Raw genomic sequence first — 121,896 nt, 5'->3', positions numbered from 1 at the left:
GTGGTAGGGCCTCTAAATGACCTCCCAGTCCGTATAATAGTTGTAATTACATCTATTGGCAGCGATTCCTGTTTAGGTTCCCGTTTCTGTGGTTCTGGGAATGTTGGTTCCTGCCCCCACTTTCCTTGCAAACCTTGGCATGTGTTTTCCCACAGAGAATTTTCTACCTTATCTGCCCACCTAGAGCAGGAATCGGAGTCTACATGAAAATACTCCCACTGACCAGGCCCCTCCACGCTATAGGTTCCACCTATGGGCTTTGGCCTAAAGAGGGGTACTTGACATATGATTTCTGACTGCTGTGTGTCCCTGTGTGCCATTGTGTGAGTGCATGTGTGCTGTGTGTGTCTGCGCTTGTGTCTCATGTCAGCATGTTTAACAGCCAGTCAGAGTGGATGTTGACCAAAAGAAAGCAGGGTCTGGAGTCAACCTCTGTGAGTGACCAGGGTGCAGGAGGGGGACATCAAGGGCTTGGGGCAGCTCCTGTTTCAACTGTTACAGACCTAGTTCAATATTTTAACAAGCAGTTCAGTTGTACCACATACATCACCTGGATATCAGCCATGGTTGTGTGTGTGAGAGAGAGACTTGGGGTACTGGGTTAGCCAGAGAGAAAGCCATGAGGGGTTGTAGGACCCTCCCAAAGGCTTCTGAAGGTGGGCCATGCACCCTGGCATTGGCAGAAGGTATAGATCTCATCTAGGTTCTTGACCTTAGTCATACAAGAGCACTGTGCAGAGAGTCCTAAGGTCAGGGGTTGTCCTCTTAGAACCCTGACCTCAGGAAGGAAAAAAATACCTGGGATCTCTAGGGGGACATGTGACAGGGTTGAGCACTGGAGCAACAGAGTCAGGAAGGTGGGTCTAGTTCCACCATATCGCTTCCACAACCACCTCCTCAGAGTCCCCACAGATACTGTCCCACTTGGCTGGGTTGGCCTGGATCTTTTATTTCATGTCACATCTTTTCCATTCCCACCACTGTTCTCCAGCCTGTAGCTTCATGGCTTATAAGGCTCCTGTGGGATCAGCATTTACCATCCTTCATGGTCTGGATGTCCTGTTTGGTTTTTCTAGGATCGCAGGAGACAGGAATGAGGCCACCCCCTCAGGATCTGTAACGTACCCATCAGGGACCTTGGTGCAGTCCATCCAAACACTCTGCTGAGCCCGACCCACCTACTCAATGTACAGTGCAAGGCAGATCCCAGGGGTGCCTGGGCACATCTTTTTACAGCTTCTCCTTCTTGCTCACCCTCCCCTGGGAGATTTCAGCTTCCTGGGGTTTCAACCACCACTGCATGCTGATGACTGCAAATCTCTGGCCTGGACGTCTGTCATAAACTCTGGCCATATCTCCACTGGGATGTTCCAGAGGCTCAGGTGTCCACAGATATCACCACCCCACAAACTTGCTACATCCCCCAGTTCCTCACCTTGGCACATGGCACCACCAACCGCCCAAGCCCACAAGTTAGAAACCAGCATTTTCTAAGTTAGGACTGTCCTGCTGCTCTCCTGCATATCTGTGAAGAGCATTGTCGCTTCCAAAGACTTTCTTCTCTTCCGTGATCTCACTTAGCTCTGGCCAGTTCATGGGTCTTATTTACTGAAGACATGCAACCAAATGGGTGATCAGACGTACCAAGGTCATGTTTTGGCCCTGCCCCACCTCTAGACTCATTTCTTGCCTCTCCCCTATTCTCCTTTAAACTTTATACCCCAGTATATCCAACTTGTATTTCCCTGAATATAAACTTTCTCTTCTAGACCTTTTCAAACTCATTTGTCCATTTTGCCTGTTTCTTCATTTTCCTAGGTGATTTCTACATATCCATCAGAGCTGGGAAGTCTTCCCTGCACTTGCCCTGTACCCACAGAACCCTGTGCACTCCCACCTGAGCCTTTCGCATTCTGTGCTGCAATTGGCTAACCATCAGCTTGGCTTCCCCCTTAGACTGTATGCCCCAGGAGGCTGGTCATGCCGTCTAGCTCATTATGTATCCCCAGTGCCTAACACATAGTAGGTGCTCAATAAGCAATTGTTTGCTGGACAAATAAATGAACAAAGGAGGTCAGGTAGTCAGTTGGGTCAGAACAAGGAAAAGAACCTAGGGTTTCTGCCCTTACTTGCAACCCCCCACAAGCTATGGCTTTCTGCTTGAAAGCATGTACATGAATTATACTTGTGCTCATTATCTTAGCGACAAATGTTGGAGGATTCTAGCTAGGTCAAGCATGTGTGAAGGAAGAGGCAGGTAAAGTCTTGTTCCTTCTAGACTTGTATGTACCAGAGATGGGGCCTATGCAAGCAAACACAGGGAAAGTGAGGAATGGACTTACGACCGGGATAAGCAAAGCTGGCATTCATTGTCATATGTGACCCCGTCAGTGCCACAGACCAGTTTGGATGTCTGGGAAGATTTTGGAGGCTCCCTCACATAGTCACAGACAGGGTGTGAAAAGAGAAGGCAGGAGGGAGGGCACTGGGATTCAGAGGCAGTGAGCAGGAACCCAGGGCTCTGTTTGGAGCCAGAGGGGCCCCTAAGATGAGCTAGATTCAAGAAGACCCCAGTGTGGGTCAGTGAGCATGAAACCAACCACTCAGGGCACCTTAGCATGTTTGCTTATATGTGCATGCTTGATCATGTGTGTGGCTGTGGCTATGTGTACATTAATGTGTACCTGTGTCTTCTGAGCCCAAGTATGCAGACATCCAACTGTGTACTACCTGTGTTTATGTGTGTGGAGTATGTGCCCTCAAGCTGCTAGGGATGTGGTCATTTACTCCTTAGAGGATCTAATTAGAACCTCTGCTGCTGGCCCCATTGAGGACCCCAGGAGATAGAAGCACCCATCATTCCCAGGAGGTCCCCCTCCCCTGTGGCTCCTGAACTCATCTTGGCCTGCATGACCTGTCTGGTCCCTGGTGTGGGAAGACTGGAGAAAAAGACAGGGCTTGGGACTTAACCGATGCTCAATCTGAAAAGGTTTCAGGCCAGACCTGAGGTCAGGCTCAGAGCTGGTTCAGGATGGGATCGAGGCCTGGGACAGGGATAGGGATAGGGTTGGGAGGCAGTACGGTGCAGCAGTGAAGGCCCCATGCCCTGGACAGCTGAATTATGCATTGTTTAGCTGTGTAAACTTGGATGAGCTATGTCTACTCTCTGAGTATCAGTTTCCTCATTTGCAAATACTCTAAATAATAATAATAGTTTTCTCGCATAGGGTTGATTGAAATAATGTACGTAAAGCATTTGGCTCTTTGGCTCAGAGCAAGTGGGGCTGGATTCTGAAGGGCTGACAGTGATGCTGCTGAGGCTGCTGGATGGGAAGATGACTTGAGCCTCTCATTATCTATGTGAAGGGAGGGCTGAGGGTCACAAGGAGGCCAACGCCACTGCATTGGGATCACTGGGGACATCAGGCCCACGAACAAGGTAGAATCAGGGTTTCAAGGACAGCTTGGTGTCTATGCATCAGAGTGAAGGGATGGATGACAGGGTATGGTTGGGGGAGGCTGGCATCTCCACAGGGCCATTCAGTGTGCCTGGGTCACCTCTTTGGCCTGAACCCTGCGGCCTGTCTGTCTGCGCTATACAAAGCAGAGAGTGCACTTGATCCTGCTGAGCCTGGGCTGGGGAATCTCACTGCTGTCAGGGGCCTTGGAGATCAGGTAGGGGCAGATCTCTCAAGGGCCCTCATGTAGGTTTGGAACTTTGGCAGTGGGGCTGGGCCTTCTCAGCCTGGAAGGGCTGACCTGAGAAATGTGCAGGCTCAGGAGACCACCCTGACCACTGTGGAGCCATGGGTGTTATCTGAGCAAGGGTGTGAAGAAAAAAACCACCAGTTTCCCAGCATGGATGGGAGGCTCCCCTCTGCAGAGGGAAGGCCAGAACAACAGCCCTGGGGTCACAACTGCAAGCAGCTGCCTTACCATTCTTGAGAAAATAAACTTTCCTGCTGACACTGCACTTCTGAAAGGCAAACCAGCAAGAATTAGAGGATATTGACTCTAGGCCCCAGGTCTAAGCATCTGAGGACTGCTTCTTCAGAGGACCTGATCCAGCCACTATCCAATTTCAAATTCTTCAAGGAAAGGTAGTGAGTCACCAGACAGTGGGACTCCCAGAAAGTTGATGTGACCTTGGGTTATATGAACAGAGGCAGAAAGTCCAGAATTAAGAATAGTCCAGCCTGTTCCTTATTATTCAGATTCCACTGCAATTATGTCCCATTTAATAATAAAAATAACCATTAGTGCGTGTCAAGCATAGAGAATACATGATCTGACTCTTCACACCTCTCTCACTACTATGTCACAGGGAGGAAAGGAGTCAGCAGCGGATGCTGTGGTCTGCTACCTAGATCCCACCTGCAGGACTGAGGCAATCATTTCCTTAGCTGCCAAGAGTACTGGCCACTCACAGCAAGTCCCTTCCTAGGAATTGCCCTCAAAGAATGGAGCTACCTCCCTGAAGTTCACATCCCCTACCCCAGTACAACAGCCCAACCCCCTCATCTCTGTTCAGAACCATGCTGAAGGGCCTCCCCAGTGCCAATGTCCCCGCAGGATCTTTGTAGGCCTCTGCTGCACTGCATTGCAGTCAACTTCTCTGTTCCTTCATGGGTGTTACCCCCATGAACACTCCCCCATAAACTGCATGCAGATCTGAGTCTGTTTCCTGGGGAACTCAACTAACTGATGAAGGAAGCTCAGAGGTAAAACAATGCAATTTTGTGAAGGGCAGAGCTGAGATTTGCACATGGGTCTGTTACTCAACCTGGCTCTTCCCACAGACACAGGTGTAACTCCTGGCCCCTTGAGGTCTGGATGAATTGCTTACAGGACCTGAGCAAATTGCGATGTGACTGGCCAGTATGATGAGTGGATGAGGGAGCAGGAGCCATATCTAACATCACAGGTGGAAGGAAAGGTGTTTATGTAAATTGGAGAAGGGCAGGATGCTTCTAAAAGATCTCTAAGGACTGTCTTGAGGCCAAGGGAGAGATGAGCTCTTCTCAACCTCCTAGGGCAGAGCCCATCCGTACAAGGAGGCTTCAGGGAGGCAGGTTTGAGTTCCAGAATGTTCTCTCGATGGCAGCTATGCCTCAATGAAGGCAGCTGTCTCTAGAAGTGGAGGGTTCTTTGTCACTGTACAAGGCACTGTGATTTTAGCTTCTCTTGGGAATTATTACAAGAGATTTCCAAGGCAGAGAGGGGAAAGGGAATTGAGACTAAGCAGCCTCTGGTGTGCTCTTTAAGCCTGGTGTTGGGGCATCAAAATACAAATCTAGCCTTGTCTCCACACTGTCCCAAAACCCTTCTAGGTCATAATTGCCAAAACCAGAAATTACTAAATGTCCTTCAACAGGAGAATGGATAAACTATGATACACACATGCAGTGGGATATGAGTTAGCAATAAAAATGAGCAAACATCTGATAATGCAACAACATGGCTGCATCTCCAAAACATGCTGAGCCAAAGAAGCCAGATACAAAAGCCTACATGCTGTGTGGATGGGGCACCTTGGGCCAAGGTCAAGGGCAGCCTGGAGGGCAAAGGAAACTTTCTATGTGACATTCTAGAATAGGCCAAACAAATCTATGGTAGAATAAAGAGCAGTGGTTGCCACTGGGAGTCGGGATGGGAGATGGGAATTGACTTACATGGAGATTTCTCTCTTTTTTTTTTTGACACGGAAAAATGGAGATGTCCTATGTATTGATGGGGGTCTGGGTTACACAGTTATATGCATTGTCAAAATGATTGAATAAAATTCATTGAGTGATAAGATGTGTGCATTTCATGGTAACTCTTAAGGGACAAAAAAAAAAAAGCATTAAAAAATATAAAGCCCGTCCATGGCTGCCTGTCATGATTGCTAAGCTCCTCCGTTTTATGTTTAGGACATGCACGAGCTGCTGCGGAACTTTGTCCTGGACTCACTTCGTAGTGCACATCCCCATGTCCCCACACCCCAGCTATTCTCCGCAGCCTGCGCTTCCTAGGACAGGCTCTACTTGGGCTCATACTGTTCCCTCTGCCTGAAATGTCCTTATTTTCCTTCTCCTCCTATTGACTCATATACCCTTTTTTCAACTCTCAGATGCACTTTCCAGAGAAGTCTTCCCTGATGTTCCCCAGGGTTTCCTGAGCAGGCCTGGATTTAGGCTTCTGTTTTAGTTTGTTCAGACTGCTATAATAAAAATACCATAAGCTTGCCCTGGCTGGTGTGGCTCAATGGATTGAGTGCTGGCCTGCTAACCAAAGGGTCACCGGTTTGCTTTCCAGTCAGGGCATATGCCTGGGTCACGGGCCAGGTACCCAGTTGGGGTCATGTGAGAGGCAGCCACACATTGATATTTCCCTGCCGCTCTTTCTCCCTTCTTCTCTCTCTAAAAGTAAATAAATAAAATCTTTAAAAAAATACCATAAACTAGATGGCTTATAAAAAACAAACATTTGGGGACCATTTGAGATCTTGCTCCCCAGCATATGTTGTCAATTTGGCTCAAATAAACTCCTATTAACAATTTTTTTTTAATTAAAAAAAAAACTGTGTTGGAGGCTGGAAGTTCAAGATCATGGCACCAGCAGATTTGGTATCTGGCAAGGGTCCCCTGCCTGGTTCATAGCCTGTACCTTTTTACTGTGTCCTCAGTGGTGAAATGTTCTAGGGAGCTTTCTGGGGTCTCTTTTATAAGGGTACTAATCCCATTCATGAGGGCTCTGACTTCAGGACGTACCTTCTAATACCATTATCTTGGGGGTTAGGATTTCAGCATATGAATTTTGGCGGGGGGTGGGGGTGGGGGACACAAGCATTCAGACAGTATCGGTTCCTTCCATGCCACCATATGCTGTCCCACTGGGTCACTTCTTCCATCCTATGGGCCTGAGCCCCTTGGGGCTCCCTTGTCTCTGCCTCTGTGTGGCAATGCCCCAACACAGTGAGTGTTTGGAAATTGACCACTAGAGTACATTGTAGGGAAGAGTTCAGAACCCTGCGCTGTCAAGGGTTTTTTCCTGAAGGATTTGGGAAGAAGTTATATTTACCCCCAGGCTGCCCTTGACCTTGGCCCAAGGTATCCCCTCCTTACTCAGCGAAGGCAGGAATCTGAAATGGGCACAAGGACTGTCTTCAGGGCAGGCCTCCTCAGCATTTCCAACAGGAGGAGTACTCAGGGAAAGGAAGCCAGGTGGGAGTAAGCAGGCTGTGCCAGGCCAGATGCCCCAGACCTGTTCTCTGAGACCCCAGCCTCTAAGTCTGTGTCCCCAACTGGGTAAATGGGTGTGGGACTGACCATGAGGTCAATGGCTTTGATGTCCTGCCAGGCCTTGCCCTGTAACATCATAGTTTTGTCCAGGTGGGTCTGAAGTAGTCTCCCTGCTTTCCCCTTTAATCTGTTCTCAACAGTAACCAGAGTGATCCTTTTACCATATAACTTTGCTCAAAACCCTTCAGTGCCTCCCATTTCACTCAGAGGAAAGGCCAAGTTCATATTGGCCTTCAAGGTCTGACCCCCTATAGTTCCTTGTTGCCTCTGTTATCTCCCTTCCCATCATGCTGAACCCTGGCCTCTCACTCCCCTCCAACTGGCCTCCTTACTGTACCTCAAACACTCCACGCATGCTTCTACCTCTGGGCCTTGCACTGCCTGTTCCCTCTGCCTGGAACCTTCTTCTTCCAGATATTCACATGGCTCACTCCCTCACCTCCTTCAAGCTTTGTTCAGACATTATCCTCTGAGTGAAAACTCTGCTGATTTATCATTACAACCCCCTCCCAGTCTCCCTCACCCTACCCCATATTATTCCCTTAGCCTATGTTCTTCTAACATATGGTTTAACATGTATTACACCTATCTTGTTTATTGTCTATTCTCCCCACCACCACCCCACTGGATTTAAGCTCCATCATGGACGTTCTTTCTTCGTTTTGCTCACTGAGAGGTCTTAAGGGCCCAGAACAATGCCTTATACACAGCATATGTGGGACTGCTGAGGTGCTCCAGACGCAGAGGAGGCCCCACTCCAGCTGCACATGTTCAATCCAGGACAAATGCTCCCAGGAAGAGGGCTCCCATGTGCTCACATGGCTGCTCTCAGTCGCACATCACTAGGCTGTCAGACTAGTTGAAAGCTCAGAGGACCCAGGCCAGGCTTCCCTTAGGACCCACCATCCTGTAGCCAGCAGACTTTCATATCTCCCTGGAGAGAGGCCTGCTCCTTTCTGCCTCCCTGACCTTAGCCCAGTAGTTGCTCAGTGCAGTTTTGAACTAGAACCATCTCCTACTTCACAGCTGGAGAAATGTAGGCCCAAGAGGGGAAAGGATTTTTGCAATTCTAGGCCCGAGTCAGAAATTGAACCCAGATGTCCTTTCTTCTAGCCCAGGGCTTTCCCCACCCATGGAGAAGGGTGCAAAGAAAGTTATATGCAGAAAACCGAGGCCTCAGGGTGCCCTAAGCCCAGCCTCTGCCCCCACCCCCAGCTCATCTACCAATGCCAAGCCACAGAGAATCCAAGCTCTGCCAACTCACCCCTGTCCACAGCGAGGAGGGCAACCAAGGCCAGGGCAACCACCCACAGATGGACGATCGTGCTGCCCCTGGGCTCGTGTGGGCTCAGCTGGCTGCAGCCTGGACCAGGGCAAGGATGGGGGCCTATTTTATAGTGCTGATCTCTACCCTTATCTCATCTGGGGCCAGATGGAAAGGCAGGAGCGTCACTGTCACCAAGAGTTAATCTTGTACCCTGGCATCTGGAGAGAGCTTTCTCTGGACAGAGATACTGAGCTGTGGTGGAATGGGACTAGGCTGGGGCGCTGGCAGATTTTCAAAGTGAGGAAGTGTTTGAACAACTTTGCAAAGCTGATGCCAGTCTGAGGGCTGGAGCAGGAAGGAGAGGAAAATTGAAGTAGAAAAGGAAAAAGAGAAACCAAGTCAGGAAAGAGGGTGGGTGGGGAGAGAGGGAGAGAGACAGAGAGAGAGAGAGAGACAGAGAGAGACAGAGAGAGAGACAGAGAGAGAAAGAGAGAAGGCAGATCAGAAAGAAAGGGAAAAAAAAGCAGCAACTGGAAAGTGGCAGGAGGCAGAGAAAAGGGGCTGGAGTCATGGATTCCTTTCCTTGTGCCTCTACTAACCAATTTTGTGACCTCTGAAAAGCTACTTTTTAAACTGGGCCTCAGTTTATCCAGGCACAAAATGGGAATGATAATTCTGGCACTGCCTGCCTCAGGGCTGCTGTGAAGGTGAGCGTGGTCATAGTAAATGGGAAAGTATTTTGCAGAGTATGAAATGAGGTACATAAAGGTAAACAGAAATGTTCCCTTTTCTTTCTTTTTCCATCATGAGGAAGGCACAACTGACAGGGGAAAGGGCAAAATAAAATATAAGGACTATGCCCTCATGATTTGCCCATGTTATTTGTCCATTTGCATTTTAATAGGTTAAATGCAGACAAGATTCTTTTCAAGAAAAATCAATATCTAAAACTATACCATATTTATGCAATATATATGAATGAGATATTTGGTTGTCTGCTTTCAAAGAATTTCTGATTTATTAAAAGAATAACAAAATTTTATTACATATGTATCTCTCTAATTCATTTAGATCAGTGATTATCAGCTCCCTCTGCAGATTAGATTTCCCAGAGAAGCATTAAAAACTACAGAAGCAGAAGCAGAGCTTCCCTCAAGAATATGTGAATAAAAATTTTAGTGTTTTTTTTTTTTTTTAACTTTTTTATTAGTCCTGGCTGGTAGCTCAGCTGGTTAGAGCATCATCCTGATATGCCAAAGATGTGAGTTAAATCTCCCATCAGGACACACACAAGAATAAACCAATGAATGCATGAATAAGTGGAACAACAAATTAATGGCTCTCCCTCTCTCTCTCTCTCTCTCTCTCTCTCTCTCTGTGTTTTTTCTCCCCTGTTTTCTCTCTCTCTCAAATCAGTAAGTAAAAATATGAAATAAAATAAAACCTTAGCTGTAAGATTTCAAACTTATAGATAAGTTGTGAGAAGGAGTCAATGGGAAGGATTCATATTTAAGAATCACCCCTTTGCAGGAGGGGGGTGTCCCAGTACGCCAGTCACCCTTACAGACCAAGAGAAGCAGCCCCAGGTGTGCAGCCCAGCCCAATCTGCCTGAGATCTATGACTCAGCTTCGAGATCCTCCTGCCCCACAGGAACCTATGTGGCCATCAGATGCCTCTCACGCAGGTGGCGGCTATCCTTCCACTGCTTAGCCAGGCAGAGCAAATATTTAACTATAATCTCCTGTCCTAGAACAAGAACATTAACTGATAAAGGGAGGGGAACTTTAAAGGTCATCAAAGCCCTGTCTCCCACCTTTTTCCCAGGCCATCCCATAGCAACTTCCCCAGGAAGTCATTCACCCTCCTGCAATGAGGAGCTCACTACCTACCAGTTTCATTGTTGAATGGCTTTGAACAGCATCCCTCCGCACAAGAGGTTGGCTTCCCTGAGACTCCATGCTTCTGGGTTGCTGTGAGAGCCCAGGAGAAGCCCCTGACACACACCAGACCCCAGGTGGCAGGCCTGGGACAGAGTGCCTGGTGTGTCTCTGGAAAAGGGGCAAGGCTGCCTCCTTCTAGCCTGAGCCAAGCCCCCCTTACTAACCCCTGCTCTGACTTCCCTGGGGTGTAGAGAAGTACAGGGAGAGAGTTCTTGACCAGAAGTGAGGTGATCTGGGGTTGTTACTGCTTCAACAAATGTTATTGTGTCTGTTTTATTACATGTATTGTTCTAGTCCCAAGGGATTCAGCTCTGAATAAGTCCCTGCCTTTAAGACACTTACATTCTAGTGGCAGACAGTAAATAAATATAAAATATACACGTGGTATATTATGTAGAGGAGAACTTAAGTGGTATAAGAAAGTGACAAAAGGGAAGGAGGCAGCTCTGTTAGATAGTGACATGGGAGTAAGAAGGAGCAAGTCCTGCAGAGGCCCGGGGGAAGAGCCTGCCTAGCGGAAGAACTGCACGTGCAAAGGCCCTGGGATAGGAACAAGCCTAGCAAGCTCAGGAAGTAAATATCAGGGCGTCCATTATGGCTCCAGTAGAGTGAACAGGGAATTGAGTAGCAGGAGGTAATTCAACCTTTGTGTCTCCTGCTAGCTGTGGAGTTGGTATCTCAGCCACTGTGTTCCAGGGAGGGAATGTCCATGATGCAGATAAAGAATTGTTGATCAACAGATAAAGAAGTACTAGGAAAATTGCTCCTGGACTGCAACTCTTATCCAATTAGCCTTTCCTCCAAACCCCTTACCCACCCTTTCTTCCCTTTATAAAAGGGTTGGCTTGAGATGAGATGTTAAGACGATTTTTGAGGAAACATAACCATCTGTCTTCTCAGATCTCTGGCCATCTGAAAAAAGTGCCCATAAAGATTCGAACCTTGTCTCTACTTATTGGTTCTGGTAGTGACCGGTGGCACAAATGCCGACTTTTCCGGTTTCAGCTGTGCTGGCTATCGTGCCCTGTGGACCTGGTTTGGTGGAGGAGGGAACCTTTAGGGTACCTGATCATCCTCTCCCCTCTGTGGCAGTGCCACCTTCTGCAGAGCCTGAGAAACATCCCCAGGAGGCAGGAAGCTTCTCACTTTTGCTTTCACCGTGCCAGAGGTTTCCACCGTCCTCAGGGGCCAAACCCTTGGACCATCAGATACATTCAAAGCTCCACTGGGACTTTGTTTCCTGTCTTTACTCTCTTGCTGCCTGTTGAGTCTCCCAGATCTAGGAGCTGAGATATCTTTTCAATCCTGCCCTACTCTTGGCCTCCTCAGACCAGGCCCGTTATGGAGCAGACACCACTAGCCTCCCGCAGGGCCTTTCCGTCCCCTGAAGAGCTGGAACAGGTGACTAAAAGCTTGTCAGTCCATGTCACTGGGGGCTGGTGTGAGGAAATCATGCAGTTTGCCTACTTAGGCAGACCTTATATGCTGGGAGTTTACTACTATCTACTCCAGTACACATGTTAAAAACTTTATATATATTAAATAATGCTCACAAAACCCTGAAGGCCCTACCATTATATCCATTTCACAGATGAGAAACTAAGGTACAGGAAGATTTAATGACCTGTCCAAAGTCTCAAGGCTTGTAAGTGGCAGAGCTGGCATTCAATCTGTCTGACGTTAAAGCTCATAATTTTAGCAGATGTTTCTGCCCACCTGGATTCTGGTTTCAAACGTATACACTGAGCAGCTCATCCCTGGCCCAGTAAACTGAAACAGCACGGGCAGAAGAAAACACACAATTTCCTTCTGGAGGGAAGTCCTCAAAATTGCCAGGTGGGGACCAGAGGTAGAGGGAACCTTCTTGCAGTTGAGCCTTGCTAAGGTCCAGAAGTCCTGCAAATAGGGCTGTTCCAGAAGGTGATCAATCCAGGGGTTGAGACAGAGGATGGGAGGCACTGCCCCACATGCTCTGTAGCGTGGCTAGATTCAGAAATCATGACCCATGTGACCCCAGTTGACATTTTCTCAGATATGACCACCTGCAGCACCAGGCTAAGTTTGGACACTGAGGACCCAAAAGACTGACCCTCCTCCCTGCAACCTGCACCATCTCCCCAACATTTACATAGTACCTGTGCTGTGTGAGGTCCTGTTCTAAGCCCCTTCCATTTAATTTTTAAATGAGTTCACTTAATTTTTATGAAAACCCTATGAAATAAGTTTTACAGAGGAGACAATTGAGATACTGAGTGGTGAGTATCTTGGTCATGGTTACACAGCTGGGGTTGGAGGCAGGTAGCCTGTCTCCAGAGGGCAAGGAGCTACAGCAGCCTTTGGGTATTTGTCCAAGCAGAGGCAGAGAGAAATGAGTTGCTTCTAGTGCTCTGCACTTTGGTGTATTGACAGCTGAGGCCTCAGGGGTTGTACTGCCCCATCTCCAGTGAAGTTTTCTTGCTTGGACATGCAGACCACCCTTCCCCCCCACTGCCCTTCCTCTGAATGTGTGACCTGGCCATGGAGCCTCCTGTCCCACTCTTCCTTCCCAACTTCGGAGAGGGGTCCTTGGATACTCACTGGGAGCTCCTCCTTCTCATGTGTCCAGCCCTAGGGTCTTCTACCATCTGTTTTCTCTGGGATGCTGTCAAGGATCCAGGGCTGCTCCAAGGAGAGGAGGAACTGAAGGAAGGGCCGGTGTGTTTAGAGAAAGAGCACTGATTTAGGAATAAGGCAGAACTGGGTTTGAACCCTAGCTTGGCCACTCACTAGCTATGGTAAGCAGAATAATGCCCCTCTTCAAAGATATTCACCTCTGAATCCCCAAAACCTGTGAATATGTTACCTTGCATGACAAAAGGGACTTTGCAGATATGACTAAGTTAGGATCTTGAGATGAGGATATTACATTATTGTGGATTATCAGAGTGGGCTAAATGCAAACATCAGTGTCATTATAAGGGGAGGCAGGAGAGCCAGAATCAGAGAAAGAGATTTGCCAATGGAAGCAGAGGTCAGAGTGAAGCAGGGAATGCAGGAAGCCCCTAGATGCTGGAAAAGTACAAGGAACAGATTCTCCCCTAGAGCTTCCAGAAGGAACACAGCCCTGCTGACCCATTTTAGACTTCTGAGCTCCAGAACTGTAAGATAATATAGTTGCATTGTTGTAAGCCTCTAAGTTTGTGGTCATTTGTTACAGAAGCCATAGGAAACTAATCTACTAGCTATACGACCTTGAGCAAGTTCCTCAACCCTGGAAACCTCAATTTTCTCATCTGTGAAATGGACTAATAAAACCTACCTTGCAGCATTGTTGTATTAGAAAATGTATGTAATAAAAGCCTGGTTCATTATAAAACTTAATAAATGCTGCTATGAAAAGGAGGAAGAGAAGCAGAAAGAGGAAGAGGAGAGGAGCTGGGTGGCAAAGCTACAGCAGACCCACATTCTGGGGAGTCCCAGGAAACACACGGGTTCCACAACAACCTGCCCAGATCAAGCCTGGACCCACCATCCAGCTTTAATTTGTTTTGACTTCAGGATACTCTTATCCACCTTAGAACGGTCAAGGGGCAATCCCTGCTAATATGCCCTTCTGAAAGCTTTGCCTCCTGAATGAGGAACTGAGGTGTCTTAGTCCATTCAGGTTTCTATAACAGAACTATCATAGACTGGAGGTCTTATCAACAACAAACATTTATTTTTCATAGTTCTAGGGCCTGGGAAGTCCAGGATTCAGTATCTGGTGAGGGCCTACTTCTTGGTTCATAGATGGTCCATCTTTTTGCTGTGTCCTCACAGGCCCGAAGGGAGCTCTCTGGGGTCTCTCTTACAAGGGTACTAATTCCATTCATGAGGGCTCCCCTCTCATGACATAGTCAAAGGCCCCACCACCAAATACCATCACAATGGGGATTAGGAGAACATTCGTTTGCCTTCTGACTTCTCAGTTTTCCAGGTTTGAACAACAACAGTCTGTGGGACTGTGCAAGTCATACACTAAATCCTTGTTTTGTAAAGGAACTGAGCTTGTGGCCCGAAAGAGCCATTGTCATTCATCATTGTGTGTGCGTGTCTGTGTGACAGCCAACAGCCTCCAGCTTCTCCACATCCTCAATATTTTGTTTCACAGTCTAGTGAGTGCAAAATGGTATTTCATTTTGGTTTAAATTTGCATTTTCCTAAAAACTAATGATGTTGGACACTTTCTCATGTGCATTTTGGCTATTTGTGTACCTTTAAGATTCTGTTCAAGTCTTTTTGTCCACTTAAATAATAAATAAATTTGGTTGTTCATCTTTCATTGTTGACATAAATTCATTGCTGGCTAATGTGCAAAATGGTACAGTTGCTTTGAAGAATTGTTTTGGCAGTTGTTTAAAAATTACATATCTATCTACCCAGCAATTCTACCCAAGTAAATAAAAATGTGTCTACACAAAGGCTTAAATATAAATATTCACAGAAGCTTTATTTTTAATAGCCAAAAAGTGGAAGTAACCCAAATGTCCATCAACTGGTGAATAAACAGATGAACTGTGAAACATCCATAGAATGGAATATGATTCAGCAATAAAAGTGACTTTATCGATATGTTCTACATGGATGAATCTCATAAATGTTGTTATTTTCAAAGGAAGACAAACACAAAAGAATACACACTGTTTAATTCTGTGTATGTGAAGTTCTACAACAGGCAAAGCTTATTTTTAGTGACAAAGAAAATCAGTGGTTGCTTTTAAGGTAGTATGTGGGGAGGTTTTCCTGGGAACGACAGGAGAGAACTTTCAGGAGTGATGGAAATGTTCTATATTGTTTAGAGTGATGATTACACTGATGCATACAACTGTCAAAATTCATGAAGTTAAACTTTTAACATTTATACATTTCATAATATGTTCAATAGATTACATCTCGTTTAAAAAACTAATAACATCTCAATTTTAAATTGCTACCACTAGGTGGCAGTGGTGCCTAATGCCACAGAGACGGTCGAGTTGGTAAAGGCTAAGATTCCGAAGTGTTCTTGAAAGCTTGACTCATTGTTTTGTGTGCATTTACTTTTAATTTCAATCAATTGCATTATGCTGGACGTCTCTTTCCGTTTCCTATTCTTCCTCTTCCCCTATTTGGCATTGTGTTTTAAAGATCTATTTACAATGTTATGTGGATATCTAGTTCATTGCTCATTATTGTCATGGACCATTCCAGTGATTAATAAGTGCCTCATTGGGTCTAGCTCTCCAACCATCACAAATAATTATAGATAAAATACCTTCTTTTAAAAAAAGTTATTTATGTATGTATTAATTTATTTTATGGATTGTATTGTTACAATAATTCCTATCTTTTCCCCCTGGATCCCCTCCTTCCAGCACCACCCCTCTCCCAGCGATCCCCCCCTCGTCCCCGGTCAATACCCATGGGTCGTACATACAAGCTCTCTGGCTTCACCCTTTCCTATATTCTTCTTCTTCTTTTTTAATAATTAATTAATTAATTAATTTTTTAAACAATAAAAAATAACAATTTCTCCCTCTCAGACTTAAGACCCTTTATAATCTTATAAAGGACAATGGGCAAAGGTCCTCTAGCTGCTTCAAGCTGGACATGGTTGTCATCCTACCTACCCTTGGGTCCAGAAATCCCTAATAAGAGTCGGGGTGTGGAGGGGAGGGTGGCCTTCCCACATGGGGAAGGATCATGCAGACTCCAGGTTGGTTGGCTGTCCCCAGACAATGGTGTGCTTGGTTTAACAGGCTGGCATCCTTGTTGTATTCTGGGGCAACAGATTTGGCAACAGGGTTAAAAGACATCATTCAATCCATAACCACTAGATGACAAAAGGCAGGCATTAATTTTTCAATTTCCCACATTAGGGAAAAAAGGGGCTTCTTTGGAGGAAGGTGTGCCAGGAACATCTCACTTGTCCAAAACCCTTTTATCCGTTTATACTTAGTTTGGGCTGAGGGAAATATTTTAGGTTTCCCCCCTCTCAGACCTCTGGGCTCTTTCTGTCCGAGCCATTAGGATAGAAAAGAGAAACCAGTTTTAAGTACAGCCCACAGACCACCCCATATTTCACCAACCCAACCACTTAGTTCAGCCAAACCGTTGAGTCTCAGGAGGCAACAATGCCGACAGGATTAAGTGAGGCCTATACGTACAGACAATCACTCAGGTAATGAGATCATAGGTGTATGTCCTTTGGAAACAGAAAACACATGCTAATTTATGCAACATAACCCACGATAAAATACCTTCTTATGTGTCTCTTTGTGGATCTGTGCAAACATTTATCTAATTATATAGCCAGGATTGGGATCCTTCCCATCTCTATTCATATTTATATATTTGTACTTTAAAAAATTCTTTTACCTAATAAAGTTCTCCTGAATTCCTTGTGCTAAAACAACTAAATCAAAGCAATATCTGAAACTTTTAAGTTAGAAGAAATATTTGCTGTGAGTCCTTTCATTTTCTATGTCTTTTTGCAAAACATAGTGTTATTTATGATGTGGTTTAAATTTACAGAATAGTATTGTTGACTAAGATTTGGACCTCCAAACTGATAATCATGGATTTTATTCTACTGAATAAATTTCTCCCAATTCTTTGTGGTAAGGAAGCTAAATTTACAGAAAATCCTAAACTTTAAATTAAAGGATATTTTAGAACAACTTCTAAGGCAAACTTTCTCAACATTTTGGGGTCTGATAATTCTTTGTTGTGGGGGGCTGTCCTGTGCATTATTGGATGTTAAAAAGCGTCCCTGGTCCTGACTGGTGTGGCTCAATTGGTTGGGCATCGTCCCACAAAGCAAAAGGTCACAGGTTCGATTACCAGTCAGGGCACATACCTGGGTTGCAGGTTCAGTCCCTGGGTGGGGCACATACCAGTGGCATTGATTTTTCTCCCCCTCTCTTCTTCCCTTCCCCTCTCTATAAAAATAAATAAATAAAATCTTTTTTAAAGAAAACATCCCTGGCTATTACAGTAGATGTCAGTAGCATTCCTCATCCCCATTTATGGCAACCAAAAATGTCTCCAGATATGGTCAAATGTCCAATAAGGGGTGTAAAAGTACGCCCGGTTGAGAACCACTGTTTTAACATAAATGAACTCTGAGATTCATTTGGGGCCTTTCTTTAGACTCTTCCTTTCTTTTTGTCAGTTTATTTCAACCCTAATCTCAGCTAGACTTGCTTTTGCATTTTGTGGTCCTTTTCACAGCACCCCCACCCCCACTCCCTTGCTTTCTAGCTGGGATAAAGCTCTTCCTCCCTGGAGATCTTAGCCTTGTAGTAGACTGAGCGCCAAGCAATCCTCTAGGCTCCCTTCTCTCTAGGTTTCCTGGCTCCCTCTCTCAGCCACTACAGTGTGGCAGAGGAAGAAGAGGGAGTCAAAATTCACCTGTGTCCCCCTCCCTGAGAAATACAGAAGAGCTTGGAGCACCCCACAGTGGCTAATACAATCTGAAAAGTCTGATGATTTGGTCTGAAAGGGGAACAGAAAAGGGGATCTCTCTTTTCAATTCTCACATTCTCTTTCCTCACCAGGGAGCTATTTTCCCTCTATATCTCCTTTGTGATTTCATTTTTTATTTACTATCCTTGGCTAAACACCCGGAGTGATGACTGTCCTTATATTCCTCAGCATACTAGCATTGTAAGTGTTTCTCAGGAAGGTTTTCTGTAGTCAAATCAGTGAGGGCCATGCTGCCTTCTGGATTCTGCTTGTGAACTCTGGCAATGACCATCAGTATATTAAAGCCTTTGAGAAGCTCTTCAGATGTCTGTTTTTAACCCAGCATTTGTCAGGTTAAGTGACTACAGAATCTTCCCACCCTTCCCTGCACCATTTAACAGATATCTATTAACACTCAGAACGAATATCCCAAGGAAAGCAGCTTGGGAAATGTTGACTTAGCTATTAACAACCTGCATCTTTTGTAAAATGCCTTCAAAAGCCATTAAAGTGTCCATTCATTTATTTTTAAAAAAATTGTTGAGCATCCATCATGCTAGGTATTAGGGCTAAAAAATTATTTGTCCCAGCAGCCCCCAAGCTAGCAGGGGGTTGAATGATCAGCAGATATGTCAAGGTCTCCATCAGATGTTAAGGAAACATGGAATCCAGTGATTAATTCAGTCAATGGAGTTCTGATCACCTTCACAGATTAGGCAGTACCTCCTCACTAAGCCTAGAATATGTGACTGGGGCCCTTACATCATTGCAATAACAGGAGCTTGTTAGAAAGGAAGCATCTCAGGCTCCACCTCAGAACTACCAAGTCAGTATCTGTGCTTTAACAAGATCCCAATGTGACCTCTACATGTATTACTATTTGAGAAGCACAGCCTTAAAATGAATGTACTTTCTGACAAGAATGTAACCAGAAGCAAAATGCATTTCTGTGTGATGTCTTGGCCAAAGGCTGACCTAGTGCCCTCCAGGCTACACCAGGCAGAAAAAGTAGAAAGGTGAGAATGGTAGAGGCAACAAATGTCTTCCCTCCTCTCAGAGTCCTCACCTAGCAGTGACTGATTCACCAGGTAAGCCTGCAGGTATGTCATCAGGAGGCAAGGACAGGTAATGAAGCTGGACGTGTGATCCTTCCTGCCTAGATGTCTGCCACGACTGGGTAGGCTTAATGGATATGACTGGGAAAACAGAATGTGCAGGATTCAGGGGGGAAAGGGATATTCTGCTCTGAACCAGGCAAGAAGGATACTCCATTTCTGCTCTGGACCAGGCAAGTGGCCAGCCACAGGGCACAGAACCAGGGCTCTGTATGGAGAGCTTTTATTTTCTTCCTCTTGATCCTCAACAATGGTCATGCGAGAGGGTACAGGTAGGGTCCAAACCCACCAGGAAGCAAAGTCATGTGGGGTGAGTGCACCTAAAGGCTGAACAGGTGGTCTAGTTTTGCAATCTCTTCCCCTTCCAACAGGCTGTGTCCTGGGCGCTGGTGGGGTGAGTTTTGCAGGCTACGTGAGACTGCAGGCAGGCTGGGCATGGGATGAGGGTCTTGGTGAGGACCCAAGGCAAGGCTCTTCGCATAGACATGGCCTGTGATGTGTGGAGGGCGGCCAGCCCAAGTGGGGGGAACTGGGAGAAGGAAGCCAGGACATCAATAACCACAACGAAAGGTAGCAGCACATGCCACCCCAAAGTATGCTGCTTTTCTGTGGTTTTGCCTTCCATGGTTTCAGTTACAGTCAACTGCCATCTGAAAATATTAAATAAAAAATTCCAGAAATAAACAATACATAAATTTTAAATTTTGCACGATTCTGAAAAGCATGATGAAATCTCACACTGTCCCATTCTGCCCTGCCAAGGTGTGATACCCCTTTGTCCAGCATATCCACAGTGTATATGCTCCCGATCCATTAGTCACTTTGTAGCCTTCTTGGTTATCAGATCAACTGTCAAGGTATCACAATATTTATGTTCAACAACCCTTATTTTACTTAATCATAGCCTCAAAGCACAAGAGTAGCGATGCTCGTAGTTCCTGTAGGTCAAAGGTCAAAGAGAAGCTGTGAAGTGCTTCCTTTAATAAGTGAAAAGGTGAGTACAGTACAATAAGATATTTTGAGAGAGACCACATTCACATAACTTATTACAGTATACTGTTAGAATTGTTTTGCTTAATTATTAGTTATTGTTACTTTCTTTTTCTTTTCTTTTTTTTTTCTTTTGGCTTACAACAATGCACATTTATTATTTTATAGTTCTGGAGGTCAGTAGTCCTAAAATCAGGGTGTCAGCAGGGGCTGAACTCCTCAAGGTGGTAGGGAAGGATGCATTTCCTTGACCTTCCTATTGTTACTTCTTACTGTGCCTAACCTATAAATTGAACTTTATCATAGTATTTATGTATAGGGAAAAAGCATAATGTATATATATAGGGTTTGGTACTAGTCACAGTTTCAGGCATCCTTGGAACGTACCCCTGCAGATAAGGGGGTCTGCTGTATTGATTATTTGAGCTGAAAGCACTTGAAAAACAGCAAATGCAGGAAGAAGCTTTCTCTGAATTGTCTTTATTTGTCTAAAGATAGATCATCCAAAAGGAGCCCCTTTGTCATAGATACCCTCCCCAGAGGTATCAGCCAGGGAAGACTAACTCTTACCACAGGAGAGAAGGCCAGAAGTCAGCATCACACACACATGATTAACCTTTTCACAAATCATCTTACGCCCCATCTATTCTTTTAAGTGCCTATTGATCCTTTCCTAAAAATCATTTCCTTTCCCTTAAGAGGCCTATATCACCCTCTCCTTTTCTTATTAAAATGGTATATAATCCTGAATTCTAAGGCACATCAGGGAGTTACTTTGTTTCCCTTGGCAATTTCCGATTTATACAAGCAGTATACATGTAAAAAAACAAAACAAAAATCTTCTGCTTGTTTTTCTCTAATCTATCTTTTATTACAGGCATCTCAGCTAAGAACAGCAAAACAAAACAAAATTTGGAAACAACACTGCCTTTCAGCTTATTTTTTTGCCCCTGACCCAAGTTGGTATGTGTGATGCATCCCCCAATAGAGGGCGCCTGCGTACCCTCCAGAGGGCCAGAACAGGCGAGGCTGGACCAGTGACCACCCAATGCCTGAATCCACCAAGATGAAGACATGTTGCTATTCTACCTAAATACTCCAAAATTAGGTCAGACAGGAATCAGGTAGACAGAGATGGGAAAGAGAGATGGCATTTTAAGTGGAGGTAAAGGCCCAGACAAAGGCCAAGAGGCAGGACCACTCTCACCTGGGTGGGAAGAGGAACATAAACTTACATGTCTCCATCCAGTCTTGTTATGCTGACCCTATTGTGTTTTCCACTCTCTAAGGACACCATTCGGTGCATGTCATGGGTGCTGAAGTCCCATATTTGTTTCCCAAGGACAGTGATAGTTCTGACCCAACTTGTTTCCCAGCATCCTACTACAAGTGGCCTAACTGAACTCTGACTGAAAGACTAAGGATTCCCTGTAGCTCCACATTAGGTGCTCAGGACCATTGGAATCATTGAGCAACCCCACTCCTACAGGAAGCCCTCATCTAAAGTGTCCTTGCCTCACCTCCTCCTATTCTTTTCTGAAGAAGGAGTTAACTTGAAGAGTTGTTCTCTGAGGTTCCGGACACGAGCCAAGACAAGGCATATTGATTCCTTGGTTGGGTCTTGCTAGAGTCAGTCTGGTGTGACCCTGATAATGTGGTCAGAGCATGATGTATGTGTTCTCTTAAAGTAAGTAAGTAAGTAAGTAAGTAAGTAAATAAATAAAACTTTGCCTACAAAAATAATTCATGCTCATGATAGAAAGTTGGAAAAAATGTATATGAAAAAATAAATAGCACCACTAATCTCACCACCTAAAGACAAACTCTTTGTACATTTTGGTAAATTCCTCACAAGTATTTTTTTCTGTTCATATATATGTGCATATTTAACATAATTGAGATCAAAATAATGATAGATTTATGCCTTAATTTTTTTACTTGGCAGTTGAGGAATAGAGTGAAGAAATAAAAGGGAAATCAAGCTGTTAAATTACTCAAATCAGGTTGAGGCATGAGGAAATGATTCTTTTCTTGTTGTAACTAGCCTAGGAACTAAAACGTCTGAACCTTTCAATCCTGTGCTAATGTCTGGATACAAAAAAAATCCAGATAACCCTCTGATAACCACTGAAGAACTAAGAAAAGAATGTTCCTGTATACAGACAGTCTGACATTCATTATCCAGGCCATCTGTTATCTAGATGATTACCATCTCTGACCAATCCAGGGGCTAAGAATGCAGGACTGATTCTTCTCAAGAAAACTACAGGAACTCTTAGCTTTTTGTTCTTCTTTGTAACACTCTGGGTATTGCCTAGTTGTGTTTCTGGTTTGCAAACATAAGATCCTTGAGTAAATCGTTATCATTTATTTCTAGCTAAAGACTATAGAGTTTATTTGACAGCGGTACTTGGCCAACCAATAAGAAGTAAAAAGAACTCTTTTAAAGAGTGCTGCTCCCACTAGGGCTGAGATAAAATTTTCACCACAGAGTCCTCCCCACCCCCCACCCCCACGACTAAGAACCAGACCTTGTTGGGGAGGGTATAGCTGTGGTTCAGGGGAAGATAGAGAGGTCCCTATGGTGCAGCACTGGCAGAATTTGCTAGAAATCCACCCTCTAGGGTGCTTGGGATCTGTTCACTGGAGTCATTCCTCTACAAAACCACCTGTAGCGAGAATGCCAGGGGAAGCTGCTGGCCTTTGCGTGATGCTGGCCACCATGCATTGTAGGATCTGGATGCTAAAGCTGCTTGCATTGCAGGACCTGAATACTGGAAAAGTTCAAGATGTGTTCCACACACTACAGGAGCCTGCTGAGCAGAGCACACCAGAATTAGGAAGGAAAATCCCTCCTACATTGTCTCCAGTGTCCTCTACAGACAAAGTTTAACAGCTGGCAAGGAAATTTTTTAGATGGTCCACTACATTTTTGCAGAGCAGACAATGAAGGTTCAATTTGGAGCTGAGAGGCAACAGATTGATAATTAGCACAATGTCAATTCCATATGCCCAGAGAAGGGATGATAGTTGGTCTAGCTGGAGCCACCCCTGGATTGGTCAGTCACCTGTGCTAAGACTGGAACTGCATTAATAAAAAGGGAATCAGTAAGCATGGAAAAGCAGGTACAAGAAAGCAAACTGGTCACCAAGCAACCTCCTTTCTCCACGGGAGAGAAACAAACATTTTAGCCATCAGAGAAAATTGTCTCTCCTGTAGATCAGACACATTTAATCAAGCCTCACCATGGTTTGAAGAAGTATTCCTCAAGACTACCATTTGCTTTTATTTAAACGATCAGCTGACCAAGCAACATTTTGATTTGTCTTTCCATTTACCCCAATACCAGCTGGAGGAAAGATCTTGGGCAGTGGATCCACATATTCTGCTGTTTGGAAAGGAATGCCATCCACCATGTTCTAATTGTCTTTGATGGCTACATTAGACTTGGGTGGTATTAGTGAGACTTATCTGGTGCCCTAAGAAAAGCCAGATTTCCTGAGAAGCTGAGAACCAGGTTTTGGACTCAAGGGATACAATCAAGGTGCTCTTCTGAAGAAGCTGCAGCCTGCACTCTTGAGGAACATCACTGCCAGAACATTCCCCAAGGCAGAACTCTGTAGAACACATAGTTGGGCATGGATAAACAGGATTCTGTAGGTGTCTGTGAGAAATGCTCACAATGAAACATCAGGACCCAGGGCTTCAGCAGCAAAGCGAGGTGTTTATTCATGAGTCTGCAGAGTCAAGTGCATAGCCAACCAGTGGCATGCACACTGAAGCGGCAAGAGCCAACTGGTTTTATCCTTAATGCAAAGTAGTCCCTCCCCACTTCTTCTTTAATTAAATACTGTAGAGTTACAATCTAGCGCGATTGTCTAGGGGTAATAGGTAATAGGTAATAGTCTGTCTCTAGCTCCCTTTGTTTTACTGTTGACTGAGAGACTGACCCCCTGATTCATGATTCAGTTACAGAATTGGTCTTAGCTGTTAATTATTTCCTACTGGTTAGAGAGTCACCAGCTTCCTTGTTCCTTACATGTCCAACTAATAACCATTTTCTTGTTGGACTTTAGGCTATTTCCAGTCTTTCACTATTACATGTAACACAGGGATGAACATCTTTGTGATTAGTGTTCTCTTACTGTTGCTGTTTTGTTTTTTTTTATTTCAAGTGATTCCCTCAGGATAGATGATCAGAACTGGGAATGAGTTGATTTCAAATCACATCCTCCTATTTTGGAGGGAGGAAGAGCATAAATGTCCAAAAGATAGCTGAGACTAGTGCCCAATGATTTCAGAAAGGTAATAATTATAGTCCCACTCAAGACCATTTCAGGACCTCTTGACTCAGACGGAGTATTATATTTTAAAATATATATTAGTTTAAAATATGTGTGTGTGCATACATATGATCTCTTGCTTTCTTTAGCTACTGTTGAGGATAGATAGTCATGCCCACATTTGTTAATCTCTTGCCCTCTTTTGAGAGTCATCTATTGAAGTCCTTCACTATTGAGAAGTATTTTCTTTCAATCTCTGGGGAATTTTGTGTCCTAGATTCTTCATTTGGCTCCCTTTTTTGGTAGAAAGGGACTCTTTTTCTGCCACCAAATCCTTTGGAAATTCCTTTTTTAATTCAAGTTCCTTTGACGTAAGAGGACTAGGCTTGGGTGGGTAAGAGCTTCAGGGAGGCAGAAACAAGTGTGTTGAAGTCCAGAGCATGCAAAGTTGGTTGAGCTTTCATCCTGGGGTAGAGAGTCTTCAAAAGGAAGGAGTTGGTCTGTAGGTAGTTTTCTTTTCATCTTCCATTTTAAACACCCTACAGAGACACTGGGTGTTTTTCTTATTATTTGGTTCTGACTGAGTCTCTAAATAAATTATGTGCCTCTTAAGAGCCTAAGACACACATTTGGAGGAAATGTGTCATTTAAAGTGCTTTTTTAAAGTCACATGGTATCTCCTCACCACCCTCTGATCTCTGTGCCCTTCTTGGTTCAGGGGTAGGAGAAAAACTTTCTTTTCTTCCTTTCCCCACTACTCTTCCCTTCTAAGACTGACACGGCGTGCATGGCTTACCCTGTAAAACTTGCACACAAGTGGTTAGTACCTGGCAAGCATAAGACACCTGTATGTGTTGAAGTAAGTGTGGCATGCGTAGGAGTGCAGATGACAGCAATTCATTCATGTGGGAAGTAGAGCTTAGCAATGGTAATCAAAAGAGCTTTGGGGAGAAGGGGCCATTGATGACGACCTTAAATGATGGAAAGGGCTTGGACATAAAATAAAGGAGTTAGCTAAGTTTCTATCAGTTCCCACTCTTGTTTCATCATAAATCCTGGTTCTCTGTGTTGCTGCCAGAGACAGCCACACATCCATCTATCATCATCCTTCCATCTACCTGTGTGTGCATGCATACATTTATCTGACATTTCATTCATTCATTTGTTAATTCTTGCAATGATTCTACCATCTTTCCATCCATGCTTATACTGTTTACCAAGGCCCTACTCGGTGAAGCATGCTGAAAGCACAAATATTAAGACAAGATTCTAGCTTTTAAGGAGCACACAGACTAGTGGTTAGCTGGACAGTTAAAATAAATAAATAATAACACAGTATAAGTCATCCAATAGAAGTTTGTTTAATATATACCTGTATAAATGGTCCCTTTCCCCCAAAGGCATTACCTGACTGCCCAATCTGAAATAGGTTGTTATTATCCTTTTTCATAATCTTTTGATTTTCCTTTAGAGCATTTATCACAATTTGTTGTTTTATACTTAATAGTATGTTTCTTTGCTTAGTATTTGTCTACCCAAGTTGCTTGGAAATTCCATGGAGGTAGGTCCTATTATCACTGAAAAGGGACTGGGCCCGAGTGAGTCTGCCTCGAGCCAGCCTGTAGTGTTTGGGTTCTTGACTTTGTGCAGGAAAGATTTCACATTACGAGTCCAGATGATTTCAAGAGTATATTTATTAAAGCTGGGGACAGTGAAACAAAGGAAGGGCTTAGGGTAGAAGAAGCAACAGGAGAGCCTAGGCAGTGCTCCGCTTTTGGCTCTCTAGAAATGGTATACAAAAGAAGTGAGAAGTAAGTCATAGTGACAGAAGTGAGTCAAGGCAGGGCCGCCATCAGCTTGCTGAAAAGTCAGAGAAAAGGGAGCCTTGGAGACAGGCTCAGGGGGTTATCCCAAGAGCTGCCCACTGCTCCCCTGGTTGCAAGTCTTGCCAGACCCTTAGAACTTAGGAGAAAGATAGCAGAGACAAATGCCTGAGAAAGGGGGGGAGAAATGTGTCAGCGTGCTCCAGAAGGTCTCAGGGGAGGATCTCAATAGAATATTCATCAGCTTTCCAGGTGTGGTTTCCACTGATTGGTTGGTGCTAGGGGAGGGGGTCATTAGTCATTGCATCTGTTCCTGATGTTAGCCATGGTGTCACTCACTCTGATTTTGCTGCTGTTCTGGGCCTGGAACTGAAATACAACCGAGGCCTAAATGTCATCTCTAGTTTGACAAAAACTCTGTCTCTGTGGTCAATAGTCCAGAGGCTTTGTTCTTCAGATCATTTGATGCTGGTCAGAACTTCATTGTTCTGAGGGCTGAATGCTTAAGAGAGTGGTCATGAGCGTGGGAGTCATATGAGGCTATTCTCTGGCCCCTTGTTCCTCCTCTAAGGGGGTCTAAAACCACATGAATAGCGATACAACAAGGGAGAAAAGGTCAGGGGAGGGTTTGAGCCACATGACCAGCAATATGAAAGGTCAAGGGGTTTAAACCACATTACGAGCATATGCTAGGGGAAGAAAGGTCACCCTGTGGCCCTGGTCCTTGTTTTCCCAGTTTTGCCTGTTGCTAGGCACCCTGGGCTCTCTCCATCATCCTTGCTTTGCTCATATCTGTCTTACTGTCTACCATACTGTGACTGCTTTGCTTATAGTGAAAACTCAACATTTTAGCATGTCTGGTATGCAGTAGACACTCATTAAATGAATTAATAAATAAGCACCGATCATACCTAAGAATAATAATTTCTTACCCTAAATCAGTGGCACTCAAAGTATGATACTTGGACCAGCAGCATAAAGAACACCTGGCAACTTGTTGGAAGTGAAAATTCTCGACCCCACTCCAGACCAGAATTAGAATCAGAATTAGAATGGAGCACAGCGATTCAAGGGTTTAAAATTTTTTTTTTACCCTCACCCAAGGACATTTTTTCATTGTTTTTAGGGAGGATGAAAGAGAAAGAGGGAAAGAAACATCAATGTGACAGCGAAACATTGATTGATTGCTTCCTGTATGTGCCCCAAGAAGGGATTGAACTCAACCTGGTATGTGCCTTGACCAGGAATCAAACCTGTGACTTGTTGGTGTACAGGTTGATGCTCCAACTTAACTGCACTGGCCAGAGCAGCAATTCAAGTTTTAACAAACTTTCTGGGGGATTCTGATGCACACTAAAGTACTAAATTGTTAAATGACCATTTTAATCTACCTGAAACACCTATAGATTTTAGCACATAGACCAGAGAAATTATGTCTTAATTGGAGAATGTCTCAAAAGAAACTGGTATTTCCATGGAAGCCTGGAGCTAGATGAGCTAGGGAAAGTAGTTCAGGCAGAGAATTGTCTACTCTAAAACATGTAGGCCTGGATTAGCCTGGCCTTTGGAGGGATATGTAAGTAGTTCAGTGGGAGGATCCATGCATAGCAGGAAATGGCCTGAAGTAAGAATGAAGAATGAAGATGTAGGTAGGCAAGGGTCTTGAATACCACGTTTCCTTTCTTTCTTTTTCTTTTCTTTCTTTCTTTCTTTCTTTCTTTCTTTCTTTCTTTCTTTCTTTCTTTCTTTCTTTCTTTCTTTCTTTCTTTCTTTCTTCCTTCCTTCCTTCCTTCCTTCCTTCCTTCCTTCCTTCCTTCCTTCCTTTCTTACTTTCCTTTATTTCTTCTATTGTAACCAAGCAAATCAGAGCTTGGCCATGTGTCACCTTGACACATGACCCAACAATTAGTGTTGAAGAAAACAGGTTTTTATTTATAAGATTCCAACCTTGGTGGGGCTGAGAGCACTCCTGCTCAGAGCCTTCCTCTTCCATGAGACCGAGCACTTTCTTTGCTCCCCAAAAGGCTATAAGCCAAAACTATGCCCAGAAGTTCTTCATATTCTTATCTATTATTAAGATCTCCATCCTCCCCAGAATGTGCACTTGTGGGTTTCAGAGTCCCCATCCTCTCACAGCAGCTCTCTCCTTCAGGACCCAGGGTGCACTGTTCTCAGCCTCCATGGAGTGGTTCAGGAAAACATGGGCCGTGTTACACTGGATCATGGTGCAGTCCAGGAAGGCACATGTCCCAAAAGAGTGGCTTCTCCATATGTCCTTCAGAGAAGCAGAAGTCTTCAGTTCAGCATTCCTGGTCACAGTTCAGCTCCAAGAATCTCCCACGAATCTATGCTTCGTTAGGCAGGTCCCTGCACAGCTCTATCAGCTTTGCCATGATTTTCTCCTTCTTACCCAGACCACATAGCCAACTCTCATTTACACCCTTTCAGACCACATGGCTCCTTCTTACACCCCTTCAGAGAGCGTGGCTTCTACTTACACAGTGGACCTGATGGTGGACTGGGCCTCTTCTCCTTCAGCCCACCCTTATTTTAAATGCTGGGCTCAGGACTTCCTATGTGACCTTATATCTGGCCCCTCCCATGATGTGTCACTTTTGCCAGGTCCCCCATATCTTTTACCTTCTTTTGGCTGCCATTTTTGGTCAAGGCAGGAGTTCACTGTGACACAGTGGCATCTGCCTCCCCTGGCTGTGTCAAGAACCACTATACACTCTTTCCCCTGGGTGGCAGTCTGCTTCCCTTCAGGAAAGACGCAGCAATTAATTGTCATTGTTATGCAAAGCGTCTTTAAGTGCCATATCATTTGCTTTCCCCTTTTCCCAACCAAGGAATGTGGGGAATACTTCAGGGAACCCCTGGGCTCTGCACCCTGTTACACTATTACAGTTGTCCCAGTTTTCCCCCTTTGCCCCTCTCCCCCAAGTATCTCCTTCCCACAGTCAATCCCTACACTGTTGTTCATGTCAATGGATGATACATATGTTTTTTGTCTAATCCCTTCACCTTCTTTCAGCCATCCCCCCCCCCCCCCCGCCCCGCCTTCTTTACAGCTCTCAGTCTGTTCCTTGTTTCAACGCCAAATTTCAAGCTGGGAAGTAACTCAGTATTCCATTTCCCCTCCCTGCAGTTGCCCTGACTGTCCCGAGTCAGACTTCTGAGAGTTCAATTTCCGCCTGACCTTCCTCCTTCCTCTTTCCCCTCCCTCCCTCCTCTCATCTCCTCCCTTCCCTTGAGAGAGAAACACCCAAGCTTTTAGACCAACCCCGCCCCTCCCTTCCTGGCCTACACACTGACAGTGGCACTGCCAGGCATGTCTGGTTTGCAGCCTTCAGTCAGGTCTAGCCCAGCCTCTTGGCTTTGGGGAAAATCCCCAGGTGTTGGTGTGCTGTCTGTGAGCTGCACACGTGTACCTAGCAGGGGGGTTCATCGGGGGCTTCCAGGGTTCAAGAGAAAGTCTTTCTCCCCAGACATCTTGTTCTGGGGCGGGAATGGCAGCATCAGAGCTATGGTTTCTCAGAACTCTGGGCTTGCGTTGCTCAACACCACCTGCCCCAGGAGAACTGGCCTCAGGCTGCATCTCCTCCCATCCCACTGCTGACTCACTGTCTCCAGAGTCTTCAACTAAATTGTCCCTGAAGGTGACAAAGCTGTTAGATTCCTGTGAAGAAGAAGGGAAGAGATAGATGTATAAACCAGTTTAAAGCCTTTATTGGGGAGGTCCAAGCAAGTGGGCTGAGTCTGCCCCAGCAGAAACAGAGGTGGGGGGAGGGTTTAAGGGGTTGGAGAGTTGGTGGGACTTTCAAAAGTCCAGATGGAGCTAGTGATAAGGAAGCAGACTCTGAGAACAGGGAAATTGCTAAAATCTTGTCAGCAGATAAAAGATATCTTTGAAAGACATAGTTCGTCACTGGCACCAGCAGTTACGGTGGGGGCAGCAGATTTGTTGGGGGCTAGCTAAAATTTAACCTGAATTCTCAGAACCCATGTCTTATGCCTAAGGAAAGGGTGATAGCAGCCTTAAGAACAGTAAGTACCATTTATCAAGTGCTTAGTGTGCTGGCACTATGAGTCACTTTATAGTTCTCAACTATATAACCCAGTGCCCCTTATAATAGTTTTCAACACCACCTTTAGCCTTCATGGATAATACGATCAACCTACATCACAGTTTCATAATATTAGACCATAAAATGCCACAATGTAAAGGGGTAAATAAATTTATAATACAAAAATATATATTTTGTGACTTTTTGGGCAGCACATATAGTAAAATTGGAATAATACAGAGATTAGCATGGCTCCTGCACAAGGATAACATTACATATATCTAGTCTGTCTGGAAAAGGTCTAGCCATTGTAAATATAACAAGAACAGTTTGGGGACATGATGTAACCTGGCAGCCAGGGCAAGTAGATTGGAATGCGCATGCGTGAACAATGATGACTTCACCGTACTAGTCAGTGGGGGTGGTAGATGCCATTGAGTGAGCCTGTGTACTGTGTGGCCGTCACATTCAAAATGACTGAGCGAGTAGAGCAACAAATCTGCATCAAATTTTGCATTAATCTTGAACATTTCTCCGCAGAAACTATTCAGATGATTCAGAAGGCTTTCGGGGATGATGCAATGAGTGCAGCACGAATAAAAGTGTGGCACAAATGCTTCAAAGATGGTCAAGAATCCGTTGAAAGTGATCCATGTTCTGGAAGGCCTGCAAGAAACAGAATGCCTGAGAATGTTGAATGTGTATGGGCTGCAATCAACAAAGGTTGGTTGTGTGAGAACTAAAAGGTGATCCCAGGATTCCAAAAACTACTGTGTCCAAGATTTTGATGCAGGATTTTGGCATGAAACATGTCATGGCAAAATTTGTTCCATGGCTTCTCCTGCCAGAGCAGAAGGAACATTATGTTGCAGTTGCTAATGACTTGATTCAAACTGCTACCAATGAACCAGTTTCCTCAAGAAGGTCATAACTGGAGATGAATCCTGGGTCTACTTCTATGATCCGGAAATGAAGGTCCAGTCATCCCAACGAAAGTCGCCTGGTTCTCCATACCCGAAAAAGGTGCGGCAAATTTGCAGCAAGATCAAGACCATGTTAACTGTGTCTTGATTGGGAGGGTGTTGTCCATCATTAGTATGCCCCTCCTGGCCAAGTGATTAATAAGGAGTACTACCTCGGTGTTCTTCATTGGCTGAGAGATGCAATACAAGGGAAACAGCCGCAGCTATGTGCAACTGGGGATTGGCAGCTTCATCACAATAATGGACCCGTTCATGCAACACATCTTGTGCAATGATTTTTGATGAAACATCAAATCACCCAGGTGACTCAGCCACCTTACAGCCCAGATTTGGTGCCCTGTGACTTCTGGCTTTTCCCAAAACTAAAATCACCTTTGAAAGGGAAGAGATTTCAGACTGTCGATGAGATTTGGGAAAATTCGATGGGGTGGCTGATGGAGATTCCAGCAAAGGATTTTGCAGAGTGTTTTCAACAGTGGAAGAGATGTTGGGAGAACTGTGTGAGGTCCCAAAGTGCCTGCTTTGAAGAGGACTGAGGCATCACTGTCCTATGTACAATGTTTCTTGTATCTTCTTCAATAAATGTCTCTTTTTCATAGCACATGGTTGGATGTTTTCTGGACAGACCATAATATACATATCAATATAGAAATGCTTGGACAGATCCTCACTAGAAGATATAATGAAGCAATCATATGCTTATGCCTTAGATTGTGAATATGCAACCAGGAGTACAGACTGATACAGATTATGTTACATTATTGGCTCAAATACCACCAGTACTAAAGTATTCCCTCACTTATCGTGGTTATTACATTCTAGACACCCCCGCGATAGGTGAAAATCCACGAAGTACGAACCTTACATTTATTTTAGTATTTATATATATTTTAAGGCTTTGTAAACCCTTCTCACACACACTTATAAACCGGTCCCAGTCCCGTTTTTTCCCACTCCCTTATTAACCTTTTCCACACTTTTATAAACACTACTTATGTTTTTAAACAGATTCTACACTCTTAAACCTACGTAACTTTAACAGCATACATATACAGTACCTCAAAATCCCGTGATATAGCAAAAAATCTGCGATAAATAATTAAATATAATATTTTTTAAAATCCCGTGATACAGTGAGGCCATGATAAGTGAATCACGATATAGAGAGAGACTACTGTATTGCCATTCATTTATGATTTTCTGCAGTGATGAGTTCTCCTGCTTAAGTTCCAAATAAAACAAGAGTCCAATCTTCCCTTGATTGACATGGTACACTGCTCTCTCTCTCTCTCTCTCTCTCTCTCTCTCTCTCTCTCTCTCTCTTTCTCTCTCTCTCCATCTAAAGATCCAGCCTACCTCCCTTCTTTACCCTGCTTTTGGCTCTGGAAGCCTGACCCACCAACCATACCCTTGCCCTCTGGTTTCCTATTGTATGTGGCTAATGAGAGCCCTGGCAGGAGACGGAGTGAGGGAGGAAAGGGAGATTGGGGTGTTTATTTTTCTGCCTGCCTCCCTGGCTGTATTTATTCCTCAGCCTAAGGTCACTGTTGCTCTCAAAATGGCTATAGTGGATTCTTCCCTTTCATTCAAGCTCTTTTTGGCGAAAATGCTAGCTTTCATCCTAATAGCCATTATCCTCACTTTCTCTACTCTTATATCGGGGGCAGCAATGTGCCTGGCTAATAAAACCATATTTCCTTGCCCTTTTTGCAAAAGGAGATGGCTAATGAGAAGGCAGTGAAAGTGAGTCGCTGGGGTTTTGAGAAAGTTGTTCTGGGGGCTAAAAATAATACTCTTCTTCTCACCTTCTAAGTTCATCTAACTGGGCTAATAATCAAATTAACAGAGACTGATTAACAGGAGAAAATCAAATTTTAATATATGTGCACGAGGAATTTACACAAGCATGAAAATTCCAAAGACAGTGAGGCAACATGTGTTATGAGAAATTCATTGTTATCTGGTTTTATCATTGTGAGAATATCAGAAAGTGCACTTATACAAACTCAGATGGTATAGCCTAATATATACCTAGCCTATTGTTCCTAGGCTACAAGCCTATCCAGCTCGTTACTGTACGAGACAACATAGGATTAAATCAAGCACAGGAGAAAATGATGCAATCAAGAGACATAGTAAACATGAGTTGTATGAGGCAGCTGTCCGTGTAACACAGTATAGTTTTACAGCAATCTTTTAAAAATAGAGATAAAAAGTATGCTATAATAAATACATAAACCAGTAGCATAGTCATTTGTTATAATTATCAAGTATTATGTACTGTGCATAATTGTATGTGCTATGCTTTTACATGACTGGCAATGCAATAGGATCATTGCCCCCAGTATCACCACAAACACATGTGTAGTGCATTGCTCTATGATGTGATGATGGCGGCAACATCATTAGGCAGTCGGAATTCTTCAGTTCCATTATAATCTTATGGGACCACCTTTGTATATGTGATCCATTGTTGACTGAAATGTCATTACGCGGTGTGTGACTGTATTCTAGAATCAGATGAAACTGTGTATAAAAGGATGTTGTAAATACCAAACACATATTAGATTGTGCTGTTATTAATTTTATTAACATTATGGCTTGTTACATAAGTGTTACAGTTAAGTAGTTTTTAGTATGTAGTATGCAATTTGCTGGAGGGAAACTCCTATTAAGTGGTGCTAACCTAAAAATAAAAAGCCAAAATGAGAGGCAACAAGCGTTTATTTGGGAATCAAAGAATTGCGATTACGGAAGTATGGATTCAGGCAGAAACCCAAATAGTGTCCCGATTATAGGGTGAAGACAAAGAGTTTTTATGAGAAAAGTAAGGGGATAATTACATGGATAGCAGAAATTCCTATTGATGCTAACAAGCTGAGTTACTCTTTAGCCATACATAGGTGGTTACTGATTCTATCTTCAGAGAGTCCATAATCTTCAGTCCCTGTGGTCAAGATGTCTGCTTTTCTGTTAACTTCACAAAGACAATGTTGGCTTGAACCAGTCCAAAGGTATGGCTCAGTTCAAACAGTTCAAAGGTTTAAGGAGAAAGACATGTGAGGCAGTTGCTCTGGAACAGCTGCTTGGCTCAATTTTTAAAATTTTATTCATTTATTTTTTAGAGAGAGGGGAAGGGAAGGAGAAAGAGAGGGAGAGAAACATTGATGCATGAAAGATAGATACATCAATGTTTGAGAGATGCATCTATTGGTTACCTTTCAGAGGCCCTCAACTACGGACCTGGCCTGCAACCCAGGTATGTGTATTGACCGGGAACTGAACCAGCGACATTTTGGTTTGCAGGCCAGTACCCAATCCACTGAACCACACCAGCCAGGGCCTTGGCTCAATTTTAAAATGGCTCCACTTATGTCAACTTTCACAGTGGTGTGAGTTATTGAAACCCAGTGGTACTTGATATAATAAATAAAAGAAACAAGGGGTGACCTAGTATAAGTACTTCTCAAACTTTCATATACACAGAGAAAAAACATAGGGAAGGGTTATTAAAATGCAGATTCAGATTCAGAGGGTCTGGGATGGGGCCTGACGTTCTCTAACAAGCTCCTAGGTGATTCTACTTACCTTGGACCTTTGACTAGTAGGAACCTATGAAATCTTTTCAGGTGCTGGGGAAAGAAATGATGAGAGAGAAGGGTAAGCCAAGAACAGAGAGGAAAGGATTTCTGAAAATGGAAAACAAAAAGTTATTTAGAAACTATTTCCAAGCACGTTAGTAATTAATAAAAACCAGGAACTGTGCATACATTATTTCATTGAATTTTTACAGTCTTATATGTGAGGAATTATAATCCTTATTTTACAGTTGAGAAAGTAAGTGGAAGCTCAGAGAAGTTAAGGGATGTATCCAAAGTCACACAGTAGGTTAGTGGCAAGGATAGGATTGGGACCAAGGGTTTTCAGAGGCCAGAGCTCTCTTTTTTTTCTAGGTATCCTGCTAAAATTTTGGGTGAATGTTATTCCTTTTGCTGAATTTTTCTTCCTCACCCAGGAAATGCTGGTCAGGGGAGGAAGATAAGACCACCCTAAGGAACCAGGCCTACTGGTATTTGAATCTGTTAGGTTCAGCTCTTACCTATACTAAAGTCTTCCTATGGTGCGAAGCCTCGTTTTCAATCACTGAGGACTGAGGGTGGGAAGTAGGAGGGGTCCTTGTGGGATGTTTACAAATTTTCTTTGACAATTTCCACTTTGTAAGCCCAGTCTCCTTTCTGAAGGCTGCCATATTCCAGCGGAAGGAGCATGTCCTGTGAAGTGGGAGCCCCAGAGGTGAAAGCAAACCCTCCTCCAGCTCTGACCTGAGACCTTCACTCACTTCTCCCTGGATGCCTGAGATCTTTAAGGGACTACTGAAACCTGTTACAGTAGTTTGGCCTAGAAATCAGCAAATTGGCAAGTGCCAGGCCCCAGTGAGGACCCTCACTTCCTCCAACACAGGAGATAAATGGGTACTTTGTGTTCCCACAAAGGGTCAGCCACTCAGGGTGGTGCCTCTGGGATAGGCTCCCATGGCTGTGCTCCTCCCCAGGGCTCTGGCATAAATCGGAGCCATTTCCTTCTCCAGTTTCCTACACGTGACTAGCCTTTGTCTACTTTCAGCACCCCGCAGAGCTGGGGAGGGTTCCCTTCACAATAAATCTTTGATTGAGAAGGTGGTTTTGTCATTTGAAAGGATGATTGATGTTAAATAAAGAGAAGGTGTAAGTGACTAACGTGTTGGGGGAAGGGGAGATGACGAGAAGGAGGAGCCCAGGGTGACAAAGAAGGGATAAGCCTGGGACAGCAGAGCAGGGTTGAGGAGGTGCAGATGGAGAGAATCATGGAGGCACATCAGGAACACCAGCCAGAGGCCTGATTGCAGAAAAGCGTGAAAGAGCTTTTCAGTGAGAAGATAAACCCGACACATATGGTGTGCTCCCTCTCCTCTCCAAAAGACAAGTTGTCATCTGCTTTAACATTAGCTCTATAGACGTGCTGAGGCTATTGGATGCATTGGTTTCAGGCCTGGGATCCAGCTACAGCAACAATCCCGGGGTGGGGAGGTAGGGGGCAGTGCCCAGTGGCAAACTAGTGTGGAGTGTCTGAATGAGAAAACACTTATCTGGCTGAGTCAAAACCATCCTCCAACCTTTATTTCTTAACAGACACTTCCTGTTCCCAGGCTCTCACTCTCCCCTCATTTGTCAGACAGCATCAGCATCAGCATCAGCATTTTCAGGGTGGTGAAGGCCAAGGCCACCAGATGGGCTGCAATACTGAATGATGTTGGATATCCCAGATCACTCTTACTCTGTCTGGTTGGGTCCTAGAAGCAGAGTAAAGCCAGGAAAGCCCTCCCTGGAACTCATGGCCTTCAGTGCCTTCTGTGCCATGCTACTCCAAATGGTTGACAAGGCTTGCTGCCTCCACATTCTTCATTCCCGTTCTTCCATCACTCTACAGTCTTGCTTCTGCCTTACCTCACCCCACCGAAACTGCTCCTGCCAATGGCATCAAGTCTGGAGCCAAATCCAGGGTCCATTTCTCAGTTTTTACCTTTCCTCTGAGCCATTTGCCTGTTGATTAGAACCCTTCTCATAATTATCAACTCTAGAGGTTCTTAAGCAGTAATCCATGATCCCTAAATTGTCTTCAGGAAGAAACACCATGCAATCTCTGAAGTTGTTACACAAGATGTACAAATGTGTATTTTTCTAGGAAATTCATTGGATTTGCCAGTGGATCTGCCAAAATGTTAAGAATCAGTGCCCTTGAAGTCTCTTACCTAGGATTAGGATCTGCTGGGAATGCTCTAAGATAACAATGGTTGATTTGTCTTTTGTCTATACAGTAGTAAGTTGTCAGAGCAGGAATGGTGGCTCTGATCTATGAAGTACTCAAGGACTCAGGCTTCTTCTATAATAGTTCTGCCTGCCAACCCCAAGCTGTAGCCTGCAACTTCATAGTCCAAGGTGGTAGCATCTCATGCTCCAAGCAGCATGCTGGAGGTTTGGACAAAGAAGGATATAAAGGACATGATCCTGCTGTCTCTCAAAGATAATCTGGGAACAGCTATGTGACATTTCCACTTTTATATTATTGGTCCAAATTTAGGCACATGGTCATATCTATCTACAGAGAGGCTGGTAATCATCTTGATTCTGGACAGTCATATGCCCAGCTAATACTTCTATTACCATGGATGAAGTAGAGAATAGATATTGGGGGACAGTAATCAGGACCTGTCAGAGTTTCCATGATACCAACAGTAGTGGATATATAGACTGGTTCACATAACATCACTTTCCACTTCCTTCTAGTATGTTCTAATTGGAAAGCCACACTTTCTAGACTCCCTTGCAGCTTGTGTTTGTCCTTTAATATTGGTTTACCCCAGGACTCAGGCTTAAGATCATTCTACAGACTCTTCTTAAAAAATCTCCATTCTCTAGGCTTTAATTACCGCCTATTATTTCTCAAATTCCCCAACTATGTAGTTCTGTGTAGTTTAGCTGCTTCTCCCTGCTTCTTACGTTGCTTCCTATCCCTCCTTGCCTCACTTCCTTTTCATATCATTCTTGAGGCTTTGGGTTTGCACCTCCATAAAAAGAATCAGCATATAATCTTTGCCTCAGGCTCTCTGTTCTAGGGAATCTTCAGCAGGCTCCCTTACCTTTTTTTCCTGGAATATTAATGTCTCTCAGAACTCGGGTTCCTAGAAACTTGGAAATGCTATATTGGTCATCTTTCCCTGTATATTATAGGCACCTGGGATTCAGCATGTCCAAGGCTACATCAGTCTCTTTTCCTTTATATCTGTTACTTTTCTGGTCTGACCTGTCTTAGTGACTGGGACCACATTGCCCATTACCAAGCTACCTATGTGTCATTCTTGACTCCTTCTTTTCCTCCTCCATCCAATCTGTTACTTCTCATTTTTCGTCCTTTCTTCTTCTAATCTGAGTAATCAATAATTATTTATTCTTAAAGAGGCAGTAGAGGTACCATCTTCTAACCCCATCTCTTTGGTATGGGTGATGTATCACCCTATTGAGCGCTCATAGTCCCTTGAAATTATCTCTCTTACAGCATGTATCATACTTTATGGTATCACTTTTTTCTTTTCTTTCTTTCTGTTTTTAAATTTTTATAATCATACTCATGGCTAAGATTTATTATAGTAAAAGGATACAAAGCAAAATTAGCAAAGGGAAGAGGCACGTGGAACAAAGTGTGGAGAAAACTACTACAGAGTTCTGTCCCCATTGTAAGAGATAAAGAAGCCAGTGACTCTCAAACCAGTAGGAGATAATTAACAGATGAATCATGGAAAAGGAGCGAGGAAATGACATTCCGCAGCTCCTCATGTTACAGAAGGGGGGTGTCCAAAACCCCCCAGAGCTTGCGGCTGGGGGATGGGGAGAAGGAAGCAGCTTTCAGGATGCCTTCACATGCCTGAGGCTAGGGGCTAGTGTCTTTGTTATGCAAATGGATTTGATGCATCCAGTGCCTGGGAAGATGGGAGGAGTCTTGGACCAGGAGATGGTATGGAAAAAGCACACAGAACCTACGTGAGGTCCTGTGAATGGTCAGAACTGGGGACCATGGCAACTGCGTCACAGGACACAGTCAGGAATTTAAAAATAAGTGGCAGACATTTTAACGGGACTGACCATGCGGTTTTGAGAAGTTTTCCATGCTGATTACAAAGGACGAATTGACCATGTGGTTTGGAGGAGGGGGAATGCCTTTGTGGTTTTGGAAAGGAAAGGCTGGGAATCTACGCGGTTCTGGATTAAAAGCTGGTGGACACCACAACACAGAAAGACCTCCCCAATCAGAATTGAATGATTGGCAGCTACTGGTAAAGCGGAACTGTGTCTAAGAAGTAGGGAAACTGTTTCTCTAACTTTTCTAAAACTAGCCTTGTTTGGTAGGGGAAGGGAGAAATATATGTTTGTGGGTGTTTTAAGGAACATAAGACTTAACGGTAGAAATCCGCAAATAATCTAAATCTATATAACTGTTAAATAAACAATTCTTTTTCTTTTCACTAAACTCTGGTGTTGAGAGTTATAATTCTGGCAGCGGGCAATTGGGCCCCTAACTAAACAGCCCGTGGGTGCTACGTTTAAATTGGAGCAGCCCAGGGGTTTTGTAACACTCACACATATCTCTGGGATCAAAAGGAGGAAGATTGTTGTCACCAAACACAGAGAAATGGGAAGATGTAGCTAGATAACTTTGCAAATAAGTTGGAGATAGACCTGTAACTAGATTACCCTTAGTTAACTACACCCTTAGTTAAGTAGTTAATGGCATTAGATTGTGAACCCAGGTTAACCAGTAATGGAGAAACGGGGGAGAAGGAGAGGGGAAGGGGAGCTAATCGCATTACTATAGACCAGCTTCCTTTGTCTACCTCATATGCACATATTCCTGGCTGGCGGTGTGCCTGACTCTACAGACTTGTGAATAAATGCCTCACTTTGTTGCTCAAGTCCTGTTGTTACAGAGTAGGGGTCTCCAAAAATCCCCAGAGCCTGCGGGTTGGGGGATAGGGAAAAGGGAGCAGCTTTTAACATGCCTTTGCATGACTATGGCAAGTAGCTAGTGTCTTAGTTATGCAAATAGATTTGGTTCTTCCAAGGCCGCAAGGAGATGGGAGAGGTTTTGACCATGGAATGGTGTGGAAAGAGCATACAGAGCCTGCGCAAGGTTCTGTGAATGGTCAGAACTGATTACCATGTCCATTGCGTCACAGGCTGTGGTAAGGGATTTAAAAATAGGCGGCAACCATTTTAGAGGAAGAAGAGAGGAGATCCATGCAGTTTGCAAGGAGGGCAGAGGAGAACTCCACGCAGCTTGGAAAGGAAAGAGAGAACTCCATGCTGCTTTGAAAGGGAGAATAACATGTGGCTTTGAAAGGGCAAAGCACATGTTTTCCTGGACTATTATATGGAGGCTGATGACATCGTACCCTGGATCCTGAAGGAGACAGCTGACAGACAGATAAGGGATGGGGAACTTCTGGGCATATTTTTGGCTTTTAGTCTTTTGGGGAGCAAGGGAAGTGCTGGGTCCCGTGGGAGAACAGGGCTCTGAGCTGAAGTGCTCACTGCCCTCCCCAGGTTGGAATACTGTAAATAAAGATCTGTTTTCCTCAACACTAGTAGCTGGGTTTTACACCAAGGTGCCACGTGAAAGAACCGCCTTTTGTTCTGTAACAGTTTCGGCGACCCCAGATGGGACTAATGGAACCTGTAGCCAGGTTTGTTCTGTAACACTGTCCCGGTGTTTTATTGTGAGCATTTATCACAATTACATGCCTTGCTCTAGTCCTGGTCCTGCAGGACTTAAGCTGGGACTCCCACTGACTCGTGCTAAAAATCAGAATTTCATAACTGATGTAAAATAAAGTTCCATTTAGGGGAGTGTATTCATTTCCTAATTTTGCCATAACAACGTATTTCAAACTGGGTGGCTTAAAACAAATTTATTCTCTCAAGTTCTGGAGGCTGGAAGTCTGAAATCAAGGTCAAACTGGAAAAGCCGGCGTTCATGCTGCCTGTCATCTACCAGATGCAATAAGCAGAGACAGGGATTGAATTCTTATGGGCGCTTCATTCAGATGGTCGGCGATCTGAGAAGGCAGCAGGTTTGTACCCTGATGGTCTTAATTTCCATTTTTAAACCCTTTTTATAAGGAGAAGAAAAGTGTAGGTAAGGGGTTTGGAATTCAGGGAAAAGGTTAATTGGATAAAAGCTGTAGCAGTGTTTCATCTGTGTCCTGGGCAGTGGTCTTCATCTGTATCCTGGTCATCTCACCCTGGAGCACAATGGCTCAGGTACCATCTTGATTGCTTACAGTCCCCCTGAGGCACAAAGGTGGAACTGCTTATGGTCTCGGGGAGTCAAGGTGGGTTATAACCTTCAGTTTCCGAGGCCCCAGGTGATAAGAAGCAGGACCAGAAATTAAATTTATGAGGGCCAAACCCAAAGTCCGTGTCTTATCCATTAGGTCATTTTATGTACTTTGATTACTAAGCTTATTAGGCATTACTTGAAACTACAATTTTTCCAACATTTGAGTCCCCCATCAAAGGTGTCAGCAGGGTTGGTTCCCTCTGAGGACTCTGAGTGAGAATCTATTCCCTATCTCTCTCCTACTTTCCCCATGATAGCTGATGATTGTGGCATTCCTTGGCTTGTGATTGCATCACTCCAATCTCTGCCTTTGTCTTCACATGGCATTCTTGTAACAGAACCTCTGGGCTGCTCCGATTGAAACAGAACCCACAGGCCATTTAGTTAGGGGCCCAATTGCCTGCTGCCAGAATTACAAGTCTCAGTACTAGAGTTTAGTGAAACAAAAATAGAACTGTTTATTTAACAGTTAAATAGATTTAGATTATTTGCGAATGTCTGTTGTTGAGTCTTATGTTCTTTAAAATACCCACAAACACATAGTTCTGCCTCCCCCCTACCAAACTAGGCCAGCCTTAGAAAAGTCAGAAACTTTCTAGGCACAGTTCAGCTTTACCAGTAGCTGCCAATCACTCAAATCTGATTGGGGAGGTCCTTTCTGTGCTGTGGTGCCCTCCAGCTCTCAATGCAGAACGGCCTGGATTCTGAGCCTCCTTGTAAACTGCCTTCTTCCTGAAAACCACATGGATCTTCTCTCCTTCTCAAAACTGCACGGCGAGAGCCTCTTAAAGCGGGCTGGAGAGCCCTCTCAAAACTGCATGGACAACTCAGCTTCTTTAATCCGCATGGAGAATGCCCCTTCACCAAGCCGCATGGAGGAGGCGCGAGAGGAGAGAGCAAGTGAGAGCAAGAGTGAGCGAGAGAGAGAGAGAGAGGGAGAGCGCGAGACCAAGACCCAGCGAGAGCGTGAGACCGTGAGAGAGCCAGAGAGAGCATAAAACCCAGCTAAAATGTCCGCAGCTGCTTATATATCCCTGACTGCATCCTCTGCCGCAGTGGGTGTTGCAACCAGTTCTGACCATTCACAGAACCCTACGCAGGCTCTGTAGGCTCCTTCCTTACCGTCCCACAGTTCAAGATTCCTCCCATCTTCTTGGGCCTTGGAAGTATCAAAGCCATTTTGCATAACAAAGACACTAGCAACTAGCCCCAGGCAAGCAAATGCATCTTAAAAGCTGCTTCCTTTTTCCCAACCCCCAGCCGCAAACTCTGGGGTTTGTTTTTGGACACCCCTGTTTCTGTAACATTCTCCCTGTGTCTTCTGTCTTAACATGGGTTGGAGCCATCTCTACCAGGTTCCCTGTTTGGAGAAGTTGTCTTCATAGAGGGCAGTAGTACTTAGACTTGCATTTCTTTTGAGAGTTGAATAGTTGTGTAAGACCCTCTTCCTAAAAAAATGCACTTACAAATATAAGGAGATGAAAATATTGCATGGTATATCCTTTATGCTCCATATTCTGAAAATGCATCATAATTAATATAAGGGTAGCGATTTTGTTGTTGCTGTTTATTCTTCTTGGTGCTCAGTGGGCCATCTCAAGTTGAAAGCTTATGCCTTTCTTCATCTCTAGGAAATAGGCCATTATGGTTGACTTGAACAGCAAGAATTTGAACTGCACACACCCACTTACACAAGATTTTTTTTAATAAAAAGAGCTACAATTTATAGATCATGTATTATTAGTCAAGCCTTTCTCTTTGAATTATCTCAGGTTGTAAAATAGTTTCCAGTATTATCTGAATTTTATAGATAAGAAAGTGAGGCTCAGACAGTTTAAATAATTTGCCCAAGGTCACAGGTGATAAGGAGGCACACAAGGAAAATGAAACATAAGATTAAAAAAAAAAAAAAAAAAGGAACAGGACCAGGAATTAAACTTATCAGGGCTGAACCCAAAGTCCATATCTTATCTAAGGAGTAGCAAATGCATTGCAGCTTTGCCAAATTATACGCTCTATAAACAAAGCCATCAGAGAAGGAAAACTCTTGATTCCAAAAAACCTCCGCTGCCTTGCGGCATACCTCTTCAGGGGAAAGGCTAAGGGAATAAACCCTGACAGAAAATCTGGAGCCGGAGTCCCTAAGGCGGTTTGACGTTGTAGTCAACACCGGCAACTCCTGCGGCGCACCTGAAGCCAAGCTGTATGGACTCCGTCTTTCCCTTGGACCCTTCAGCTGCGAAGAGAGGGGGCGGTCTGCTGCATGGGCAACAGCAGACCCTCCATATCACCCTGCCCAGGCTCTGTAGCTTCAGCTTCACTGGAGAGGACACTCCAGCGTCATCGCAAGATGTCGATTCAACACGGGAGGAGACAGATACCGTGTCACTCCCGAGTTGGACTGCACGGCCATTCTCGGCGGTGCAGATAGACTCTTAAGAAGCTACACCATCGTCTCTCGAGACGGACGGCTGCCGAAACGAAAACAAAGCCATGCGTTAAAGCCCTTATGGCACCTTATAAAGTGGCAAAATTAGATTTTGATTCACATAAGCTGGCACTGAGAAGCTTTTTAGAGATTGTCTAGTAAAACCCTTTTGATTTTCTTTCAGGTGTACACCCCATTGATTAGACATTATGTAACTTACTAAGTGATCATCCCAATGTTCGAATGTCCCGGCCCTCAGAGGACCTGCGCCACCGTCTGTGCTGAAACAAAGAGGGTTACACCCCAGTGCCCCTTCCCCTCTCCCTTGAGCATTTCCCAGAAACAAGGACCGTAAATCTGACAGCCATCTCTAATCAGACACTGTTGTTTTGCAAGTACCTACACCCTGGACATCTGGAACCAACTGGCAGGGTGGCTCATGCCCCCTAGGAGTCTACTCCGCACCCTTAAAAACCCCTCTACCCCTTCCATTGGGGCTGCAGTCTGTTTGGACTCAGCCCGCTGGATTGCAGTGTTGCCCTTCTAATAAAAGCCCTTAACTGGACTTTTCTGGCTCCGGTCCTTTCTTAGCCACCTCGGCTACCTAACACACAATAAATCTCCCACCCATCTAAGGGCAGGATAGTAAGAAGCGAGAAAAATTTCTGGGCAAGTGGAATGGGGAAACTGAGACAAGAAAATTAAACAAGGCCAAGTAGTTTGAGCAATTGACAGTCATCTGGTGAATCAGAAGAACTTATCTCCCCTAACCAAGGAGACCTGAGAGTGAACGGTTTATACCTTTCCTCCCTAACCAAAGAATACATAGCTTAAATCTCCCTGGTCTGGGAGATAGAGAACAGAGACCCAATTAATGTCATTTGTGCTTGTTAAACCCAAGGATAAAGTCAGGAACAAATAACAAAACCCCAATAAAAGCCAGACAGACTCAAGTAAAAGTAAAACAGTTTAGCAGACCAAAGAATATTCCCACTCCACCCCCTGCCTATGTGCTCATTTTGACTCACCAGCATATTAAAAATTTACCTGGAAAACAAATGAATATTGTGCTGAAACCCTCCGCTAAGATTCTCACCCACAAAAAAGGGATAAAAAGGCCTCAGGACAAAGACTCAATGTGGGCTTGTTCAAGAGCATGCATGCCCCTTCTTGGGCATGAACTTTTTATTTCCTCAAACTGTAAGGGTCCCAAGGACTCTTGCCACCAGGGAAACAGTGGGCAGTGGCAGTTTGACCCAGGCTTACGCCCTGATCTTATCTCCAGGACACCCTTTTTCTCTGACTTCCTGGTGAGCTAAAAGCAGCCCCACCTTGGCTCATTCCTTTCCAATAAATGTTCGAGAGAGCCGAAGCAGAGCACCACCTAAGCTCTCTCCTGTCACTTCTACCCAAAGTCTTTTCTCATTCCACACTCCCCAACCTTAATAAATGTCATCTCAAAATCACCTGGACTCATGTTGTGAAATCGTTCCTACATGAAGTTAAGAACCCACACACAAGCTGGCCTGAGGCAGACCCATTCCAGGCCAGTGCTTGTCTGGTAACAAACACTCTTGCTTGTCTTTTACACTATTTCCTTGGAAATTATCATTAAACACACACACACACACACACACACACACACACACACACACATATATATATAAATTATACTTTGGGACTTAATTGAGAGAAAACTTCTCAAAATACACATAACACACATAAAATATACATAACACAGAGTTTATCATCTCAACCATTTTCACGTGTATAGTTCAGTAGTGTTTTAATATACATGTATTTATATTGTTGTGCAATATACAATATGAACATTTTCTTCTAGCAAAACTAAACTCTATACCTGTTAAACAGCAACTCCCCATTTCCCACTTCTCCCAACCCCTGAAAATGATGATTCCACTCCCTGTTTCTATTAATTTGACTACTGTAGATGTAAGTGGAATCTTATAGTATTTGTCTTTTTGTAACTGGCTTATTTTACTCAGCATGATGTCTTCATTAAAGTTCATTCACTTGTAGCATCTATCAGAATTTCTTGCCTTTTTAAGGTGGAATAATATTCCATTCAGCTGTAGTTTTGTTTTGTTTTTCCCTCTGTTTAATTTTCAACCTTCCTATTGCATTTCAGTTTCTGGTTTTGTTATTACTTCCTAGTTTTAGTGCATTGTATTTATAGAATGCTATCTGTACTCATTCTATTTTTGAACTGTATTGAGATTTTTATTTGTTTGCTTGTTTGCTTTTTGTGGCCTTACATGTGGTCATTTGCTAATAATCTATGGATACCAACAAAAAGTATATTCTAGGTTTTCAAAGTATGAAGTTTGATATCTTTTAATTTTTTAAGTATATTTTATTTATTATGTTGTTACAGTAGTTTCCATTTTTTTCCCGTTTGCTCCCCTCTGCCCAATAACCCCCTTCCCTCCAGCAATCTCACCGCCCCCCTTAGTTCATGTCCATGGGTCGTGCATATAAGTTCTTTGGCTTCACCCTTTCCTATATTATCCCTGTCTATTTTGTACCAACCAATTATGCTTTTTAATCCCTGCACCATATCCCCATTTCTTCCCCTCCCCCCACCCAGCTGATAAACCTCCAAATTAGCCCCATGCCTATGATTCTGTTTCTATTCTGGTTTGCTTAGTTGGATTTTGTTTTTATGTTTTAGATTCAGTTGTTGATAGTTGTGAATTTGTTGTCATTTTAATGTTTGTAGCTTTGATCTTCTTTTTCTTAAGTAAGTCCCTTTGACATTTCATATAATAATGGCTTGGTGATGATGAACTCCTTTAGCTTTACCTTGTCTGGAAAGCACTTCATCTGCCCTTCCATTCCAAATGATAGCTTTGCTGGATAGAGTAATCTTGGTTGCAGGTTTCCTTTCATCACATTGCCAGTCCCTTCCGGCCTGCAAAGTGTCCCCTGAGAAATCAGCTGATAGTCCTATAGGAACCCCTCTGCAGGCAACTCTCCGCCTCTCTCTTGCTGCCCCCAGGACTCTCTTTTTATCTTTCACCTTTGACAACTCAATTATGATGTGTCCTGGTGTGGTCCCCTCTGGGTCCAGCTTGCCTGGTACTCTCCGTGCTTCCCGGACCTGTATGTCCATCTCTTTCACAAAATTTAGGAAGTTTTCCTCATTTTTTTCAGTTCTTGCTTCCTCATTCTGCACTGGTTGACTGCTTTTTTCTTCCTTATGTTCCATATCATTGATTTGAACCCCAGTTTCCTTCCCTTCACCATTGGTTTTGTGTGGATTTTCCTTCGTTTCACTTAGCATAGCTTTCACTTCACTTATGCGTTTGCCATACTCAAGCATATCTGTCAAGCCTGTGAGCATCTTTATCACCAGTGTTTTGAATTCTGCATCCGTTAGGTTGTATGTATCCTCATCTGTTAGGTTGGCTATCTCCTCGTCGCTTAGCTCTCCCCAGGAACCTTGATCTGTTCCCCCTTTTGGGCCATACTTCTCTGTCTCCTCATTCTGACAGGCTCCTGTGTTTGTTTGCCTCTGTGTCCCGGGTAGAGGTGTTGCTCCTGTTACATTGTAAGGGGCAGAGCCTTAGGGATTCGTCAGTACAGGGTGACTTGTTTCACCACGTTGTGGCACTGTATGTGGGGGAGGGATCCGAGAGGGAACAATGCCACCTGACCAGCACTCGCCCCTTTTCCAGGCACCTCTCCCACTTCTGCATCTAACTGGCGCCACTCTAGTTGCTGCCCTGGCCATCGTTCCCAGAGTGGGTGGGTCTGCGGACATTCTAGGACCGTGGGGGCCCTTTAAACAAGCGGACTCTGCTGAGAGACTGGCAGTTCCTGCCTCCACCCCAAGCCCCACTGGTCTGCACAGTCAGAAGCAATGAGGCTTGATTTTCCTTGGTGCTGAAATCGTGAGCTGTTGTGTCCGGTGAGGAGCTGGGAAAGCTCCCCAGGTGTCCCTCCTGACTTTTTAAAATGTGTGACTTGGCTTTTCCACCAGCCTGCCACTGCCGACGCTGTTGCCACCACCACACCGCATCCTCTCCACCCCGGCTCCACTCCTCCTAGCTGTCTGGATAAGTATTTCTTCTTTATATCTTTGTTTGCTGGACTTCCATACAGTTTCACTTTCTGGAACTTCTGGTTGTCTCTAGTTTTGAGGTAGTTGTATTCCTTCTTAGTTGTGGAGGGAGACACAGTGTGCCTGTCTACGCCTCCATCTTGGCCAGAAGTCCAATATCTTTTAATTTGATCTAACTTACTAATTTAACAAATCAAGTCCTCTATCTCCTTATTTATTATATGGTTCACTGATCCGTCATGGGCTAAGATAAATTAAAATTTTCTACTATGCTGTATTTTGGTTCTTTTTCCCATTTATTTCTTATTGCTTTTGCTTTATGTATCCTGATGCTATATTATTTTGTGCATAAGTATTTATGACAGCTCTTCATGTCACTCTCAGCCTTTATCATTATAATGTTTTCTCCTGTGTTTTATTTTCTGATTTTCTCTGAATTCAGGCATGTCTTAAATTAATACTATAACACTTGTTTTCTTGTTACTTGTACTTGTATTTGTTTCCTTTCTATTTCTTTCTACTCTTTTACTTTCAATCATTTTGAGGAACACAATTTTAGGTGTATCACTTGCACATGGCACTAGTCAGGTTTATTTTGTGGCTACAGGAGCTGTTTCTAAAAAGACGCCCTGGCTGATACGGCTCAGTGAATTGAGTACCAGCCTTTGAACCAAAGTGTTACTGGTTCGATTCCCAGTCAGGGCATATGCATGGGTTGCAGGCCAGGTCCCCAGTTGGGGGCACTTGAGAAGTGGCTACACATTGATGTTTCTCTCCCTCTCTTTCTCCCTCCCTTCTCTTCTTTGTAAAAATAAATAAATAAAATCTTTTAAAAAGGACTAAGATTACTAGATCAAGGTTAAAGATGGCTTTTATAGCTGTTGACCCCTTTTATGGCTCTTGTTTTTTACTGGCTGGACTGGTGTATTCTGTCACCAGCCATTTAGATGTAAATCTACCCACCATTGCCAGCATAGCTATTATACTGCTGCTTAAATTTTTAATAGGTGACTATGGGACCTCACTGTTCTCTCATTTGCTTTTCTTGGCTACATCAAATTCTACTTTAAGTAAATAAAGATAAAAGAAAGAAGAGGCCAAAATGACATGTTCCTCTTCAGATATCTCCAGTGAGATTAAAATGGATGCTGGCATTTCTTAGTCCAGTTTCATACAACATCGGACCAGTCACTTCCCATAGGCCCTTGGATCTTCCGAGGAAAAATTCTCTAGGCTCCTTCCTCACAGCTCTGCACCTTGCTTTCTTTCCTTCTGTTGAATGGACAACATAACAAAATAGGAAGATATAGGGTCTGGAGCTAGAGTGAATGGATTAAAATCTGAGCTCCATCTCTTCCGTTTACTAGCTATGTGACTTTTGCTCATTACTTACCCTTTCTGGGCCTTGGTTTCCTAAGGGTAATAAGGGTCACAATAGTAACACCTATGGGGTGGTTGTGAGGAATAGTTAATTTATGCAAAGGACTCAGTCTGGATTATTATTGCAGACTCTGCCTCTGGTAACGACTCCTTTTCTGCTTCAACTATGAGGTTTTGGTGGAAGATCTTCCCTCTTACATGACTCTGCTTCCTTAGCCATTGCATTTAGTCTTACACCTGACCCAGCAGAGCCAATTAGAATCCTATACTGGGATCTCTGAATTTGGGACATAAGAAAGAAAGTCTGTAGAGTCTCTCTGATGGAGAACTTCTCAGATGTGTGACCCAGACTACTGGTAGCCATGTTTCCAGCCTGTAGAGAGAAGCAGACATTAGAGATGGAAAGAGGGCAACATTCTTAGAACTCTTGGTTCCATTTCCAAAGAGAGTTTTTTTTTAAGTTATATTTTATTGATTATGGTATTACAGATGTCATGACTTTTCCTCCTTTCTCTATCCAGCACCTCCCACACACACTCCCGCAGGCAATCCTCCCACCACTCACCATTGTTCATGTCCATGGGTCATGCATATAAGTTCTTTGGCTACTCCATTGCCTATGCTGTACTTTACATTCCCATGGCTATTTTGTAACTAACTATTTGTACTTCTTAATCCCCTCACCTCTTCACCCATTCACCCACACCACCCTCCCATCTAGCAACCATCAAAATGCTCTTCATATCCATGATTCTGTCTCTGTTCTTCTTGTTTGCTTAGTTTGTTTTTTAGATTCAATTGTTGATAGGTATGTATTTTTGCCATTTTATTGTTCATAGTTTTGATCTTCTTTTCCTCAAATAAGACCCTTTTACATTTTATATAATAATGGTTTGGTGATAACGAACTCCTTTAGTTTTTTCTTGTCTGGGAAACTCTTATCTGCCCTTTGATTCTAAATGACAGCTTTGCTGGGTAGAGCAATCTTGGCTGTAGGTTCCTGCTTTTCATAACTTTGAATATTTCTTGCCAATCCCTTCTAGCCTGCAAAGTTTCTTTTGAGAAATCAGCTAACAGTTTTGTGGGAACTCCCCTGTAGGGAACTAACTTCTTTTCTCTTGCTGCTTTTAAGATTCTTTCCTTATCTTTAACCTCTGACATTTTAATTATGATGTGTCTTGGAGTGGGTGTCTTTGCATCCATCTTGTTAGGGACTCTGTGCTTCTTGGACTTGTATGACTATTGCCTTCACCAAATTAGGGAAGTTTTCTTTCATTATTTTTTCAAATAGACTTCCAATTTCTTGCTCTTTCTCTTCTTCTTCTGGCATCCATATGGTGTAAATGTTGGACCTCTTGAAGCTGTCGCAGAGGCTGCTTACACTATCCTCGTTTTTTTGAATTATTTTTTCTTCTTGTTGTTCAGATTGGTTACTTTTTGCTTCCTGATGTTCCAAATCATTGATTTGATTCTTGGCTTCATACACCCTACTGTTGTTTCCCTGTGAAATTGCTCTTTATTTCAATTAGTGTATCCTTCATTACTGACTGGATCTTTTTAATGCTACTGAGGTCCTCACTAAATTCCTTGAGCTTCCTTACAACAGTATTTTGAACTCTGCATCTGATGGATTACTTATGTCCATTTCACTTAGCTCATTTTCATTTAGCTCTTTTTTAAAATCTGTTCTTTCATTTGGCACATGTTTCTTTGTCCCTTCTTTTTGGCAGCCTCCCTGTGTTTGTTTCTATGTATTAGGTAGAGCTGCTTTGACTTTGTGTCTTAGTAGTGGCCTAATGTAGTAGGTGTCCTGTAGGGTCCAGTGGCACAGCCTCCTCTATCACGCAAGCTGGGTACTGGAGGTGTGCCCTTCGTGTGGGCTGAGTACACCCTCCTCTTGTAGTTGAGTCTTGGTTGCTGTTGGCAGGTCAATGGGAGGGATTTACCCAGAACAGTCAGCTGCAGGGATTGGTTATGATCACTTCCCACCAACCTCTGCCCTACGTGGTGGATCAGCTGTGCAGGGGCAGGGTGGTAGTGCTCTGATATTTTCTGTAGCTGTCCACTGGGTGTGCTGGCCCTGAGGTTTCCTGAGTGGTGCAGGCCAGAGCTCCTACCTGTGTTTTTCCCAGGGCCAACCTGCCTGAGCTGTAAAGCAATCTGAGATTGCTGCTTATGTGGCAGGCTTGGAGATTCCCAGGTGAAGCCAAACTTTGAAACTAGGCTGGGTGCTCATTGAGTGCCAGGCCTGGGGCTCACTGAGGCCAGCTGTTGCTTGTGTGATAGGATTTAGGAAGTTGTGAATCATGAGCCAAGACCAGTCATTCACATGTAAAAGCAACTCTGGTGGGCCCATAATTTGGGTGGTGCAGAGTCTCTGGTGATCTTCAAGGTGGGTCAAACAGTGTTAGCCAGGTCTATGCAGTTTTCCAGCTCTGTGTGGGGAAGTTTTAGAAAAGGGGCAATGGCCTCTGCTCACCTTGATGCTGGACACTTCAGTTTCTCTCTGTATACCAGGTGCCTTTCAAGGTGCTACCCCGGTGCTGGAGCTTAGAGGGAGTGAGTCTGAGTAGTTGGGTCCAGGTATAGTTTTCTTTAAGAGGAACAGCTTCGGGATCCAGTAGTCTTTTCCACCGACTAAATTCTTGCTCTTTTTTTGCAGCCTGAAGTTATGGGGACTTATCTTCCTGGCACTAGAACCCTGGGCTGGGGAGTGCCTGGTGTGGGGCTGGGACTCCTTACTCCCAAGATATCTCTCCCAAATTTTTATCCACCACATATGGATGTGGGACCAGCCTGTTCTGCATCTGCATCCCTCTACCAGTCTGGATAGATGTGGTTTCTTTAATTCTGTAGTTGACAGACTTCCATTCAAGTACATTTCTTATGGTTCTGAGTGATGGTTGTGCTATATTTTAGTTGTAATTTTGATGTGGCTGTGCAAAGAGGCGAGCCATGTCTGCCTATGCAGCCATCTTGACTGGAAGTTCAAAGAGAATTTTAGTACATCTCCTAAGGAACCATAGGACAGTACAGATTGTGAGGTCTCCTATCTGTCTGTCCACTCTCTCTTAACGGACAAGAACTCTTGTAAGCCCCTTTCTAATACACACATACGTAGAACCAAGGCAATTCCCAGCTTGTGGTTTTTCCCTGCCTGCACTGCCTGCACACACCTCTACTTCTCCACACACACCAAAAGGCAGCCATGGCAATGGCCAGTCCTTAGGAACTACACTTGCTAAACAAGATGTTATCCCAGAAAGATATGCCCTTCTCTATATGCCCTTGTCCTTTGTTTCACTGCCCTATTCAGTAACTTCACAAATATATAATGAGCAGCTGCCAAGAAGCATGTCAGGTCTGGGGCCCCAGAGAGGCAACAAACAGCTACTGCTGTCAGGGAACCCACAGGCTTGTGGGACCAGCAGGCTGTCAAAAGACAACTCCAAGAGAGACAGTGGGATGAGTGTTGAATAGATGTTATTACCAAGTGCTGCAGCAGCTCAGAGGAGGCTCTGTCACTGGCTGTCTGGGATAGGCGTCTGGCTGACCTATCCGCCTCCAGCTTCTCCCCACCTTGGGGCCACCCTGCCCACTGCTGCCAGAATGCCTTCCTGAACACAGCTCAGCTGCTCCCTCCTCCACAAACTTCAGCACACGTTCCTTAGCCTGGCAGGATCCTAATGCAGATATTGCCTCAACCTGCTTTCTCAGCCACACTGTCCACTGTTCCCATTCACTCTTCCCCATTCATTAACTGTACCCTCTAGTCTAGCCAGCCCGCTTACTTTTGTCATACATCTTCAGCGTTTTCACACCACTGTGTCTCTCCTCACCCTGTTCTTTTTGTCTCCTGTCCCTGCATATTTCAATTGTACACATGGTGCGGCAAATGTGTGTTATCTCTCATGTGCCTGCTCTGATCATCTCGCTGTGCTGCTATGTAGAGAAGGATCCTGTGGACATACCTGGGCTCAGTGAAAGAGTGAAGGGATCAGGTAGCAAAACCTGCCATGGACACCAAATTGAGTGTGTGTTTGGTGCATGTGTGTGCAGGGCTTGAGGGGTGGGGCGAGCAGAGAACAACACACTTGGGATGCATTTACAGACTTTTTCCAGGTCTAGGTGTAATAGTACCTCCACCTCCTGTGAGGACTTCTTTTCTGAACTTTTATAACCTTCCCTCTATAGCTCTGTTTAGAGCACAGATTGCTCTTGTGGAGCATGGTACAGGGTAGGGATTCAAAACATGTTATCTAAACAGATGGAATCATGTGGAACACCATTGCCATTCAGCAGGATGGGTGTACAGCTACTAAAGAGTCTCAAGGGTCCTGTCCTGAGGAGCTGGCTTTCCCTACAGTTTTCTCTGCCCAGTGTAGACTCAGAGGAGGGTGTTATTGTGGCCATGTTCTCACTCTTGAGTCTATTTCCTGTGTTGTTACCTCTGTCTGACCTGTCATTTGCTATCTTCTTGTGAGTCTGTGACCACTGAGGTCTCGGCCCCCAGCCTCTCTCTTTCATTCTTTTATTTATTAAACTATTACTGATGCCTCCTTAGTGGCCAGTCTGTGTTTGCTGTTTGGGGTACAGGGATGATGTCCTGCCTTCAATCTAATCACTGGCTTGGGGAGAGTGGGATAGATGGAGGAAGGTCTGAGACCTGAGTAATAGGAGACAGGTGATCTGGGCCATCAGAGAAGGGCAGGGGAGTGCTGAGTGAGAACAGCAGAAGGCTTCTGGGCTTGGGGGGTGGAGGTTGTTGACACACCCATACTCACCAAATTCCCTTCCCCTCTACTACACTTCTTAGCACCTCATAACCAAGTTGCCTGAGTGCTGCAGCTGCAAGCTCTGGCCTCCCCAGTCTAGGGACTTACAAAGATAGAGCCAGGAAATATTTAAACAGCCTCAGTACATCTTACCACCTAGATCCCACACCACACAAATGTGGAAACCCAGCACCAATTACCTACCCCCTCCCCCGGCTCCCCCACCATACCTAGGGCCCTCAGGCTACACACTGGACACCCTTGAAACTCATTTGCTGAGTTCACACCTGGGACTCTGGGCCCAGGTAACCACCTGGGCTCCTGAGCTTCATGGGGCCCTGGTTTTCCAGTTCCCAGGTCTGGGCGGCCACTGTAGGGTTCTGTGATGTCCCTAAATTATTATAGGAGCTCTGGAACTATTGACAGAGGCTGCTGTACTCCTCCCTCCCTCTGGATTTCTGGCCCCACAGCAAGCACACACCCCCCCCCCCAAACATATTTAGGCTGCAGGCCCAGCTGCAGAGCTGGATAGCCCTGTTGGCAGGAGACGGACTGGCTCCGGAGAGCTGGCTGAAGGGAAGGCAGCAGATCACATTTCTTCAGCTCATGCCAGATATTATTCAGACGCAGCTTTTCAGACAGACACAAATTGCTCATCCAATAAACACAGAAGGGCTAATCCCTGGACATTTATCAGAGTGGGGAAAGATGAGAGAAAGGGACAGTCACAAGAGGCTTTTGAGAGCCTGCCTGGTATGGCTGGCCCAAGGGGAGGTGGTGAGACCTCCATGCACTCCTGGGGTTTTCTCCTTAGAGGGTCTGAAACCCAGCACCTGGGCTTTGGGATTTGCTTTCATCAGGACACACAAAGCCTGTGTTGGTACATACACTTCCTGTAGTGAACAGTGAGGAAGAAACCACATGGGCCAGGGTGTCTTTCTGGGCAGGCAGACCTTACCACCCATTGTCAATGGTCAGGGAGTAGCTGGCTGCAGGGATTTCACAGCTTTCCCCACCATGCACACACAAAGTCTCCTCTGGCAATCTGTAATTGTTTGTTTGCAGAGTTCTCAGGAGACATCTCCCTTGGCCTGGAATCTGTCACTTCTGGCTGACAGGTGTGAGAGCATGGCAGCTGAGAAAGCAGGTCAAGGGACTAGGCTGGCCATGTGGCAGAGGAACAGAGACACAAGAGTCCTCTGTCCACACCAGAGGGCTGGCTAAGCCACTGAGGTCTTTCGCCATGGCCCTTTTGCTAGGCCCTTCTAATGAGCTCCATGAAGTTTCCCTTTGAGGGACTGCCCAGAAATGAGAGAAACCAGGCCCTGCTCTGAGGTCCAAACTCAGAGCCCAGGGAGACGAAGACCAGGTGAAGCCTCTGGAGACAGCCTGGGTCCTCCCACTGCCCTGTGCCAGGCTCTGTGCCACACTGGGTCTCTGAAGTATGCCCTGTGGAGAGGGCAGCGCACTGGTGAGAGGATGCAATGACTGGCACAGGGTAAGGGCAGGAATGCAACTGCTGACTTATAGTCAGGCACTATTCTCACTTTTCTCGCAACAGTTTTTTGGTGAGGCAATGGGAGGTTGGATCACTCACCAATGTCACCCAGTTAGTGAGTGGAAGGCTTCAGAATCTGTGCTTTTAATTTGTTGCTGCCTTATTTGCTTGCCTACAGGCCTATGAGAGAGGCCTTCGTTTTAGAAATTCTGGCTTTGTGGGAATCCTTAGGAGGGTTTGGAGGTCTGGAGTCCCCAGACCTGTAATGACATCTTCAAGGCACAATGCTAAGGCAGGTTTCCATTGAGAACCTAGGGGCACTATAATTAGGGTTACTAACTTTTCAAGTCTTTTCAGAATTGAGAGGATTCCTGGGACATGAAACTTCCGGTTTTAAAACTGGGACCATCGTGGGCAAACAGGGATAAGTTGATTATCCTAACTGTAACCAAAGGGCTGGGCACAAATTATTGCCATGGACTTCAGGACCCACCTGCAAGTTATTCTCCTTCTCACACCTCTCAGGACAGGGACTCACAGAGTGACATGCTGGTTAGGAGGATGGGTGAAGTAACAACCAGCTGGAAGCAGCTCTTCCTACATGCTAGAGAGAGGCAGACAATGATGTCGGGTGGCAATAAAAGCAGGGACACTGTAGCCCCCGAGCTTAGTGGGAACAAGGTGCCTTCTGGTGTGGCCAATCCTAACACAACAGGAAGACAGAGGGGGATTCTCAGGTGAAGACTGGCAAGCAGGTAGGCAAGCATGAACTTGGCGGCCTCAAAGGAAGCAGAGGCAGGGCCCAACATGCTCTTTTCTGGTTCTTGAAACTTAATTCCTATCAGAAATGGCCTCTTCCCTTACCAGTCTGCCAACAGGACCCACACTGACCTGCATTCCTAGCCCAGCAGCCCTGACCTTTCTTCCTCTCTGATTTGCTTACCACTTGTATCGATTTGTCTCTTTGGTTGTGAAGATCTGAAACGAAGTGAAGGAACACCTGGAAGATTTCAGTGTAAGGAGGTTGGATTCTGAGGTACAGAATCCAAGGGCAGAGATGCTGTTAGGTCTCAAGAGGGGTGAGAATGGGGCCAAGAAACCTTAGGGTCACAGGCAGTGTCCTCTCTTCACTTCTTCTCCTTTTTTAAAAAAATACTTTATTGCTAAAAAATGCCGACCATCACCTGCGCCTTTAGCAAGTCTTCATCCTTTTGCTGGGGGCGGGTCTTGCTCGCTGTGGAAGAAAACAGCATCTGCAAAGCCCAGTGAGGCTGAGTGCAGCAGAGGGAGGTGTGCCCGATTCAGAACTTGAAACACAGCGTCACACTCCTGCAGTGATGACACCCGTTAGCTGGACAACGTATAGATGGGAGGGTGGAAAGGTGGGGTTTCCTTTTCAATGGTGTCATAGTGACTTCGATGACCCAGGACCAACAGGCCCACATGACACAGCGTAGACATGACAGTTGTGGCCCTGAGAGTCTTCAAAGCAGGAGTCATCAGTCGCTACCTTGGTCTAGAAGAAATGAGTAATAATAAGCCAAGCAAACTGAGGATTGGGGTCCTCGTTTGCATGAGGACAGACCCAGGAGGGCCCTGGGGGAGGCTCTTTTGGCTCCAGGCACTCTCTCTATGGAAGACAGTGCTCCTGGTTGGGGCTGAAACCCCAAAGATGAAACATCCCAGGCACCTTGCTGACCAGGGAGTGGAACCTCCTGACGCGGGGGTCACAGCGGCTGCTTGGTGCTTGCCCCACAGAACTGCGGAGTCATTCGCCGCAGCACCGTGTAGTGACTGAGCGGTGCCTCTGCGCCCTGAATCGGGTTCCTGGTGGTGCTGAATGGATACCAATGACAGGTTCCAGGTTCGTGGTAGGGAAATGTGGGCCTGGTCTGGCCGAGAAAGTGAAGTCTCCACTTGGTGCAGCGTGTGAGTCTTTAGTCCTTGGCGATGCCACCTCCAACCTGGTGCTGGTGGTGGTCAGGAAGGGTCGGATGGGCCATTGGCATTAGCGTCACGGGCTGGAAGTTGTCCCTTTGTTCTGTGTTTCCAGACTTTTCTGCAGACCAGACAGGTAGGAGGGGCGGAGCCGGGGCGGGAGAGGACACGGTGTGGTGGCAGCAGCCCTCTCTTCACTTCTATGTCCATTTCTCTGTGGTCTGTTCCATTCTCTCAGCTTATTTGCTTCTCTGTGAATTGGCAGAAGATGGAAAGTTTACATAATTTCAATTCCAGACACACCCAGGGACTGACTGACTATCCTGGATCTCAAATCCAAATTCTCTGGAGAGACCATCTGATTTGGCTAGCTTGGGTCAGATGTTCACCTCTGGTCCAAACAGCTGTGGCTAGTTGGTGGGGTCAAGAAGTACAAAAATGAGGACAGAGGACCCATCCCAGGAGGGCCAAGATTTTAGAAAAAGGAGTCACTGTTAGCTGGCTAGACACTGTCACTCTGTCATATACATTTCCTGAACTGATAGTTCTTGAACTATGCCTTCTCTTCCCTGAATTTTTAAAATTACTTTTATGGATCCCTCAGTGCTTGATTCAATGTTATTCTCACTCTGGAATATTTTAAAAATTAATTTGATTAACTGTGGTAAGCTATTCAAAAGTCAGTTCTTAAGCCCCACAACCCCTTACCTTTAGCTTATACAGCACCTTGTCATTTTCTCCTTTGCGTTAGGGTTGTGTGCCTGGCCCCTCAAAGTGAGACCCACAGACTGGCAGCATTGTTAGAACTGCAGAATTCCCCCTCTCACCTACATAAGCAGCATCTGAATTTTACCATCTTTCCAAATGATCTTACATTGAAGTTTGGTAAGCACTGGAGGGGGTTCTTGTCTTATCTCTCTTACTAGATTAAAAATTCTGAGGTAGGGGGACTCTGTTCAGCAATTGCATACATGTACAAAGTATCTTGCTTTGTCTTGCAATGGACAGAACTCCTCAAAGGCAGTAATGAGGAGATTTAAAGCTCAGAATAGAGGTTGAAGAGGATAAATTTATTACGTGGAGTTTTGCTTTTAAATAATCCTGTGATGTGACTCAGTTGGTTGAGTGTCATCCTGCAAAGTGAAAGGTTGCCAGTTAGATTCCCGGTCACGGCATGTGCCTGAGTTTCGATTTTGGTCCCCGGTCAGGGTTCATGCAAGAGGCAACCTATCAATATTTCTCTCTCACATTGATGTTTCTTGTCCTCTCTTTCTTCGTCCATTCCCCTCTCTCTAAAAAGAGATTAATAAAATCTTTTTAAAAAATCCTGTAGGAGGTGGGAGGAAGTTGGGGGTATGCATGAAGCAAATATGGGGTGTTGGAGACATGGGGGTTCATTATATTGTTCTTTATACTTTTGTGTATTTAAAAACTTTTCCATAATAAAAATTAAAAGAATAATGGTGTAAGACAGTGTAAGAGATTATCTAGCTGCTCAAAGTAAATTTGTTTCCTGGCCAAATGAAGTAAATCCAAGGCACTAAGAGAATTTCCAAGCGTGATTGTTCAATCCCTGCCAGAGACTTTTGGAGGATGTATGCAGTAGGAAGAAGTTTAAAACATTAGTCATGTTTACTCTATCAAATGGGCGTAATTAGTTAAAAATTTATCTTTTAAAAGGAGAGAACAAATCTTTTATGTATCCCAGGGGCCCATTGGAATAACCCAAAACAATTTCTAGGTTAAGAAAATGTCTTCTTTTAAAACCCGAACCCTGCTCTGGCTGGTGTGGCTCAGTGTATTGAGCGCTGGCCTGTGAACCAAAGGGTCACCTGTTCATTTCCCAGTCAGGGCACATGTCTGGGTTGCAGAACAGGTTTCCAGCCAGGTCCCCAGTTGGGAATGTACGAGAGGCAACCACAAATTGATATTTCTCTCCCTATCTTTCTCCCTCCCTTCCCTTCTCTCTAAAAATAAATAAATAAAGTCTTTTAAAAAACCCAAAACCTTAACTCTAGGAAGTTTGTCAAATATACTTGATGAGAAAATATTATATATCATAATGAAACAATATTAAATTATTCACTTATCCAGAGTGGCAATAAAATATATCAAAGATAAATATAAGTTATGTATTATTAGCAAAACTTTAGTTCTTAGAATTGAGAAGATTGTATTCTTAAGTAATCAAGGACCTGTTTAAGACAATATAAAATACAGAGCTATTTTAATAAAACATAGAATCTGTGTTTTCTAGGAAGAAAATGTTTCATAATATCTTTTCTGGAGTAGAATAATAAATACAGAAAAAACTTTGTCATTTTAACAGAGCAAAAAGAACTAAACTCTAATTCTGTATCAGCTTACTTTTGATATTTAAATTCATTTACTTAAATTTATTCCAATCTTATTCAACTTAACCACATATAAAATTTCCTGCCTCAGGATTCCTTTTCCACAAACCTTCTACAACTTTCTTCTTCCTACTCTTAAATTGCCTCTTCTTACTTATTCAGAAATAATCAATTTTAGGACAAACTATATTCTTTCAATTCCCTTAAAATGTATCTCCATACCTGATACCATCTATTACCAAAAACATAATTTCCTTTCATTTTATAGAATTCTTAATCCTTAGAAATCTTAATTTCTAATGACAACTAAAAAGTAAGTAATTGGTATTCATTAGATTTGTTGGCAGAAAAATGGCACCAGGTGTTAGATTGGTGGAGTCAGACTGGACCTCAGTTCAGCAACCTCAGTACTTAAGTTCTGGCTAAGAAAGAATTCAGAGCCAAGACTCAAACTATAAAAGAAAGTTTATTTACAAAGTCACAGAGGCAAAAGAACTGAACTGTAGCTGAAGTGGGCTCAGGAAACAAGTTACAGAAGCAAAAAAGAGCCCTTGGAGCTGAGGAGAAAGAGAGAGGCAAGGAAAATATGCCTGGGGGCAGGGGGAGGGGAAAGGCGCGGGCCTGCTCCTTAGAGAGAGAACCACTGGATCCTCAGACTTAAGGGTTTTTATTTGGAGGTCTCAGGGAAAGAGCCCAATAAAATATTCACCAACTTCCCAGATTTATCCTTTCAGGGTTGTGGTCTCTATTGCCAGGACAGGGGTTATTAGTCAATGCAATTGGTTCTGATGTCAGCCATGGCATCACTTGTCTGCTTTTCTGGACATGGAGCTAAAACACAAGTGAGGCCTAGGTGTTATCCCTAGGAGTTAACCCTAAGGGAGTGGTTGTGCAAGGGCCTGCATAGGAGTTGCATGAAGCCACTCTTTGGCCCCTTGTTCCTCCTCCAAGGGAGTCTACTGCATGACTAGTGACATGCCAGGGAAGGAAAGGCCAGAGGAAGGTCCAAACAGCATGACCAGTGATATGAAAGGTAAGGGGGTCTAAAACACATGATCAGTAATATGCTAGGGGAGGAAAGGTTACCCTGAGTGTGAGGTCCTTGTTTTCCCAGTTTTGCCCATTGCTAGATACCCTGGTGACCTTCTGTACCTGGCCCATCATCTTTCCTCTGTTCATGCCTGTCTAACTGTCTGCCACAGATTGGCAAATTTATGAATATATTTTATAACCTTTAGAAACATAAGCTCTTTCACTGGCAAATATATTTACAATTTTTTAGAAATGTGCATTTAAAAAAAGATTTTATTTATTTTTAGAGAGAGGAGAAGGGAGGGAGAAAGAGAGGGAGAGAAACATTGATAAGCTGCCTCTCACATGTTCCCAAATGGGGACCGAGCCTGCAACCCAGGCACATGCCCTGCCTGGGAATTGAACCAGGCGACCTTTTGTTTCATAGGCCAGTACTCAATCCACTGAGCCACCCCAGCCTGGGCAGAAATATGCATTTTTATAGGAAAGTACAAATCAGATTCATTCACAGATTCAAATTTGTCTTTTAGTTTCTCTAAAATAAAGAAGCCAAAAGTAGGAAAATTTAGATTAATGTAACAATTAATGTTTCAGAATTTTGTGTTATTTGAGATATCTACATAGTAAATATTTTTTTATCATTTAACTTAGTAAAAATATAGTTTCAAGTTACCCAAAGAATTTGGGAAATTATGTTTAACATATAATTATTACTGAAAGATTTTATCTGAAATAACTTTTTATTTTATTTATATAAATTTATTTTTAACTCTGAGATATTAAAATCAATGATTAGCCAAGCTATTTTCTTGACAAAGTTTTAATGAAGATAACACGAACTTATTTCTGTAAATGCAGGTAAAACAAAATTATATTTAATGTTAATAACTCTAAAAGACACGTCTATTTAACCAAAATTTAAACCAGTTAATATCAAATATTTTCCTAGATCATGTGATCATGAAAGGCATTTGGGCTAATTTCTATGACATATCTAATTTATATAAGTATTTAATTCTTTTTGAGATATTTAAATATTCCAATTAGTAATACCATTTGGAGGTAGAAAATACCATCTTATACATAAAACATACAGACAAACACAAGCATGTCGCAAACAGATCAAAACATAAACAGAATTACTAATAGCTGTATGAAAGAAAAAATTTTTCTCATTTGTCATTGACAATTTTAAAGGAGGCTGGAGAAAAGGAAATGGGGGTGGTGGTGTTCAGGCATGAGATGTTTTAGCCACTTGCATTTTAAAAGTGCTCCTTTCTCACTCTTTTCCTTTAGGTTTCTCAGCCTCAGGCCGTTGTGGGCTGTACTTGCATTTCCAGTTACCCAGCAGGAAGACATCTGACACTTTCAAAATATTCCTATCAGAGTTTAAAAATCAACTTCCAATTTTGCCAAATTTATTATCAATTACTTATTTTATTTTTTTATATCCTCACCCAAAGTTACTTTTTCATTGCTTTCAGAGAGAGCAAAACATTGATGCAAATATCAGTTGTTTTCCTTCTATACGCCCTCAGATTGGGATTGAATCTGCAATTTAGGTATATGCCCCGACTGGGAATTGAACATACAATATTTTGGTTAAGGGATGACACTCTATCAACTGAGCCACACCAGCCAGAGCTCTTATCAGTTATTAAATCCTTTAAATATTGTTCAAATATACCAATTTTTATAACCTTGTATCTCAATAATCTTTTAAAAATTTCCACCTTGTTGGGAAATCTCTTAACTTTCCCTTATGCTTTTCTCAATTCTCTTGTTCATTAATCTAATGCTTGTACTAGCATCTGTAAAATTCAAGAAACTGAAATAGCAAATTCGAAGCTTAATATTAGTTATATTTTTTATAATATTTTTACTTTAAGTATATTTTATTGATTATGTTGTTACAGTAGTTCCAATTTTTTTCCCCTTTGCTCCCCTCTGCCCAGTACCCACCTTCCCTCCAGCAATCCCACCCCCCTTGGTTCATGTCCATAGGTCATGCATATAAATTCTTTGGCTTCACCCTTCCCTATATTATTCTTAACATCCCCCTGTCTATTTTGTACCAATTGATTATGCTTCTTAATCCCTACACCATATCCCCATTTCTCCCCCTCCCTCCTCCCAGCTGATAACCCTCCAAATGATCCCCATATCTATGATTCTGTTCCTATTCTGGTTTGCTTAGTTGGATTTTGTTTTTATTTTTTAGATTCAGTTGTTGATAGTTGTGAGTTTGTTGTCATTTTAGTGTTCCTAGTTTTGATCTTCTTTTTCTTAAGTCCCTTTGACATTTCATATAATAATGGCTTGGTGATGATGAACTCCTTTAGCTTTACCTTGTCTGGGAAGCACTTCATCTGCCCATCCATTTCAAAAGATAGCCTTGCTGGATAGAGTAGTCCAGGTTGCCTTTCATCGCATTGAATACTGCTTGCCCGTCCCTTCCTGACTGCAAAGTGCCCCTGAGAAATCAGCTGATAGTCCTATAGGTACCCCCCTTAGGCAACTCTCCGCCTCTCTCTTGCTGCCCCCAGGACTCTGTCTTTATCTTTTACCTTTGGCATCTCAATCATGATGCATCCTGGCGTGGTCCCCTCTGGGTCCAGCTCACCTGGGACCCTCCATGCTTCCCAGACCTGTATGTCCATCTCCTTCACAAAATTTGGGAAGTTTCCCTCATGTTTTGCAATTCCTGTTTCCTCAACCTGCACTGGTTGACTTTTTTTTTCTTCCTTATGTTCCAAATCATTGATCTGAACCATGGTTTCCTTCCCTTCACCATTGGTTTTGTGTGGATTTTCCTTCGTTTCATTTAGCATAACCTTCACTTCTTCTCTTATGCGTTTGCCATACTCAAGCATATCTGTCAAGCCTGTGAGTATCTTTATCACCAGTGTTTTGAATTCTGCATCTGTTAGGTTTTCTATCTCCTCACTTGTTAGGTTGGCTATCTCCTCGTCACTTAGTTCTCCCACTGGAACCTTGATCTGTTCCCCCTTTTGGCCCATACTTCTCTGACTCCTAATTCTATAGGCTCCTATGTTTGTTTGTTTCTGTGTCCCATGTAGAGCTGTTGCTCCTGTTATGTTGTAAGGGGCGGAGCCTTGGGATTTGTCAGTACAGGGCGACCAGTTTTACCACGTTGTGGCGCTGTATGTGGGGGAGGGGTCCAAGAGGAAATAATGCCACCTGCCTAGCACTCGCCCCTTTTCCAGGCACCTCTCCCACTTCCTCACCAGACTGGTGCCCCTCTCGCTGTTGTCCTGGCCATTGTTCCCAGAGTGGATGGGTCTGCGGACGTTCTAGGACGATGGGGGCCCTTTAAACACGTGGCCTCTGCTGAGAGACTGGCAGTTTCTGCCTCCACCCCAACCCCCACTGGTCTGTACAGTTAGAAGCAATGAGGCTTGATTTTCCCCGGTGCTGGGACCATGAGCTGCGATGTCTAGTTAGGAGCTGGGCATGCTCCCCAGGTGCCCCTCCTGACTTTAAAATGTGTGACTGTGCTTTCTGCTGGCCTGCTGCTGCCCTGCCTCCACCCCTCCTACCTGTCTGGATGAGTATTTCATCTTTATATCTTTGTTTGCTGGACTTCCATGCAGTCTGATTTTCTGAAACTTCTGGTTGTTTCTAGTTTTAAGGTAGTTGTATTCCTTCTTAGTTGTGGAGAGAGACGCAGCGTGTCTGTTTAGCCTCCATCTTGGCTGGAAGTCCTCTTTTTATAATTTTTAAAAATTCATTGATTCTAGAGAGAGAGAGATAGAAGGAGGGAGAGAGAGAGAAACATCTGTTTGCTGTTCCACCCATTCATGTACTCACTAGTTGACTCCTGTATATGCCCTGACCGAAGATCAAACCTGCAACCTTGGCATAGGGGGATGATGCTCCAACCAACTGAGCTACCCAGTCAGGGCTAGCTATGTTTCTTTATATCTAACCCCCCCCTTTCTTCTTAGGTGCTTGGCAATTGTTTTTCAATGTCTTCATATATTTGCCAAATCTATGGGGGGGGGGGGGCTAAAAAAACCAAAAAGCCAGAAACTTTTCCTCCCACCTTGTAACTTCTTCTAGTAGGCTAATTAACAGAGACAGATTAACAGGAGAAAAATCAAATTTTAATACGTGCACATGAAGAATTCACATAAGCATGAAAATGCCAAAGACAGTGAGGAAACACTGGGTATATATCACATTTTGGACAAAGGGAAAAAGGAGGGAAATGAGGTCTTGGATTTCAGAAGTGAGAATAGGTGATTACAGGTAGCTGAGGAAGAGCAAAACACACATGGCAGGCAAATTTTTGCTAGACAGCTCAGAAACAGTGGGACACAGAGGGTATCTAGCTAACAGGCCCCTGCCTGAAGCCCTCCTATTTACCATACTTGATTCAAATTAGGTTAAAGGGTACTCTCTTTCTCTCTCTGGAGCCTCCCCTGTGCCTTTTCCCTTTAGGCATGTCTCTTTGCTTTCTTTCTCCTTGGTTCCAAGGGTCCTTCTTTTGCTACTGTAACTTGTTTCTTGAGCCCACACCGCCCAGCTGGCTCACTTCTTCTGCCTCTGTGACTTTCCAAATAAAATTTTGCTCTTATTTGGGGGAAAAAACAAATTAGGCCAAGGAGAACACCCTAAGATCCCTTTCTTGGAGTAGACCTTTCCATCTGACTATCTTAGGCAGGATAGGGGAGAGTCAAAAGTTCCTTCTGAGTCTTTCGTTTCTTAATAAATAGCTTAAAATCAAAATCTCCTCTTGAATCTGGGCTGGCTCTGTGACTTGTTCTGGCCAATAGAGGTAGCAGATGTGTCCAAGACTTGGCCTTAAGATATCTTCCACTCCCTCCTATGCATTTTGAATACTCCTTATAATCCAGCTGCCATGTTATAAGGAAGCCCAAGCAGCCACGTAGGGAGGCCCACATAGAAGAGAACTGAGATCTTTGGCTACCAGTTCTAGCTAAGCTCCCAACCAGCAACCAGCAATCACTTTTGGCCATGTGAGTGAGAACATTCGTAGCTTCCAGACATCCTATTACCCAAGCCAACACTACATGAAGCAGAAAAGAACATGGTTAATACAAAGAATTTTAAGAAATAATTTGTTTTAAGAAACTTGTTTTGGGATTTTTTAAAATAAAAAATGTTGGCAAACTTTTTATGTAAAAGATTAGAAGTTGTAGATGAAAAAAAGGCATCTATGAAAAGTAGGGTGATTTGATCATAAATTCCTAACTGGTCATATCATGGTGGATAGTCATGCCCCAGACATATAACTTTTTATTTTTAAAAAATTTTTATTATATTTTATTGATTATTCTATTACAGTTCTCCTGAATTTTCCCCTTTTGCTCCCTCCACCCAGCACCCCCCACTCCCTCAGGCAACCCCCCACCATCGTTCATGTTCATGAGTCATGCATTTAAGTTCTTTGGCTACTCCATTTCCTACACTATACTTTACATCCCCATGGCTATTCTGTAACTACATATTTGTACTTCTTAATCTCCATTCCAACCATTATTAATATAACAAGAATGGTTGCATGACATCAATGTAACCTGGCAGTCAAGGAAAGTGGGCTGGAATGCACAAGCATAAACAATGATGACTTCACTGTACTAGTCAGTGGGGTGGTAGATGCCATTGAGTGAGCATGTGTACTGTGTGGCTGTTGCATTCAAAATGACTAGGCAAGTAGAGTAATGAGTCTGCATCAAATTTTTGCGTTAACTTTGAACATTCCTCCACAGAAGCTATTTGGATGGTTCAGAAGGCTGCAGCTATGGGCAACTGGTGATTGGCAACTTTATCACAACAATGTGCCTGCTCATGCATCATGTCTTGTGCAGAGTTTTTGGTGAAATATCGAATTACCCAGGTGACTCAGTGCCCTTATAGCCCAGATTTGGCACCCTGCAACTTCTGGCTTTTCCCAAAACCAAAATCACTTTTGAAAAGGGAAAGATTTCAGATCATCGATGAGATTCAGGAAAATATGACGGGGCAGCTGATGGCAATTGGGAGAATTATGTGAGGTTCCAAGGTGCCTACTTTGAAGGGGACTTGAGGCATCATTGTCCTCTGTACAATGTTTCCTGTATCTTCTATCTTCTTCAATAAATATCTCTATTTTTCATATTACATGACTGGATATTTTCTGGACAGAACTTGTACTTTAGGTTTTACAGGCAAGATGGTCTCCATTGCGCTATTCAACACTGTTATTGTAGCACAGAAACAAACACAGACAATATATAAACTTATGTGCATGGGTAAGTTCTAATAAAATTTTCTTTACAAAAACAAGTGGTGGGTGGGTTTGACCTATGGAACCTGTTTGCCAACCCTTGAAATAGGTAACTGAAACAGAAATTGGCACCTGGAAGTGGGGCGCTTCCATAACAAAAACTTAAAACACAGACCATTGACTTTGGAAACAAAAAGCTTGCAGACTCCTGAATAGTAGTAAAGAGATTACAAGTATAGTAAGGAAATTGTTACTGGGGGTTATTAGAGACCTAAATCACATACAGGAAACATGCAGTTAACATGGATGATACAAAATGTATCCAGTGAATTTGTGGTTTTGCTCTGGAGACTCCAGGCAAAATGTTCGAAGTCTCAAGCAATTTGCTTTAGCTGCTGATAAAAAAGTACAGGAAGAAGAAACTTGTTTCAAGCAGAATGTAGAGGAACTACGGAAGGCTCAGGACAGTCTCCACAGCCAACAAATAAATAAATAAATAATAGTCCAAGTAAATTAAAACCTAGAGGAAAAGATTAATTCCAGGATACCCCCAGAAAAATATGACCTAATACTCCACACCCCATGGATACCCTCTTTACTCTGCTTAGGCTCTTACAGCTGTGCTGGACAGCCACCTTCTCCACCCTTACCCCACCCTTTCCTCTTCATTATGATGAGCTTTTACACACTGTCTATGCTGTTTGGACTTCTACTTTGCTCATCCCTACCCAGTGGCTTTTGGACTGAATTGTTTGGAGAGTAAGAGGAAGAAGGTAATTTGTTTTATGGTTCACAGTTCCTGGAACCCGAGGAATCATTCCTAGGCCTGATTCAGATGGTAAGAGAGATTCTGGACCTGGAGACTGAGCTTGAAGTCCAAATGGGATGCACCTTTGGGGAATCTTTGGAGGAGATTAATTTTATTTTATATGTGGAAGGAATATAATTTGTGGCCACTGGGATTACAAAAGATGGCTGCCAATTTTTTGAAACCCCTTCTCTTATCAAGAGGTGAACTCTATTCCCACTCCCCTTGAATCTGGACCACCCTATAATGTGTTTTAACTAAAATGCCAAGTAAGTAATGCTTAAGGCTGAGCCTTAAGAAATCTACATCTTCTTGTTCTTGAAGTGCCCATTCTTGGGATACACCCTCCAGTTTGTGAGGAAACCCAAGCAGCCCTGTGGAGGGGCCTTTGTGGAGAGGTCCATATGAAGAACCAAGGCCCCTGACCCATAACACATTCTGAACCAGCCCCCAGCCAGCACCAACTGCCAGCCATGTGAGTGAGGCCATTTTGGAATTTCGACTGTGCCAGTCTTCCAGCTGACACCATGTGAAGCAGAACAGCCCAGGCAACCTACACAGTTGTGAGAAATTGTTGGTTTTTAAGACATTAAGTTTTGGGGTTGTATGTTATTCAGCAATAGATCATTGAAAGAACTGTCTACCATGTACTAGGCCCTATGCTGTGCCCTTCTGGCCTACCAGGGTGAAACAGACATGTAAACTGACAGGTGTGGACGAGGCTGCTGTGAAAGGGCCGAGGGAATGCCACTAACCAGTTGAAGGCAGCCTGCAGAGAGAAGTGGAGAGCTGGGTGAGTCTGGGCAGGTCAGCATGGGATGGGCAAACTACCAAATCCAGATCCTAGCTTTTGGCCAGTCAGCAGGGCAACTTCCTCCTCTAAGTGTCTCCCCTGATGGGATTGTTTCACCTGAAAAAGGTGAGTGGAAAGAGCTGGAGAAGGTTGCCTTAGGTCTATCTGTCCATCTTATACTAATTCATGTTGGAAAGCTGGACAATGTTATTCTGAAGGTTTCTGACCTAGACCTTTCTGAAGCAAGGGATGTACTGATTCTAGGTACCTCTGGACAGGGGCTGGTGAGGCTGGTATTTGTGCCTCAGTGGACTCTGCATGTTCCTGGGAGATAGAGCAAATGTTTCTTTTCCTCACTTCCTGGTCACAGAAAGGGTCCTGGGACAGGTCTGTGACCCTTAACCTCCCCTCAGCCCTGTCTCCTGGCCATTACCTAGACATATGGAAGACACATCTCCATTTTCCTATCCCCATCCCATCATAAGGGGGCTAATCTGACCCATCCGCACTCATTAGCCAGGCATTTTCCTCTAGGCATACACAGGCTGTTAGGGTCAGCTTCATTCTCACAACTGCCTGGTGAATAACTTCTTGACTTTTGTGTTCTAAAATAACTTAGCAACAGTTCTTTCCTTCTCCCTTTCCCATATTATGAAGACAATCATAAACATTCATTTAACAGGTATTTTAACAAGTATTTATTCAATGCCGACTTTTTCCTGGTTCAGTTCTAGAAACTGAGGTTACAGTAGTGAACAAGAAAGTTCCTGCACTCACAGAGCCGACAATCTAATGAACAAGACTGACAACAATAAATAAATGTCTAATGATAAAGAAAACCAAGCAGCTTAAGCCAATTTGGGTGGGGAACTATTCTATAAGGGTGGTCTAAGAAAACCTGTTTCATAAGGTGCCATTTGAGTGATCTGAACAAATGAACAGCCAAGTACAAAGGACTTAAGGTAGGAAGAAACAGGGCAAGTTCAAGGACTAGCAATTAAGCTAGTGTGGCTAAAGCAGGAAGAGAATGATAAAGGTAGGAAAGAGATATAAGAACCAGATCCAGTAGGGCTTCTACAGATTTTAACTTTGTTTTGAATAAACTGGCATCATCTGATTTATGCTGATAAAGACCTATCCAGATGCTGTTCGGAGAACAGACTGGGGAGGGGGCATAGAGGAGGTAGAAGCAGGGTGACCAATTAGGAGGCTATGTAACCCAGGCCAAGATGATGGTGGCTTGGTTTGGAATGGTTACAGCCGAGTGAGTGAGTGATGAATTCTGATGATTTGAAGATAGCACTAGCAAGACTTGCTGGAAATGGACCTGGAAATGGCATTTGGGAGTAAGAGAAGTACACTGATGACATCTTTTAGGTTTGGGGCTTTGGGACCTGGGTGAAAAATGGTGCCAATTCTCTGAGGTAGGTGAGACTGGGAGTGTAGGTAGTAGGTAGTATTGAGTTTGAGATGCCAGTATGATAGGCAGTTGAATATTAGTCTGGGGGTCTGGGCTAGACAGAAATTTTGCAGTCATCAGCATATTGTTATTATAAATCAACCCTGAGGAATGAGTAGAGACAGAAAAAATCATCATGGTCTATGGCCTGGGGACTTCAACAACTGGGAAGAGGAGGAGAAGCCCATCAAAGAGACAAGAGCGGCCAGTGAAGTGAGGAAGATGAGGAAAAAGCCTGGTGCCTGGGAAGCCAAGTGAAGAAAGTGGATTCTGTATGATCACAGCCAAGGGTCAATTGCTGAGCCTCAGTTTTCTCATCTGCGAAATGGAGACAGTAACAACGACCTACTTTATAGCACGTTGCTGGAATTAAATGAGATAAAACATGCAAAGCACTTAGCTTGTGTCTGACATATAATAAACTTTCAATCTATGTTATCATTCCCACTTCAGAGTTGGCTGCCAGAGCCCTCAGCTTCTCCAATTATGTAAATGACAGCGCTTGCATGAATCCTTCTCAAGGGGTAAGGTGTCCCTGCTCACTCAGGTACTACTGGGCCTCTGGATCAAATTTGAACCAAGCCACTTCAGTGCCTAAGGCCCTCACACACATAACCTGTAACCCTTACTTGCAAATCAACAAGAAGTAAGCATGTGATAAATAAAAGTTTTGGAGCCAGAATTCTGTCCTTGCCTCCCAACAGCTGTGGGATCTTATGCAAGCTTCTTAACTTTCCCGAGCCTTTAATTCTTTATCTGTAAAATGCGGACAATTCCTGCTTCACAGGATGGTGTCCAGGTCCTTTGTAGATAGTTAATAAAGCCAGCTGCTCTCCTTCCGCATGCTGCCGTGGGGGCTAGTGAGGCTCCTTGCTCCCCTCCCAAAGCGTGTATCCTCGTGGGGAGGGGTGGGACACACTAGAAGAGGCACACTCCCACACACACCCTAAACAGGACTGAGCAGGCCTGAGATCCCGTAGGCTGGGATATACAAGAGAAGCAGACTCATCCACTTTCTTGTCCGCAGGGCACGGAGTGAGCCACGTCTTTTCGCTGGGCCCCCACAGCCGGGGAGGGGCCCAGCCGGGCTAAGGGAAGGGTGACGAAGGTCCCAAAGAATCCCTACGCAGCTCTCCCACCTCCTGCCCGGCGTCCAAGCCCTTCCTAGACAACCTCTCTTTGCCTATCTTCCAGACCCCCCAGAACTACGGAGGCCCACAGGTTCGAACCCTGCCTCGACCCTCAACCCCTCAAAACAGCGACCCGCTAGCTCTCTTTCCCGCCCAGTGCTTTGCCACACATCCCGCCCTTGAGCACCCCAGGAAGTGGCGGCGCCTCTCGAAGGCGGTTCGGAGGAGAGCGGGGCGCAGCGTGCTAACAACCGAAGCCTCATGACCAGGGCTCTGGAGGGCGGCGGTTGCAGCTGGTCGCCGGGGTCTGAATCCCAATGGGGTATAATTCCTTGTCTTCGGGGCTGCCAGCCGCCCCCTCGAAACAGCTCCGCCCCCGGCAGCTCAACTTTCAAGGTCCCCGCCCCCTCCCCTCGTCCCCGCCCCTCCTTCCCGGGACCAGAGACCCCGCCCTTGCGCCCTCGCCTTGAACACTCCGCTCCCGGCCCCGCCCCTACCGCGGGCCCCGCCCCCGGCCCCGCCCGCCCTTCTGGCCCCTTTGCTGTCGCTCTGCTGCCGGGGCGGCGGGGAGTCTCTGTGTTCCGCTGTTTGCTATCCGGTGCCGAGCACTTCGCTCCCACCCCCTCCCCCCTCCCCCCATTCCCGCGGTCTGGCAGCGCCTGGCCGGCGGCCCGCGGGCGGGCCGCCCTACCCGCTGTAGCCCACCCGCTTCTTAAAGCTGCGGCGGGAAGATGAGGTTCCGGGAACCTCTCCTGGGCGGCAGCACCGCGATGCCGGGCGCATCCCTGCAGCGGGCCTGCCGCCTGCTCGTGGCCGTCTGCGCGCTGCACCTTGGCGTCACCTTGGTCTACTACCTGGCCGGCCGCGACCTGGGCCGCTTGCCCTATCTGGTCGGAGTCCCCACACCGCTGCAAGCTGGCTCGAACGGCGCCGGGGCCATCAGGCAACCCTCCAGCGAGCTCCGACCGCGAGGGGCATCACCGCCGCCACCGCCTTTGGACGCCTCCTCCGAACAGCGTCCGGGTCATGATTCCAGCCCAGACGCAGACTCTCGCTCCGGCCCCTCAAGAAACTTGACTTCGGCCCCAGTGTCCCCCATCACAGCACTGTCGCTGCCCGCTTGCCCTGAGGAGTCCCCGCTGCTCGGTAAGGACTCGGGGCGGCACCAGTCCGAGGACTGGGACTCTCCCGGATGATTTCCCCGACAGGGCCCCTAGGACGTTCGCCCTCGCCCTCTCCCACGACGGCCGGCCGGCCTACCCATTCTGGGTCAGACTCCCTTATCCCTAACAGAGGTTCCGGGCTGGATGGGGGTGAGAGGTTGGGAGGTGAGTCCCTTTGGATTCGTGGTGGAAGCCGGTGCGGAAGTGGTGTGGGGAAGCCGCAGGCCGCTCTGGCCCCAGAACCCCGGAGGGCCTTGGAAACTCCCCTGCTCTCGCCCAAGCCCCAAGAAGTTTTGGATTTTGAGTGTTTAGGGGTTGGAGCAGCTTTCGCACTGCTAACTGTGGTGGAGTCCACAAGGCAGCTCAGAGGAACCTCCACTTTGGAGGACGGATGATGAGGCCTCCAGTGGGCGAGGGAGCTGCTCTCCCAGGTCACGTCATCCACAGAACCACTCTCAACTGAGTGTGAGTTAGCCTTTCTTTCCTGAGCTTTTAGGCAAGTGACTTTTCCCCAAACCTGTTTTCTCGCATGTTAAATGGGGATAATAAATAATACCTATCTCAGAAAGTAGTTTTGGGAGATGAGATGAGGCCGTGTAAACACGGGTTTACATTACTAAGGGTAAACCCTCCGTAAATTGTCACTATCGTGTTCCGTTCCTCTCCCATATCCCTGCCCTGGGACCCTCCTCACCTGCTTCTTGCCCCAAACCACAGTGAGCTGGGTCCTTCCAGGGGCCGTAGGTGTTTGTGGGAATATAATGTATGTGCCCAGGGGACTGGAGGGCTGAAATATAACCAGTTAGCACTGACTTGTCCCTTTCCGGGAGCAGCCTGGAGTCTCAGTTGTCTTGCCTAGAGGATGTGAACTCTAACCTCCAGCCTGTGTTTCAGCGAGGCTGAGAGCTTGGGGGTGGGGTGGGGGTGGGATTCCATTCCCTGCATCAGGAGGAGGCTGAGCTTGCTCCCAGACCTTTCCTTGACCCATAATCCACAGGCAGTCAGGAAGGCCCAACACAGCCACAGGTTGCTCCCAAGATTACCAGACAGGTGGCTGCTCATTTCTAATGCCAGGATTTAGAGAATGTTGTTCCGAGTGAGGGCCCTGGCAGGCAGGCAGGCGGGCAGGCATCCTGCCCGATAGGAACTCTTACACTTTTCCGCAGAACCCTGGCAGGGCAGGCCTCTTACATGATCTTGCTCAATTTCTCCAGTAATTACTTCAATATTTTTATATCCAGTTTAAGAGGAAGCTCTAGCAACTGGTCAGACATGAACTGCGGTAATAAGGGGGACTTCTTTTAAAGCAGGAAATTGAATTCCTTTGGACTTGATGGTTGTCTGGGAAGCAGACTAGTCCTAGAAAATGAAGGCGAATCTTTGCCCCGCTGCTGAGTACGTGATATAGAAGTTCCTCAGAATCTTTCGTGTGTAAAATGAGGTTGTACCTGCTTAACTCACAGGGTTATTTTTAGGACTAAATGAGATTGTGTATGTTAAGTATGTGACAAATAGGACTTGAGACTTGAAGTTTTATTTCTCACACTACCATGGAGAGTCTGAGAAAAGGAGGAATAAGTTCCCTTATGCCAGAGAGGCCAGGTTTTGTCCTTTTGTTTTTAAATGTTGCCTGGACTTTAGCAAATTAAAGTACCCCTGAGTTCATTAGATTGATGTCTGAGGTATGGGGTATGGGGTTCTCAGTGAAGCATGAGAGGCCGTGGTGACTCACCTCTGCTAATGGCGTTGCTGGTAATCAGTGGCCAGTTGCTGGTGTCTCTGAGTTAACTCTGACTTGGTGGCTCGAAGGGACTTTCTGAGAGATAATGTTGTGGGGGGCGAGGAGAGAGGCCCTGGGTCTTTTCTAGCTTGGCTGCCTTTGTGTGACAGGCATGGGACCATGGTATTTAGGTGGCTTGTTGAGGCAGCCCCAGAAAGTGAAGGCAGAGGATTTTTCTTCATTTTAACTGAGCCCTTCGGTTTGAGTGGTTGGGTGCAGCTCCCGGAGGGGAAGTTCCTGGCCAGGAGGGGGCCTTGAGAAAGCTGGAAGTCTCCCTGAGAGTCTGTGTGTGTGGGAGGGGGGCAGGGGGCATCTGTTCAGCTGGGCAGGTGTCTACCAAAGCCCTTGTGAGGTGGTTTTGAGGTTGGTGGGAGAAAGCATTCGTGGGTTTTAGAGCTGTGGCCTTTTCACTGCTTGCGGTTTCTTTCCACATTGTGGCTCTTCTTTCTGGTGTCCAGGGGTCTGGACCAGATGCGGCTGGTAGGTGGTGGGTACTGTAATGGGCATGCCCTTCCATGGAGGAGCCAGGCTGGGCTGTTGATGGGTCTCTGTGCTGGGTTGTCAGAGCCTTGGGATTGACTTCAAATAGACTTGGTTTGAATCCTGTCTCTCTCTACATTATCTGTGTGACATAGAGCAGGGTACAGTGTTTGGAGCCATAGTAGGTCCTGCGCTCAGCAATCCCGTGTGCTAGTGTGAGACCTCCTGAGTTAAGTGCTGTTGGGGGAGGTGGGCCTTTCCTGAGGATTCCTACAAGTTCCCCCCAGGAATTTTCCCATGCAGATCAGGCTTGTAGGTGGTGTCCTCTCAGACCTCAGGGGCTGTGCAGCATCCACCCCACTGAACTGTGGTGGTGAGACTCCTTTTCCTGGCTGCCTGGGTGTTTGCCTGCAATGTAATCAACCTGGGAGGAGCAGTGGCTTTGCACTTCTTGTAGATTCCTCCCTCCCCCACTCCCCCACCCAGAATGTTATCTGTGCTCAGATTTGGCAGCAGCTCAGTGTGATTTGACTGGTGACTGGTGCTGGCATTCCCAGCCCAGAGAGGGTCTGGATAGGGGGTGGGATATACCTCAGGTTGGACTGGTAAGGGGACACAGATCTGACCTGAGGACTCTAATGGGGCCTAGGACTGTTAGTATAGTCCCCTCAAGGGTGCGTGGGGGCAGGAGCTAGTGGTGAGTACGAGACTGTTTAATTTAAACCCCAGAGGCCCCTCTTGCCCACCTGTGCTATGAGGAAGACTCTGATCTACAGGTGGGCACCAGAGAGTCATGGACACCTGGGTCAGCAAATAGCAGGCACAGGTAGCCAGGGCCCTGGGAGCCACTTGTCCATGAGCCATTTTCCCTGGCTTTTGTGGGGGCTGTCAGCTGAGCCTTTGCCTCAGTGTGTGCCCTGGGGAAGACAAAGCATTGGTTGAGTCTCTGCTGAGCTCTCTCGGCTGGCCCTCAGGTGTTTCTCTGCCAGCACTCTGTCCCCTCCCCCCTTTCCTGCAGATGCACAAATGTGGACAGGAGCCCAGGACAGTGTGTACTTTGAGGACATCTGTCCTGGCCTCTGCTCAGAAAGGGCTTTCTCTCCCCTTTGGGGATAAGTTTTGGAACCTTATCACCTTCCATCTTGGGGTGGAGTCTCATCCTATGGGTTAGGGGATGCACAAGGAGACTCCCCTGTGTCTAGATCTTTAAGCTTTGGGAGGTTAGGTAACTAGTTCTTTAAACCAGTTTTGTCTTCTTACTTTTCTGGGGAAAATATTTATTGACATACACACAGACATCCCTTCTTGTTCAATGGGCTGAGATTGAGAAATACCCTCTGTGGCTCTCTGGCTTTCTGATGGTGGCAGGAGTGATTCTTGTCTGTTGCATTCCTCTCAGACTCTGAGCAAGTTCCTAAAGAGGCGGCATTTTGTCATATTCCTCTCTGTTGCTCTAGTGCCCAGCAAGCATAGGACAGGCACATTGTTGGAACTGAATGAGTTAAGTGACCAAATACTTTAGTCATCAAGGACACCCAGGCAAGTTGCCATCATATAAGATCTTACAGAGGGACCTACCAACACACCCAGCAGGATCTTCCCAAACTCGAGGCCACATCAGGCTGCCCTGAGCCTCTTCACTAAGTGTCTACTGGGCAAAAACCTCAAGAAACAGTACTGGGCCAGGAAACAGAAAACTGGGTTTCAGCCCCAGCAGGCCACTCCCTGGCCGCGTGTACTAAGGCAGGACTCTTCCCCTCTCCACAATGAGGGGTGGGGGCCGGGGGCCAGGATAGTCCCATCATGGGGTGCTCTGGATCTAAGACACTGCGGTTTGAATCCAATCCCACATTTGGTTCTTGCTCCCTATGCCCCAAGGAAGCATGATTGAACTGTGCTAATGACATTTAGGGGAGGGAGGGAGAGAGAGAGAGAGAGAGAGAGAGAGAGAGAGAGAGAGAGAGAGAGAGACTGTGTGTGTGTGTGTGTGTGTGTGTGTGTGTGTGTGTGTGTGTTTAGTCTCGCCCTCACCTTAACCCATCCTCCTTTCCTTCTTTTCTTCCTTATCTCTTTCTCTTGTTTAGAAACCCAGAGTTGGTATCAAAGTTTTATTTGATTGTGTGCCAGTGTTTCTCTAATTTCTGAAGCCTAACATTGGCTCTGCTGGGTAATCTTGAACGTGCTGCTTTTTAATGACCATGATGAGACCTTAGTAGCCATATGGTTGGGCATTATGGTCTTTGGATAGCAGCAGGGTAGGGATTCCCAGGCTGGGACTTGGCTAATTTATGGGTTGGGAATGGCTGGACAGTTAATGCCAAGGCGATCCCAGCCCTTCTGTGGGTTCTGCCCTGGGGGCTTGCCAGACTTTGGGGGCTCATCTGGGTCCCGGGCATTTGTGAAAGGGGCCCAGTCATCCTCTAGTCGAGTCAAATCTGGTGTTTCCTCCAGCCTCTTACCCAGTGCCTCCTACCCCTTATTCCCTACTGAGTGTGCCCTGACTATTCCTGACAGGAAGCAGAGACTAGAATTTTGCTTGAATCCACATCCACCTGGAAATTCCAGTTTTTCTCATCCAGTTAAGCACTGATCCAATTGTCTTAGGATAAATGGTCTGCCCTTTCTGCTTAAATCCCTTGAGGGCTTGGCACTGTGGCCATTTTCCATTTGGCTCTGGCACTGCCCAGTGCGTGCTCTGGGCAGTGAGGTCACTGTAAAGGCTAGCCAGCCAGACCTTGCCTCCTACGGGAAATAACAAGGCATGGGATTGGATTTGGTGACCACCACATGGCCTTCCTATTCCTTAACTTGGTGACGGGTTCTGGCAACCAGACTGTGGCTATGATTGTAAAGGCCTCAGTTGTGGGGGCCTCTGTGTTGATCTGGGCCTCTACAGGTCACCAGCCTGGGGAGAGATCTCTAATCCCTTTCTGAAGGTTGGGTAGAAGGTTGTAGTGGTTTGGGGGTAGGCGACAGGATCTGGCAGGGAGCTAGCTGGCTATGGGTAAACGTGACCTGGAGGGATTTGTCCTTAGAAGGCAGAAGGGCTGACTCACACCCTCAGTGTTTCAGGTTCTGCTTTCCAGCCTGGTCTCAGCCAGAGCCATTCCAACACAAATGAAGGCCAGTGGCTGTATAATTGGCTGTTGCTGAATTATTTGGCAGTGATTTTAATCTCTGGTCTGGATGTGTTATGTAGCTGGCCTCTCCAAAGTCCATCAGCAAGCCCAGAGAGAAGTATTTGCTTCACTGGCAGAATAGGAGCTGTAGTTGTTTGCTTTTTCCTGTGTGCGTGCGTGCGTGCGTGCGTGCGTGCGGGTGTGTGTGTTTTAAGGAGCCAGTAATCTCCTTTGTATAAAAAGTAATGCAGGCTTATTGAAAATAATTTGAAAAGATAAGAAGTATTAAAGCATACCTATATTTCTGCCACCCAGACAAAATATAGTGGCATATTTTCTGCTAGTCTTTTTTTTGGTATAAGTTCAAGAATATAGCTGATATCTTTATAGATGGACAGATAGGTTGGTATAAATTGGTATTTTTCACTTAAGATTCTGTCACAAGCTTGGTTCTATACCTTTAAAAGTCACAAAGGCTATATTATTTTGTCTGCTAAATATGCTATAATTTTTATCATTCAACAGTTGTTGAACATGGACACACACAGAACACACAGTTTTAGAGGGGTTTTCTTGGTGGTCTTGTGAGGAGTGTGCATAAAGCTTTATGCACTTTTTGCATTGTTTCCATAGTAGAATTTTCTAAAACCAAATAAAGGAGTGTTTTTTGAGAAGGGCTAGGTTTTTAAACCTCTTTTACTAAAGGATAGGCCCATCAAAAATTACGTGTTTGCTTATTGCAGGCAGATGAGTATCATTTATTGCGGAATGAAGGATGTGTCTAGAATTTTGATTAAAAAGGAAACTAGGTGCAGGAAGTGTCTGGGGCTGGGGCAGAGGGCCAGGCTTCAGGCCAGGCTCTTGAGGATAAAGCTGAGCAGAGAATCAGTGGGAGTGATGCGCACAAGTCAGCTTTCTTAGTAACTTCTCCATTTGTCTCCTTAGCAGCCCTGGGCTAGGATTATGTGGACTGTGTGTCTACGGCCTTGGGGCCTTGGGGCCTTGGGGTCGTAGTGCTCCGTGGACAACCAGCTAGCTAACCCAATGTTGTTGACATGACTAACATAACTATTTCCATCGAAAGTGTGGCAACAAGCTAGCAAATCAGACCGAAACGCATAGCATAGCTCTCCCACCAACATGAGGTCCTGAGATCTGGGTGGGGGTGGGCGTCATGAAGTGAAAAACCTATGTTTCCAGGAATTCCTTTGGGGGGGTTCAGGCAGGGGTGGAGGGCAGAAGCCTCTGAGACCAGGAGAGTCTGGCATGCAGTAGGGGCTTGTTCAGGGGGGTTAGAGCAATTCAACCTCAGGCCAGTGCGCTAGGCTCTTCCCAAGGTGTCTATTTTGAAGTTATTCCACTTTGAATGTCCTCACTGGACCTAAATTCTCCTCTTCTGAGGGACACTTTGGGTTTGGGACTCCGCCAGGGGTCATTTGGCGTGGAGTCTGGGAATGGGGGGGTGGGGAGGCTGCTCCGAGGGAAGGGGCAGGGTTATGTCATAGCAGTGTGATAAGTGTGGTATTGAGATCAGGCTCCTTCCTGCCCCACCACATGGATTGTAGGGAGGGGCCCTGGCAATGGGTTCAGTCATTGCCTAGGGTGCATTCTAAAAATGCCTTACAGTTTTTCTGTAAAAGTTTCCTCCTGTTTTGCATAATGTCCTTTTTTTGCCTTTGACATCCTGAAACCACAGAGATATTCTTGCTGTTTTAGGAGACTGCCAGCTTGAAAAAACAGGAAAGGACTCTGAGATAAGGGTGGACTTAAGGAAACTGGTATTTGCATGGTAGGAGGTAGGAGGTAGCTCCTGGCATTCAAATGAGCTTTTCAGGCAGCCTGGGTAGCGTCTCTGCCTGTCTAGCAGACTTGAGTCTTCACCCCAAAGTTAAGAGGTGTCCCAAGGAAGAGAATGTATGGGGACTTACTTGCTCATTCAGCAAACTTGCATTGGTAACTAGATTAAATGAAGCATGAAAGTTAGATGTGAACAAAGGCTGACCCCCATTCTCTGGGAGCCCCTCAGCAGTGGACAGACTCTGGCAATACTGTGTGGTCAGAGAGAGGAGAGGAAACATGGGTGCTCCCAGGGCGAGAGTCAGGATGGAGGGCCTCGCTTCCAGAGACTGACTGGGGTTAGCTTCGCTGCCTCAGCCTGTTTGAGCAGTCTCCTTGGTTGAGAAGGGCAGGGACCTACTGCTGAACACAGCGTGTAATACCCTGTAGTTGCCGCACATGGGAAGAACATCATAGCTGAGGCCCAGCTGTCGCATACAGTTACCAGCGAGGTGGAAGACAGGAAGTGGAGGCAGGGTGAACAGAAGATGGTATAAGAGAGAGCCAGTGTACTTGGGACCATGCTGGGCAGGGCAAGGCTGAGAACAGCTCAGACGGAGGGACCGAAGGGAGGAAGGTGAAAGGAAGGAGAGGTACAGAGGGCTTTTGTGGTCTGCAGAGGGCAGGAACAAGCCTTGAAGGCCATGGTAATGAGGGTTCTGTGTTCTGGTTCTTTTTATAATAAATTCGTCGTGTTATTTTGGGCAAGTCCCAACTCCATTGGCCCCTCTTCTCATCTCTGAAGTTTGTTTGAATGGGTTGGACTTTTTAGTCTTTCATGCTCTCTGTCTCTTCCTCCTGGAGTCTCTATAGGTTGGTGTGGCGGTGGAAATCCTGGGTATATCTGCAACATGAAAGGCTTTTGAAATTTCCTGTGACGTTTACTACCACCCACTACCCAATTCAAGGGCTCTTGTAATGAGGCTTCTGCTGAGGATTTTGTCACCTCTGACTAAGAAGGCATAAAGATTTTAGTTGATGGATGACCTCCAAAATGGCATGGGGAATGTTTCTTACTATCACTCTGCCTAGCCATGTGATATGGGAAAGATGTTATCCTCTTTGTTCTCACCTGTAGGTGCGAACTAGGTAATAAACATAAAAGGGCCTCAAACAGTGCCTAACATAGAATAACCTCTGAATATATGTTACCTATTATTGGTAGTACTGATAGTTCTTTTTAAAAAATTTTTTATCCTTACCTGAGGACATGTTCATTGATTTTTAGAGAGAGGGGATGGGAGGGAGGGAAAGAGGAAGAGCAACATCATGTGAGAGAGAAACATTGATCAGTTACCCCCCTTTGTCCCCCAAATCCTCCCTGTAACCTAGGTATGTCCCCTGGCTGGGAATTGAATCCATGACATTTCAGCCAACTAACTGAGCCACACTGGCCAGGGCAGTACTGATAATTAAAATATATATATATATATATTTTCTTTATTTTTAGGTGGGGGAGGGAGAAAGAAAGGGAGAGAAACATTGATGTGTGAGAGAAACAATCCATTAATTGCCTCTCACACATCCCCAACTGGGGACCTGGCCCGCAACCCAGGCACGTGCCCTGAATGGGAATTGAACCAGCGACCTTTTGGTCCACAGGCCGGCACACAGTCCATTGAGCCACACCAGCCAGGGCAGTACTGATAATTCTTATTGTGAAGATTTGGCTTTTGCTTTGTAGGATTTCTCCCTTTTATTTTTTTAGTTGAAAATGCCATCACATTAAATGTTGAAAAACATAATTCTTTTATGTACCATTGTAACAAAATGTATGTCTAACACTGTAACAAAACTTGAATTTACTTTCCAAATGTATATGTATTATACTGTTGTACTTGTACTATGAAACTCTTTGCATTCTGCTATTTTCATTAAACTGTTATGTTGTTTATAATTGTCCTAATTATCTTTTGTAGCTGCTCTGGAAGATTCTTACGGATATTCCCTTAGCATTCAACATTCCAGATTTCACCATCATAGATAATCTTGAACATTTTTGCTGTGTGTAGCTCATTGCTTCAATAGAATTATTTCCTTGGGAGGAATTTCTAGGCCTAAGGATATGGTCATCTCTAGGACACTGATTCACATTGCTACTTTGTTTTCCAGGGAGATTGGAATAATCCATAGGTCTTAAACTATAAATTCCTGGGCCAGGGATATTGGCTTTTAAGGAGTGTGGATTCCCAGAGAGAGTCAGGCCTATCTGGAGTCTCACACTTAAAACACTCCCAGCCCTTGGGCCTTGTGCTTGTGTTAAGGTTTCTGTGTAGGGCCTGCATCCACTCTGGACTCAAAGCTTTTCCTTTTAGCCTTTGCCTCTGGTTCTTGCTGAGGTTTCTTATATCTAAAAAGATTTACTGGTGGCTCTTTCAATACCTTTGCCAATAATTGATTTACACAAGTAAGAACCTTTCCTTATTTATTTATGGAGGCAAATCTATAGAATAGGGTCAGACCCTGGCTTTGAAAGCCTTGCTTAAAAATAGTGTTGATCTAGACTTCTGGCCAAGATGGAGGTGTAGACAGACATGCTGCGTCTCTCTCCACAACTAAGAAGGAATACAACTACCTCAAAACTAGAGACAACCAGAAGCTCCAGAAAATCAACCTGCATGGAAGTCCAGCAAACAAAGACATAAAGAAAAAATACTCATCCACACAGGTAGGAGCGGCGGAGCCGGAGCGGAGAGGATGAGGTGTGGTGTTGGCAACAGCGGGGGCATCGGTAGGCCGGCAGAAAGCATAGTCACACATTTTAAAAAGTCAGGAGGGACACCTGGGGAGCTTTCTCAGCTCCACACCAGACCTTCCATCACCAGGGAAAATCAAGCCTCATTGTTTCCGACTGTGCAGACCAGTAGGGGTCGGGGTGGAGGCAGGAACTGCCAGTCTCTCAGCAGAGTCTGCTTGTTTAAAGGGCCCTCATAGTTCTAGAACGTTGGCAGACCCACCCACTCCTGGGAACGATGGCCAGGACAACAGCGAGAGGGGCACCAGTCCGGTGCGGAGATGAGAGAGGTGCCTGGAAAAGGGGTGAGTGCTGGGCAGGCAGCATTGTTCCCTCTCGGACCCTTCCCTCACATACAGTGCCACGAAGTAGTGAAACAGGTTGTCCTGTACTGATGAATCCCTAAAGCTCCGCCCCTTACAACATAACAGGAGTGAAAGCACTACCTGGGACGCGGAAGCAAACAAACACAGGAGCCTGTCAGAATGAGGAGACAGAGAAGTATGGCCCAAAAGGGGGAACAGATCAAGGTTCCAGTGAGAGAACTAAGTGACGAGGAGATAGCCAACCTAACAGATGAGGAGATAGACAACCTAACAGACGAAGAATTCAAAACACTGGTGATAAAGATGCTCACAGGCTGGACAGATATGCTTGAGTATGGCAAACGCATAAGGGAAGAAGTGAAAGAAAATCCACACAAAACCAATGCTGAAGGGAAGGAAACCAGGGTTCAAATCAATGATATTGAACATAAGGAAGAAAAGAACAGTCAACCAGTGCAGATTGAGGAAGCAAGAACTGAAAAAAATGAGGAAAACTTCCCAGATTTTGCGAAGGAGATTGATATACAGGTCCAGGAAGCACAGAGGGTCCTGGATGAGCTGGATGCAGAGGGAACCACACCAGAACGCATCATGATTGAGAGGCCAAAAGTGAAAGATAAAGAGACCTCGGGGCAACAAGAGAGAGGCAGAGGGTTGCCTACGGGGGGGTGCCTATAGGACTATCAGCTGATTTCTCAGAGGACACTTTGCAGGCAGGAATGGACTGGCAGGCAGTATTCAATGTGATGAAAGGCAATCTGCAACCAGGACTACTCTATCCAGCAAAGCTATCATTTGGAATGGAACGGCAGATGAAGTGCTTTCCAGACAAGGTAAAGCTAAAGGAGTTCATCATCACCAAGACATTATTATATGAAATGTCAAAGGGACTTACTTAAGAAAAAGATCAAAACTAGGAACACTAAAATGACAACAAACTCACAACTATCAACAACTGAATCTAAAAAATAAAAACAAATCCAACTAATCAAACCAGAATAAAAACAGAATTATAGATGTGGGGATCATTTGGAGGTTTATCAGCTGGTGGGGGGGGGGGGAGAAATGGGGATATGGTGCAGGGATTAAGAAGCGTAATCAATTGGTACAAAATAGGGGGAAGTTAAGAATAATATAGGAAAGGGTGAAGCCAAAGAACTTATGCACGACCCATGGACATGAACTAAGGGGGGTGGGATTGCTGGAGGGGAGGAGGGTACTGGGTGGAAGGGAGCAAAGGGGAAAGAAATTGGGACTACTGTAACAACATAATCAATAAAATATACTTTAAAAAAATTGTGTTGATCTAAAACTTTGCGGGTTGGTTGCTGGAGATGCTGCAGATGCGCTAGCTGGAACAGCTAACCTTTTAACCCAAGTGAATGAACTCTGATCTGACAGCCCTGGTTTATGGGATCCAGAAAGGAGGCCCAAACTAAGAAAGGCTTTAAAATTATATTGGGTAAAAATAAGTTGATCAATAACTCAAGGTCTACAAATATGAATTGCCAGTTCTGTCCCTGTAGCCACACCCCCATGCACATGCCCCTTTTGTAGATAAACGGGAGCCTGCTGACTTCCATAAATGGTAGAATGACTTTAGAGCTCGTGATTTCAGTGACCAAAGATTTACAAATCCAGCAGACAGGGCGTATTCAACTTGAAACAGCTGCTCCCTTCATCTTGTAGCCACTCCATATGTCCTCTCTTTTGCTGCGTTCCAGGGCAATCAGCTGTGACGTAGTAACAACAGGGTATTCTCTGGGTTTATTTGGAGTCAGGCCAGAGCTACTGTTGAGCATGTTGTTCCTGGGGGACCCAGGGCAAGACTTTCTTTCTGTGCAAACTGGGGAAATAATCCCTACTTCAGAGAGTTGATAAGTGGACAGAGTGAGATGAGATTTGTGGTAATATCAGTATTCTGTCTTTTGATCAATATCTAAATCATCCATCCCCTTGGGCACAGGAGACAGGCATTCAACATAGTAGGCTGCCCAGTATAATTTCCTCCAAATGCAGTTTTTTTTCATCTGCTGTGGGGCAGAGTTAACTGGTAGAGGGAAAGGTGTGAGGCTGTAACCACAGTTTAGGGACAGGATTTAACCTGGAACCAGGGTTTAGTGGAGACTGTGGCCTGGTTTATATGTGAGCATATGTGCCCCAGGCCACAAGGAGAAGGCCTCCCATTTTGTTGACATCTTGGAGTGTCTGTTGCCATGCGTCAGGCGTGCCAGGATTCTGTGGTGACCCATATTCTTCCCTTCTCTGGGTGGACATTGTTTATCAGTTTCCGGGGGAGACAACATCATAGATTACAGATAGCTGAGTGGTCTGGAGGGGGAGCTGGAGGGATCATTGGATTTTTGTTGGAGTCTCCGGAAGGGAGAAGGTATGTTCAAAAATGGGGGCTGGATGTAAATAGGCTTAGCCTGGAATGCCCAGTAGCCTGTGCCTAGTTAGTGTATTGTTAGTCAAACTTAAATACAGGCCTATAGACATCCTGTCTTTGCTCAGGAACTGGTGTTGAAAGCCAGGACGGCAGGCCATTCAGTCCAGTTCTGCTGCCAACCTACAGAGTAATCTGAGAGAAATCACATCTTGCTGGGCCTCAGTTTACCCATCTATAAAATGAGAAGAAGGGTTAGCTTGGATACTCCCTAGAGTCCCTGCCTGCCTAGGAGTTCTAATGTAGCCATGTACTCCTGCTCAGCAAGGCTAAGTGGCAGGACAGTAGAGTGCTGTCCCCATGAAGGCCAGTCATGTAGAGTTGGGGTGACTCTCAGTGGGCCCTGGGAGACAGGATTGAGTCTTACTTGACAAAATCCACACTTACCTGATCTTTCCAGCAATTTCACTTTCTAGACACAAAATCAAAACTTGGAATGAGTAAGTTGGTCCTTTTGCAAACCCAATCAGTGGGAGCCACTGTGAGTCTAGGGTCCTAGGCTCCAGACACAACCAGTCACCCACTCTCACAGCATGTAACACTTATTCAGCACTACCAAGCAAAGGAAAAGTACTTCATATGCATTATTTTCATTAACTGTCACAGCAGCTCTTTTTCGTGCCTAATTGTCCTGGTTAGAACTTTTAGTACAATGACGAATAGATGTGATAAGAGAGGACATCTTTTTCTTGTTCCTGATCTTAGTGGGAAAACATTGTCTTTTGCTATGTTAGCAGTGGGATTTTCATAGCAGTGTGGATACCAATTTTCCTCTTTAATCAGGTGAGAAAAGTTCCTAGTTTGTTTGAGAGTCTTTATCATGAATAGATTATGTGTTTTGTGAAATGCTTTTCAGTAATTGTGTGGTTTTTGTCATATATTCTATTGATATGGTATATTATGCATTGATTTATTTTTTTTAAAGATATAAATTAATCTTGAATTCCTGGGATAAATCCTGGTTGGTCATGGTGTATAATCCTTTTTATATGTTGGATTCAGTTAACTAGTTTTTTATTGTTGCTGCTGTTGAGGATTATTCATAAGAGATATTGATCTATAGGTTTTTTATTCAGCTTTATTGAAGTAAAATTGACAAAAATGATCTGTAGTTTTCTTTCTCATGATATCTTTGTCTGATTTTGGTATCAAGGTAATACTGACTCATAAATGAGTAGGGAAATGTTCCCCCTTCAATTTTATGGGGAGTTTGTGAAAGATTTGTATTCTTTCAATATCTAGTAGAATTCACTGTTGAGGCCATCTGGGCATGGGCCTTTCTTTATTGGAAGCTTTTTGATTACTAACTGAATTTTTTTACTTGTTACAGGTCTACTCAGATTTGCTACTTACTCGAGTCAGTTTTGGTAGTTCTGTCTTCCTAAAAATTTATCCACTTAATCTAAGTCGTTTAATTTGCTGGAATGCATTTGTTCATAGTAGTCCCTTAAAGTCCTTTTTATTTCTATAAGGTTGGTAGGGATGTTCCCTATTTCATTCCTGGTTATGGTAATTTGAGCTTTTTTTTTTTCTTCTAGTAAGTTTAACTAAAAGTATGCCATTTTTTTCATTTTTTTTTTTTTAACTTAGGAAGGTCTTTATCATTCCAAGATTATAAATATTTTTTTCTGTTTTATCTTCTAAGCTGTTTTTTTTTTTAACATTTTAGTGCTTGTCCCTGACGGCAGAGATGAACACCATTGCTATGCAGGAAGACTTATGTCATACCCAAAGGCCCTTTGAGGTCCCAGGCTCTTCTTCCAAATCTATCGCTGTTGTGATGGATCAGAGTAGAAAAGTGGAATTTTAGCCACTCGTGACTGTAGAGCTGAAGGCTTTGAAGTTTTAGGGAGTCAGTGAGAAGGCAAAATAATATTTATTGATCATCTTCTAGTGTCAAGCACTGTGATAAATATGTATATGTGTTTTCTCATTTACCACCTGAAAAGAACATATTATTATACCCACTCCTTAGAGAAGGAAATTGGAGCTGGCTACATTTAAAGGGGTCCTGATATCCGAGAGGTATTGCCGGGAGTACATGGCAGGCAGACTGCCCAGATGGCTCTTAGGGAAGCAGGCTCTCTACAGCCCAGAGTCTGGTTCTAGATATAGAGCAAAGGATGTACTTGTAACCAGTATTACTGGTCTACAAATTCAGTTGGTGCTCCAGAACGTAACAGAGGGGCAACTGACTCAGTAATAAAACTCCCAGGAGACTTATTTACTTGCTGGAATGCTAAACTTCTGCTTACTGGGAAAATTAGAACTCTTGTTGAGTGTCTTAGAATTTTTCAGACACCTAGTGAGTCAGAAGTCAGAGCAGGGAAGTGAGTCCTCTTAATGTTGGATCATGTCAGGCTGTCATGGCTGATGGATCTATCCCCACAGTATTGCAGACCTGCTTAGGGACTTTGGTTTGGTCTAGCAGGCAGGGCTTCCTTCTCCTGTGTACAAGTGCTGGAAGGAGACACACAGCCCCATCCTCCACCACTCCCCTATTTATTTTTTTCTGTACATTCTCCTTTTCTTCCTTTCCATCTGGCCATCAAACTGTTTCATGGCCCATTATCATCATGGACTATCCTCATTCCACTTTCATTTCTGTTTCCTGCTGTTTTACATATAATGCATTTTTTTATTTTAGATTTTATTTTTTAGATGAGCATACAGTAAAATTGCTTTTTTGGGGGGGTAGTATATAGTTCTATGAATTTTAACACAAGTATATATTTGTATAACCACCACCACAATCAGGATACAGAGCATTTCTATCACTGCAAAAATCCCCCTTAAAGTCCTGTTTTCCTTCAACCCTTAACCCCTGGCAACCCCTGATCTGTTCTCCATTACTATTGTTTTGTCTTTCAAGAATGTCATGTAAGTGGAACAGTATATGTATTTTCTTGTACATGTATTTTTAACTTATGTAAATAGTATTATAGATCATTCTGATAGTATTTTTTCTCCCAGCTCTGTTTGAATTTTTTTAATTTTCAAAGACAGTTCAGATGATATGGCTGGTCTTAGTTCATGTTTCTTTTTATTACATGGCACTACATTGTTAAAGAGTACAGGCCAATAATTCTGTAGAAAGCTCCGTAATTTGGGCGCATCTGATATTTCCTTGTGATGAGATTATGCGCTTTTGGCAAGAATACCACATGAGCGGTGCTGAGTTGTCAGTGCATCATATCTGGAGGCACATGCTATTAATTTGGTCCTTACTGGCACTGTGAACTTTGATCATTTCATTATGGTAGTATCTGCCATTTCTCCATTTTAAAGTTACTGTTTTACCTTTATTAATTAAAACTTATATTATGGGCATTTACTTAGAGATTATGTCAATATCCTGTTATTTCCTGCTTTTTAGCATCTATTGATGATTCTTGGCTGGATCAGTTATTATGGTTGTTGGTGACTTAATTCTGTTGTCATTCCTTCTATGTTTATTAGTTGGCATTTTCCTGTAAGAAAGAGCTTTCCCTTCTCCCCTGTTAATTCAGTGCAGAGTTATGGATCCTTACTTTATTCAACAGCTTGTAATCCTTTACTAGGATTATTTATTTTGATGCTCAGGTTGTCCCAGATTTGGCCAAAGCGATCCACTTCAGGCTGGCTCCTATGTCCTTTTGAAATATTTGAGCACTTCTTCATTTTAGGTACAGCGAGATGTTCCAGGTTCCTCTTGCTCAGTCCTTGACTGAGCCCTGGACTCAACCACCTCTCCAACCAGCCCTAGTTCTTTTTAGTAGAGTGTAGTATTTAGAAACCAAGAATGGGCTGCAGTATTTAGAAACCAAGAATGGGCTGCAGGTGCTCACCCTTGTTTTTAAGAGTCATTCACATTGCTACGTGTGCATCTAGTATCCATGGTGTTCATACGGATTTTCTTTTTCCCTTCCTTAATGATAGACTCCCACACTGTCTTCACAAATACTGCTGTAAGGGACAGGCTTCTGAAGCACATCCTTTATGGACTTGTGCCTGTATATTTATGTTGATTTGGGAGTGCCAGATGCCACCCCACAATGGCCACCTGTGTTTATATTTCCACCAGTGGAGCATGAGCATCTCTGTACCTCCACAAATACTTGGCATTAACTGACTTCCTAATTTTTGCCAAATGAATAAATGTGCTGGGAGAGCTCTTGTTTTAACTTGCTTTTCTCTGATTACAAATAACGTCTTCTTATGCCTGATGGCTTTTGGGATTCCTCTCTGATAAATAGAGTATTCATAATAATCCTCTAGCTGTTTTTTTCATTGAGGTTCATCTATTTTTCTTGTTGATATGCAGGATTTTTTTAATATATCCGGGATACTAACCCCTTGCTGGTCTCGGACATTGCAGATACCTCCTCTGAGTCTGCCATCTGTCTGTTCACACTGCCCATGCTGTCTTTTGTTTGAACATGATCCTTTTTTCTTTGTTTTGTGCTGTCTCATCTGCACTCATCTTTTTCTGTAACTATGTTAATACCCTTAGTTCCTCCACATTTTCGGTGTTCTGGCATAGCTAAAAACATCAGTTGATTCCCTCAGCAAACAATCTTTATGACCCCTTAGCCTCTATTGAATTCTTTTGAGAATGACTTTGCCTCTTAGAGTGTAAGGCCCACATGCAAGTATTATTCAAATATTCAGCAAATATATGTTGTAGGTCTACTGCGTGTTAGGCACTGTGTTATCACTGACAAGGCTCAGAGGTTAATGAAATGTGCCTATGACTTTTCAGAAGTGGCACAGGGATTTGAATCCTGGTCTGTGACCTCTTCCTACCATGCTCCTTCCCATGAAAATTGCATTTGCTTCCTGTAGAACTGTGTGTCACATTTCTGTATCTTTTCTAATGAATGACCTAAGAAGGTGCACACCAGCATCCTGAGGCAAGGGAATTAATCAAAAGAGGAATGGAGGTAAATGTGGCCCCTGCCATCCTGGGCCTGGAGTTCTCCAGTGGCAGGCCCTGGGCTACCTGTCGGTGATTCTCCAGGGTGAGAGTGGAGGCCTCAAAGGATGCCAGGGACTGTCTCAGCCTGGAGGGGAAGGTCTGAAAGTAAGATACCAGACTCCATCATTCTAATCCTTTCCTTCCAGAAGTGCTCTCGTTCTAGGAGGAGAGAGATGCAGCAAGATCTTCCTGGGGCTGACATGGCATTTCTAGGCAAGTTGGCCTCCTTAGCCTTTCCTGGTAGTGATAACTGATAACTGTGGGCAGGCATGGTTTCCATGAATTCCAGCAAAGGGAGGGAGGGAGGGAGGGAGGAAGAAGGGCTGGGTGAGGAGGAAATCTGTTTTTGGGCAAGGACCAAGCAAAGCAGAAATTCCTCCTGGGACAATTTTCCCCAGTGGACAAACACTGGGATGCCTGTTTACTGGGCTTCAAAAGCCTGTGATCCCTGGCACTGTTTCCTGACCTCACTCAGGGCCTTGCAACTCTGTGGTTGCACTGAGGGGAGGTAGAAGAGGGTAAAGGGGAGATAAATGGTGATGGAAAGAGACTTGACTTTGGATGGTAAATACAATATACAGATGATGTATTATAGGATTGTACACTTGAAACCTATATAATTTTATTAACCTATTTTATCCCAATAAGTTCAGTAAAAATTAAAAAGAAAAAGAGAGCCTTTTTGGGTCACCCCAGGACAGAAGTGTACTGTCATGCCCTGAGTTCTGGAGCCTTGTCTGTGTATGGTATAGAAATGTGCTTGAGGAGGGTTTAGGTTGGTGATGCCAAATAAGAGTCTTTTTTATGCCACTTGGGATGAGTTGGTAGCTCCCAGAGCCCTAGGTTGAGACGGATTCTGTGTCCCCATGGGCACAGCATAGGGAGAGTAGAGGGGCATGCCTGCTGTGATTTGTTCACTGCGTAGATGTGTCCATGAACATGAGAACCCTAAAGGATTGATAAGGGGGAAATAAAGGTGGCTTTTTGTGTGTGTGGTGAGGGGAGGCAATCTAAGAATGTTCTTGAGGAAGTGTGTCAGTCTCTCTGACCTTCGATTTCAAATCCTCATGTATAACTGTAGGGCTGAAACATAATTCTCAAGGTCTGTCCAGCTTTCGTCTGCCAGGATTCTTCTTTGTTCTGGTTCAGAGAGGATCTGGATCCTTCCAGGTGATGGAATCTGACCATGGCTTTGCTCCCTTAGATTTAGGCCTTGGTACCCTTAGTGACAGGACCCTGGACTGAGTGACTACCTAAGGCTTTTCTCGTGATCTCACAACCCACATCAGACTTTGAGCTTTGGGGTTATTCCCTCAAGGAACAAGTGGTATTTGGTGAAGCACCTACTTGATGTGGCAGTGTGAGGTTTAGATGAGGAAGTGCAACATTTTCATTAGGTTGTCCACTACCACAAAGTTTTGAATTGTAGGCCTAGAACGTGCAAGAAACTTATTTTAAAATTGAGGGTGCTGTTCCTGGAAACCAAAGGCATTTTAAGAGCCCAGAAAGGGAGTGTTTTTGCCCTTGGTGGCCTTGGTCATAGATGTGTGTTAGGACAACAATCTAGATTCTCAAGCATTAAAGGCAAGGTGGTTCCCTGCTCTGTTAACTCAGCTTCTTCTTCTTTTCTTTTTCTTTAAGATTTTATTTCTTTTTAGAGAAAGGGGCAGGGAGGGAGAAAATGAGGGAAAGAAACATTGATGTGGGAGAGATATATCGACCAGTTGCCTGTCACACGCCCCCATCTGGGGACCTGGCCCACAACCCAGACATGTGCCTTGACTGGGAATCAGACCGGCAACCTTTTGGTTTGCAGGATGATGCCCAGCCCACTGAGCCACACCAGTCAGGGCTCAGCTTCTTAGCTTTTAGTGGAACACATGCTGTGTGGGTCAACACACATTTGTGGATGCTGCTCTGCAAGTAACTGTCCCACATACAACAAGGAATGAATGATACAATCCCTGCCTGCATGGAGATGAGGGAGAAAGCAGGGCACTCATCCTGAAGGGCCCATTGTTGCGTCAAGGATGTTCTGGGCATCTGGAGCAGGGATTATTGGCCCAAGGGGCTTGAGGAAAGCTTTGAAGAGAGGATGACATGTGGTTTAAATTTTGAAGGATTTTTATGTTACCAATCGGTAGCTTTCACAAAGGTTTTTGAGATAGTTTATAAGAGTACACACCATAAAAAAGGACCAACATAAATAAAATCAGAAATAGAGAAAAATATGTTAAGACCAAGGGAGAGTTAATATGTAGATGTTCAGACCATGTGGCCCAATATAGTTATGACATCTCTCCCTTTACAAAAGCCAAAACTAACATGGTTTAATGTTCTGTTACATGACATACCTTGTCAGAAAGGAGAAATACACAGCAGTTCCTGACTGTAAGCTGTTTTTCTTGGTAGTTCACTTTTAGAGAGAGCTTCACGGGATGGGATGGAGATGGTGGTTAAAGAGGGGACTTATAAACTAGCATTTCTCCAAATATAATCCAGGGATCCACATTAAAATTACCCATAGTGCATGTTTTTAAAATGCAAAGTCCTGGCCTCTAGCCCAAGATGTACCAAATCAGAAGCTTTGTTGAGTAGGACCCAGGAATCTGCATTTTGCTTCCCCAGGTGATTCTTGCACGTCACAGTTTGAGAACCTCTGCAGTAGATGGAAAGCTCTCTTGCATTTTGAAAGCAAATCGAGTAGCACATGAGAGTGCTTGGCCTTTGTTTGAAGGCTGGGTGGGAATTTATAATGGGGGGAGAGAAGGGCACAGAAAGGCTAGTTCCACTGAAGCTGGTGGTCCATTGCTAGCCAGGATATTTGCAGGTCATAGTTTGGAAGACCTACAAAGTGTGGCAGTTTGGGCACATGGCTGGCCCGCCCCTGAGCAGAGATGGACGGAGAACATTTGGCCCCACTGTGCCCGTTTTGTCCACCTTGCCCTTGGTACCTGGGCCCTTTTCTGTAGACCTCCTCTGACAGGTGCCTTTATCTTTGGAGCAAATACTTTGTTTTTTCTCTATGCCCTCAAATGCAAATGTGCTCTACTTCCTGTTGAAAAAGTGTTTCTTTCACCAGGGTCTAATAAATGGCCTGGGTAGTGAAATGGCAGAAAGAACAGTAGATGTTGAAATTGTGTTCTGTGTGCGGTGTGCCTGAAGCATATCAAGTCAGCATTAGCAATAGATTATTCCTGTTTTCTGGTCACTGAGTAGTGTGTTTTGAAATCTGTTTTGGAAGATGCTTCCTTATTAGGAAAGGGATGAAGGAGGAAGTCACATTTCTTGTCCTTGGGTTATATTTTAAAATATTTATTGCTTAATTTTAAGGACCTACCTTGAAAAAGGGATAAAGAAAAGTAGCATGGGAATCTGGATTAAGAAATAACCCTTTTTCAGTACTTTTGAAGCCTTTGTGAGTTACATTTTAAAACTCAATGAGAAAAGATTGACATGAGCCTTGAGAAGTCCCTCCAGGTTGCTCTATCTCCATGCTCTTCCATCAGGATTTCTCAAGGTTTTTCAAAATCTGTTTTGTTGCTTGCATCAATGGCAGAGGAGCAGGGAGAATAGCTGTGCACCATCCACTCAGCTAAGATTTGTTGGCTACTCTGGGTCCATGGCAGCTAAGTAGACAGCCACAATTCTGTGCGATGAGTTCCTCGAGAGGAGCTGAGGGGTATAGTTCAGGCAGCTGCTTCTCTGCAAAGCTTTCCTTGACTCTTCCCTGGCGCCAGAGTTGACTCTCCTTCCTTTGTGCCATGTCAGCTGTTCTCAGCACTGTCACCCTCACCATCCATGTCTGCTTTGCTGGTCCTCCCCACCCCCCACTAAGAGCAGAGACTTCCTCTTAACCCAACCTTGTTGTTGCCTTCCTGGCACCAACTGGCACGTGGTATGAGCTAACTGGGTGCATGTTTGAATGGATGTGGTGCTCTGAGTACTTGAGGTGGAGAAAGAGTAAGAACCAACCTTGAGTGGTCTAAGAAGGCTTCCTAGGGGGTGATGATGTTTGAGCCGAGGGCAGGCAGCTGTTGGATTGTTGATAACCAAGTCCTTAGAGAACTCTGGAGAGCTCTCTTCCCTAAAGGGCCAGAGAGGTTTGGGATGAGCCCTGTGTAGTAGATGGTGCTTCTCATTTCTAGTCTAAGGGGCCATAGGGGGCACCATGAATGCATGCGGCCACTGCAAATTGCTGTCATTCTCAAGCCTAGGGATTTTGGTGGTGTCTGGCTCAGCTTCCAGTGCATATCTAGCTTTTGAAAGATTGGTGCAGAGAAAAATGGCCCACCCACAATGCCTGTGGAACAGTACTGTAGTTGGGGAGGAGATAGCCCAAAGAGGGGCTATGCCGTGTACTATCAGGACTGAGACCTGGCCAAGGAAGGTGTTCCAGCATCCCAGCTTTTAGAACACAAAGCTCACAGTTCCCAAATGTTAGAATTCATTGCCCGGGAAAATTTAAAAAGAAACTAAGGGGCTTGACCCGTGGCTGCCAGTCCAGCATCAAAATTAAAAAAAAGCAAAAAAACAAACAAAGAAAATCAATCATGGTCATTTCATAAAAGAAAGGATATTTTCACATTTGAAGAATAAGTAGCTCTCAATCTTTGAGGAAAGGGCATTCTGATATGTTGGTTACATTTAGCTAATGAAGAACCACCTACGTTCCTCTATTGCCATTTTGTCCAGGCTGGTGAAACACTGTCACAAGCCAGCATCTGGCCAAGGTTTGTGTCTTGACGACTGGCTGGTCAGTTGGGAAGCAGTGACTAGATCTTCTAGCCTGTTTTGCTGGGGCCAGAGAATTGAACTAGTCTAGTTAACATGAAAGTGAGGCAAGGGGTCCGTACTGCATTGGCTCTAGATTAGAAGGGCTTTTGATAGAGGATCATATGTGTGTTTGGGTTTGCTGTGCAGAGCAAGGGAGCAGTGGAATTTGTCTGAGTTGAGCTCACACATTGAAGTTATTGAGCGACTTACACGCAAGGCCATGACCTGGACTCCCAGCTGAGAGGCCCACATGGCAGGGCTTTAGCTGAGGGAGTGAAGGACAGGCTCACATCTGCTCATCTGCTTACGTAACCCTGCTTCCCAGCTCCCAGAGCCAAGAAAACACACAAGCCAGCCCAGCGGGGCTGAGGGCCTGTGGTAGCATACGCCATGTGCCTCACAGCAAGAGAGCCTTGGCTTAGCCTGAGGACTGTCATGAAGCCCTCGGCCCTTTGCTTACTCTCCTTGCCTCTCTCTGAAGCCTCAAGCAGTGGTTCTGAGACCTGGTAGCAGATCTGCGAGGTTCTAGGCAGAGCTGGTCACTGCCCTTCTGGAGTCTGAGCTCTATGGATTTTCTCATTGGGACAGGACCAGGTGTACAGCAGACGACAGCCCCAGCAGCATGGCGGGAGGTTTGCAGGGCACTCAGGGAGGCCACCTTCCTGGCACTGGACCCAAGAAGGCATTCTTCTGCTCCAGGTCTGAAGCTGCCATTGACTGACCACTCTCAGAGATGTGATCTGCAGGATTCTCAGAGCTGTGGAGGCTTTGAAGAGAGAAAGTGGAGAAGGAATTGCCAACTTGGGCAGAGAAGGCAGGATCTGGGCATCAGTGTGTTCTCAATGTGCTGGAGACATGATAGGGGTTGTGAGAGGGATGCAAAGAGAAGCAGGACAGAGAGAAGGGGCTGTTCAGAGATAAAGCTCTACAGGAGCCATTGGAGGAGCTAGTGGGGGTGGGGGTAGATAAGAGTTCTTTGGGAGCAGCTTGAGTTCGTCCTTGTAATTTATAAATGGGAAACTAGTATGCTGAAAGCAGATGGTACTTGCCTAAAGATAGATCACCCAGCAAGTCACTGATGCAGCTGAACCAGGGCTCAGGCATCCTCTCTCCTGTCCAAGAAAGCTCAGGACCACCTTTCTGGAACTCCTGAAAGGGGCAACACAAAGACTGGCCTGCAGGTGTGTGTCCAGGAGGCTAGGCAGACCAAGTGTGAATTCCTGTTTTCTGGGCTGGTTTCAGAAAGTATGAGCAGGTTGGTAGGGTAGCAGTCCAGATGCCTCTCGGGTTCCTGTAAATGGAGTTATGTTTAGTAGTGTCTTGAGAACCAAAGGTGCAGCAGAGCTGGGGGGCTTGCAGATGTTGTGAGGCCCTCTGAAGTGAGAAGAGAGCAACGACAGATCTTTTTTCACGTTTTTCACCAAGTGCACTGTGCAGCAGGGCCTCCCAGAAGGCTTGTCCCAGCGCTGTGCTGAGGGCTGCTTCCAGGATGTGTGAGTTGTAGGAGACCATAAGGATCTTCCTTGCCTGAAACCCCCAAGACTTGTGAAGATGGGAGAGTCATCTCCCCATTGCCCAACTTGCCCAAACAGAATCCCCTAGGCTCCTTGTTAATTATCCACCTAGGTCCTTCCCAAGATCTGTCGAGTCAGGCTCTCTGGTGGAAGGGCCTTAGATTCCATATTTTTACAAACTGCCTCAGGTAATTCTGATGGTAGTTTTGGGAAAGACTGCTCCAGGGTTACCCCCTACTTAGCACTAGAGCATAAAGCCTACTCACCGGATGGCACCCTTGGAGATTGGAGCCAGTAGTCAGATGAGTGACTGATCTGTGAGGCCCCTGTTCCTCCAGAGAGGGAGGTACACAGCCAGGCAGGCAGCAGAGCTTTGGAACCCTGAGGATTCCCTTCCTGCCCCCAGGGGATCTGTTCTCTGAGCTCTGTGGTAATGAAGAAAGGAAACAGTTGAGGCCAGAGTTGGGGGGCTTTCCTGTCAACTCACAGTTGGCTGTTAGAGGCAAGGAAGGGCATTTCTGGCAGAGGGAAAAGTGTGGTCATAGGTCTGGTTTATAAGAATGGGGAAGGCGATAGAGCTGAGACTGAAGGGCCTTGTTGCTTAAGAGGTTTGGCCTTACCGTGTCCAAGGTGACACAGTCTTAGAGCCATTGGAGGGCTTTAGCAGGAAAGTAATGCTCAGAGCTGTGTCTCAAAAGAAAATGAGTGGGAACAGGTACCATGATGATGGAACTGGGTCAGCACTGGAGGGAGGGAAGGTGAGTGGAGTACAGTAGGGGGCTGGGGAGGGGAGAGGAGGAGGAGTTTGCACCTGCTGTCAGGCTGGAGAGGCAAGAGTCACAGCTTCCTTTTCTTGGGCCATCTCATTTCAGGAGAGTGAGTGCTCTCTGGGGATAGGGGTGCTTGGAGAGCCGCATATTATTGGTAAACAGGGTGACAGGGTTGCATACGGGTTCTCATGAGCATGTTTCACATGAACTTGCTCTGAATTTGTGGTCAGCGTTCTCACCCCTGTTCTGTAGGCTCCTTTCTTTGTTCTTGTGACTAGTTTGCTTTACAGGTAAAGGTGTTACACTAGAGTAACAGTTCTCAAAGTGTGTCCCCTGATGAAATGGTTCTGTTGCCCTGTCAGTTTGGGAGTTGGTGGGTTAAATAAAGTGAAGGAGGTGTCTTGATTGCACAACTTTTCAGAGCCATTGGTGCACATCCAGAAGCAGAATTTAGGAGGCAGGGTTTCTATCCTTATTTGACCAGGCACATATTTTTCCATTGAGCATATTGCTGGGATTAGTGTTTCCTGGAACCCACTTTGAGAAAGTCTGGCCTACGGTTAATACTGGGGACCTGGGTTGAAGTCATGACCCTGCCCCCAATTCCGTTTGTCCCTGGGCCACTCTACTTTCTTCCGCACTCCCCATCTGTGCTGCAGAGGGACAGTCCCCAGCAGCTGTCTCTTAGCTCCGCCTGTTTCTATTTAGGAAATGTGTCTGTATCTGAATCTTGACCTTTGCCTTTCCCACTGCTCCCAACTTGCCAATGACTAAAGATCCACCACCCATGTCTCATCAGTTTCTCATCTAAGCCAAAGAGCTCTTTTACTAACTTAATTCTCTCATCTGGAGCCATGTTCTTCCAGGCCAGACACTCTGCAGTCTTCCCTGACTTTTCTTCCCTTCTTCATTCCCTCTGTTATTACTTCCTTCCTTACTTTTGTTATGCATTTTTTAAATGATTTTATTTATTTGCTTTTTAGAAAGAGGGGAAGGGAGCAAGAAGGAGAGGGAGAAAAACATCATTGTGTAAGAGATACATGGATGGGTTGCCTCTCACATGACCCCAACTGGGGCACCTGGACCGCAACCCAGGCATGTGCCCTGACCAGGAATCAAACTGACAGCCTTTCGGTTTGCAGGCTGGCACTCAATCCACTGAGCCACACAAGCCAGGGTACTAAGCATTTTTTTTTTTTTTTTTTATGTTCTTTCCAACTGTTTTCTTCTCCCCTTTCCCCTTGGTCTCTTCTGGGGTCTCGTTTCCTCCAGTCCTTCCCATCAAGTTTGTTTCTTCTGTGCATCAACCTATGAGACAAGGCTCCATGGCTACCTTCTGATGTTCTCAACACTGACTGCTTTAACGCACACGCTTATGTGTGCACTCACACATACACTCCTTTTCTCAATTAGGCAAAGTTCAGAAAGAACCTGTACAAAGCCACACCTGCTAGGAGGTGGCAGAGGTAGGCCTCAACCTCAGGATTTCCAAGAAAGCATTTTCTCCATGCTCTCTGATCCTTACAACAGGCTGTCAAGAAGTCAGAGCAGGAATTTCCCCATTTCCGTTTTACAGCTGAGAAACAGTCTGAAAAGAATGTGTCCTGCATAGGTGAGTGCTTCCTAGGGTGACCAGCCATCCAGGTTTGCTTGGTACAAGTTCCTGCGATGGTTGGCACACTATTGCTACACATAGTACCTAGTGCTGGGCATGAGGGCCTTTTCCGTGGCCACACTGACTCAGGAAGAGCTGTTTCCTGCAGCCTGGCCATCTGACATCACCTGTAAAGCAGAGTCCTGTGGCCTGCTAACTTCTCCCCTCCCTCCACCTCTCTAGTTGGCCCCCTGCTGATCGAGTTTAAGGCGCCTGTGGACCTGACACTTCTGGCAAAACAGAACCCTGAGGTGAAGGTGGGTGGTCGCTACGCCCCCAAGGACTGCATCTCTCCTCACAAGGTGGCCATCATTATTCCATTCCGCAACCGGCAGGAACACCTCAAGTACTGGCTATATTACTTGCACCCAATCCTGCAACGGCAGCAGTTGGACTATGGCGTTTATGTTATCAATCAGGTGAGATCTGGGAAGAAGCAGCAAGGTTGGACTATGGAATCTTAAGTTATCAGGTGAAGTGTGGGAAGATTGAGGGAGGGAGGGCGTGTGTGTGTACAAATATGATGTGAGAGCCATTGAGGGAAGGAAAAGAAGTGATTTCCAGGTATATGACATTTTATAACTCAGTAATACCACCTACTTATCTTAATGAGTATAGATAAGCTAAATACCATAGTGTACTTGCTTGTTGCTGGTAACACTTTAGGCAAGGGAAATTGCTGGGATGTTTTGTTTGTTTTGTATTTTTGGAAGTAGCCTTCCAACAAAATTGAGAGAAAAATAACAATTCTAATTCTCTCCAAATAAAGCACTGATTACTTTTTGTCTCTGGGTAGCTGTGTTTTTTCTTTAGTCCTCACCCAAGGACATGCCCATTGATTTTTTTTTTTTTAAGATTTTATTTATTTTATTTCTTTATTTTCAGAGAGAGGAGAAAGGAGGGGGAAAGAGAGAGAAAAAAACAACAATCAGTTGCCTCTCGCATGCCTGCAACTGGGGACCTGGCCTACAATCTAGGCATGTGTCCTGGCTGAGAATTGAACCAATGACCTTTTGCTTTGTGGGATGATGCTCAACCCACTGAGCCATGCTGGTCAGGGCATGCCCGTTGATTTTAGAGAAGAAGGCAGGGAGAAAGAGAGGGAGAGAAACATCAACATGAGAGAGAAATATCGATCAGCTGCCCTCCTCCCAGACCCCCCAGATGTGCCCCAACAGAGGACAGAGCCTGCAAGCCAGGCATGTGCTCTGAATGGGAATTGAACCCACGATCCTTTGGTTTACAAGATGATACTCCAACCAAGTAAGCCACATCAGCCAGGGCTATATTTTCCTTTTAAAAAGTAAAAACACCCTTTATATGTCAGACTGTGGGCAACTTCAAATTTATCCAGTTTAACTGCTTCTTCTGGGCTACTCATAGGAGACATGGGCATCTCAGCTGGAGCCAATGAAGGGGAACTTTAAGGACGAAGGAGCCTTGCATGTTCCTAGACCATTTGGTAGTAAAGGCAGCAGAAGTTGTAGGGCCAAACGTTGGAGCTGAGTCTGCCAGTCAGGAAAGAGCAGAATAGCCCCATTTACAAGGGAACTGAAGCTGAAGGTTATGAGAGCAGGTGGATGTTTGAATCCCTTGGCCAAGTGGGGCATGGACCAGGCCCTGAGAAAAATCTTATCAGCGAGATAGCTGTGGGTCATTCACCTTAGAATGATATTGGTGAATGTAAGAGTGAGCGACTAAATGCCAGACAACTTCAATCCAACAACAACAAAAAAAGCCTTGTCATCAAGGAACCCTTGTGTGATGCCAATGAGCACATGTTGATCATGGCAAGATTCAGGAGTCCATTATTAAAGCAATGGCAGTGAGTGCCTGGAAGAGAAAGCCACCATCCCCAGGAACAAGCAGGAAAAAGTACACGTCATGCCAACTGCATCTCCTTCCACTCTTTGATAATTATACCAGTAGATGAGTGATACACTGTAGACACAGTGTTGTCAGATCTTACTCATTGAGGCATCTGATGGCCTCCCACAAACCTTCCTGAGCAGCAGGTAGACAGCTGTGGTCTGGATTAATCTGAGTTACATTAAAATATATACTTGCATAAAGAGGGTAAAGGAGTTAGTGATGATGCTGAGTTTTTGAATTTAGATGACTAAGATCAAGGAAGACTAGGTGGGAAAGCTAAGCAAGCCAGCATGGCCCAGTGGCAGCGCTGAACTGGCTAACACTGGGCACTGCCTAAGTTGGGACTTCCTCAAAGTTTGCTTTCCAAAACAGAGAGCTGAGGCCAGATGCCTTGGAGGAATGCTGGACTGAACAGTGTGAAGTAGGTCTCAGTCCCACAGAGCCTTCAGTGTACTAGTGTTCATTACAGCCTCCAGAAGAATTCAGCACACGGTGCTGTCTGAGCTTTTGTCTGGAGGACGGTTTTCCAAGAACCATCTCAAGTAATGAATGTTCTGTGGATCACACTGTGGGGAAAAGAGAAAGCCTCCTGCCTCTTTACTTTCTCTAGGATGCTGAGAACCCCTGTCTTCCCTCCCTTTCTTATCTTTCCCACTTGCAACTCAGCATTGGAAATACTTATTCCTAGTTTCCCAAACATATTTATGTCTTTTTCTCCCCTCTATCCTTGTCCGTATTATCTCCCCTCCCCTCCATGCCACCCATGTCTTTTTGCCTCTGCATCTTTTCCTTCCTTAAGAGAATCTTAACTTTCCACCTTAGGAGAGTCTTTCCTCTTTATTTCCCTCTCCCCCTACTAACTTTATTTTTCTTCTGTCCAACTCCACTCTGGTTTCTTGGAAAAATAGAGTCTGATTTTGAGATAACCAAGTCTAAAGAGAAACTTGAGTTTTGTCCTACCTTTCCTGTGAAGAATATTATCTATCTCACAGTTATAAAGAACAAACATTAAGTGTGATAAGAAACCTAAACCTTTGAAAGAGAGAGGCCCAGGGAGAAACATTTGCATCATTCCCCCATTTGACTTAGAAACTTCTCGTGTTCTCTGTGTGATAGTTATTTTAGACAAAGAAAAGGAGTTCAAAGGGAGTTTGTAGCATCTATCTTTGACCTTTATGTACTATTGAGCAAATAGCCACCTTTAGAGCCTCTCAGCGTCTCCCTGTCTCAGACACCCTGCTTTCATTTTGATCATTCATCCCCAACCACATTTAAGATTAGAGAGAAAGAATTCTTAAAATAGCAGGGCCTCTGAGACATCTAGTTCAGGGATTCTCAAATAGGTTTGTAAGATCAGACCCTCTACCCTCTAACTTCCCTTCAGTCTTTGCTGGGATTTGCCTGGACCCGTGAGGCCAGATGCTGTGAAAATGTCTGCTCTCTTTCACAGGCGAAGAAACTGAGGCTCAGAGAAGGGAAGTAGGAAGCCACATAAACAACAGCAGGGCCATAGCTCAGACCCTGGCCCCGACTCCTCGTGCCCTCTCCCTGCATGGGCAGTGGCTCTCCCCTCAAGACAACTCAGTCCCTCCTCTAAAGAGCGTCTCAAAGCTGGCTCTCCAGGGCTGGGAGTGAGCTCGAGCTCAGACTTGCTGGGTTCTTGCTCTGCCACTTCCCAGCTAGTGACCTTAGGCTTGAGTTCTTCCATTGGAGTGCAGCTGAGTTCCTCAGTTTCCTCACTGGTGGGACAGTAAGGTTTTAGTATCTACTGCACGGGACTGTGAAGCACCTGGCACATGGTGGGCCCTCAGTAAACATCAGCTGTTACTACTATGATTTGGGTTTCTTCTCCCCAGCCCCCTTCCTCTTGCCTATTTTCTCTGCTCAGTATTATGCTAATAAGTTCTTTACTGCTCTCCATGCCTCCTCCTTCACCCCCACTCAGTCGCTCAGTACCAGCGTCGAGACTCTCCCTCTCGTTTGTGTGGTTTCCGTGGGGTCAGAGGATAGCGGATAATGACGTAATACGGAGACCGATCAGGTAACAGAATCTCAGGGGATGTAGGCACCATGTCAAGCCTACCAGCTCATTCACAACAGGGTTGTATCTCAAGCTCCACACATAGGGGTGACCTTTCACAGGCTTTTGTGGCTCCAACCCCTGTCCATATGAAGCTGTTAACCACCCCATTTTGGTTTAGGCTCTTCCAGTCACCGTAAGAACTTACGTCTCACAACAAGTGTTGGGGGGTTGGTTACTAGTTGAGATGGAGTACAAGCATTGCCGTTTGTCCTCAGGTCTTCTGCCCTAGCCCACCAGTGTTTGAGAATCCCTTTAGAGTTCTGGCATAGCCAGCCTGTTGGAGCCAAAGCTGCTTCTCTGAGGCGGAGGAGTCCCACTTGAGGTCCAGAACTGGAACACTGATGCAGAAATGTACCTTAAGATGTCATAGCAGATGGTGTGGGGTGCGTACTGCACTTCGTCATACTTTAATGAGGAAAGGAAACTAAAATCACCCAATGTGACAGGAAGACAGGTTGCCACCTGGCAATACTAACCCTAAATAAATACAGGATGTTTGTGTGATTAACCATCATAAAAGTTACTCATAGGTGAGGAGTGGAGACCCAGCTGGCCAAGTGTGTTTAGAATCATCACGGCAACCTTTGCCCTAGAGCCAGCGCCCAGGACTGGTCTCTCCAATTCCGTTTGTGTATTTTCTGGCACCTCTGATCTCACTCAGTTGCCCAAGATCTTTCTAGCTCTACCATGTCACGCCCTCTCTTTAAACTCTTCAGTATGTCCCCACTGTCCACAGGCAAGGGTCTGTAGGGCCCAAAGCCCCAAGTTCAGCATCCAGGACCCTCTGCAGTCCAGCCTTGATCTACCTCCAGCTGCTGCTTCCTCAGGCTTCATTCACACCTATATGTCACAGCCACATTGTATTCTTCATCTTCACCCAGTTATACTCTGCTTCTGAATGGTATTTTTGCTTCTGCTGTCCCCTCTGCCCTGCTTATCGGCCTTCTCTCTCCTTCCTGCTCTCTTTCTGGCCATCATTTAAGCCCCCACTCCCAACCTTATTAGCTTTATGAAGCCCCAGGTGGAGCTGACTTCTACCTCCCTGCTGCTCCCAGGCCATTTAGCACACCTCAGTGAGGGATGAGGGGTGGTTTCCTAAGTGCGTGTTTAGCCTAGTCAGCGGCCCCTGGACTTGCAGCCCCCAGGTCTGACTGCCTCTGTCTCCTTCACCACAAGCTCCATGTGCTTGGTCAGGGTTTGAAGCACAGAGCCGCTCTCTGTTACTCCTGCCCCTGTACTTGTACCCACTCTCAGGACCCCTTGGTCCCCATTCTCTGGTGAGGGCAATGCCTCTTAGAGATGAAGCGTCCTTTCTCTGTCAGGCCAGGTCATGATCTTTGGGAACCTGCCCAGATCCTCCGCAGGACCTTTCCCTAGAGTTTTCCGCTCCTTGCTGACCAGAGCAGACTGCCTAGGGCACAGCCCTCGGGGTAACCTCCCTTTTCAGAAAAAATGCAGAATGCTTACTTCAACCCTGTGGTGGTGGTTCATGGTCATAAAACCTTACGATTCTGGTCCTTTGGACTGAACATCTTTCATGGTCTCCCTTTGAATTTTGACCATGATGACCCTTCAGTGAGGCAAATTGCTATTCTCATTGCTCCTGCTAAGGGAAGGTTCACAAAGGTAAGTAGCTTGCTTGGGTCCCCTGTTGGCTGGGTGGTGGAGCTGGGACTGGACAGAGATCACATGAAGCCTAAAGAATGCCACTCTTCCCCTCACTGGGGAACAGCTCCACTTCCACTTGGCAATGCTGTGAGTCCCACTGGGTCATGGGGGAATGGGGGTCATGCCTTTGGAGTAACAGCCTCAGAACCCTCTGTGAGGCTTGCTCGATTATCATGCTAACAGGTAAACCCTGGCCTGAAGGTTGGGATTTGGAAGAAAGTAGAGGGGGACCCGGCTTTGTCTGGCTTTGGAATATTGACCATCTGAGAGTACTGTTGTAAGATGGTTCCAGGCTGCTTGGATGGGACCAAGTATAGGCAGGTTTGGAGAGAGCCCTTTGTACCCTCATTTAATAGAAGTATCTGTCACCATTCCTCAGAAGCTTATCTCTGTCCCTGGGCCAGGCAGTGGGTCCTAAATGAGGCCCAGAAGAATTGGGGTGAAGCAGACTCATGGGTCTGCCCATTACTGAGGAGAGCTGCCTGGGCCCGTGGCCCCCACTGGTTTTGTGTCTATCTTGACCATCTTTTTGTTGTCCTCCGTCCCTGCCTTGGATTTCCTCCCCCAGCTGTCAGTGGCCAGATTGATGTATGCAGGAATGGGGCTCGGGAGGGGCAGGCCTGATCCTGTCCCACAGCACCCCCTCCTTTGAACTCTCAGACCTTTTGGGGTCCAGGGGCCAGGAAGGTTGTGGGAGGATGGGTGTCTGTGCCACCACTGCTTGTGTGCGGCCCCGTGACCAGGCGTCTGCCGTGCTGTGTGTTTTCCCCTCTCGTCCATGGTTCGCTCCGTTCTCCGGGGAGTGTGTCGGAGCACTTACAGGTACTCACACGGCTGGTGAATCGCCTCCCTGGATATTATTCTGAGAAATGCCATTTTCTGCTCACCCTTAACTTCAGGACCAGGAGTGACCACTTACTAGGAATTAGCCTTTGCTTTGGAACGAGGGTGGTCAGAATGGGCCCCTTTTCCTTTGCAGCCTTAACATTTGCTTTTCTTCCTCACCTGCCTTGCATCCACCTTCTCTTTTTTTCTTTTTCCTTCTAGTGGGGGCCTTTCTCCTTTACTTGTTCATTCTGTTTGTAGCGAAGCCTGCTGAAGGAGGAGCTTCCCTCTGGTCTGCTTCTTACTCTGCACTACCTCCTCTTCTGTTCCCTCCACCTCCTACAGAGAGACAGGAGTGCCGACTCACTGCTGCTGCGACTGCTGCCGCCGCCGCCGCCACCACCGCTGCCACCCTGGTAATGTCCACACGCCCCCAAGTCAAACCCAGAGCCCAGGGCCTCCTGGTGAGGGGGAAGCTAAGTCATGTGCCAGTGTGCCGTCCTTGGGCCCCATGGTCTCCCTGGCAAGGCTGTGGGCTCTGTCGTCTTGCTTGGAAATGCCAGCCTGTTCTGCAGAGGTCTAAGAGACTTTGCCTTCTTAAAATTAAGCCATAGCTGAGCTCATACTGTATGTATATATACCTTTATATCCCACTTTTTCTTAATTCTATATCATCACCATCTTCCCATGTTATTTCATAGTCTTCATAATCATCACTTGCCATGCCTTCATAGTAGTTGAGCATGCAGTTCTACCATAATTAACTTAGCCATTTTTCTATATTAGCAGGCATTTAGAGCATTCCTAGTTTCTCACTAGTGTAAATAATACTGAAACGAACGTCTGTGGGTCTAAAAGCTCGTTCTGTGTTTGCCTCTTCTACATTACAGTTCCCCCGGGCTAGATTTTCACATACAGGATTATGGGTTTAGAAATAGATTTAAACATTTTAATCATTCTTAAGACAAATGGGAAAATTGTTTTCTGAGAGGAGCCTTTATTTTCCAAAGTGTTTCTCTGCAGTAAGTCAGTGCCTTGGGCCCAGGGAGAGAGGCAGGCATCCTGCTATGTATGGCTCCTGTGGAGCTAGGTTTAAAAATTCTGTGTTCACCTCACCCAGAATAGCTTTTGGGCTGTTCTGTTAGCTCGGTTCTCTCTAAAGGCAACTTATGGCACCTGACCGGTGTTCCAGTCTGGCAGGGACCAAGGATGGGCTCACTTTTGTGAGTAATTCCTTTGTCAAACAAATCTCTTTGTCTCAGCTCCCTGATCCTGAAGGGCCTGTTTCCTTCACTCACTGAATAAAAAGCTTTAAGTCTCAGATCTAGGTTTTTTTGAATTCCTGTTCATATTATTAAGGTGAAAAACGAGAGGCTCAACTGCTGTGAAATCATGGGTTAATGGACATTAGCCCTCCACAAACTCATTTGTATAATGCCAGGCCCTTCCCAGTAATCTCTGGGGATCATTTCTTAGCCTGTCTGCCATCCAAAAGTCCACACTTAGGCCTGTAGGTTAGTCCTGCCCAGGACTGCCCAGCCAGAGATTTCCCACACCCACTTGGCCTAGGCCTTTCCTCTTGGTGTCTGAGAGTGTTTCAGCAGACATTTCCATGGACTGCTGACCTGCCCCAGAATCCATGGGGTTGGGAGCCTGGGGGTAACTGTGGGCAGAGGGGAGCAGCTTTGTGACGTGCCAGGGCATGTGCACTGGAGCAGCATTGCCTCTCCTATCAAATAGAAGTTCTGATTCTTTGGGAGTCTTGGCTTTGGGTTGATGTTTCCAGCCTCATTGCTGCTGTGTCTTTTGGTGGAGGAGGGGCCAGGTATCCCATTCCAAGCCATCATGGTCTGGGGACATGTCTGCTGCTGAGCACACATGGGCCTGACATCCAGGGAAGACAGGGTGGCTTGTGGATCTTCTAGAGACTATTAGAATTTAGACAAACAGGAACCATGGCTTTTGGTAGTTGCTTATCTGTCCTCCGCTGAAGTGAGGGGAAGGAGGCCGCACTTGGCTTAACCACAGTCAGCATCTGCCTGGATTGGACCTGGCTCTGGTACCTGCAAGCCCCACAAAGACTGCTTGCAAGTACATTGCACATGCCCGGGGTGCAGGCAAGGCATGAAAGGGGGAAGTAGAGCCCTTGGGGGAGACATTCTCCACTTGCCCTGCATTACTGCTAGTCTCTGTGTCTCACGTGAACCATGCAGTAGCTTCCAAACTGGTCTCCCTGCCTTCAGTTGGGGGAATGGAACACAAATCCCTCCTTGACATACAAAACAGTTCTTGTTTAAAACCATCAAAGGCTTCCTGTGGCCTAAATCAAAGATAAAGCCTGAGTATTTTAGCCGAGTACCCAGCTTCCCCCTCCATCTCATGATTTGGTCCACCTCCACCTTCATTTCTTATTCTGGCTTCCACGTTGTGTATTTCTTTTAGTTTCTTGAATGTTCTCTTTTCCTCACAGCTTTTACAAACTCTGCTCTCTCTCCTAGGAGTACCCTTCTCACTAAACTTGGCTAACTTCTTCGAAGCCTTGTCCGATCCCCTAGGACTAGGTTAGTGTTGCTACGTCCACTTCGTCTGTGCTTGGCTCTGTAGCTGCCCCTCCGTCACCTCCTCTTCCCTCCTTTCCCTCCCCTCCCCTCCCCTGGTAGCTGTACATCATGAGTGCTCATCATTCATTGCCCATTACAGTTTTAACTTGAAACACCTCAAAAGCAGGGCCTGTTTCTTTTCCTTTTTTGTATTCCTACTGCTAAACATGACGTAGACACTCAATGAATGGCAAGAATTAATATATGAAAGAAGGAGAAACAGGACCCGCTGGTGCTTTTCTGTCTCTGGGGCTGGCTTGCTCTTTTTTTTTTTTTTTTTTGTAACTGCTTTATTAATATATAATTACGTACCATACAATCCACCTATTTAAAGTATATAACTCAGTGGCTTTTAGTATATTTATAGTTGTGTATCCATCACCATTAAATCAAGTTTAGAACATTTTCATTACACTAGAAAGAAACCCCACACTTCTTAGCTACCAATCCCTCCATTCCCCACAGCCCTAGGCAACCACTAATCTTTCTGTGCCTGTGCTTGGACATTTCATATAAATGGAATCATAATAAATATGTGATCCTTTGTGACTGACTTCTTTCACTCAGCTTGATGTTTTTAATGTTCATCCACGTTGTAGCAAGTATCTGTACTTCATTCCTTTTTACTGCTGAATCATGTTCCATTGTATGGATGTACCACATTTCATTTATTCATTCATCTGTCGATGGACATTTGTGTTGTTCCTACTTTTTAGCTATCGTGAATAATGCTGCTATGAACATGGTGTAAAAAAAGTTTTGTGGTAGCCATATGTTTTTGTTTCTCTTGGGTATATACCTAGGGGTGTAATTGCTGGACCGTATGGTAATTTTTTGTTTATCTATTTGAGGAACTGCCAGACTGCTTTCCAAGACGGCTGCACCCTTTTACATTCCCAGCTGCAGTGTAGGAGGATCCCATTTTCAGACATACTATTCGCTCTTTCCTATATTTAGTATAAATGAGGTTACTCTAGGAAAAGGTTTTAATAGCTCTGGAGACCTATGTGTGACTTCTTCAGGCATTCCTCCTTGCCACCAGATCTGCCAGAGGGCACTGGGTTTGCTACACGATGTGTCTGAAGGTAGCTTCTTTCTTTTCTCTCCTCTGAGGAGCATGGCCTGTTCCAGGCCTCCCACCTCAGGTCTCTCCCTGTACCCCAGGCCAGCATGCCTGACCAAGCCCAGGCTCTTGTTCTCCCTGTACCGGCCATTGTTGGTTCTGCTTGACCGACTTATCCACCCACTGTCAGGATTGTGTGTCCCGTCATAAAAGGCTTCTCTGGGAGCTTTGGTCAGGGGGAGAGCTGCCCTGTCCAGCTGTGGGAATGCCATATAGTTTTTGGCTTTTCTTCTTTCCTCTTGTCCTCTCCCTCTGTTAAGAGGAGGTAGCTTCCCTAGAAGGAAGGGCTACGTCTAACTCTTGTCTACCAATTTAAAGAAGCCTGCACTTTAAAAAGCTCCATCTTTCAGAGGGACACCTCCTCCCAGTGCACCAGCTCCTCTTCACCTAATGTGACTTCCCAGGCATTTCATGGGTCTCTAAAGGTCTCTTTCCTCTGCTGCTTATAGACACTCACATGAGCCACAGGCTAACTCAATTGAGGCTTGAACCTTTTCAGAAATTCCCCCTCCAGCAGAGAAGCAGGATTCAGAGAAGCAGGATTTGGGAGGAATCTTAAAGTTGATTGGGAAGGACACACACAAATACAAGATAAGGAGTTGTCTCCAGGTTGGATCTCTGGGAGACGTTTTGAAAGTTCTGACTGTTCAAGATGGTTGGGAAAACCTATGCTGTAATAATGATAGCATCTGACATTCGTTGCTGGGCAATGTGTGAAGGCCTTTAATGTATTGTCTCATTTAATACAATGCACCTGTTGTCATCTGCATGACCAAGTGAGGAAACTGAGGCCTAGAGGTCTGATTTGCCCAAAGCCCAATAGCAAATAAGTGAAGAAGCTGTCATTCCTGGGATAAAAATGCATGTGTCTGTTACAACATTTTAGATTGGCCAGACAGGACGTAGTTAATAAGTGTTTAGTTGAGTAAAGTAGTCAGTGCACTGAATAACTGTGCCCAGTGAGGAGGGGCAGGAATGAGGGTGGGTTGTCTTCCTACCTCCTAGAGAGGAATGGGCACCTGCTTAGCAGTGGGGGTTGGTAGACTTGCCAGGGCCTGTCTTTCTAATCTAGAAAGTTACCCGTATGTTATTACAGCATTCCACTCAAAGAATCCTAGAACTGATGTTTCTGTAATCCCAGGGGAAAAAGAGGAAGAGGCATACTTTCTTCCTCATTCTGCTGATCTGGTGTTCCTGGGCTAACACCTGCAAAAATATACCCTGCTATTCCCCTCTTCGGGATCACAGAGGCGAGGCCAGACTGGGAAGAAGGATGGGAGAAGTAATGTGTAGTTCAGGTCATTTTGGAAAACTGCCTGACTAGTTTTAAATGTGAACCAGACACCAAGGAACTGGTGTATTCATTACACGTGGGCAAAGGGGCAGAACCAAGTCTTCTATGTAGGCTTCTCCTCCCGGCTGCTGTCATTCTGGGAGCTTGGCTCCCAGTGGTACCTGTTTATGGTTCCAAATTGCCAGTTTCTGGGAGAGGAAAAATGCTTAGTGTAGTCTCGTTCAGGCATCTGTTTAGATCAAATAGTAGTGGCCAGGAGTCCAGATCCTGTGATTAAGACTTGGCTGCTAGGAGCCCCCGCTGTGTGACTGGAGAGCGCAGAGAGAGAAGGGGGCGTTGGGCAGCCACCCTGCAGGCCTGCTGCACGAGTGAGAAAAGGCTTTGTTGAGACACTGTTCTTTCACTTGTTGGAAAACAGTTCAATGGGATGAATTGTGTTTGAAGATGTTCAGCTAACTCTTTTAGGGTCTCCATGGATCTGGAAGAGCAAGGGGGGCAGCACTAGGTGCAGGCCTCTCTCCCCATCGCCAGAAGGTAGAGGTGGCGGGTGAAGGTGTCTACAAGATTGTTGAGATGGTTAAATGACATGGCATGCGTGTAAACACTTACCCTTTGCTTGGTATGTCATATCCCCCCTCCCCAATATTAACAATGTATTGTTGTAACAATAATTAGAAGAACTTTATAGTTTTTGTATGCATTTTCTAAACTTTTAACTTCTTTTTGCCTCATGACTCACACCGAATTAACTGGAGGTAGAATTCTAAATGATGTAACTGGTGGGACAGCCGAAGAAAACAGTGTGTACTGTACTGTTTGTTGTTTGCAGCTTTCTTTTTTCACCGTATGTGGTTAGAAAGCTTTGTCATGGGCTGAAGAAAGGAACTCTTGTATAAGATGTTTCCTTAATTTGTTTAGTATTCTCTGGGGTGCTTTGTCTGACTTCCTGGTACTTACTTTTCTTAGGTGGCCTATTCCCTGAGCCACCTGCCTGAGGCGAGGCCGCCATGGTGCTGTCTGCCTGCCCTGTTCTCACACAGGGAGCACTGTGGGGCACCAGTTGCCAAGTCCTCTCTCGGGAACCTGGACACAGGTGTGGGCATCCCACTTCTGAGACTGTGTAACCACTGCAGGCCCTTGTGGGACATATTTTTCCCCAAAGTAGAGGGCCCTGATCTTGCTGATCCCAAGAGACATTGGGAAAGAGCATAAAGTTAGGGTTCCAGAGTGTTGGGATCCAGTCCCAGCTGTGTCACTTGTGTGCCTTAGTTTCTTCATGGTGTAGGTGGGAGGGTTCCAGTCAGAATGAGAGCTTATGCATGAAAGAACTTGTGAAGTGCTATGTGTAAGGGTGGCAGTGTTGATAATGTTGCTGTTCTTACTAACCTAGGGCCATGCTGATGACTCTGAGGGGCCCTTTGATTATAGCTTCCTAGAGAGGATTGCTTTCTCCGATTGTATGTTGAAACCTATCCATTGGTCTACCACTCATCCATCCATTCATCCAACCATCCATCTATCAGCCAGCCAGCCAGCCAGGAGTTACTTACTGAGCTCTTATTATGTGCCAAGCAGTGTTCAAGGCACTAGGTGAATAAACAGTAAAAAATTCCAGCCTTCATTGAGCATACATTCTAGTGGGGGGGGGGGGTGAAGGAGGAGGTTGAAAATAAGGTAAGTAAATAAAATATGAAGTACCTTTGCACGAACAGACTTGGTTCTTTGGGTACCCAGTGGTTGGCATCCTGAAGCAGGTGTTGTCCTCTGTCTCATACACCCTGTGGTGTGTACCACACTGCTTCCCACCATACACTGTGAGCACCATGAGGGCAGAGACATAGTTGGGTTTGCCATGTTCCTCTTGTGTCTAGTTTGGTAGCAGACACCTGGTAGGCACGCAATGTGGTTATCAACCATAGTCAACCATATAAAGAGGGTAGAAGAAAATAATCTGCCCATAGGCACCAGTTTCCTGGATATCTTTCCTGGAATTAGTCTAGATATAGTATGTAAATAAATGACATATGTGATATCTTTACTGGAATTAGTCTACATATAGTATGTAAATAAATGACATATGTTTGAATGCCTTTTCACCTAACAATACTATTTTAAAGATCATTTCTTTTTAGAGCGTCCATATTTTTAAATAGCTCTATTTTATGGATGTACCATGATTTACGTAACCAGTTCCCTAGTGATGTGTATGTCATTGTTTGCAATCTTTTGCTGTGATGAACACTCCATGGGTAATAATGTTTATGTCATTCACACATTTGCAAACCTTGCAGGATAATTCTGAAAAGTGGGAATACTGACTCAGGGCATAGCACTTTGAATTAATTTGTAAATGAGGGCAGGAAAAATGGGGCCCACGAGTGAACTCATGACCACATGTAGTAGACAAGTCACCAGTTCTGCTCAAAGTCCTTATGGTATCTGATATCACTTCTTTCATTTCTGCACTAGGCTGGAGACTCCATTTTCAATCGCGCCAAGCTCCTCAACATTGGCTTTCGAGAGGCCTTGAAGGACTATGACTACAACTGCTTTGTGTTTAGCGATGTGGACCTCATTCCAATGGATGACCGTAACACCTACAGGTGTTTTTCACAGCCACGGCACATTTCTGTGGCAATGGATAAGTTTGGATTTAGGTAAGAGTTGTTTACCAGAGACTACAGAAAACATGTTCCTCTCTGATATGACAACTAAGAGGTGTTCCTCCAGTCCAGGAGTGCCTCTTTTTGCTCTGGAGAAGATTGCCTCCTCTGAGAAATGGATGCTTTTTAAGCCAAAAGTCAATTATTATTTGGGGAGGAAAATGGAGCCCAAAAAGGCCTACAATCTCTGCACATCCAGACAAGAGGAGTTTTTAATGTTTGGATGGCTCCAGACTGATGCTGTGTTTCCTTGCTTTCTTATCTCCTCTTCCCCATCCAGTTTGGGAAACAAATAAGAATCATCCCTGCCGCACCCCCTCCCCTGGCCCCGTATAAATATTGAGTTGTTATGAAGTCGTTCCTCCAGATCAGAGGTATTCTGGCCCTAATCTTGCTGTCTTCAAAGAAGAAAGATTTAACTGTAAATGCCACTCTCTGCTCTCCTATCTTCCCTCCCTCCCTCCTTGTTTGTGTATCTTCTTCTTTTTTAGATGCATAGATTTATACCCTGACCCCTCTTAATTCCTCCCTTGAAGCATGGTGGTCATCACCAAACTCTGAGGGCAGCACCATGTCTGTTCTCCCCGCGTAGGCTTGGGGGACAGGGCAGGAGGTAAGAGAAAGCAGCAGACAGCAAAAGCAGACCTTGTCAGCTCAGCTTGTACTTCCCCTAAAAGTGGCTAAGAGTCTCTTTCTGTGAAAATACTTTATTGGCCTGGCCACCTCTGGTTCAAACCCTCCCATTACAAGTACAGACTGTACCTGAAGTAGCCAAAAGATAGATGACTTGGTACCTCAGTGATGATACCTTATTATAAATAGATTACCTTGGAATCATTAAAGCAAGCCCCAAGGGATCTTTGCTTGTGGATACTTGTAGTCAAAATTGCTGAATGTACTTGAAAATGGTAATTGCTTTTTTTTTTTTTTTAATGTGTTCTGTATGGTTTGGCTGACTTCTCTCATGAAGTCTGAGTTAGAGTTTTTCTTAATTTGTGTTAACAGGTTTTGGTCTCTCTGGATTTCAGTAGGAGCCTGAGTGTGGTCTGGAACTACACAAAGGGTTGGGACAAAACTATTCTTTAAAGGGCCCACAGAAGGCCTTTGCCTAGCCCCTGGGCATATCCTGATTCTTAACATTTCTCATGGGTGCTTCCTCTGTAGCCCTCAGGGGGCCACGATTCATAACCATGGAAACACTGAAACACAAAACAGCTTAGATGGTTGAGAACCCAGATGCTCTGCTACTTGAACACATGTCCAAATAGACTCACCATTGCACATTTACTAAGTCAGGATATAGTAGAAATTTCCAAAAAAAAGTTTTTTAGAAAATTTTCAGAAATGCTATCTTTCAGTCAGTGTTAAAGCCAGTAGACCTGTGGAAGAATGAAAGCTGGACAGGTAGATGGGTGGGCGCGTGACAGAGGGGGCACAGGGAGACTCTGAAACAATCCCAGATTCCAGGACCTCCTGGATGAGGATTTCCCACGCAGGAGCAGAACATGTGGGAAGCAGATTACTGACTGGTGCAGAAGAACTGGTCTTATGCTCTTGTAATTGACTAGTTTTCTAGATCACCATAAAAGTGGCACAGTATCCTTAGGAGATCCTACTTTTTTGATATCTGTGTCTTCTCTAAAATTATCTGTGTCCACTATAAAAATGAAACAAAGAAAACCATATAAATCTCCAATTAAAATATTCCAGAGAATAAAAATAACTTTAGAAGTGTTTATGTTTTGAGCAAGCTTTATTTTGAGAAAGTTAAAATGTATTAATTACTGGTCCTGTGTGTGTGTGTGTGTGTTTGTGTGTGTGTGTTTTTTCTTCCCCAGCTTACCGTATGTTCAGTTTTTTGGAGGTGTGTCTGCTCTAAGTAAACAACAATTTCTCACCATCAATGGATTTCCTAATAATTATTGGGGCTGGGGAGGTGAAGATGACGACATTTTTAACAGGTAATGGTCACAACTTAGATTTCCTTCTTTCTTGTCTTCTTTCACTTCTAGTTTGTGGATCAGTGGTTGGTTATTCTGCAAGGCTTGACTCTCAGGAGGGATGCAGTCCCCTCTCAGCCCAGGTTCTTATGTGTGCCCTGCGGTAGATGTGCTGAAGACGTCTTTATGAAAATTAGGTTCTGTGATTTTTTGCATTAGTCTTGGAAAATATAAAATGAGAACCAAGTGAAGGGATGAGCCTCCTTTGATTGATACCACATGCCATTTAGTGCCGAAGCAGTAAACATGTGTCCTTTGTAAAAATTCAGCATCTCATTGTGGTCCTTTTTGAGTGTGAAACAAGTTATTTGGCCAGGATCTCAGATTCTTCACAGAATCTTTGTACTATTTGTTTTGGACTATTTTAACGTAAACGAAAGAGGACAAGAGTCATGTGATGAAACTGTGTACCCGCTGGCCGTAACAACCATTCTTTCATGGCCAACCCACCCCATCCACACCCTGGGACTCCTTGGAAGCTGGTAAACCTTTATCATGTAGGTCCTCATTACAGATGGTATAAAACTATCTGTCAGCATTTGAAACCACATTCTGCCCATTTCTCCCTGGCATTGGAGGCTTCAACCCTGCCAGCGCAGGTAAAAGCGCCAGTGCCTCTGGGAGCCAGTGTGAACTTGCCTCGGAGTGTGATGTCAGAATATACCTGAGTGCCTTCCTGAATTGGAGCATAGGAATTTGATCAGTTAACAGGTGTGTCTCAGAGTAGCACCCAAGTCATTCAGGTTAACTTTATGGGGAGAACTTGGCATAGACCCAAGTCTTTAAATATTGGCCTTGAAGAAAACTAGAGTTTTTGAGTATGAAGACTGGTTACCAAGCATGTACTTACTGAGGGTCTGCTGCAGACAGAGCTCTGTGCCAGGTAGGTCCAGTGGGGAGGACACTGAAGAAATGGACCGAGTCCAGACAGAAACAGACTCGCTTCCGCAGCACCACACCTGGGCCAACCCTGGACTCCCGTGGTGGTATACAGGGCTGAAGGGACGGCATGGACCTGAGTGGTCGCAGAGGTTGAGGGACGAGAAGGAAGAGAGGTTTGTGGAGCAGCTTTCTTGAAAAGAAAAAGGATTTAGCTCTCAGTATACACCTACTCACTGTGTGCCAGACACTAGACAGCACTGGGGGTGCAAAGCCAGAACCCTCCAGTCATCCAGGAGCAGTCAGTCTTGCCTCTTAACTTTTCTATTCCTGCTGTCAAGGCTTTGGTTTTGCTCCTCATTTCTTTCCCCCAGACCTGTGCAGAGCTTTCCACCTTGGTCTGGCTGCCTCTAGTCTTATTCCCTACTCTCCATTCTTCCACTGCTTATCAGAGAGAGGTCTCTTTGGGCAAAAACCTTCAGGAAACACTGTGTATTACGTTCCTTTCTAACACTGGCACTGTTTGCTGGGATGCTCAAAGTGATCTGGCCCTGCTCAGGGTTGCTCAGGTAGTTGGCTGCTTCTCCGTCTGTGCCCCACAACCCCACCCCCCTTCTTCACCTCCATCCTGCCACTGACGGCCCCACGTTCTAAGCATCCACACTGTCAGTTCCATGAGGGCAGACACCCCCAGAGCCTGGCACCAAATAGTCACCAAGACAAGCCAGGGAACCAGTGGTTAGAAGGTCATGGGGAAGAGTGTGAGTTTTAACCAATGGGACGCTGGGCTGGGGTGTGGGCAGTGAGAACAGTGAGCAGGCTGGTAGACGGGGCAACAGTCGTGCAGCTGGGGCTATCCGACCCCAGCCTGATGGCAGCTCTATAATGATTGTGTCCCTTTACTCCTCGCAGGTTAGTTTTTAAAGGTATGTCTATATCCCGTCCAAATGCTGTGGTTGGTAAGTGTCGGATGATTCACCACTCAAGAGACAAGAAAAATGAACCCAATCCTCGGAGGTGTGTTCCATGTTCATTTATATTCCTTCCTCCCACTTTAGGATGGGACAGGCTGCAGAAATGAGGCTCTGGGGAGGGCTTAGTCCAAGGTGGGGGAGGCAATGAAGTACAAACGTTTATAGTATTCCTTCACTTATTATGGATATTACGTTCCAGACCACCACCACCCCCTGCGCGCGAAGTATGAACTTTACATTTATTCTACACTCTTAAACCTATGTAACTTTAACAATATGCGTATACAGTACCGTAAAATCCCGTGATATTGCGAAAAATCTGCGATAAATAATTAAATATAATATTTTTAAAATCCCGCGATACAGTGAGGCCGCAATAAGTGAACCGTGATATAGAGAGGGACTACTGTAATGCTTTTTTCCTAAAGATTTTTATTTTGACACCAACCGCTTGCTCTTTTTTTACCTTATAGGTTTGACCTAATTGCACACACGAAGGAGACAATGCTCTCTGATGGTTTGAACACGCTGACCTACAAGGTGTTGGATGTAGAGAGATACCCATTATATACCAAAATCACAGTGGACGTCGGGACACCGAGCTAGCATTTTGCTACACTGATGAGAGACCTAAAAATGGCCAGGGACCTCTGCTGTGTCTCTGCCAATGTGCTGGGCTGGTCCCTCTCCTTCTTACCAATCAGAAAGATTGGCTCCCATCGCTCATTCACATGCCTTTCCAGATGACCAGGAGGAGCCGGATATTTTGCCCCCAACTTGGCTCAGCATGTGACTTCTTGGCTCTGCAGGGGTTTGTAAGTGTAGAAACTGTCAGCCTTTGGGAGTTCTCAGCATGTTCACAGTGTCACACCCCAAAGAATCAGAGCTGTATACAGCCCCAAATTTGGTGACTGTGGGACTTGTTTTCAGTCATAAATTGCTCATTTGTTGTGAACTAGGTAAGAATTTTGCTTTAAATCATTTATTATTATTACTTTATGAAAAATTGGAGAGTGCTGCTCAAATTGGGTTGGTGTGATATGCTTTGGTTGTCATACTTCAACAGGAAAAACAGTTACAACCATTCTCATTTTACTCCACCTTTTTTTTAGTGGTATACAACTATTACAATCACTGTGTGTATGTCTTTTCTTAGCAAAGGAGTTTTAAAACTTGAGCCTCAGAGCTTTTGCCCTGGTAACGTGTGAATTCCAAGGCAACTTTAGCCATCAGAGCAAAAAAGCCTTGGGTGTTCTCACCTTCTGTGGCCTTTCTGCAGATTGCCTGATTTTTGAATGTAAAACTTTTTTAAAATAGCAATTTGCAGTTTGTAGGATTTTAAAGGCCAAATTGAATTCTGATGAATGATCTAGCTTGATTTTTGTGTTGATCCAGCTGTTTAGTGATAAGTCGTGGCAATTTACTTTTCTGAGTATGCTATGTAAACTTGAATTACCTATGTATTTTTATTGTGGTGTTTTAAATGTGAGGAGGGGACTGAGCATTCTTTTTAGGGGGAAAAAATCTGTATGCTGTAGTGGCCATGAGTGGGCCTCTGATTTCCCTGGCAGACCGGGTTTTGTGAAGAGCAAAATGACCTTTGGGCCCTTTGAGGAGGGCAAGGCCACCCAGCACCTCTGCAGGAAGGCAGAAGCCTTGGCCTTCCAGACAGAGCTCCCCGCCTCCTTACCTTCCTCAGGTGGGCAGGGTGGAGGGAACCTCCACCACCTCCTTGGACTGACCCCCGCAAGACCTAGGCTGTGGGCTTGTAAATGACAGCAGTCAGGTCTGTTTACTGCCCTTAGCCCGGGGAGGTGGAGAGAACCTCAGTTCTGGCCTGGTGGAGTCCAGGGGCTGCCTGCTTGGGAGATTCTGTCCCACACTGCCCGTCCCACTTTACAGGACCGGTTCTCCTTCTTCCTCCCCCTTCTGCCCTCCCCCTTTTTGTTTCTTTGTTTCTTGCCTGTGGCACTCAGGGTCAAACAGACTATTCATTCTCCAGCATGAACGTGCCTTTTAATTAGAAACGTAGAAAGAAATTCAGCTGAACTTACCCACACTCTCCCACGACCGACCGCTCTTGGTGCCTAAAGCCTCCTTTTCCCCCTTGGGTTTTTAGTGGGTACCCCCACTCCCTGGAGGCTGACCCACAGAGCTGTCTTCTCAAAACCCACCTCTACTGGGAGAGGCTTAGCCTGCCTGGGGCAAGTTGCATGAGGCAGTTTCCACCACTGGGTGCCCTTGCTGGGTCCATTCTGGGCTAAAGGCATGAGACTCAGCTGTTTAACCCAGGGTTGACCTTGCAGCTGGTGGCAGCCAGGACCCCCACCACTGACCTGGATACCAGCCCTCAGTGTGGAGGCCAAGTTTGTGCCCAGCCCCAGTTTTACCTGTGCCTTTACTGCTTTGAGCACTCAGATGCTACCTTGGTTTTTTCCAGAAGCCTTTGTATTGATTAAAATATATTTACCCCTGCAGAAGCATTTGGGCTATGCAAAGAGTATTCCTTCTGTCAGTCCCCATTTCTTAATAGTAATGTTAATAAAACTCAGAATAACTGCACTGAGAAGTTTTGGGAAGTGCAAAGAATGAAGGCCTCTCTTTCTGACCCCAGATCCTGACTTTTCCAAAGTGCCTTAAAAGAAAGGAGACAAATACCCTGGGAAGTAACTTCTTTGTTACTTTACTCTTTAAAAAAAATCAGACCTTTTTAAAATTTTTATTTTTTATTATATTTTCCTTCATGTTATATTGGAATATTCAAATACATGGTTCATTCTCAGAACCAAGGGAAATCCTACGTGGTCTGTTCCTCATTCACTGACCTTCTGGTGCTCTCATGGGGGCCACCTGGACCCAAGGTTAGGCCTGGATGCTTGCCTGGTTCATGGGATGCTCTAGGTCTTGTTTCCTCCCTGGGGAGTTCAGGACAGAGGGTTCAGGGAGCATTTCCTTTACCTGGAAGTTGTCACCATGAAGTTGTCATGTACTATGCCTTTGTTTCTGTCCTTCCCATTGCTGGTGACTCTGTAAAGTGGTTTTTGGAAAAAAATGAGAGGGCAGAGGTGGCTCAGGAGGGTAAAGGAAATGCCGGTGCTGGCTCTCAGCCAGGACAGGGTCTCTGCTGACCTCAGGGCTGGCCACGGGGCGTCCCGCACAGCCAGGGCAGCAGCTTTCTTGTCCTGGAGACCTTTGTGCTGTGTTTTTTTATTTCCTGTGTGTGCAAATGTATGTATTCTGCTTTGTAAAGTGGGGGGCAAGGGGGGGGTGTCTGAATTTGGTGTTCAAAAACAGAACTGTATTTTTGCTTTTAAAATCCAGTAATATAACGTGAATAAATGTCCCTATCTTTGTAACTGCAGGTGGTTTCTCTTCTGATTTAAAGGGTTTGGGCTCTCCCAGAGCTGGTGGGCAGTGATTGGGGCTGCCTGCTGGAGGATCTGAGGAATGCTGAGGTCTCCCTTTTGTGCCTCCCTGGTTCAGGGTGTCATGGCTGGGGCGTTGGGTAGCAGGAGGTATTGGTATCCACACACGCTACCCAGGAATCACAGCTGGAGTACACACACCTTCCTGGAATCAGCTGATAAGAAGAAAATTACGAGATGTTCTAAATTAAGTTACAGCAGCCTGAGAGTGAGAGTTTGTTAATGGCTGTGGGCCAACTAACAAAAGGCTTCTCACATTCCTGTTTGCCTGTTGGAATTTCAGCTTGATTTCCAGGTGGCTATATCTGCAGATTGTTTTAGCCAGGCACCATCGAACTCCAGGAGCCCCTGCTTGTTTGCATGTGGACTTTCTGGCCTGTTGCCCACAGCCACTCCAGTGGAACAGACACTTCTGTATTCAGACTCCGCCATCCCAGAGCTTGCCCTGCTTCACCTTCTCCCACCCCTTTCAGACTATCTCTTTCTTCCCGCTCCTCCCTACCTGATGTATAAAAATGCTTGCGGAACTCCGGGATGATGGACATACTGTCTTTTCTCTCCAGCCCTGCTGCTGAGGGTTTAGACTGTGTGCTCCAAGACCAGTCTTCTGGTTAGCATTTTTGTCTCAATGAAACCTTATCTTAAAAAAAAAAAAAAAAAAAAGTCTTCAAGGGGGATGGGTGAAGGTGGAAGAGGGAATGGGGGGATAAATGGTAATGGAAAAAGTACAATAAAAAATAATTTTAAAAAATAAATACAAAAAAGAAAAGGAAAAAATGACTTCAGTTGTAGAAGTTAAAGATTTTTGGTTAACAGCCATTTCCCCATTTGAGCCTCGTTTTCAGAGACTTGAGGCTTAAAAGAGGCAAAATATCTAAAATAAGGACTAATTCTGCCTGGTGTGGCTCAGTGGATGAAGCACTAGCCTGTAAACCAAAAAGGTCGCCAGTTTGATTCCCAGTCAGGGCACTTGCCTGGATTGCAGGCCAGGTCCCCAGCTCTGGGCATGCGATAGGCAGCCGATGGATGTTTCTCTCCCTCTCTTTCTCCTTCCCTTCCTCTCTCTAAAAATAAATAAATAAAATTTTAAAAGAACAAAACAATGACACTTCACAGGTACTCACTACATAGTAGCTAGTGCCACTTCAAACTAGAATCTTCCGAGCACTTCTCTGGCCACATCTCTGCTATTTTCAACAAAGGTCAGAATAGTTCTGAGATAGTTGTCAGAACCACTTACACAAAATATTCACAGTGTCACTTAATCACCAAAATAAGGTTTCTTGTCAGCCCCAGGAAATTTTCACTAGAGGGTCTTAGTTGTGACCCAAGGATGTGAGACAGTTAACTGCCCAGCAGCAGCCTCTTACATGCTGCTTGCATTGAACTGGCGTCTGGAAGGAATGGGCCAGAGGAAACGAGTGTGCTGGAGAGGTCACCCCTGCTGTCCAGGCCCTGCCAGGGTGGAGCTGCGAAGGTGGGAGCAGTTGGGAAACAGAAGCAGGAAGGGCAGCCCCTAGTAGCCCCCCGTCCCAGGCCATCTGGCTGTCTCCACCCATCCCTGTGACTTCGATCCCCAGTCCTGAGCAGAGGTGACCTGGAGCTCAGATCTGACCTTCTAAAAGGAGACTCTGGTCCTTTGGACAAAGTGCTGCCTTACAGGGCTTTGCAAGCTGTCAAGTCTGGGTAAAGTAGAACACCTTTTTTTTCCCCGAAGATGTATATGTCCACATAGGTGCATATACACAAACATGGATAATATATCTGACATGTGCCTGTGAGAGGCCAGAATGTGGGGTTCAAGTCTTGCCTCTGCTTCCTGCTAGTTCTATGAACTTGAGCAGATTACTTAGCCG

The 121,896-nt window shown here is 45.2% G+C and overlaps 2 protein-coding genes and 1 pseudogene across 3 annotated transcripts; 2 read left to right on the top strand and 1 right to left on the bottom strand.

Moving 5' to 3' along the window:
• Positions 1-1,026: 1,026 nt before the first annotated feature.
• SPINK4 (serine peptidase inhibitor Kazal type 4) lies at positions 1,027-52,924 on the bottom strand. The gene is made up of 5 exons (XM_090275237.1): positions 52,831-52,924; positions 8,544-8,646; positions 3,937-3,973; positions 2,343-2,455; positions 1,027-1,072 (listed from the first exon to the last, which is right to left on the bottom strand). Exons 1-5 carry the CDS (start codon positions 52,922-52,924, stop codon positions 1,027-1,029), a joined length of 393 nt encoding a protein of 130 aa, XP_090131363.1.
• LOC150013298 (U6 spliceosomal RNA) lies at positions 30,431-30,524 on the top strand (annotated as a pseudogene).
• An 18,709-nt stretch (positions 52,925-71,633) lies between the features above and the next one.
• Positions 71,634-119,971, top strand: B4GALT1 (beta-1,4-galactosyltransferase 1). 2 transcript variants are annotated; one of them, XM_090274269.1, is made up of 6 exons: positions 71,634-72,225; positions 105,428-105,498; positions 112,569-112,756; positions 114,601-114,723; positions 116,554-116,658; positions 117,089-119,971. In XM_090274269.1, exons 1-6 carry the CDS (start codon positions 71,811-71,813, stop codon positions 117,219-117,221), a joined length of 1,035 nt encoding a protein of 344 aa, XP_090130395.1. In that variant the 5' UTR covers positions 71,634-71,810; the 3' UTR covers positions 117,222-119,971. The 2 variants fall into 2 exon arrangements, with proteins under 2 accessions (XP_090130395.1, XP_090130393.1); XM_090274267.1 differs by lacking the exon at positions 105,428-105,498 and adding an exon at positions 98,818-99,053 and having other exon boundaries at positions 71,635-72,225.
• Positions 119,972-121,896: the final 1,925 nt, after the last annotated feature.

The sequence above is a fragment of the Furipterus horrens genome, unplaced genomic scaffold (genome assembly GCF_987537825.1).
Source record: "Furipterus horrens unplaced genomic scaffold, mFurHor1.1.pri manual_scaffold_4, whole genome shotgun sequence".
NCBI classification, from domain to species: domain Eukaryota; kingdom Metazoa; phylum Chordata; class Mammalia; order Chiroptera; family Furipteridae; genus Furipterus; species Furipterus horrens.
The sequence above is the reverse complement of the archived record's forward strand: the minus strand, read 5'-3'. Positions and strand labels throughout refer to the sequence as shown.

Excerpts from the sequence above, each read along its gene's own strand:
- SPINK4 (XM_090275237.1), bottom strand. The coding sequence starts at position 52,924 with ATGTGTACAATTGAAATATGCAGGGACAGGAGACAAAAAGAACAGGGT. Across the intron at positions 8,647-52,830 it reads GCTGAAGATGTATGACAAAA|GCTGCAGCCAGCTGAGCCCA; the intron begins GTAAGCGGGCTG and ends GCCCTGGTCCAG. Across the intron at positions 1,073-2,342 it reads CAGCTTTGCTTATCCCGGTC|AAAAACCAAACAGGACATCC; the intron begins GTAAGTCCATTC and ends CTGCGATCCTAG.
- B4GALT1 (XM_090274267.1), top strand. The coding sequence starts at position 71,811 with ATGAGGTTCCGGGAACCTCTCCTGGGCGGCAGCACCGCGATGCCGGGC. Across the intron at positions 99,054-112,568 it reads GCGTTTATGTTATCAATCAG|GCTGGAGACTCCATTTTCAA; the intron begins GTGAGATCTGGG and ends TTTCTGCACTAG. Across the intron at positions 112,757-114,600 it reads ATGGATAAGTTTGGATTTAG|CTTACCGTATGTTCAGTTTT; the intron begins GTAAGAGTTGTT and ends TTTCTTCCCCAG.